Source organism: Euleptes europaea, chromosome 9 (genome assembly GCF_029931775.1).
Source record: "Euleptes europaea isolate rEulEur1 chromosome 9, rEulEur1.hap1, whole genome shotgun sequence".
NCBI classification, from domain to species: domain Eukaryota; kingdom Metazoa; phylum Chordata; class Lepidosauria; order Squamata; family Sphaerodactylidae; genus Euleptes; species Euleptes europaea.
The window spans coordinates 48,408,938-48,553,116 of record NC_079320.1 but is presented as its reverse complement, the minus strand read 5'-3'; positions in this window follow the sequence as shown (position 1 = coordinate 48,553,116).

Genomic DNA, 144,179 nt, shown 5'->3' with positions numbered 1-144,179 from the left:
TGGGCCTTTTACCACTCAAACTCCCAGTTTGAGTGGTAAATGGCCCCTTGCAATGCGGCACTTCCGGGTGTAAACCAGAAGTGACATGGCACCTCGGGCAGAGGCGCATGCACGCGTTGCCTGCGAACCCTCAGTTGGTCAGCAGGCAGCCAGGTGGATTGGCAGGGGTTTGCCCGCCGCCACCTGGCACTTGGCAATCCTAGTTCCAGGCTCTAGGAATCCTGGGACATATAGTTTCCAGCTGACCTGAGAAAGCCACTGAGGACTCAGCTGCTCTAGAAACTACAAATTTCTGGTACCAGGGAGGAACTGAGATCTTACAGAGAGACCTCTTGGTCACTGCTGCTTCCCCCACAGCCATTTAATTTAAATGTAGCAAATAATGATGTGAGCTAGAAGATATTGTGTATGTGGGGGGGGGGTGACTTGTGGCAATCACAAAGCAATTGAGGGCATTCATGAGGTGGTGGGGAAAGGTGTTTGGTTCCTATCATATTCCTGATGTTGTCAGCGGGGAAATGCTTTTGGGAGGGGGGATTCTGAATCATGCTGGAGGGCGTTGGTAAAAAATATTTGTCACAGATGTTGGATGTGACTTTACCTTTTATTTTGATTTTATTTTTGCTGCAGAAAAGTTGATCCACAGAATCAGGTTGCTTAAGATGCAATCATAAGGCGGATAAGATGCAATTTACAAACTATATAACTATGTTAAAGTTGTGATATAATGCCACTGTGTTTGAGCAGCTGAAGGCAGATCATTACTAATAACATGTCTGAGCTTTCTTTTGAAATGATTACATTGTGACAGCCAGGCAGAACCTCTAACCTCGTTCTGCACCTTTCTAACAGAATTTTGAGGCAGATTGACTACAGTAATTTATAGTACATACAATTGCAACCTTCATCTGTAGGGGAAAGTACTTGCAGTTTGACATAAAGTTTTTTAAAAAAAAGACAAGAAGGAAAGGCAATTTTATTTTCATTCTAAATGGTAAAATAGTTTGGGGATAAACTGATTACGCATAGAGGCCCTTTTCATTATTTGTTAAAGCATTACACCCACATGAAAGAGAGCTAAACTGGCAGCGCGAATACTCTTTTCTTTTAAGCCATGTTGGTTATGTAAAACAGGGCTGCACAATTGCAGGCCACCCTAGCTGAGCACGATCAATGACTCTCAGGGCAAGCCTCCAGTGGCCCTATAGATCTTGCCTGTCTGAGGCCACAAAATGGGGGGGGGGACTCTCAGGGCTGGTAAGCTACATTCAGCTTGGGGGTGGTTACAAGTATTTCTTTCTCTCAGCCTTAAACAAATGTTCAAGTTTCTTTGTGGCTGAATATTATACCGTCAGAAAAGAACACACGCCAAGAGTTCACCATGCTGAACTCTGCTAATTACACACTAAACACACCACTGTGGTAATGTAAAACCATCATTTGATTATATTTATTTAGAATATTGCTAAAATATGTTATAATAAGTCTTCATTTAAAAGCCACAGTCAGTCCCCCATGCTGTATTAATTAGCATTTTGGTGCCTGGAGGACAAAGTACATTATTAGGCCAGTTTTCTGAATCCCACACAACATACTGTGCAATTTTTTTTTCAAAATGGTGTCCACACTCGACTGCACAGCTTTCCTATATCTTCCCCTTCATCTTTCCTCAGATTTTTTTTTCTTGAACCCAGTTTAGAATGAGAAGTGGTCGACATTGTGTAAACTATAAAAAAACAAGTACCCAAATAATAAAAAAATATATAGTTGCAAAACCTTTTTTCATGACATAGTTTACCATAGTATACAGCATAAAGAAAAAAATATCTTACGGAAGGTGTGAATGTAACTAAATGCTTCTAGAATATAAAGGAGCTAGTTCATTCTGCAGTCCAGACAAATGCTTACAAGCCTGATCTGCGATTAGGGTGCTGGATAGACTCTATTCCACTTTTGACAGGAGCTTACTGGAACCAGTCCAATAGGCCAGTCTACTACTCTGAGGGAGACAGGGCTGGACTTACAGAACACCCAGTGGCTGGGCTAACAACACTCTGGTTGGGCCTGAAGATCTCCCAGAACTACAACCAATCTCCAGATTTTGGCTATCAGTTCCTCTGCAGAAAATGGAAACCATAGTAGTAATATTTATTAGTACAGTCAATCAGACCAGTAAAAGCTATACAACAATAAATCTCGCATGAACAATATAAAAAAACGTAAAAAAAATGAGACATATTTAGTGTTTCCGACGAGATTGATAGAGAGTCCGCGTCGCTTCCGAGTAGACCTGGAAGTGTTGTAGGCATGTTGTGCAGGTCGCACGAGGTAGTCACGTGCTGCTGAAGAGCTCCTGCTGGTAGAGCAAAAGGACCTGGTAAGCCTACCATCAACCTTCCCCCATCTCTTTTTCTTCCCTCCCTACTTTGACCTACTCTTGGGCCGCTGGGGCTGCCCTACTTGTGGCTGCCCTTGCTCTGAGATCTGCAGCAGCAGGACCAGTTAATTGTGAGATAAGTAACCATTCTCAGTTAATTGTGAGATAAGTAACCATTAATTGATTGTGTTTACTCAAATTCTGATTTTCAGCAACAGTGGGATGCATGTGAGCTAATATTATGCTCTTTGCATAATATTTGACCATATGTATACAGCAGAGAGATGGCAGGATAAAAAATGTGTCTGTTTAATTAATAGTTTATGTCTCCATTTCCCTAAAGGACTGTAAGGGGGGGAGTAAAGCATAAGGATGATCTAAATAAGAGAAAATGTTTGGCAGTAAATACATTTCAACTGGGATTATGCAAGAGATAGCAGACTTTGCTGAATATTAAGCTATAAGTGGTATGTTAGCTGTTGACTGTCCTTTACCACATGACAGAACCTAGTCTGCCTGTTGCAGTCAAAACATTTCTTCAAGAAGGGGTAAGCCAATCATCTTGTATGGGGTATCTCACCATATGATAGGGCATTCTATGCCAATCAAAGAAAGTTTGCGCTGGCAAGCAAAAAACCAACCTAATCTACTTGGTATGTTGGATCTTTTTTCTATATGATAAACAGCTATTGTGTAATCATTTGATGGTGCTTCCATGTGGTATTTGTGATGCAGACTGGCCTTGAATTCCCAGTAGTGTAGGGTATTTCTTAATACCCTACTTAAAACCGCTGTTATGATGTATCACTTGCAATACTATTTGGGAGTTTCAGTCCAATCTTTGTGGTTATGGTGTTTCAACTCTGACTTCCAGCACCAGCATTAATGTTTGAAAGAATAAACGTATGATCTCTCTCAGCAATACATTCTAACTTAGGATTTAATGCTTACCGTATACTGTTTCACTTCCAGAAGTTCTCGTAGTCTCTCACAGAGAAGGCAATTATTTAATGTTTTTGTTAGGATAGCTCTGAGTCACTGTCTTGAATTCTTTATCTGTCTTTAATGGCTGTTTTATAGGCATTTGTCCTATAAATTATCTTGTTCTATTTGGCCCCCTATTCTTTGTTAAGAATTGTTATTGAGGAGGTTGCTTTTAAATTTTATTACTTATCTCCACTCTCCCTACAGCCTTTTAAGATTCATTGGCATCTATACTGTTAAGAAGGAGTGCATTGCCATTTTTCTCTGCAAATTGATACATCATCCACCAGGGAAGCAAAATATTAAAATAACTTTTAATGAGCAGGTAGAGTCAAAATACACTTTACTTTCCCAAACTTGAAAAGAAAATTTGCTGTTATGTGGTGTGGCATCAGAGGTAAGAGGTGTTGTAACTGGGCATGAGATTCAAAGCATGCACTCAGCCCTGACTAGCTGTTGGGGTACTTACTCGTCAGTTAACAGCCAATGAGAATGCAGGGAGATCGAATGAGACCAGAGGCCTTGTAAGCTTCAACCTATGTTCCTTTATTATTGTTGTTGTTGTTATTGTTGTTATTGTTGTTAACATTTCTATGCTACCTTTCCACCCAAATAAGGTCCCTAAGTCAGTAAACATCCAAACATTTCAATATTATAACATTTAAAACAAAGTATATATAAAATATTTCAATAGAGATAGCTAATGATGATTTCTTCCTCCCTTACATGTGGCTTAGTGAGTGTTTTACCATAGTCAATTTATTAAATGTGGGAAATATTTTTCCTGAACATTATTAGAATGAATTTTTTGCTATTAATAAAGATCCAGAATCTTTAGAACATTTAGGATTACCAGTCATGGACTGGCAATCGGCAAGAGACAGGGGAGTGGGGGCATGAGGTGTACCTTTGACAATGGTATGACATCAGTTCTGAGAAAAATCCAGAAGTGACAACATGTATCTCTAGGAATCACTGGAAACTTTATGGTAAAATGATGGAGTTTCTAGAGATTCCTAGAAAGGACTGTCATTTCTGCTTTTTTCTCAGAAGTGACATCACACCATCAGCCAACAGCTATTTCTAAGCTTAATTTCCCACAGCAGTAGTGGGAAATGGGAGTTGGGGGCAGGGGATCCCCCACTTCCAGAAGGAGCATGGAAATGCTGAAGTCACTATAGTTGATGGCTTCCTAAGGCATTCTGGCCTACTATAGTTCTGAGGAATTACACCCTCTTTGGATGATGGGCTCACTAAGGAGAGAGATTCCAGAAAGACTGTGAATAGTGGAGGGCATGGAAGCATTTGGAATGGGACAGTTCTTTCTGAGATTTCACAAAACTTGAAAAAAGTCAGAAGATTTCAGAAAATTCTTTTTAAAATGTTTGAAAGAACAAGGCCATTCCAAACTGAGATGCTGGGGCAGGTGGATGAAATTATCTACAGTTCTGACTACAGCTTTTCCTGCTGTTAGAGGGCATTCTTGAAAGCTTCATGAATTTGGGTAATAGTATCAGCATTGTTGCTTCTATTCAAAGATTGCTTTAATTTATACCATTCCACTTTATAATTTTGACAGTATTTTATATGCTGTGACGGATGTTGATAAATCCATTTTCTGGCCTATTTCAAGAAATAGCAGCTGACAATAAGGAAGATTTGTGATGCTGCTTATGGTTCTAAATTTCTGGTATATTTACTGCTATCCTGTTTAATACAATGAAGTAGTAATGCATTTAATCATTAAATCTGGACAAGCTTGTTTATTAATTTACCGTGTAGAAAAAAATGCAGTCAAGCAAATTTTTAAGAGAAGGAAGTAAATAAAGAACATAATGATGTCACGTTTTTAAACTGCATAAGGTTCTTTAAAAAGGAAACTATTTATTTGGGGGGGGGGAATAAACTTTGATCAACCCAACACTGAAGCTTCTTCAATTGCCAGTTTTGCTGGAAAGGATGTGTTTAATATTTCCACTGTTTTTGCTAAGGAAGAAAATGGCTTTGGATTCCAGGTCTTTTCAGATCAAAGAAAAAGGAATATTGTGTTCTTCTTTAGTAATCTCAATCTACAGTTCTTCTCAATTTGCTCAAAGCCTATCTTTAGAAAGTCTGTAGTTTAGGCTGGCGCTAGAGCCAATACAAAAAAAAAAAAAGGCCTCATAGTGCTGCAAGCCTGCCTTCACAACTGATTTGTCAGATAAAAATACCAACAAATCAAAATCTGGTTCAAACACTCACCAGGATTGCTCCCACCTGCTCATTCACTTTCTTCCAGATAGGAAAAATTACCAAACCAACATCCTCCTACTCAGGCATCCAATTGCAAGGTATTTGTTACATTATCTCAGAGGACAGTGGAAATAGTAGCAGGTGAGTAAGGCATCCAGGAGAGAAGGGCAAGAATTGTGGGCTCAGACCAGCATTCTGTTCATTGGTATGTTCATCATGTGACAATGGACTTGCACAAGGCTGAACAACACACTGTGATCTAGGGTTGTCAACTTCCAGGTACTAGCTGGAGACCTCCTGCTATTACAACTGATCTCCAGCCAATAGAGATCAGATCCTCTGGAGAAAAGGGCTACTTTGGCCATTGGACTCTATGGCATTGAAGTCCCTCCCCAAACCCCACCCTCCTCAGGCTCCTCCCCAAAAGTCTCTCACCGGTGGCAAAGAGGGACCTGGCAACCCTACTGTGATCCCTTTTGAATATTACATTTATATTTTAATTAGAATTAGGGTGGCTCCAGATAATCTACAAATACTCTGTTTGGATTATGTTTGCATTGTAATTATGGAGCAACCAAGGGCTGACATGTTGATACAGGTCAGTGATGTTATTGATCCTCTTTGAAGTGAAAGCAAAAACTCAGGGAAGAGCACAACCAATGCGGTTGTGACTTGGCATTCCTATGCCAAGTCACAATTCTGCTGTGACTTGGACTCTTGTCCAGCAGGCAAGGCTAGTCATTGTGTGCCAGTATAGATTGATGGTATTTCCAAAGACCAATAATGTCCCAGTAGGTTTACTTCAAATCCATAGGAGCTGACTTCAGAATCCACTTTTGGGGATTAATTATTCCATACTTTGGTGGCATCCCTAAGAATATAAGAAAATCCTTGCTAGGCTGGGCAGCAGAGGTTGCTAGTGGGTGTTCCCCACACCAGAAAAAAATCAGCAAGATCTGGTCTAAGGTTTCTCACAGTGTGGTGGAGTCTTACATCCCCTACTGAAGGGGAAAAGAAGGCAAGAAGTCCCATTTTTTGCCTGGCAACTTTTGTTGGTCACATCTTTTTCAGCGTTCTTTATAAGATCATGTGACGGCCTGCAGTAGTTTCTTTGCTGCAAAGGTTACTGCTGGAAGTTTCCTGTTCCTGAAACAAGCCAGCAAGATTGGCTGTAATATGTTTTTTTGCAGTGGATTGGGGCTTTGCATTCCTTGCTGAAGGGGAAAGGAAGAAGGCAAGAAGTCCCAGTTTCCACCCAGAAGGTTTTATTGGTCTCACCATTCTCAGTATTCTCTACAGGAACTTGCATCTGTGGCACAGCAATACCAGAAGAGGGCATCAGTCCTCTGGAGTGGCCAACATCTGAAGATGTCATCTTTGAGGATGTATATTGTAGGGTAAATTTGTCTTGGAAAAAAAGGATGAACGATGATGGCTATATGATTATTAACTTTGGTTGAGCCAAAGGTGAATGAAACTGATGTTTTAGTCCTAAATGAATTTGAAAAGACTAATGATACAGAGTATCATAATTATAACATGACGTTGTAACTGAAATAATACGCTGAAATCAACTCAGTTTATATACATTGTATGCTTAATATATAACTACTCATTCTGCTTTCTTCATTATTGTTAGTCATATTTGATTCAGTTGTGATTGGATTTTTTTTACCTCAGTTGTGAAATTCAAAGGTGACTCTGTGGCTAAGATGATATAATTGAGTTAGTATTAGTAATTATAGGTGGAGAATAAATGTTAACCATTTAATTGGTCATAGGGTAAGCTTAGTTATCTGAACCATTCAGATAATACATTTGTTGTAAATAGTCAGAGTTTTGTGTTAATAGTCTTACAATCTAAGCATTGTTAAATAAAGAAATTAGAGAAAGAGATGCAAAAGGGAGGGGGGAAGCCTCATTCCCCAACACAAGAGTTAATGGATCCCACCCTGAATTTGGATGTGTAGTTTAATATTTTCTCAAGAGCTAGGCTCTTTTGATGATAGCATTCTTTAAAAGTTGAAGAGAAAAAGTAGAAAGAGAAAAATAGATGCATCAGATAGTAGATTACAGGCAACAGAAAAAAACACTGAAAGTGTTATACAAATATTAGAAGAATTTAAAACAATTAGAAAGTTCTTATAATACCTTAGGAAGAAAAGTAGAAAATACACACCTTAAAGGTAAAGAAAATGCAGTTAATATATGGCACAATGAAGATCAAATTCATTATTTTGATGAGTTATAAAATAAAGGTTGGGTATAGCTATACATTTAAAAAAGGGAAAGAGCAAAAATAAGGTCTGCTTGCCTGGAAAAAAAATCAAGACCTTAGAACAGAGGCATAAAGTTTCTAACTCAGAAACCACTCTAACTGACCTTAAAAATGAACAGAGAAAATTAGGTTTAGTACAAATCCAAAGGAATACAAAATAAAAACATAAAGGCAGACCAAGAAAATTACTTGCTCCTGGGGTTAACAAGAAAAAGGGGAAACAAGGAATAACCTCCATTAAGAAAAAAGATGATGGTTCAACAATGAAAAATTATCTCAAGATTATAACAAATAGTTTAGAGGATCTAATTACTGTTCAAGTTCAAAGCATCAAGCATTTTAAAAAGAACAAATCTCCAGGATTGGATGGCCTGATCCTGGAATACTATCATAATCTGTCTGATATGATTAGTGTCCCACTAAATTCATTGATGAGAAAAATTCCCTCAGTCATGGCTTGAAGGACCCATCTCTTCCCACTTCATGTAAATCAATTAGCTTGCTTAATTTGGGACTATTAGATTTCAGCATCATCCTAATTTCTAGATTGAATATGGATGCAGCAAACTATATACCATCTGATCAAATAGGCTTAATTTCTGCGCATCACTTAGTTTCAAACATTATGAAAGTATTCAACTTAATAAAATATGTAAAATCTGAAACAATTCCTTCCATGCATATATTCCTTGATACTGAAAAGTCTTTCAAGCAGGTACAGCATGTGTACTTGTTAGAATGCTTGAAACATTTTGAATTTGGCAAATGTTTTGTACAGTGGACAGAACTGATTAATGCAGGGTCGAGGATCAGAATTAATGGCATGTTGTCAAATTTGACAGAAATTATGTGAGATGCAAGATCAGGTTGTCTCACCAGCTCTGCTATTTGCTTTCTCTATTGAACCACTAGAACTGCTGAAAAGGCAGACAGAACAAATTGTAAGTATTGAGTTAGAAAAACAACATTATAGATTGAATTTATATGCAAATGATACAGTAATTTTTCTATTGAATCCAGACTGTATTGCTGCAAATAGTAAGTGAATATAGAATGATTGCCGGATATAAGCTAAAAATTGACAAATCAGAAGATTTGCTTTTTAATTTGACAATATTAGACATAAAAGCTGGTTCTTTCTGTAACCAAATTCACTGTGTTCTGGGTGACTGGTCAGGCCCGAGTCAGATACAGGCATGCACCTAAGAAGCCCTGAGCATCTAGTTAACTTTCCTATATCATTTAATTCCTGGCTAGAGCTACACCTCAACAATTGTTTTGTTATGGGTATTACAGAGTCTTTGTTTCTATTTTATCCTTTTAATTCAACATAATTATTTGCATCTTTAACACTATCTAATTAAAAAGAAAACCATGTCATCCTTTACTGCTACAGAGATAGTTAAAGGAGAGCAATTACATGAGTCCATACCTTTCCTTTCCCTCTATTTCCTCAGAAGCTCATTGATTTACAAATCTTGGGCAGCAGAAAAAAAATTGTGTTCTTCATTTTTTAGATGCAAGGGATAAAAGGGCCGAGACAAATTTTGCTATGCTAAAGTAATCTTAGGATCATTATCTCTAAGCAAATAAAACAGAGATTCCAAAGCATAGGGAGGTGCTTGATCCATAATAAGTGGCTTAATATAATAATCCCTAACATTCTATTCTGCACCCTGTGGTGCAGGCAGAGTGGTAAACTGCAGTACTGCAATCAAAAGCTTTGCTCACAACCTGAGTTCAATCCTGACGGAAGTTGATTTCAGGTATCCGGCTCAGCCTTCCATTCTTCCAAGGTCGGTAAAATGAGTACCCAGCTTGCTGGGGGTAAAGTGTAGACAACTGGGGAAGGCAATGGCAAACCACCCCATAAACATAGTCTGCCTAGTAAACACCAGGATGTGATGTCACTCCATGGGTTAGTAATGACCCGGTGCTTGCACAAGGGGCTACCTGTACCTTTAAAAAAAATTTTTAAACAGCATTCAAACAGAACATGAAACAATGTGTCAATCTTATTAAGGCCAAAAGGGCAAATCCTATCACAATAAGGGCTATTCAAAAATCTTCCTTGTAAGACCATAGAGGTTAAAAGATTTAATCTTGCAAATAGAAAAGCTCTACAGTAGAATAGAGTGGTTAAATAATACATATAGGAGTGTAAAGATCTCATGAGATAAATACTGAAGGACAAGGGTAAACAAACTTGACAGGCTCTGAATAGCAAACCTCCATAATCAATTCTTAAAACTTGCCATTTAAACAGTGAAAAGGCTTTTATTTTACCCATGTCAGTAACAAGAGAAGTTGTGATACCAACTAGTGGCAGTTTCTCATTGATAGCTTTCATCCAACCTGATCTGAAAGTGTCCCATTTCAAGACAGCGAATAAGCCCTCCTCAGCAAAAAAAACAACAACAAACAGCTTCATAAGCCCATTCAAATATATTACCCAAAGATAAGCAGGTCACAGGGAAGGAGCCTTTCTTAAGAAAATCCTTATCAATTCAAACATACATATTTATAGGTTTTTAAAATCATCTTGCAAAAATAGCAAACTGTTCCACTTGTTAAGAGTGCATATTCTTGGCTAACTAATTATCTTATAACGTCAAACAACAAAGTTATCTACACTTGAATATCTTCTTAAAATATATAAAAACTATTTTGTTCTTGCTACTTTTTATTATGACAGTCTACTAAAAATTGTGATTTCACTTTTCTCATACATATGAATATATATTGGCCCTCAACCAATACACTCCATCTTTGAACTACAGCTTGACTTCAGTGATGTTGAACATTCTTGGTATGCTCAGGCACTTCTTATTCCTGGGCCCCAACACAAATGTATCCCTTAATATGGTTCAGACTGTTTCTAATCTACAAAAGGCTATTACTGTCAGCCCATTCCTGAGGGAGAGGGCTGAGCCAGTGGCTGGAGGAAGTGCCACCGCGCCGCCTCCAAAGGAGGATTTCCTGGCACTTTGCCCTTACCTGCAAGCCTAAAAAGGTGACATAACTCCAGGTAAGGGCAAAGGGGGCATTTCCAGCCTGAAGAGGGGTTAGGAAGCCACCTAAAGGCAGCTCAACCCCTGGAATGCCCTGGGAATGGCCCCTAGGACAACAGCGGGAGGCCAAGCTGGCGTCCCAGGGTCACACTGCTGCGGCGTCACAGGGAGGCCAGCACGAGCAGCCCAACACCAGCACCCGTGCCAGTCTTGCTGCCACAAGTGGCACGGGCTCCGGCGCGGCCACCTGCGTGCCTCCTAACAACGTTCAGCCCTGAAGCTCAGGAATGGGCGGTGGTTATTCCTTTGTTTCTTACCCCTCTCCAAGGCTATTCTATTCTGGGTCTCTAGACTTCCTATTTGTAATGTTTACATGACCAACTAGGCCAGCTCTGTTTCTGGCCTTCAGAAACACCCTCCGTGATCTTTTTGGATAAGGCCAGCAATGTTCCCCTGAATTCCTGGACATATCCATGATAAATGATAAGAGAAAGTTAAATACCTAGGTATTTATATGATCAAAAACAGTAAGGAGCTATGTAAAGCAAACTTTGGACCTTAATGTTGGAGTTATAAGTGAAGTTATAATCACTGCAAAAATGTATTCTTTTTAGATAGGATCTATTTAATAAATATATATATATATTACCAAAATTTCATTTCTTTTTAAAAAAATGTTTCAATAATAATAGAAAGAAAAAGGCTAAGAGAATTGCGGTATATAATAAAAAAATCTATATAGGAAAATAAGAAATTAAGGATAGCATTTAAAACCATGCAAGATAATTGCTGTGACGGAAGTCTGAGCTTTCTGGATTTGCAAATCTATTATCATGCTGCCCAAGTAACATGGTTATATAAGTGGCTAAAAGCAGATGATCATGTCTCCTTGATGTTAATTGAGCAAACTTTCATGACAATACCTTTGGATGTTTGGACATGGGTGGTGAAAGAATTTTTTAAAAAATAAAGATGATTACATTATTAATGCTTTGGTAAATATTAGGTCAGAGTGTATATTTAAATTAACACCAGGAATTTCTCCCCTTTCTTTAGTTATTAGAACAAAAGCTTTCAGACAAGACAGTGACAATTTTCAAAAATGTTACAAAGAAGAAGATGGACGACTCTGTACTCTTGCTAACTGTACCATATTAAATAATAATTATGTCAACTGGAACAGATACACATTGCCCCAGCCATCATTCCACCCTGGGGGCTGTCATTCTAGACCCAGAGATGCTTATCTGGGCCCAGGAACTATTGTTCCAGTCTGGAGGCTGTCATTCAAGGCCCAGGGCTAGTTTCTCTAAATCTTTTCCATGTTTTCATTGCAACCTTTGTGTGCTGTAATGTACTCCAATGTAGCCCATGCAAGTCAATTGGCATTCACGGCTCCCATTATATCCAATAGGCCTTTAGTCAGCAGGCCTCTCCCATTGTTCCCAATAGGCATTCTTTTCATAATGTGACATAATATGCTATGGAACATTCAAAAGGGGACAGCAGGTTTTCATCAGCCAGTAATCTATATGTGATTAACTTGTAACCTGCTAATGATGGACAATGTTTTCTGTCTGAGGCTTGATTTACACATGGAGGAGAATGAGGTGGGACTAAGGTAGATGAATGATGAAGTGGTAGAAAAGACTGCATCCACTTCATACTGTAGGAGCAGAACCATGAGGTTCATGCTTTGTTAATGTTAAAAGCGCACCAAAAGTGGAAAAACAGCACAGCTAGCAAGGACACTTTCCCCCTGCATTGCAAGGTTTCTATTTGCACTGAATTTTGTATGTGAAGAAACGTTCAAAGCCATCACCTGAAATCTAAAATAGTACACCCCATTTTACCCCCTCAGTATTCTACCATGTCATTCTTTGACATGTATAAAATCGGGCTTGAGTAGGATTGCCAACCTCCAGGTGGTGACTGGATATCTCCTGGATTACAACTGATCTCCAGGCAACAAATGGCCGCTTTGGAAGGTGGACTCCATGGTATTACACCCCACTGAAATCCCTCTCCTCCTCAAACCCCCTTCCCCAGGCTCCACCCCCAAAATCTTCCAGTATTTCCCAACCTGGAGCTGACAACCCTAGGCTTGAGCCTGAGATAACAGGATGAAAGAGGGGAGAGGTAAGAAGTCTGCTAAATAACCACAGAGATCCACTATCTTTTAAAAAATTGGGAAAGGTCTGCTTTTCTGAGGGGGCAACCTGCTCATCCTTCCTGAAAATGTTCATCTGTGGACAAGAAAGCTGAGGAGAATACTAGCCTGGCCAGGTAAGAAGGAACTTGCTATGAGGCATAGATTGAACGCTCTGACAATGATTGAACACCTCCAGGAGATGGAGTTATTAGGGGATATTGTTGTAGAAGTTTTGTTGCATTTACTGTCTTCCCTTTATCATTTTCTCCCATTGCTTATTGGCCATTGGCTTGTGACCCTTTCTGTTTCCCTGACTGATGTTATGTAGTCTTGTACATGAATATTCATGTGCATGTAATGCATCCTCAGTACATGCATCCCACTAAGTGGTATCCAGTCCACAGAGGTTTATGCTGGACTAAAAGCTTGTAACTCTATAAGGTTCCACAAGACTCTGGAAATTTAAATAGTCATTAACTATTCTCCATGTATTAGTTACAGTATTCTGATTCCTGTGCTTTGGAACCTCAGGAACATCTCCCTCTACAAATATTAACATTAGCTTACTGTGTATGATTTCATAAAACATTGAAGGAGAAAGTCAACAAAACAATATCTTTAAATTATGCCAACATGTACCCTCTTGCAATGGTATAAGTTAGTCCAAGTACCAATTTTGGCTCTCTACAGCTTCACTATTGTTTTATAAATGTTAGCAAAACTTTGCTTCAAGGTAATGCTATTATTCAGCTGTACCACTTGAGGGAAACCTACATAAAAAAATTCTTCCAAATATTCTTAGAACTACAAGTCACTATAGCTGTACAGTGATTACAGAAGAGAACTAAGGCTCTGAATGTTAATCCTTGCTGAGTCACTCATTCATTCTATTACCTTGAGCTTTACTGGAAGGGGAAAACATATTGCATTTGAGTGGAATTTCATTAGATAAATAAATTGCAAAGTAGTAACCAAACAAGTAGCATTGGATTGGTGCTCAACTAACCTGAATCCTGCATCTAAATTACCTTTGGGTAATCAGGAAACTGACTTCATTTACTTCCCTGAAAAACACACAGTGGCAGTTTTAGTGCCTAGAGATATAACCTCAAAATGACTAGTTTGGGGATTTTGTTGTTGCTTGTGAAAATTGTTTGTTTTTAACTACCGTATATACTCGGGTATAAGCCGACCCGAGTATAAGCCGACCCCCCAAATTAGAGGCCAGAAAAGGGAATTTCTTATTGACCCGCGTATAAGCCGAGGGGCAATAAGAAATTTCCTTTACCCGCAATGCTGCGCTCTAAAATGGCGGCCGCCATTTTAGAGCGCAGGGCCCCTGCCCCAGGTCGCCCTCCCGCCGCCTCCCAGGCCCTCCCGACCCACCCCGACCCCAGTCCCATCCAAGGGGGGAGGGGGAAAAGACCCTGAACCCACTCCTTACCTGGAGAGGCGGCGAAGCGGCGGCGGCGCATCCTTCCTGGGCTGGCAGGAGGCCCCTCCAGGCCGCTGCCGGCCGGAGGAAGGCGCCCAGGCGCGTGGGCGGTAGCGGCGCGACGGGCAGGGGCCTCCCATGGCCCCTCCCGGCGGGGAAAATGCGGCGGGGGCCGGGAGGGCTGGGGAAGCCTCTCTGCGACTGCAGAGAGGCTGCCCAGGGCCCCTCCCGGCGGGAGAAAATTGCGGCGGGGGCCGGGGGGGCAGGGCAGCTTCCCTGCGGCTGCAGAGAGGCTGCCCAGGGCCCCTCCCGGCCGGGGAAAATGGCGGCGGGGGCCGGGGGGGCCAGGGCAGTCTCTGCGGCTGCAGAGAGGCTGCCCAGGGCCCCTCCCGGCCGGGGAAAATGGCGGCGGGGGCCGGGGGGGCCAGGGCAGTCTCTGCGGCTGCAGAGAGGCTGCCCAGGGCCCCTCCCGGCGGGAGAAAATGGCGGTGGCTCGGCAGCAGAGGTAAGTTCCCCCCTCCCTCCTCCCTCCTCCCTCCTTCCCCCTTCTACCGTATTGACCCGTGTATAAGCCGAGGCCGGCTTTTTCAGCCCTTTTTTTGGGGCTGAAAAACTCGGTTTATACACAAGTATATACGGTAGCATAAAATGTGTAGAAGCAGGGGGAAGGAAAACATTTAGAAAATGAAATTTGGAAAGGAAAGCAACATCGCCATTTGTCAAACTGACTAAAGACATGAAGGCTTTGTGCAGTTGTCAGATGGGTACTCCACCCTACTGTACTCACATTTTCACTCTTCTCTCCAACACCTATTAATGTAATTTTATTTTGAAAATTGATATGGCTGTCTTTCTCCCCAACAATGGGCTGAAGGCAGGTAGTGAAAGACTGAAAACTTTCAAAGAATAAATAACAATAAAAATAAAGCAACACAATTAGCCCAGCAAAAATTACAATTTACAATGTCAATTAAACCACTGCCCAAGAAATCCAAACAGCACAAATATATTTTAACTGTGCCCATATGTTATGATAATTTGACATCTATGTGTATTTTATTTTGCCCCTTTCTTAGTTTTTTTTTCTATATTCCTCCCCCATATGCATATGGGTGGGGGGGGGGGGAAATCACATAGATATCTTCAAAATGTCTTCAATGTCAATAGATTCCAAAGGCCTCCCTAAAAAGTTCAGTTTGCACCACTTCCAAAACTTCATCATAGTCTAAGTTTTCCTAAATTCATCCAGAAGACCATTTGAAAGAGTCAGGCCACAAAAATACCCTGAAAACAAGTAGCAGTAGTAGACACCATCATGGGTAGGGGATACAATCAACAAATATTGCTGTGCCAAATGAACTTGCCACATGGGCTCATATCTAGTGAGGCTAAGGTTGCCAGCTGTGGGTTGGGAAATACCTGGAGATTTTGGGGATGGAATCTGAAGAAGGGGTTTGAAGAGGGGAGGGACTTCAATGCCATAGAGTCCAATTGCCAAAGTGCCATTTTCTCCAGGGGAACTGATTTCTATTGCCTGGAGATCAGTTGTAATACCAGCTACCACCTGGAAGTTTAAGAAGGGAAAGAACCTATGCTGAAATAGTGGCAACTATATAGAGAAACAGCATGTGGCTCAATGTATTCACAATTGAAGTAAGAGCATGTTACATCAAACACAAGAATATTTCAAAATCAATATGTTGCAGGATGCATATTAAAATGTGAATTTTTGCATTCATGACCACCTTGCTCCATGAATTAATTGGTAAGCTCTACAACATACAAGCTTGGGCTTTTTTTGGCCATTTTTTGATACCATATAATAAGGAATTTCATGCATGTCTATTTCAATGGTCCCTTTAAATTCCTCAGGCTCGGCAAGTTGAAGAAGACTTCGAAATGCGTCCTTGTGACGGACCTGATGTTTGGATAATATATTGTTGTTATTCTTGCTACTCCTTGCTACTCTTCGTGATTGAAATTTATAGCCTTTTGGCTCTTTGCATTTATGCTCAGTTACAGCCTGAAAGGCTTTATATTTTGTTAAGCTGACTGGCTGCATTGAACTTGCCCTTATTGGCGTTGCCTTAAGCCCTGTGAGGCTATATTTCAGTTTGGTGGTTTTTCTTGTGTGTGATGTAACATGTTTTATTTCAGTTTTGAATTTTGTTGTGAATATATTGATTTTGAAATATTGTTGTGTGTGATGTAACATGCTCTTACTTCAATTGTGAATACATTGAGCCACGTGCTGTTTCTCTATATAGTTACCACCTGGAAGTTGGCAACCTTCTCTGCTTTTCTAGGTTGATACCTGCACACATAGTATATGAGAGACATATACTAACCAGTATTACAACTAGAACCTATCTGACCAGATGTTTGAGTAATTGGGAATAGATTTTACAACCTATGCACATGCCTGGTTGGGTTTGAACTGTTTGTATATGCATATGTATTTATTAATTGCCCTGACCTGGATGGCCCAGGCAAGCCTGATCTCGTCAGATCTCAGAAGCTAAGCAGGGTCAGCCCTAGTTAATATTTGGATGGGAGACCACCAAGGAATACCAGGGTTGCTGTGCAGAGGAATGCACTGGCAAACCACCTCTGTTAGCCATGAAAACCCCAAAAGGGGTCGCCATAAGTCGGCTGCGACTTGAAGGCACTTTACACACACATTTATTAATTTATTTCTGTAAATGTGTGCAGTCTTAACAAGGGTTTTAATTAACCACTAATGAAGGCCATATAGGCCGAAACGCGTTTGGTATGTGGTTACAGTTATCAATCTCAGGAAATGCCATTGTGCTATTTTAATGCTTTTAAATAATTTTAACCTTTAGCGCTTCTAATAAATTATATTTTCAGTATTTATACACATATATATATATATTTTCTTTCCACTCTTCTTTCTTCCACTACGGTCTTTAAAGGTAAACACCAGAATTTTGAACTGGACTCAGAAACAAACTGATAACCAGGTGAAATATTTTAAAATGGGAGTAGTATGCCTCCTCTGATTAACCCCTAATAATAAATTGACATCTGCATTCTGTGACAGTTGTAGTTTCTGAGTTATTTTCAAGGGTAACCCCATGAAAAGCATGTTACAATAGTCATATTTCAAGATTACTGTAGCATGGATTTTCAGGGGACAGCTTTGTGTCAAATGTTCCTGGAAAATACATTCTTAGCCAGCATGGCCATCTGCTTCTCAAGAAAGAGGATGGGGTCTAGCAGGACTACCAAACTGTCCATCAAACAGAACTGACCCTGATCCAGAATAGGAAGTGCAATTCCCTCAAGAATAGATGCCTTATTCAGTTTCAGATTATTTGCTCTCAGACACTTGACCCACAGCAGCCAAGTACTAGCCCAATTAAAGGTGGCAGCTTTTGGAAGTTTATGTAATAGGCTGCATAGCTGGGTATCATCTACTTATTGGTGAAAATCAACTCCAAAGCTTCAGGTGATATGATTAGTAAGTCTTACAAACAGGAATCTGCAAGAACTTGAAGGATGCATCTCATTCTCCCCCACACTATTTCCTCTTTCCTTTTCTGTGGATGGAAGTAGGGTTGTGCATATCGTTATACCCAAACTGAAAATAAACCCAAAATTAGCCATACCAAAACCTGGGAATCTGCACGAAGCTGAATAGGCAATTCCCAAAAAAGCAGAATACATATTTGGCTTTTTCGGGTTTCGGCTATTTGCCTTTGCTCAGAGGCACAGCTCTGTGATTTCTCCCATTTTTTTATCTTTGACTGGTTTTGTTAGGGCCCCATAGTTGGGGCCCTTTTGAGGTAGGGGTTGTGTAATCGGAGCCAACTTGGTCTGACAAAATTATCTATCACCAATCAGTGGAGTGATCTGGATCAAGATAATCTGAAGGCAGAAGGGTCATTTAAAAGTTGGGGATCACCCAGTCCTGTCCAGAGGGATATACCCTCCACCTTCAACAGCTGCTGAACAGGCTTCGTTCACCCGTGCAGATGAGCAATCTCCTTCACAAGAGCTGCCTTGGTCATGACTTCAGCTGGCTCCAATCTCACCCCCCCCAAAAAAAAACCTGCTCTCAAACTGAAGGTCACCGCAAGTAGAGGCTTCATTTCCCTGCACCGTGACCATCTCTTGAAATCAGATGTTTGATTACTATAATAAAGACTGCTTCTATGCCTTATTTATTGCATTTAAGCCATTTTCCTCAGTTTGGAAACTAATTTGCATGGAAATCATGCTATGTGCCCCAGATACAAAGGGTGCCCCAGACTCCGCAAAATGCTGCTTCTAAGGGAGACTTGAGAATCGCTTAGGAGTTCTGCTTTGAGAGGGGAGAATTAGCAAAAATTCCCTCCCCCTGCATGAAATGTTTAGGTGAGAATGAACCCATTGTCTAGAAATTACTCTCCAAAGGGAAGCAGTTCTAGTACTACTAAGCCCAGGTATATTAAGGAGAAAGCATTCTCATTATGATAGTGTCAATATATTTATTTATTTTCTCTCATTGTTTTTTTTCTCTCTATTATTATAAATGTTCCTATACACTTAAATTGAAAAATAAATAAAAATGCAAAAAAAAAAAAAAAACCCAGATGGTGAACTAAAATGATGGTGTACATCAAACAATCAGCTCTGGAGTGACTGTGTTGGCCTGATATTTTGAGGTAGGAAACTGCATGGCTGTTTGACCCCTCACTTGTTCTGCTAGTGCAGCATGGCCATTTCATTAGGCTGTGGTACCATCTTGACATATTTACACTGACCTGTTGCAGGTGTGCTAATAATAAAACTATTTTTATGTTCCCTGGAATAGGGTATGCCTTCTGCTTGTCAATGACAAAAGCCTGGGAAAGAAAATCTTGTCAAGTACACTACTGAAAAATAAGAGGCTGAAGAAAATATATTCAAAACTGTGTCTTCTCTTGAAAGTGAGAAAAATGATTTTCTTCTCCAAACTGAATGTCTTTCCTGCAGAAGTGATGCTCTCGTGACAGTAGATAACCCTAAGTAGGGAATTAAGTTTTTTAAAGCATTCATCCTCTGACAGTGTTCTCTGTAGAATCAAAGCCATTAAAGCCCTATCATTCTGGGGCTGTGCATTAATTTCAGAGAACACACATATACTTTTAATGTGTTCATGCAGCATTGTCATGCAATCTTGATACTTTTCCTCCTTGCCTGGGGAAAGTTGCTGAGAAATACTTTGTATTACAGTGAGCTGTATCCTTCCTTACCTCCATGAATATAATGAGACTTTTCTGTCCCCCACTTCTCATTTCAACTCTCAATATCCCTTGAGGGTCAGAAGATCCTTCAGAACCTCATGGAATGTAGTACTAGGTATTGCAGTCCTTTTCCACTCCTTCCCTGCATACAAAGTCAGGATATAATAAATCTACAAAGTCAAACTTCTGTATTGCCAAATGCCAATGCCCCTTCTCACCACCCAAGGGCTAGCCCCCATTTCTGCTTAACTTCATGGAGCACAGTAAAAACTTTCCATTTGTGGTAGAAATGTACCAGGGCTATGAAATAATGGAAGATGGTTTCTATTATGCTTTCAAAAGGAATTGGTTGTAATATAGTTGGTACACCTGAACTTTTTGTTGTTGTTGTTGAATTACATTATCTCTATTCCAAGCAAATGTTGAGTTTTTGTATTATATGCCATTACAGCTGTCAGGTTAATACTCACTAAACTATGGAAACAAAGAAAAATTCCGACTAGAAAGTGTTTTAATTATGTTTTACTTTGTAAGCAACCTCAGGCAGGTTCCCTGATGTGGCATAAATATTTTCAAAATAAATAAATAAAAGAATGCCAGCTGTCAAATGTTCAATGCTGCTGCACCCTAGCTGTCAATTATTGTCAGCAACTAACAGCTACATCTCAGATAGAGGCCATTTTGACTGCTAATGCATTTCAGTTGTCAGATAATGCCAAATGTTTTTTGATACTGATGTTAAATGATAGGGAAAGGTCCTATAAATGCCAATTATTTGAAGATTGTGACAGAATATTCACTTTTAAAATTCACAGAGGATAATTTTAGAGGAGGGAATATTTGGAGGGAAAGTTCACAATGGCCTTAAAATAATCCTTCACTGCCTATTTACTTTAGATGAAAAATTGTATTAAGGAGAGTCATGTTGGATTAAAATGTGTTTTCAAATATACTTCAAATGCTCCAAGTATTTTTTTAATCTTCTAAAGCAAAAGTCAGCAGCATCCACATGGAAGCAAAACAAATATAGAAAGGACACTACAATCAATGAAATAAATTACTTTATGTGAACTATTTGGTGAAGAAATCAATAAGTCTGTTGGTTTTAATGACATTGTTTTAATTATAAATCAAGTCAGAGCCGAACAGCAGAATAGAAAGTGACATCTGAATGAGGAACAATGTCAGAGCTGACATTATCAGCAAGCTGGAAAGACAGACCAGAATGTGATGCACCCGGATAACAAAGATAATACATTATAGTTTATTAACAGCACTAATGAGTCATGCAGTGTCCTACCATCAGTCAGGCAATGACCTGGCAGGGATTAATAAAAATTTACTTGACATCTGGCTATTTATGTGTTCATCTCTTTTGTACAGCTTGGAGCTGCAAGGCATCCAATCCACTGTACTGGGGTTACTTGCACGTAAGTAATTATAGCATAGAAGTTTGAGGAAAGAAATCCATGTTCAACTTGCTGCATTGCTATCTATGTATTAGAAGGAGCAAACTAAAGAATATTGCCATTCTTTCCCTCTGGAAAAAAATCATTGGAGCACTGTGGTGCATGTAATCAGAAGGTTCTTTGCATGGTGAGATTATTTCTACCCATTTTTAATGTCAGCAAAAATTGAAGGAAAGCCATTGAGAAGAAGAAACTGAAACAGAGCAGGATCTCACAGAACTGTTTACAAGTGATAGAAACCTCCAACTGTACCCTAAATTTGGTGTTAAAGATTAAAGCTTATACATTTACTATAACAGACTATTCAGGAGAAACAGGTTTACGTTAGAATATATTGTTTTAGAGCAGGGGTCTCAAAACTGCGGCTCCAGAGTCGCATGCGGCTCTTTGGCCCATTGAGTGCGGCTCTCCGAACTAGGTTTGGAGCCCCTGCTCTTGCTCCCGTTCGCGCCGGCAGCCGGGCTGCGGAGCCGGCGCGCCTGAGAGAGAGCGGGCGAGCGGGCGTGCTGTCTCTCCCCCCCCCCGCCGTGGAGAATGGCTGGGTCCCCCTTTCCCTTGCCCTCAATGGTTGGGAGGCTAAAGCCTCCCCTCCCCTCTAGCCAAATGATTGCTGGGTGGGCAGCTCAGCGGTTCCTGCCCCCCCCGCCTATCAGCTGTTGGGTGGGGCGGGCTTCCTTTGGTAGACCTGGCTTCCGGCTGAGTCCCATTGGGAGGCCATGTCTACGCACTGGCTTTCTTGGCAGTAGACCTGGACTCCGAGGAGGGGGAAAAGTCCCCCTTCAGAGGCCTGGACTCCAAGGAGGGGGAAAAGTCCCCCTTCAGAGGCCTGGACTCCGAGGAGGGGGAAAAGTCCCCCTTCAGAGGCCAGGTCTACCAATTGGCTTCTAAGAGCCTCCGGAGGCCAGGTCTACTGCCAAGAAAGCCAATGGGTAGACCTGACCTCCCAATGGGACTCAGCCGGAGGCCAGGTCTACCAATAGGCTTTTATGGAGGTAGACCAGGCCTCCAGACGAGGACTCCGGACGGGGAGGGGGAAATGGCAGGGACTTACAATTTAATTTTTATCAATAAATAAGATCACTATTAAGTATGATATCAAGTTTTATTCAGTGTACCTTTAGTTTAATTAAGACTTAAAACTTTAATTAAAGTTTATTAAGTTAATAAACAGTGTACCTACCTATATAGTTTAAGTTTAAGAAATTTGGCTCTCAAAAGAAATCTCAATCGTTGTACTGTTGATATTTGGCTCTTTTGACTAATGAGTTTGCCAACCACTGTTTTAGAGAGACATGTCCAGAATCTGACTACTGTGTAAGATGCAGAGTTAAGTTTTCCTGAGGTTTCTCAAATCTTAGCTTTTACTAAAACTGATAACACACAAAAACCTCAGCTCCTTAGCTTCCCACTGTCTAGGGAGACTAAATCCTACAGCTTAACAATCAGTGTGCACCTTTTCTGGAAATACACTAATTCAGTCTACTCCTGCCTGAAGCCAGACTATGAGCAAGAGCTTTTTCTAACCTACCTGTAAGGCTTCTGAATCCTGTCTGAAGAAGTATCAGCTAAACTACGCCTTTTTACTCCTCCAGCTCATGAAGCTACCCTTATACTGAAAAAGATCATTGATTCATCATGGTCATTATTATCTACTCAGAGTGGTAGCAGCTGTCCACTATCTGAGGTAGAGGTATTTCACATCATCTACTACATGATCCTTTCAACTGGAGTTGTTGGGGATTGAACCTTGGACCTTCGGCATGCAAAGCAGATGCTCTATCACTGAGCTATGCCTCCTCTCCAAGAATGAAGGAGGCAGTGGCACATCAACACATAAAACTGCCTTATATGGAATCTGACCTTTGGTCCATCATGGTCAGCATTGTCTACTCAGATTGACAGCGGCTCTCCAGGGTCTCAGGCAGAGAACTTTCACATCACCGACTACTGAGCCTTTTAACTGTAAATTCCAAAGATTGAACCAAAGATTTTTTCACACAACGCATAGTTAAATTGTGGAACTCCCTGCCCCAGGATGTGGTGATGGCTGCCAGCTTGGAGGGCTTTAAGAGGGGAGTAGACATATGCATGGAGGAGAGGGGTATTCATGGCTATTAGTTAGAATGGATACTAGTCATGCTGCATACCTATTCTCTCTAGTAACAGAGGAGCATGCCTATTATTTTGGGCGTGGTGGAGCACAGGCAGGATGGTGCTGCTGCAGTCGTCTTGATTGTGGCTTCCTGGAGGCACCTGGTTGGCCACTGTGTGAACGTACTGCTGGACTTGATGGGCCTTGGTCTGATCCAGCAGGGCCTTTCTTATGTTCTTATGAACCTGGGACCTTCTGCATGAAATGCATAGGCTCAACCACTGAGCCACAGGCCTGCCCATCTCCCTGCATGGGTTCTGAGGGCCCTCATTGGCTGCTTCTGGCTTCTCCAATATACCAATAGGATTTAAAGGGCATCACTAGATTTATAAGAAAAAGAGACAGACTTAGCCCTGCTTATCACTTATTTCTTAACTCATAATCATCCAAAGAGTCACATCAGAAAGATACTAAAAAAGACATATTTTGCAGTCTACAACCATAGATAATTTACAAAGCAACCCTGTGTGTGTGTTAAGTGCCGTCAAATCACTTCCGACTCATGGCGACCCTAAGCAGAGTTATATCTTTCAAACCCACTGATTTCAATACTTAGAAAGGCATAACACTTTTTAAGATTGTGCTGTTAGTTAACAACAATTGAGGTCTTCTTGCAATGTTGCAATTTTATTCATGAAGGTATTCACATATATTTTTCCACATCAGAATTGCCATACAAATATCTTTTTCACTCTAAAAGCCAAATCCTGGCTCTATTTCCAAAGTGTATATCATGTCAAAAGAGGTGGTGACCATTCCTAAGCTGTAAAGTGTACACACGTCAGGCATGCGGTGTGGTGTAGTGGTTAAGAGCTGTGGACTCTAAACTGGAGAACCAGGTTTGATTCCCCACTCCTCCACATGAGTGGTGGACTCTAATCTGGAGAACCAGGTTGGTTTCTCCACTCCTCCACATGGAGCCTTGGGCTAGTCACACTCTCTCAGCCCCACCTACCTCAAAGGTGTTTGTTGTAAAGAGGGGAAGGGAAGGTGATTGTAAGCTGCTTTGAGACTCCTTAAAGGTAGAGAAAAGTGGGGTATAAAAACCAACTCCTCCTCTTCCTCCTTCTTCTAAAACGATCCCCAATTAGATGTTTTGTTCATGACGGATTCTGAGGAGGAAAAATGGAAGGCAAGGCATTCTTTTGGGTGGCAGCAGTTTCAGCTACCTTTCCATTTTACTTGTTTACTATTGGCTGATTACCCACTCAAATGTATGTTAAAGAATTAAAACTCTCAAGCCAAGTGATATGTTTTTTTTTCATTTACATTTTTCCTTTGTAATTTGTTAATGTTATCCTTGAATATGCAAGGAGATAAAATATGAATCAATAAAGGCTGCAACAAACAAGCTATAAAAATGTGATCTGTACTGTTTATTGGCCAAGTGTATGAGCTGAATGTTAAAAACATTAATTTGTTTGGAATTGGACAAACTGAATGACTTCCAATCTCACTTGCCAAAATTTGAAAACTCACAATCGTACACATCTCTAAGCTAAAGTCTGGCTTTTCATTTCACTCGAAGGGATTGTTTTTAGGGCGGAGAATGTGTATTCAAGGCATTCATACTATAAGAAGCAGAGCACCACTTAGATTTAGGCAAAAAGCAATATGAAATTAAAATACATCTTTGCTTGCAGATGCCAACCTTACTCTGAGCCCTGAGCTATCACATGGGTATGGTTCATACACCTCCTTGTGAAATGTTGTTTACTGCTTGAGTAGGGATGTCAGCCTCCAGGTGGGACCTGGGAATCTCCAGAATTATAGCTCATCTCCAGACTACAGAGATCAGTTCCACTGGAGAAAATGAATGCTTTGGAGGATGGACTCTATGGCATTGTACCCCACTGAGGTACTTGTCCTCCCCAGGCTCCACCCCCATATCTCCAGGAGTTTCCCAACCTGGATCTGGCAACCCTACCCCCCCCCCACCCTCTGTCAGTTGCCAGGGGGGACCTTGCAACTTTATATTTGAGGGAGGCATGCCACATCCTGTCCTCTAGCCATTAGGTCTATGGATCAAAGATAATGGCATCCCTCAAAGGGTTCCTGTCCCAGATCCTGGAAACCGAGGCCACAGGATTCTGGTCTGAGGATTCATCCGCCATCCTCCAAAGTGATGCCTCAGGGTGATGCCTCACCTAAGCCCTACTGTGTACCTTCCAAGCAACATTTTACAGCACAGCAGCCCTTCTTCACTTACTGGGACAAAAGAGGGTGGGCAAAACAGCAGCTGGCCCCTATATGGTCTTCTTCTGTGCCACCCCTGATGTTGTGCATAAGGCATGCAGCATCAGTTCAGCTGACTTTCCTTTCCAGCCAGTTGCTGCCACCCCATTTCATCCGAAGGGCATTGTTGGAATGGCCTTCTCTAGCTAAGTAGCTTGATCTTAAGACAAAGTGTGGTTGAGTTGATTGGTTACATTATCAGATCAAAAATCTATGGTACTAGATCTGGAATGGCAGCACTATCACAATCCTCCATGGAGTCTGTTATGTATACAGCTGAAAGCAAGGCTCATGTTGAGCTTGAAGTCTACTCCAGGCTCCTTTGCCTGTGTGTTCCTATTGGACAGTGGTCTAAAGCCACCCAATCACGACTTGGTTTGCTTCTGAGTTCCTATTGGACAATTGCAGTCTTGGGGGGGGGGGGGCGAGGCTCCAGGTGGTTGGGTTGAGCATATAAACCAGGTTGTTGTGCTCTTACAGTTCAGTTTGGGTTAGTTCCATACAATTGCAGTTCAGAGCCTTCTAGTGTGTTAATAAACGGTTGTGTTGGAACTCCATCTCCGGTCTCCTGCATCACCCATGCATATATAACAGTCCATGAATCTTCAGTGCACAAGCACGGAAGAAAGTAGATAGTCCACAGAGACTAGGGCTTGGATCCTGCCTAAAATTTCCATGGATGCAAGGATGAGGTGATTTTTGCTGATTGCTCCTTCCCACAGAAGACTTCTGATTCCTCCTCTAAGCTATCCCTGGGGATCAGGTCTCCCCTCCCCCAGCAGCAGCATTTGGGGGAGATTTTTAGTGCTGTGGGAGGAGGGAATTAGCAAAACCATCACCTCCTTGTACCCATAGAAATTTTAGGTGAGATCCAAGCCGATGTGTCCTCATCAAAGGGATGTCTCATCTAAGTTACAGGTATCCTAAGGAAAGGAGAAAGCTTTGGACCTTTGTTCTTGAGACCAGGCCCAGGATGCCACCATAGTGACTGTTGTGGCAGAGGACCAATGACTGTTAAGAATGAGAATGAAGATGTAACAGGATCCGAGTTTTCTATACAGCAACATCATTCCTTTCCTTCTACAATTCTCTAGTCTTCCCACTCAACAATAAGGCTGCATTCACACATCAGTTAGATAATATATTATCATGTTATTTACACCCTGACCTGGATAGTCCACGCTAGCCTGATCTTGTCAGATCTCAGAATGGGAGACCTCTAAGGAATACCAGGGTCGTTACGTGGAGGCAGGCAATGCCAAACCACCTCTGAACATCTCTTGAAAAATCCATCTGAGGTCACTGTAAGTCAGATGTGACTTGATGCCAAAAAAGTGATATTTACAATTTGATGTTGTTATTACTACTGGACAGTCCAGTTGCGAATGGTTGCTATAGCATAATGATAGTACAATACTAATGATGAATACATGTGGCCTAAATCCTAGAGTAGATTAATTTGTTGCTATCCTTGAACATTCAGAAATATTGGCCTGGATCAATGAATAGATTTGTCACAACACCATAGTGACAAGCAGAATTGTCAACCAATTGTGATTCCTTAAATACTAGGAATCACATACCTGTGATCCAGGAGACGTTGATCTGAATCAGAAATATGAATAGGAAAACAAGATATTATTAACTTCTCAATGGGAAATGTCTTCTCAGTCAGCAGTACAATGGCTTTGTACTTGAGGATACTTAGATGTGAAAAGAAATGATTTGTTGTTCTCAGGAAAGAACACAGGCAGTTCAGCTAGAAAAAGAAATCTGAAACCTGCAATTCCACAGCTTCTACAACATTGTTTTTAGGAAGGTTGGTGAAGAGAACAACAGAAGGGATAATTTTTGAATCCAGCCAAGACGGTTTTCTGTGTCTAAACAAAACATATTATTAATAACATAAACAGAAGCACTTATCCATCATGTTGACATGCCACCAAAGAATCTCATTAGGACACATTCCTGGAAATCTTTCTTAAGCAATGGCATTTAAATTGCCTCTGATGCATATGAAGGTAGGAGTGGGTAAAGGTATGGATAGCAAAAAGTCTCTGCTTTGGTATGCAACAGTAATCAAGAATTTGCTCTTTCTATCAAACATGTCAGAATAATGGATAGCATTCTAAGAAATAAAATTAATTTAAACAACTCTGGTTGAAAAATACATTATTTGGGCTGGGGAAAGACGCAAAAGAACCCCATGGTTTATTGATTGCCGGCATGGATGAATGCATTAAGTAGCAGGGCATCCTACTGTGGTTTCCTCTATATGCACCCCTCTGAAATTGCCTTCATCTACATTATGTCTGAACTCTTTGTGGCAACTTAATGTGCTTAATGGGCACAACTATTATTCCTATACACTTGTGTTGATTTCATGGCCAAAGTTTATGGGAAGTTGGAGGGTCCGTGATTGGCTCCCCTGATATGTAATTTTACTGCAGACAGAAACAACAGTGGCCCAGTATGAATCAGGATATCATTTTCCCTTCTCCCAGAGGTTTTTTGCCCCAGAAAAAATGTTCATTTTCACATGCTAAAACATGGACCCATATTTGGTCCTCCACATATTTTTTCCATCTTTAATATACAGGGGCCATGGCTCAGCAGTACAGTTTTTGCTTGGCATACAAAAGGCCCCAGGTTCAATCCCCAGCATCTCCAGTTAAAAGGATGAGGTAGTAGATGATGTGAAAGACCTCTGCCTGAGACCCTGGAGAGCCATTGTGAGTCTGTGTAGACAATACGGACTTTGATGGTCTGATTATGAGGCAGCTTCATGTGTTCATGTACAGCTAGCTTCTATTTATTTGTTTGTTTATTAAAACATTTTAATAAATACAATTTATTTGTTTTAAAATAAAATGATGCTTCTGTCTTCCTTACATGCCTATAGATTTCCCACTGGGCACAGTCATCCTAATTTTGTTGAAGCATGCTTCTTCTCATATCCTAATGGTAATTTTTTCTGTGTTATATCGCTGTGGTACTCTAAGAGGGTATATATTACTTAGGAGAAATGACTTGAGATAGCTGTGTTTTCCTAGCCATTCTTTGCCTACTATATGTTTCTCAGAAAGCAAAACACTGTGCATATCTCTCAAATGTTTGAACAGTGCACTCATATTAAGAGCTAGGCTGAGAGTGGACATGTGCACATCTGTCAGCGCTTAGGTAACTGACAATGACACTTCTCTAGAGACACATGCATTTGATGCTACAACTACATGAAACGTGCCTCTAGCACCCCTAAGTGATCTGACTGTTATCATGCACTTTACCGTATTGTGACACTGTCATGCTGCAGCAAGTACTGAATGATGACACACAATTCAGTGTTATTTAACACAGCTGAATTGGAATTGTCCCTAGTGCACGCTAATGTGACAAGCCTTAATCTTTTTGAAGTTTTGAAATACACACGTCTCCTGAAATTTCTTAAAAAGAGAAGCATAATAAACAAGCATCCTTTGACTTCTCAGAGGATTATTCTGACTCAACAGAATAGGGGGGAAAAACATGTTACCTGCTTCATATGTTTGGATTCTTGATATGAAGAAGTTGTGGGACAAACATAAATTCCCAGGCAAGAAACCAAGAAGGGACACAGTCCCGTGCAGAGCAAAGAAGCAAGGTTGACAACTTGGTTTCAGTCTGAGGAATATATAAACTGCTTAGATCCTGTTCACATGGTTACCTAGATTAAGAAAGCAAGTCCTGAAGTCATTTCAGCCTTGTGTCTAGCTCTGTTCAGATGTTCAATATGTTTAAGAAGCAACAGCCCCTGGCAAAAGCAAATTACTCAGACTTTTGCTTAGAAGGCGTCCTACAGGCTCTAGCTTTAGATGGGCACCAAGCAGTGATTTTAAGGTGAAAGGCATCCTGGCCTATGCATTAAAGCTTAATCATCATTACAGCCTTCAGATGTATATATTCTGGAGAGTGAAAAACAGTGAAGAAAAATGCTTTCATCTCTCTAGCAAGGAAGACGAGATGCATAGTTTAACAATGGGCCATTGGGTCCTTTAAACCCTAACAATTCCATATGTAAATTGTAGACCTTTGTTGACAGTTCAAAACAAGTAAAAACATTTGTGTAGGAGAAAGGTTATGAATAGGGTTGCCAGTTCCGGGTTGAGAAATACTGGGAGAATTTGGAGGGGCAGCCTGAAGAGGGCAGTGTTTGGGAAGGGAGGAACTTCAGTGGGGTAGAATGCCATGGAATCCAACTGCCAAAGTGGCCATTCCTGTTCTCTGTCTCCTGGAGATCAGTTGTAATAGTGAGAGATCTCCAGCTACAACCTGGAGGTTGGCAACCCTAGTTATGAGTGTCTTGTCCCATCTGTTTATGCAAGCACCTTTAATGATTGAGAAGTGGACCATTTAGGAAAGGGAGTTTAAAGATAAAAATACCATTTCTATGGCACCCAGCCCCAGTTTTATAACATCATTGCAGTTTTCTAGCAATTCCCAGCTTCCCAAGCATCCAGTTTCCTAGCAGTTCTCCACTTTCCCTTTACATGTAGGATAAGATTTAAATCCCCCCCCCCCAAGAGAATGAATGATCAACTCTAGAGAAAAATTCTACAGGCAAAGGAAGGATTGTCAGGATGAGGAGAATAAGCATTTAGCAGAAGGCAAGCACAGTGCTTGAATCCATTCATCTAGGCAGCATTTCGTGCGGTATGGTGGCATGCATTATTTATTTTCCAAGCTGCCTCAATATAACGTTTTTATGGCATGTTATAGTTCAAAACCCGTATGCTGCTCTTTCCATTGCAAAAAAAATAATTGCAACTTGAGATGTTATTTCTTCCAACACCTCAAAAACACAGCCACATTGCCCTCCATGGGACCTAATACATGTCACCATTTTACTGTCCTTCCTTCCTTGTTTCTTGAAATTTATCAGGGAAATATTCCTGTGGATGCTGAAAAAGGGTAATCCATGACTCACCACAAATCTAATCCCATTCTTGGGCATTAGAGAAAGGTTTCTGCAAGGCAAGCAACCACAAAAAAGTTAGAACTCCCCCCACCCCATAAGATCTACTGTGAAACATGAAAAAGAACATAGTACGTTTCCATAACTGACTGATCAATCGGAGTTATTTCCAATAATTTTGCAGAGAGCTGCCTCTGTATGTCTATTCTTTGAAAGAGGTAGAAGGGCAAATTGGTTTGTTTTTCACTTTAGCCCTTGGTGGGGATGGCAAGTTAAATATTCCAGCTCGGGCTGTGGATTTGGACCATTAAAAGGAAGCAAATCAGATTCACATCCAAAGAGCCTTTGGCATCTCAGCAACTACTACAAACACTTGCTGAAGGAGATTCCTAGGCAAGTGGAAAGGGCCTCACTAGCTGGTTTGAGAACTTCCCATATATCTGCAATGTCAGGAGGATCTAAAAGAACACTATCACCAAAGGGGACAGTATGCTTGAACTTTGCTGTCTGAACTGTTAACATAAAACTGTTAACAGTTAACATACAAAAAAATATACTGACAAAAAAAGACAAAAGAGACCCCCTCACCTCTGCAGGAGTATATCGTATACCTTGCAGTTGTGGACAAGTTTACATCGGGACCACACAACGCAGCATACAAACAAGGATAAAAGAACATGAAAGATACTGCAGACTTGGCCAACCTGAGAAATCAGCAGTGCTGAACATGGACTGACCCAAACAGAACACAGGGTCTTATTCCAAGACACTGAAATACTGGACAATTCTACCAACTATTTTGTCAGATTGCCCAGAGAAGCCATTGAAATTCGTAAACATCAGCACAACTTTAACAGAAAAGAAGAGAGTTTAAGAATGAATAAGGCTTGGCTTCCTGTCCTGAAAACTTCCAGGCTAACAAAGACTACAGTCCACAATAGCCATGCGGATTAGCTTTGGATTCCACATGTTAACAGATCACTTCAGGATACAATGGTTCCACATTAACATACCACACCCTCATTAGCACATTATCTTGATACTTACAGGACAATGATTCGCACATTACCTTTGATACTTTGCAGGACAATGACTCAGCTCAAACCCAACCCCCTTCTGACTATATATTACTCTTCCTTCACACTTGACAATGAGAGACACTGTCCTTCAGTGTTACTCCTCTGAAGATGCCTGCCACAGCTGCTGGCGAAACAACAGGAAAGAAAATACCAAGACCACAGTCACACAGCCCAGATAACCTACAAGAACTGATGAACTCTGACTGTGAAAACCTTTGAGAGTTATAGAAAATATTCCTTATTGTACCTATTTGATACAGTACTTTATTCTGTAAGAAAATAATACTTCGACCCTTCTGAACTTTACCTGAAGAATTAACTACCTGATGTCTCTAGTGAACAAGATTTCAATTTATAGAGAAATTTCAAACAGTTATGGAAAATATTTCGTATACCTTATTTTTTTTGTACTTTATTCTGTAAGAAAATAATACTTCGATCCTTCTGAACGTTACCTGAAAACTACCTGATAATATTTCAACTTGTAGAGAAATCTCAAACATTTAAAGAAAACATTTCTTGTCAAACTTATGTAACTAACAAAAAAGTTGTATAATTGACTTTAAAGAAATACTATGTATATACATTTACAAACTGTGTTGGACATTGGAAATTGTTAAACGGTGACAATCAATAGTATTTTTGAAGCCAATTTTTTGTACAATGTATACTAGTAAAATTTGGATTTATATTAGAAACCTATAGGCTGTATGAATCTGTATGAATCTACTGCTATTTATGATTTTATACACATTCATTATAGGTACCACTATTCTATGTTTATACTTCTAAGACCACTTTAGGCTGACCGAGGCATACATGAGACTTCTGAGTAGACATGCAAAAGATTTTCCTGTTGTACTTTTTGTTCTCCTGTGGCTAATATCTTTCCTGACTACAGAAACATATTACACTTGAAATTCATTGACCATGGTGACTTTGGGATTCCAAAAAACATACTGCATTTGTTCCTCATGAAGAGCAAATTTCCCAACCTGCAGCCTTCATGTCATTACTACATGCCTAATATGACATATGGCATGGGATTTGATTTTATGGCTCACTTTCCTCTTGACTGGCCACCTCCTGCTTTTCCCTTTCAACTTTAGCCATTTGATCATCCACTACCCTATGTGAATGGATCCAAGCATATGCCCATAATGAACAATTAATTAAAACCTGTATTTCCTAGTTTACATTAGTAGTTAAACTTTGCTGCAAACTTTGGGACAAAAGACACACCTCTGAATAAGACTCATATAAAAATCTTATTGTTACTTATTAATAGTTTGAAATTTAATTCAACCGGTGAGTGCCAAATTCTCAGAAACAAGGCTGAAAGTAAACATAGATCTATGAACTGAAATATAGGCACCACCTCAATTTTTTTTCAGGGAAAAAACCCTTAAAAGCCATATATTTATCTAAACAGCAAACACTTCACACCTTTTCCTTTGTAATGAGATGTGAAACAATAACACTGAACTTAGAACATATCTTTGTAGCGGAACTAATGGTTTTGATCTATATATGTCACTCATACAGGAAAAAAATGTTTGGCAACTTACCCAAACATCTATGAACAAAGCTCTAGATTTAGCAGTTGTCTGGTCTTATAGCTCATTACACTGTCCTGTAGACACAAATGTGTACTTCGTAAAGTTACATGGTCACATGATCACATGAAGTTGCCTTATACCGAATCAGACCCCTGGTCCTTCAAAGTCAGTATTGTCTGCTCAGGCCGGCAGCAGCTCTCCAGGGTCTGATTTTTCTGAGGTTTTCATATCACCTACTTGCCTAGTCCCTTTAACTGGAGATGCCAGGGATTGAACCTGGGACCTTCTGCATGCCAAGCAGATGCTCTACCACTGAGCCATGGCCCCTCCCCTAAGTTTATAAATTAATTCTTTGACCATTGCTGTTATCCTTCCCGAACATGTACAAGTCTCTCCTATTCGTTTGCATTAGCTGGACTGATCTACTCAGTTAATCACTATTTAAACTATGTAAGTCAGGTGAAGCTGAATCTATTGCACATGTCTTTTTCAGGTGCTCTTTCTACAAGGAAGTCCAATGCAAGCTAATTTCCCCTCTCCTTGATCTAATAAAGGATGGCTCCCAGGAAGGGAGGCTGAGGAGTCTCCTATGGGATGAGTCAAACCAGAGGGTGAAGCAAGTACCGAAATTCTGTGCCGCAATATATAAGATCTGCTAGACAAAGCTGGGGCTTGGTAATTTAACTTAAAATGAAGAATGTTTTATTAATTCGAGGTTTGTTTAGATTATATAAACTGTCTATGAATTGTATATCCTACAGTTTTAGTTACTGTATATTATCCCATTTTAATTCTGTAACTGTTACGAATTTTAATGGCATTTGCCGTATTAATAATTGAATCTGAATCTATTTAAACCTATTGAATTCCCATTAATTCCAACAGGAAAGTCTTGAACAATTAAAATTTCTCCATCAAAATTAATCAGACTTAAATGAAGAAATTAGTTTGCATTATGCCCAATCAGATCATTGGTACATTTCAGAGTAGTAGTAGTAGTTCATTTCAGAGCTGTTCTCCAGGGGCCCAGGCAGAAAAGGTATTTCCCAACAATGGGTACCTAAAATGCCATGTATCTGAAAGCTTCTGAATATAAAGCATGTACACTACCACTGACACAGAGAAGAGGAAAGGGGACAGACGTCTGGGAGCCCTGGTCACTCTGAAGAACTGGGCAATGGAACTGGCAATTCAGATTATTTTGTATGATTTTTGGGTTGAGTCTGAGAGAACCCCAGAGGCAACCTTCACCTGAGGGTTCTATGTTACTGTCAGTAGCCCCCACAGCCATTCCTCTATCCTTAGCCACAACTTTCTCCGATGACTTTAATCAAGGAGGACCAGTGCATCCCAATAAAATTACTGTTACCTATTAAAAAAAAGTGAGCTCCAGCAACCTCATTCTTGAATGTGTAGCTCACCGTCTGCTCTGAAACAAATCAAAAATTAGTAACAACTAGGGCCTGGTCATCTGCCATAAATTTTTGGCTACGGATCCATTATCATGTGGGGGAATCAACCCTATTAAAATACCTACTAGAAGACCCCTACTGGACTGAACGCTCTGAATGGACAATCAAGATAAAAAAGAAAATTGCCCAGATAGGCATCGACCTGGACTCCATGCTTCTGTCCAGCGAGAGTTATATCCTAAGTCTAATAAAACAAAGACTAGTCGATCACGAGTTCCAGCTCAAATTTCCTTCAACGCCGCCAATTTGCTCACCTCAATACTTTGGACTTCCACCTAATTTCCATTTAAACTACCTGTACCATCTTAACAGTCCTAAGCTCAGGAAAGTCTTTATGCAGGCTAGGACTAATTCATTGCCTTCAGCGATCCTTCGTGGCAGATTCCTGAAAACGCCTTATGCTGAAAGGGTAACATAGCATAATTTGTCACATAGCATAATTTGATTTGGTTCGGTAGCTCCATAATGTCCCCATGTTCTCTATGTGATCCCTAATTGAGTAGGATCACTGGGGGAAAACTGTGACAATGATAAAATAAATGGGAGAGAGGTTAGGAGAGTTTCAAGCCCCACAAAACCCCTATTTTGTTCTGACATTTCTAAGACTTACAGTATGGCATACTTCAAAACAAATGTGGTGCCTTATTCCCAAGAACCAACCCAGTAACCATTTTGCAGTTGTATTGCACTATAGATGTTCTGTCATCTTCTTACTTTTTGTAACTGTAATTGGTATATTTTCTTCAGTTTATATTTTTCGAGAAATGATTGGAAACGTTGGACTTCAGTAGAAAAACTACTTTTTGCTCTTGACACGTGCTCAACAATAGTTCCTCCCTAACAGTGATGAGACTACAGCAAGCCTTTTAAAAACCAGCTTTGAGTTTAACTTTCCCATCAATACCATGACAGTGCACAACTTTCACTATGTTTTAAAGGCATCATTATATGTACATGTTTGCCAGAACCAACAGAAAGAAAACAGCCTTTGGATGCATATGAAATTACTATTTTGAGTGATACACTGAAAACCAACTTCATTAAATGCTGGCTGCTGCTGTGACTACTGGGGAGTGCGACTTGAACGGATTAATAATAAAAGCAATTTTATGTGGATGTGGAGAAAACTGGGAATTATTAAGTGAACAGTAATGAACACCTTGCCATAGGAAGATGGATGATAAGAAACTGTAGTCAATACCCCATTAGCAAGTCCATTATAACCTTGGAATAGAAACATACTTTATTGTAGAAGGCTAACACAATTGTAAGTGAACTTTAACAGCTGAATAAATGTGTGCAGTAATGTATGGTTACAGGAGTTAAATAAATGCGTCTCACCATTATTCCTCCTACAAACAAAAAAAATAGTTAAGTCATTATCAGCTGCATTATCAAACCCTTCATTACCTCTTCCTTCCACAGTTGTAGCTAATGTTGTGTCAGCATTTCTATTAAAAATTCCACTTTATAAGTAATTTGGTAGGAATTCTGCATTGCCTCTGCAGAGCATGTATCTAATTATGATTCCAGCAATTAATAGGTTTTGTGTAAATATCATACTAATCAGTAGATAATTTTTTCTGGGTCATTGTTCTACTGGAAATTCGGGCAGTTAGGTTTTAATATAGCTCAAAAAGACCATGCCTATGCTAGGTCAGCATTCTGTTTCTATCAAACAGTAGACATCCAGATGGTCTTAAGAAGCTAAAAAACAAATCAAGATGGGAAAATCTTCCCCTTAAAATTGGTAATCGGGGTCTATGAATATGGAAACAGTTTCAGAGGTAGCCATGAGGGTCTGCAGTAGAAAACCTAGTTTTGAATCCAGTAGTACCTTGAGGTCCAACAAGTTTTTTGGAGCATGGACTCTCGAGAGTCAAAGCTCCCTTTTTCAGAGGGAGGGAGCTTTGATTCTTGAAAGCTCATTCCCCCAAAATGTTGTTGGTCTCTAAGGTACTACTGGATTTGAATATGGAAGCTGCCTTGAATGGTTATAGATGATAGCTATGGGGGGGGTCAAGGGAGGGCACCCCCCACCCAAATCCAAATTTTGGTATGTCTTTCATTTACATTTAAACACACATTCCAACTACACAGAAAGAAGCACTGATAGAGTAATCCCTGAGACCACTCCTCCTGACAGAATAGTAGGCTCCAGCTTTGAGACTCTTTGTACTTTTCTTGAGTGTTGACAGGACCAGCAGGCAACTTAGTCCTGAGGGAATGTTGCTGCTGTGTCTGCACATTTCTCAAGATATAGAAACCCTATACATGCAATTACAATATAAACTGGGTGGGATATATATATATATTGCATAAACATAACCTACTAGATATTGTCAAAGGCTTTCACAGTCAGAGTTCATCGGTTCTTGTAGGTTATCCGGGCTGTTTGACTGTGGTCTTGGTATTTTCTTTCCTGTTGTTTCACCAGCAGCTGTGGCAGGCATCTTCAGAGGAGTAACACTGAAGGACAGTCTCTCTCACTGTCAAGTGTGTTGGAAGAGTAATATATATAGTCAAAAGGGGGTTGGGTTTGAGCTGAGTCATTGTCCTGCAAAAGTATCAAAGATAATGTGCTACAGGACAATGATTAGCACATTACCTTTGATACTTTTGCAGGACAATGACTCAGCTCAAACACAGCTCAAACACAATCCCCTATATTACTCTTCCAACACACTTGACACTGAGAGATACTGTCCTTCAGTGTTACTTCTCTGAAGATGTCTGCCACAGCTGCTGGCGAAACGTCAGGAAAGAAAATACCAAGACCACGGTCACACAGCCTGGATAACCTACAAGAACCGATAACCTACTAGTTTCAGTATCTCTTGCTTACAAAAGCCCTCCAGGACCTGAGTAAATTGTTCCTCGTGGTTTGGACCCTGCAAAGGCCCTCTTCTTCAAGCAGAGATCTCCAAAAAGGCTCTGGCCCTAGCCGGGAATATATGCACACATGAGGAATTAAGGAATTTATTTTGATCTCAGACCAAATTGTAGACATACCCAACACAATCCTATCAGCTTGTGCAGATTTTGGACAAGATCTCAGTAAGTTAGTTGGACAAGAATACAATGGTTGTTCAACTATGGCAGGAAAAGATGGTGGGGTTCTATCCTCAGGCAACCTTTGTACTTTGCTCATCCCATAGACTTAATATCACTGTACAGGATGTGAACAATGTAAATTATGTAAGTAATACAGTGGGTACAATTAAAGCTAGAATATATATTTTTTATGTGAGAGTTCTCAAAGATGGCATCGAATACCCAACATACCAATGCTATGTGAAATGCAGTGGATGCAAAAATTTAAGAGTATCCGGGTGTTTGCAGAAAATTATTGAGTATTGTCTGACAACTCAAGCAATTAGCAGAAGCAAGCAGCACCAAGATAAGACAACATTCATACCAGCTGTTATGTGCATCACAGACATCATCTTTTATTGTTTGTCTTGTGATCATAAGCAAAGATTCTTAAATGCTAGAGCCAGTTACCCAAGCTCTACAATCTGAAAATACATCTACTGTATATACTCGCGTATAAGCCGAGTTTTTCAGCCCAAAAAAAGGGCTGAAAAAGCCGGCCTCGGCTTATACGTGGGTCAATACGGTAGAGGGGGGAGGGAGGAGGGAGGAGGGAGGAGGGAGGAGGGAGGGGCCTCCAGAGCCCCCCTGCGGCCGCGGGGGGGGCGCTCCACCACCCCCGCCGCTTTCTCCCGGCCGGGAGAGGCCTTCAGAGCCCCCCTGCGGCCGCGAGGAGGGCGCTCCGCCGCCCCCGCCGCCTTCTCCCGGCCAGGAGAGGCCTTCAGAGCCCCCCTGCGGCCGCGGGGAGGGCGCTCAGCCGCCCCGCCGCCTTCTCCCGGCTGGGAGAGGCCTTAAGAGCCCCCCTGCAGCCACGGGGAGGGCGCTCCGCCGCCCCCGCCGCCTTCTCCCGGCCGGGAGAGGCTTCCAGAGCCCCCCTGCGGCCACGGGGAGGGTGCTCAGCCGCCCCCGCCACCTTTTCTCGGCCGGGAGCGGCCTCCAGAGGCCCCCTGCGGCTGCGGGGAGGCTGCTCCGCGGCCCCCCCTCCGGGCCGCACCACTTCCTGCCGCCAGGAGCGGCCTGGGGGGGGGCTTGCAGGAAGGCCACCCCCACCAGATCCGCTGCTTTCCGCCACCAGGAGCCCAGAAGGTAAGTCTACGGGGGGGAGGGGTTATAAGCCGACCCTCGGCTTATACGCGGGTGCCTAATTTTTCCCCATTTTGGGGGAGAAATTAGGCACCTCGGCTTATACGCGGGTCGGCTTATACACGGGTATATACGATAATGGAAATGAAAACACATATACCAGAATTGTTGGGTGTAATGGAACAACACAGGGAAACTAGCAAGGAGTTCTTCAGCACAGTAATAGAGGAATGCAAGAAACTGGAAAATGAAGTGGTTGTAGAACTTACAGCACCAAGACACCCCAAATGACAAACATACCATGCCAATCCTCTCAACCAATCCACAGACGAGTTTTACCAGCTAGCCATATACATCCCCTACCTGGGTCCCCTTATTATCTCACTGAAGACTTTTTGTAGTAATGAAAACCAACCTGCATACAGTTTTCTGAAAGCACATCCATCTCAGATATACACTGAAGAAGAAAAAACTTCCAAGCCCATATCAATTCCATCCAGGAATTTTACAAATCTGAAAACTTTGTGAATAAATCTGTCACTTGGTATGACTTGTGGTCAAGAAGACATACAAAGGAAATACACCATTTTGTGACAGATGCAATATGAGCCTCATTGAGCTATTGGACCACACCAAATTGATTGCTGCTATTAGAATGACCATTCTTACTTCACTTTCTCTCCCTGATACAACATGCTCAATTGAATGATCCTTTAGCAGTCTGTGCAAAGTGAAGACATGGTTGCGCTCAACAATGAATGAAAATCGATTGTCTGCATTGTGTCTGCTGAGGGTCCATAGGGAAAAGTTAAAGACCAAAGAGAAATTTATATGAGAAGTTGTTAATTGTTTTGGCCAAGATCTTCGAAGATTCCAGTTTTTGTTCAAAGAATAATCTATTGTTTATTATGTTTTCTTTTATATTACAGTACAACTTTAAGAATTCAGATTATCTTCAGACATGCCTTGCTCCCAACAGCAAAGGCAGATTCTTTGTAAAAACTATGAAATGCAACATTAGGAGATTGGTTTTAACTTGGTTTAGAGTCCTACAATTTTGTCATTCATCAGACAAATGAAAGCTGTATGTCTTCCAAGTGCTTTGCCCTGTTTAGGGCTGTCGATTTGGTTCAGCCCGAACCGAAAAACAGCCGAATTTCCCCCGATTTGGCGGTTTTTCGGTTTGGATTGAACCGAACTCAAAAAAGGGGGGAAACAGGGAGCCAAATTCGGCGAGTTTGGGGTGTTCCCGAATAAATTCAATGAATTTGGGCCCTTTACACAGATCTGCGCCTTCCAGCTGGAAGGCGCAGATCTGTCCCCCCCCCCCGCATGCCTTCAGGGAGCTTCCCTGAAGGCGCGCAGGGGGGGGGGCTTTAAATAGATCTGTGCCTCCCGGCACAGATATATTACTCTCGGCCGGGAGGCGCAGATCTGTTTAAAGACCCCCGCTAATCATTGTCCTGTAGCACATTATCTTTGATACTTTTGCAGGACAATGACTCAGCTCAAACCCAACCCCCTTTTGACTATGAGAAAATGAGAAAAAAAACCTCTTCTCCAGTTCCATGGCCCTGATCCACACGTAGCTGGTTTTAAGCCTAAAAAATCCTGAGAGATATCTAATATGGCCCTAAAGGTACCACAAAGCTGACTATAGTATTATGAGAGTATTATGTCTCTATTTTGAGTAATTTCAGTAATTACTTGTCTCCTATCTGGGGTCACAGTTTATTCCACAAGTATTCCACAGCTGTGAAACATCCTTTCACCTAAAATTGTAGACATTTGTGCCCCAGAGTCATCTGGAAATGCTGTAAGACTTTCATGTTTGATTTGCTTTTATTCATCATGATTGAGCAGACAATGAAAAATTTTAATTCAACATTAAGACCTTTTAAATTTGTTAAGGGGCAATTTACTTGATTTGTTGGTGTTAGCGTGATGACAGGTTTACTGTTAACCTGCTGCACCTGTGTCTTAGAGGTGCTGCAGATGAAGAATGCCAATAATTAATGCAATATATTCCAAACATGCAATAATGTGAATAGAACTTTTAAGAAATTTGGTTTTGGACGCAACACAGAATGGATAGGTGAGCATCTCATTGTTACTATGCTTGTGGATGTCATCCAAACCCTGTAGAGGTTTATACCTCAAACTGATCCAAATTGGGAAGAGGTGCCTTTCCTTCCCATTTTTGAGGACCCCCATAAGGGGTCTTGGGATGGAGTACATCATCGTTGCCCAGCTCAGGGGCGGGTTTTGGGTACTCCACTCCCAGGTGGCGTTGGCTTCATCCAGAGATTTATGTCCTGGAGGGGTCATCTAAGCGCTACTCCGGTTGCTGTCCCAACATGTGGTTTGGGACCATTTATCGATGCTTTCGATACCTTGGATAACAGGGTGGTTATCCGATCCCTGGATCCGTCCCTATGCTCCGCCAATGCTCCATCTGTTGTAATCAATAAAAGCTGTGGCCATTTGTTTTCCCAAAGAAATAAGTGTCTCTGTGTTTATTGGTTTACCTTTCCCGGGGGGGGGGGGCGTTTGCCCATGGGATCGCAATGGATAGGTGAGCATCTAACTGTTACAATGCTTGTGAATGTCATCCAAACCCTATAGAGGTTTATACCTCTCCTAGACAGGGAGGCTTGAATTCTGTTCAGGATTTGAATATAGCAGGCAAACATGCAACTTTCCAGGGATTTAACTTTGAACTTCAGACAGGGTGCAGAAGCATGGTGAGATTCAGACTGAATTGCTTCCAAAATCACTCCCTGATTTAAATTAAAATAAAGTTGTTGTTTTTAAAATGTACTATCTATAATTTGTAGGCTGGTATTTAAGCATTCCTCAAGTTTGCAAGGGCTTTTGTGATAAATCAGAAATTTTCCATAAACATAGGAATAATTAAAGACTCATAGGCTCTGAAAACACATCTAAATGAATTAAACGTTTGCAAACCTATGAAGCTATTTTTGGAATTTGGCACTTTTTTCACATACCTTCTTAGAATCATTACTGAATAGGGGCTAAAGGGAAGATACAAGTAACTGAAATTCTTCAGCTGCATTCAGACATCCCACTTAACCATGGTCCCAGTTAGCAGGTAAAAAACTATCTATGGTTAACCTGTACAGCATTTGTGCATCATAGGTCACCCAGATACTTTTGGGATTAGAACAGGCAACATGATGTACTGAGTCAAGTGGTAACTTTGACCCAAATGACCTGGACTAAAAAATCTCTCAGCTATAAACCTCACTAGATGATCTATTCTACAGTCAGTCACTACCTGACAGTGTAAACCATCTCATGATGCTGTTATGAAATAAAATCAGGAAACCCCATAGAGGGGAAACCCTCTGATAAGCTCAGTTTATCAGAGAAATTCCCAGATTTAATCCCTGGCATGTTCAATTAGTAGTTGGTGATGTGAAAGATCTCTGCCTGAGACCTTGGAGAGTTGCTACTGGTCAGATCAGACAACACTGAGCTTGATAGACAGTTGGACTCAGTACAAGGCAGCTTCATGTGTGCATGTGGAAAAGGGTGATGTAAATAGGCAAAAAACTTAGACCATATTCTGTTTTGACACAAACATAATTCATAATGCAAATAGAAGACTGCAATTATATCACTCAGGGCATGGATAAGAAGCTAGTTGTTGAGTCTTTTGAAAATTTAAGGATGGAAGGCGGTGAGATTATTTAATTATAATCCTTATTTTAAGAAATCCAAATTGATTTTTCCTCTTTTTAATCTAAATCAGTTCTATATTTAAAAAGGCACACCATTTCTACTACACAAGTTTCATTTCTTCAGGTCATTAAAAAAATTAAATTCCTATGCAATTAAGCTCATATGTTATATTTTGGTAACATTTCTTGTGATTTTATTTAAATTGATATTTTATCTGTTTTGTTTGACATGACATAAAAATACCCTGAACGCTCAAGAAGGCAGAATGCTAAAAATTTAATGAAACAAAGAGAAAGAAAAGGAAGGAAGGAAGGAAGGAAGGAAGGAAGGAAGGAAGGAAGGAAGGAAGGAAGGAAGGAAGGAAGGAAGGAAGGAAGGAAGGAAGGAAGGAAGGAAGGAAGGAAGGAAGGAAGACCCTAGAGGAGTATATTGATGATCAGATTTGTATATTGCATACAATAAAATTGTGAGGAACCTTTATTAAATATTTGTAGATGATTACCCTCAACAACTGGGAAAGAGATAATGCAAAAAAATTATTTTGTTTTGTTTCCTTATCAAATGTATGGAAAATGAGCCAAGGGTTTAATGTAAGTTTATGAGTTTTGTCATTATCAGTTTCTAAATAGCTGTTTTCCTGATTACAGAGTTTATATTATATGTAATCATGATGACTGTTCAGATGTTAATTGCTTTATTCTTTTTACCGGGATGGGAGATTATATGTAACGGATTAAAGATAAGATAAGAAAACAAAGCAAATGAATAGCATGAGAAAAATAATTACTTTCCCTAGAACTAATATTAGCTTTTGTTCCACAATGAATGAAATGCTTATTTAATGTAGTTTTAACACAGCATTAAGGACATGTCATAAAAACAAGTAAATAAACATATTCTCAGATCATTTCTTTGAATAAAGGCAAATACTTGATCAATCTTTCATTTGACTCACCAGAGATAGCCGTAAAATTACAACATATGCCGTATGCACCACTGCACATATTTAATTGCAATATTGACAACCTTGAGACAGATATGCACCCCTACAGAAATTTAATCTGGCCCATGGTGGCCCTATTCCATTTTAACTGATGAGTGATAAACATTTGCCTCAAGTTCTAAGACTGAAATATACATCTTACTTTTAATGTTGCATTTTGCATGTGATGTCCTATCTGAGCATGAGCACATGCTGTAACTGTAACTGTGAAGTCTTTGCTTCTAGATTGTGCCAACTTTATTATAGGTCTTGACTTCCCACAACAGTGGGGACAGTTTGATGGGCAAAGCATTATTTTGGTTTGCAGACCACTGTTTGGAGAATAATCTAGTAATATTGCTCCTGGTCTAGGATAAGAGTGTAATAACCCAATGTTTTCCCCTGCTTCAGTTGCAGTAGCACATGTAGATCTGTGTTCTGCTGTGGGTGTAGATGCATTCTACAAAAGACAAGAAGAACACATTCTGCCCCAGTTGCCTTTAATAGTCCCCTTTTAACTGCTCTTGCTAAAGTTTTTTGCTTGAGCTAAAAATTTCATAAGTGGAAAAGTTGCCAACTCTACAGTGAGGGGAAAAGTATTTGATCCTCTGCTAAATTTGCCTGTTTGCCCTCTGACGAAGAAATGACCAGTCCATAATTTTAATGGTAGGTTTATTGTAGTTGTGAGAGACAGAATAACAACAGGAAAAACCCCAGAAACCCAGAAGACAAAAGTCAGAGATTGATGTGCATTATAATGAGTGAAATAAGTATTTGATCCCCTATCAACCAGCCAGATTAGGGTTAGGGTTAGGGTTCTGCTGTCGACAGAAGCAATCAATCCATCAGATTCCAAACTAGCCACCATGACCAAGACCAAAGAGCTGTCCAAGGATTTCAGGGACAAGATTGTAGACCTGCACAAGGCTGGACTGGGCTACAAGACTATTGCCAAGCAGCTTGGTGAGAAGGTGACAACCCTAACCCTAACTGTCAACCTCCCTCGATCTGGGGCTCCATGCAAGATCTCATCTCGTGGTGTTGCAATGATCATGAGAATGGTGATGAAGCAGCCCAGAACTACGCGGGGGGAACTTGTCAATGATCTCAGGGCAGCTGGGACCATAGTCACCATGAAAACAGTTGGTAACACACTACGCCGTGAAGGACTGAGATCTTGTAGAGCCCGCATGATCCCCTTGCTCAAGACAACAGAAGTACAGGCCCGTCTGCAGTTTGCCAATGCACATCTGAATGACCCAAAGGAGAACTGGGTGAAAGTGTTGTGGTCAGATGAGACCAAAATCGAGCTCTTTGGCATCAACTCAACTCGCTGTGTTTGGAGGAGGAGGAATGCTGCCTACGACCCCAAGAACACCACCCCCACCGTCAAACATGGAGGGGGACATGTTATGCTTTGGGGGTGTTTCTCTGCTAAGGGGACAGGACACCTTCACCGCATCAAAGGGACGATGGACGGGACCATGTATCGTCAAATCTTGGGTGAGCACCTCCTTCTCTCAGCCAGGGCATTGAAAATGGGTCGAGGATGGGTATTACAGCATGACAATGACCCAAAACATACGGCCAAGGCAACAAAGGAGTGGCTCAAGAAGAAGCACATTAAGGTCCTGGAGTGGCCTAGCCAGTCTCCAGACCTTAATCCCATTGAAAATCTGTGGAGGGAGCTGAAGATTTGAGTAGCTACACATCAGCCTCGAAATCCTACTGACTTGGAGAGGATCTGCAAAGAGGACAAAATACCTCCTGAGATGGTGGCCACCTACAAGAAATGTCTGACCTCTGTAATTGCCAACAAGGGTTTTGCCACCAAGTACTAAGTCATCTTTTGCAAAGGGATCAAATACTTATTTCACTCATTATAATGCACATCAATCTCTGACTTTTGTCTTCTGGGTTTCTGGGAGTTTTACTGTTGTTATTCTGTCTCTCACAGCACAATAAACCTACCATTAAAATTATGGACTGGTCATTTCCTCGTCAGAGGGCAAATGGGCAAATTCAGCAGGGGATCAAATACTTTTCCCCCTCACTGTACATTCCGATCTAACCTGTTTTCAATTTACAAATAACTAGGAGTAGCACAGTTGTGTCACAGAGGGACTCCCCTAGAATGCTGCTCATCTGCTCTAACATTCAACATATATTTAAATAAAAGCTTTAATTCCTTGGGTTGAACCATCTGTGACAACTTTATTAATCTTCAGTGTCCTTAGGCAATAATACCCAGAAGATTTTTCATGGCATTTTTGGATGCTATGTTACACTAATATAAGTAAATATCATATACATCATGGGGGAAAATGCACAAAGGGTATGGAGGCAATTCAGCAAATTGTCGTTGGCTTGTTGATAAAAGTCAAATTAATAGAAAGTATATACCTGATTTCTGTATTTATTTGCCCACCCACTTTAGATAGATGAGAAATTAGAAGAATTTGGATTTCTACATAGACATGTCAGTGATAATAAATAATTTAACAGAAGAAAGTATCTTTACTTGCACTGACTCAGGTGTCTGTAGCTGCAAGGCATTTGGTCTGAAAAGACATGATACCGCAACAACACAGAGGTTAAACACATCTCTATCTGGTCAGTGCTTAGATGGATGATCCCCTGGATACATTTAAATTACTTTGAATTTCCTCATGACAAAAATACTCCCAAAGAGAAGCTAGTGTGGCTTCAAATTCCCATTCTATCAAGGAACTTACTGGGTCCCCTAGGCCTCTCTTTCTCTCAATCTAACATTCTTCCACAGAGTTGCTGAGAAGGTAAAAGTGAAGCATTGGCTTCCACATCCAAGTTTCCCAGAAGGTCGGGATAAAATGTGATAGATTTCTCATATTCAGGCAACTAGAATTTATAATGAAATATTTCTGAACAGCTTTACTTTTAACTCCCAAATACTCATAATATACTAGCAGAAATCTCACAAACCTACCCCACCCCCATTCAGATTTCCATCTTACAAAGGAGGATCAGAGCACTGAATAGACCACTGATCCAAACAGTTCTGCAGAAGCAGCTATATGCAATGATTCCAACAATCTTCCCACTTTTTACAAAGAACAGTAAACGCAGCATTTGAGGTTTGTCTCGGAAGCCTGATTTAGCATTTCACTTGTGTGCGTATTATTTTGCTGCCGAGCAGCACAGATCCCTCCACAGCAGCACCCCCACACTCTTCATTACTCAGTTTTCTCATCCCCTTTGTATTACCTGCAGACTTTGTCAGTGAGGGTATCCTCATCATGCTCTTCATCAGAAAAGAAGCTTAACAAAGTAGGATCACAGGAAAACTCCCACAAGGCAACCATTTACATCCTTACACAGCTCATGGATGTTTCTGTATTGACAGCTAGCAACTTCAGACTTGCGAAATCATTTCAATATACCTGATCTTCAGTAGTAGAAATCATAGAATTACAGAAATTCACAACTACCTCCCCCCGACACCCCCAGTGACCCATACTCCCATCCCTGTCCCTGATCTATAATGCCTGCCTTTAAAAAAAACCAATAAAGTAAAAAATTGAGGAGTTTAAATCCTGCTGAGAGGTTCCCTCATTTCTTCATCCAATGTCCCTGAAAGGAATAAAACCAGTTTACAAAACAGATGTGGAAAGCTGCATGGTTTGTCTTTCAAGCATTCCAGCCTTGCATGTTTGCCTTCCTGCTTGACTCTCAAAGCCAAGTGTGTTCATTTGTATTAATTAGATTTACACATTCTCATACTGTGGCTTGGAGACTGTAGTATGATCCTGTTATTTCTGTGAATGCACCAATGTGATAAATACTGATGCCTGATGAATACTACTAACTGCACAGGCACAAAAGCATACACTGGAATATGGATGATTTTCAGTGGTACATGACCAGACTATGATTACCCTAGTGCACATGTAATGCAGGCAAGCCAGTAATTGTGACTGAACATACAAAGCATCTACCTGGACATTCAGCATGTCCTTTTGCACAGAAAAGAGTAGTATTGGTAAGAGAAATTCTCTTAATTCCTCTTTACCCAGTTTCTCCCTGAACACCAACTATATGTTTCTTTTCCTCTTTGGGGGAATTTGGAGTCTGATCAAAATGGAATTTGTTAGAAACAAACAGAAATTCGAAGACAGGAGGCATACAAAGGGACGTTCTGCAAAATTTCAGAATTCCACTCTGTAGATGCCCAGAAGCAGGCAATGTCTTCCCAAATCTTCCTATCCTCCTGCTAGATTACCCTCCCCTGTAGTGTATAACATTGAACAACTGCAAGGGCTAAAGTTACAAAAGGGTGCATTGATTTCTCTAAAAAAAAAAGAGAGAAATTCCTCTTTGAAAACAGAAAAAAGGTAATAAGAGGAATCTATGGCTATATCTTAAAAATGCTAGCAGTAGCTCTGCTTGAAATGCTGTTGCAAGCAAATCATAGAAGCAATCAAATAAGGTATTTATCTAGATGTGGAATGGGCATTGCAAACAGGGTATAGTCAAATATTGGTCACATTTGTTTTTTACAAAACTCAAAGAATCCAATAGTATGTCAAACAGGTTCCTTTACAGTACAGTAATTTTGAAATCATTTTTGCTTTAGTAGATTACCATAAAGAGAGCCAGCATTGTATACTGGTTAAAGTGTAGGACTAGGATCTGAGAAACCCAGGTTTAAATCCCCACTCTTCTATGGAAACTTGCTGGGTGACCTTGGGCCAGTCACTCAGTCTCAGCCTCGATCCTGGCAAGTATTTGGATGGGAGACCTCCAAAGAATACCAGGGTCATGACATGGAGGCAGGCAATGGCAAACCATCTCTGAACATCTCCTGCCTTGAAAACCCTATTCGGTCACCATAAGTCAGCTGTGACTTGATGGCAAAAAAAAAAAAAAAGATTGCCATTATAGTAAATATTTCATATTCCTGAATTAGATACTCTAGCCATTTGTTTGAATCCAAAGATGCCCGCCTGTTCATGAAAGAATCCCACTAATGGAAGAGAGCCAGCATGGTGTAGTGATTAAGAGCGGTGGTTTGGAGCATTGGACTCTAGTCTGGAGAATCGGGTTTCATTCCCCATTCCTACACATGAAGCCAGCTGGTGACCTTGGGCTAATCACAGCTCTCTTAGAGCTCTCTCAACCCCATCTACCTCACAGGGTGTCTGTTGTGGGGAGGGAAAGGGAAGGTGATTGTAAGCTGAGAAAGTCATTACATAAAAACCAACTCTTCTTCTTCTACTTCTTCCATTCATGATAATCCTTCCATGAATAGAAATCTTTGTCTGTGAAGAGGACACCTTCATGACCAGAAGAGTGCTTTTTGATCCAAACCAATGACTGGTACACCTTATTCATTAAATCATTAGCTACTTCCCATTGAAAATAAACTGCAACCTTACTTTAGGATATTCAGAGAGCAACATTAATGAAGCTTCTGCTACATTTGATATGTAAAAAAATAAACCAATTAATAAGCTATTTAAAAAGTTCAGTTGGCAGACCTAAATTTAAAGTTCTAACTGAATGAATATAGCCAGGGGAACTACAGCCAGGGGAACAGGCCTGTCTGAGTGGCTGTCAATCACCTCCTAATTTGTGCCCCTACTGAGCCACCAGATTTGTTAAAAATATGCACGAAAATAGAAAGCAGAAATTTAAAAAAATATTCCTGCCCTGGTACATATCTGGTATTTTCCAGCATTGGCATATCATGTAACATGTCATGAAACGTGTGAGGTTGTAAACTGACTACCGTTGGTCTCTCAGGAAAGCTGCTGGCACATTGTTTGATCTCTACAACAGCATCTAGAACTAAGGTCTGTGCAAAATAAGGTTAGCTGCTGAAAAAGCATAAAAGTTGGATGGGAATTGAAAATAGGCTGTGAGCAGGAGCCGCTGACCACCTGTAACAAAAATCAGGGCAAAAAGATCACTGACCCAACGGAATAGCAGCTTGTCAAACTCGATGTTACAGGAGCTTAACACAGCCCTGGGAGGTGACATGATCATTAATAGATGTAGCCTTGCCTGCTTATGGAACGATGCCTGTTCTTTTGTTTAAGTTACTACAGATTATAGTTAGGCTGCCCAAGAACTAATGATAGCCTTATGTATTGGGATTTTTAAGGATAAATATCCCTATGATACTTCACCTGAAACAAGCAGTATGGAATGAAAGGGGACTTGTTTGGGAAGCCAATGTATGCCAATGTATCATAATGCCAAAGAAATATACCTTAGCATTATGTGCCACATTATTTATTTTAATTTAGCTTTGGAAAATACCCAGCTCAATTCAGCCTGCCTAGAATAGCCCAATCTCATCAGATCTCAGAAGTATGCAGGGTTGCCAATGGTGAACAGAGAACTTAATGAGTTGGGCAGAGTTTCCAGCTCCAATATTCGACCCACCACATCACACTGACCATTGTACTACATCACTTACTATGGACTTTCTTGATTGTAGAACAAGCTGTATAATGAGTGACACAGCAGGTAAAGATTCTTAATCTTTGCACAGTAAGCATTGTCACTTGCCAAAGACTTTCTGTGAGGCATCTGTGCTGCTGCTATCCAAATGGCCCACAGACACTATTTGGACTCAGTTGAATTTGATGTCAAGATTGTTTGTAATCACAGGACCAATGTCCAGCGGGGAATGAAAAAGATGTAAAAAAAAAAAAAAAAGCCAAGGAAAGGAATCCGCTTCCTTGATTCCAGCCTACGTTTCAAGACAAAGTATGTGCAGTATCAACATGTATGTATGTCTGCATACTGATTTTTCTGTTAGTACATCTAACAGAGCATTCCTGACCTTTAAGGGCGAAAGCCCTTAGGAGGCCAGGAAGGCACTGCGGTGGTGTTGGGGCCCTCCATGCCATCAGGGCTACTTACGCCGGCGTTAGTGGCCCCAGCGCTGGCGTGGAGGCCTGGATGCCGGCCTCCAGACGCTGCCTCAGCAGCGCCATCCCAGGACGCCGACTGGGCCTTCCACCAGTGTCCCACCCTCGTAAAGTCCCACACCAGTGATCCGGGAGGCATTCCGGCATCCCCAGGGGTGTTCTGGGGGGCAGGGCTGCCAGTAGGCAGCCTCCTGTCCCCTTTTGCCCTGTTACGCCAGCGGCGAGAATGGCGGCGCTGCACCTGCTTTTTAGCAGGCACAGCCTCACTGTTCTCTATGGAGCGAAAAGCCCCATTTAAAATTTTAAAAGCCTTTTAAAGGCTTTTTTTGAGTTTTTGACGCCAGGGCAATGGGTTAGGAGGCGCCGCAGTGGCGCCTTCTCCCCGCCATCCCCGCTCGCTGAAAATTCAGGAATGTGCTGTAATAAAGCCAGTGGAAACTGACATCACAATACATACGTTAGTTTTTAAGATGCTACAATATTCTTTTTTGGTTTGGTGCAACACCTTGCCCCTGGAAGCCCCTGGAAAAGACTTCTATGTTAAGACACTCGGTAGGTAGGCAATGTCATTTTAATTAGTCTCGTGGCCTCTTCATGCTGGCTGTTAATGCTAGGTCCTCCCCTCCTACCATTATACCTATTTTGGACTTACTGTCTGTGTCAAATTAAAATATGTCCCAAGATCACCAAGAAGCTCACCAGCAGCTTTAGCCGATTTCCACTATAAAGGGCAGTCTAATGCATATTTGTTTTCAAGTTGATCTACAAGACCAATGGGTAAACAACCTGGTGGACTCTATTTGAAGACATTTCTTTACAGCTATGCCGATAATTATCTCTCTCGGTTCCTGCACTGTTTTCATATATTAAAACCCCTATGGCTTAGGATATGACATACTATTTATTTATTTTATTTACATCCTTTAGAATCCACCTTTCTCACTTGGACTCAATGTGGATTACACAGAGTAAGTCAATACAATCGACAGGATTGTATGGTCAATAACAGTGAATAGGATTAGGGCTGTACAACCAACCAGAAATTTAACAACAGATCTCCCTTGCTGTTAAATTAAATTGAAGTCATCATATAAAAGTCAGCTGTACCATCAAATAGCGATTCAGACAGCACACAACTGTTTGAGAGCCACCACAGTGGATAAGGAGGGATCAACACATCAGTGGATGCTGAACTATTTTAATCCTTCATCTCCTGGATTTTTCCTGTCTGGACAGGAAAACTCCAGTGGTGAATGATTACTATAGTGCAATACCCAAAGTTGCATGGATGTGGTACAAAAGACTGAGTTACAAAGCAAAATTCCCTAGTTTAAATCTCGCAGTTAAAATGAACTCAGTTGTTGCTTACAAATGTATAGCTGGAACTTTGCTAATCAAAGTCCAACCTAAACCACCTCCATCCATAAATGTAATAAATGCCTGCGGTCAGAGAATTTCCAGTGTGACTATTCACATCATTTTTTTGAAAACAGTCAGAATGTGTGTTGGTAACAGGAGCTATCTTTTCTCCTCACAATTTACTCCTCACTAGGCTTCAATACCAAAACAAGTTAACCAGACTGAGAGGAAAACAATTTTTAATGGAGTGCTGCCAGGTAAAGGTAAAGGTCCCCTGTGCAAGCACCGGGCCATTCCTGACCCATGGGGTGATGTCACATCCCGACATTTCCTAGGCAGACTGTTTATGGGGTGGTTTGCCAGGGCCTTCCCCAGTCATCTTCCCTTTACCCCCAGCAAGCTGGGTACTCATTTTACCGACCTCGGAAGGATGGAAGGCTGAGTCAACCTTGAGCCGGCTACCCGAAACCGACTTCCATAGGGATCGAACTCAGGTAGTGAGCAGAGCTTTGGACTGCAGTACTGCAGCTTACCCCTCTGTGCCACGGGGCTCTTTAACCAGTTAACCAGACTGAGAGGGGGGGGAAATTTTTTAATGGAGTGCTGCTAGGTAAGGGGCAGGATTTAGCTGCCCTCGCCTGTGCCACCTGTTTGTTTGTTAAAAGAAAGAAAATCTACCCACATGGTCTGTTTGAGAATCTTTGGAAAGGAGGGAAACAGTTACATTCCAAATGACGCCTCCCTCTGCCTGCTCTGCAAGTGGAACTTTTAAATGTCTACAGAGAAAGCACAGTTTTTTCTGTATGTTTGAAATTTGCAAGAGAGGATGCATTGGGTGAGGGGTACAATCTCTGAGAAATACATCCAAATGTGTTTCCCAGTTTTTCTAATTATGATATTCAAGTATCTGACAGAGATTTTTAAAAAAGGCCTAAGAATCTTTCATCTAATAGCCAAGTGTGGCCCAACCAGCAAATACTTAAATCTGCAGATCAGGGCCATGTTGAGACAAGGAAGATTTTTCTCCAAACCCAGGTTTGCAGAAACATCTGAAAACTTGAAAAAGGAAGAGGAGTTGTTAAGTCCCCCCAAAACAGAGTAGCATTGTTTGCTTATGTGCAGACAACACAGATCTCTTGAGCTGGGTGGGTGGGCAAGTAGCTAAACTGTGTGAGAGGGGAGCCAACTCTTGAGTCAGGAGGGTGGGTGTGGAAGCTGCAGTGGGAAAAAGGCAGGCAGAGACAATTCAGTGTGATGATATTCCACCTCACTGAGTTTTGCCTTTCTCCTGGGTGAGAGGGCTGGGGTGGCAGCAGTCCTCCTAGAAGGTGGGAAAAGAGGAGTAGGGCTTGAGAGGAGGAATGGAAAATGCTGCAGGCAGACGTGGGAGAACTGGAGCTACCACTGCCACTGCACCCCAAGCCACAGAGATGGCAACAATGCAGGCAGGTGAGCAGGGGGAAAGTAGAAACCAGCAAGAAAGTGATCTAGTAAACAATGGGGGAAGAGGATGGCTTTCTTGCTCCCCACGAGTCTTGCAGGTCTCCACTTGTCTAATCTGAGTACAACATTGTTTTGCACTCTCTCAGACTCAGTTCCATCAAAATGGTGGTGGAAAGTGCCATTGGGTCACAGCCAACTTATGGTGACCCATAGAGTTTTCAAGGTAAGCGACAGAGGTGGTTTTTCCTTTGCCTGCCTCTGCATAGCAACTCTGGCTTCCTTGTTGCTCTCCCATTCAAATAGTAACCAGGGGTGATCCTGCTTTGCTTCTGAGATCTGACAAGATGGGGGTAGCCTGGGCCATCTGGATCAAGACCATTAAAATACAGGGAAATAATAATAGTCTACCTTATGACAAGGCAGGTAGCAGGATTATGAATGTGAAGCATTCTTAATTGTTCTAAAAGCACGATATAAATGATATATATTATTGTTATTACTGTCATTATTTATCCATCTCTTCAAGCAGCAGTTCCTTTCTTGATTATTCTGGCTCAAACAAGCTTTGGGTTTCAAATTAAATAAAAGAAAGCTCAGTGTTAGTACCCCCTCAGATCAAGAAAAGGTAGAAGGAAACCAAGTTGTTAAACAAAACAATATCCATTAGTATCACAATAGCCAGCCAAGCTATCTGCTAGCTGTTGTTTGGGAATTAAACAAAGCCTGCTGAGTTCACCAGTTACAGAAGTACTTCGCTGTCACATTAACTTCCCTAGCTCTACAAAACTCACCATAAAAGGGAAAACAAAGAATGGTTTAATGAATTAATGGGTCACAGAGACAACCATGTTCTCATATCCTATATCTCTAGTGCAAGAAAGTCTGATGGAAATGCAATAGAATCTCAACATCACTGGAAAAAAAGGAACTTGCACTTACCTGAGCCAACATCCTTTCTATGAATAGATCTGTACATCAAAGATCTATCTATAAGAAGTAGAAGAAGAAGAGTTGGGTTTTATGCCCTGCTTTTCTCTACTGTAAGGAGTCTCAAAGTGGCTTACAACTGCCTCCCCACCCCCCACAACAAGCACCTTGTGAGGTAGGTGGAACTGAGAGAATTCTGAAAGAACTGTGACTAATCCAAGGTCACCCAGCAGGCTTCATGTGTAGGAGCAGGAAATCAAACCTGGTTCTCTAGATTAAAGTCTGCTGCTCTTAACTATACCATGCTGACTCTGATGGGCTACATTATATTTTGCTAAATAACATTTGCCCACATCTTCATCCTGAAGCCATCCATTGGTTTTTCCATCTCTCTTTTCATCAACATATTTAGCATCAAATATAACACATCAGTTTCTGGTAGGTCCTGTATCACATACAACAGTTCCTGTATCACATACAAAATCCAGCTTCATATACATTGACAAAAAACACTGGAAGAAACACTCATAAAGGAGTTGTAAGTACTAAATACTTTCCAGTACCGTAAGATACCTGACATGGATTCAAATGTTCACTTGCAGGCCATTCCTGGGGTGTGCCAGGGGGTGGAGCTGCCTGTAGGCAGCTTCCTGTTCCTGTTCGGTCCGGAATGCCAGCATCAAGAATGGTGTTGTGCATCGTTGTTCTCTATGGGTCGAAAAGCCCCCTTTAAAAAAAAGGCCTTTAAAAGGCTTTTTCAAACCTTTTGATAGCTGTGTAACTGCTTTGGAGGCGCTGCAGCAGTGCCGTGGCCACACCATCCCTGGCCACTGAAAGCTCGGGAATGGGCTGTGAGTCACCTAACGAAGGTAAATTAAGTATTGGCAGACAATGTAATGTTCAGATTGAGCAAAGGAATATCACTGGAATATACAGGGTTCACTGTGCTGCAACTGTAAGGTAAGACCTTCTTTGGTGCTCCTCGTGGGATTTTTTTAAAAAAATTCTTCAAACAGCAGACCCCCCCAAATTGTTATGAACCCTCTCCCTTCTCAGTTTCAAAGACCATTGCCGTACAGCTTGAGGGTTGTGGTTGAAGGTACAGAAGCCCCTAATCCCTTGACAATTACACAGTTCTTTGGATCTCAATCTTAATGTTTGAGAATTTTCCAAATTTCATGGCTCTGGGTATGAGCTGGTGCAAGTGGCTTCTAGATACAAACGAAACAAGGAGGTGGGGCCATGTCTCAGTGGTTGCACATCTGCTTTGGATGTTGAAGGTCTGAGGTTCAATCCCTGACACCTTCAGTTAAATGCTCATGAAGTACATAGTGTGAAACACTGATAAACTGGAGAACTTCTGCTAATCTGGAAAGATGAAAGGTCCCCAATCTTTTGAGCATGTGGGAACTTTTGGAATTTTGATACACTGGCAGATGTGATAAAATGTCCTCATGTTGTTCCCCAACAAACATGAGGACTTTGTAATGTATAGATGGAGCCTAAACCATGGACCGAAGTGTAATGGTTTCATGTTTACAACTGTGTGTTGCAGATTGAAAGGTAAGTGGTGTACTATCTGAAGGTTAGTGGTGTACTAGTTCCAGGAAACGTTAATCTGAATTTCAAGGTAAACCAATCCTTATAAATGTCATAAAATTAGATGAAGTTACATAGTTCCATCTAGTGGTCAATACAATGTCCTAAAGCAATACGGCCATTGTAATCACAAAAGAGCTACAAATCGGCATTGTTTAAAACTTAGAATACATATAATTAAGGCCTAATTACATTCCAGGAGAAAAGAAACCTGAACTCTACATGGCAAGGAGATAGGCACAGTCTTTCCATTTGACAGAAACGAAGACACTATTTCTCAACACTTATCTTAAAAAGCTATTATTGATTTTATATTGCAGCCAGTTCAGTTTCATGGGAGTTTTCATTTGTACTGGGCATCACTGTGTAACACTATTTCATGAACTGCACTCCCTAAACAGCACTACTAAGATATTGTACCCATTGATAAAATCATAAAACTCAACACAAAAATTCTGTTACCATAATGCAATACCTGTCATTTATTCTAGTACCTTACATTCAAAGAAAATCTTGTCATAGCCACTAGGAAAAGTACATTTTCTATTGCCTATCCATGAGAGAGATGGAATTATTTTAATATTCATTTATTTGAAGATCTATATCCTACTTCCTATTTAAAAAATAAATAAGATAGCTTACAATAAAACCAATACTCAGCCGTTTTTAAAAAAGATGATAGAAGCCACTCAAATATATACACACTGTGTAGACAAACTTTAACTTTAAAATGCCTTCTGGAAGTTTAAAAGTTTTCAGTTGAAACCAGGCAGCCTGTAAAAAAAGAGGGATCTCACTATTCATCTCCGCACCAAGGAACATACTAATGAATATTGCTATAAATAATCTCATCTGGAAAAGACTTGAAAGTTTTGCAATTTTTATGAACCATTATTTAATTACATTGTTTCAACAAAAACAGAAGTTCAAAACTTTTTTTTAAAAAAAATTGCTCTTAAATACCTACCTGAGCAACAATTGTTTTCTGCTTAAACATTCTGCTCAACTACCAAAAAAAGATATGGGGTGAGGGAAAGGAGACAATTCTAATGCCAGTTTTTGACAAGGTGGCTTTATCACATCAGTTTTGCTGTACATGATGAATATGTTGTTTTAACATGGTGAGTGCTGTGTTTATTGCACATGGGTAAACTCTTGCTCTCCAGTAGTTCTTGAGGAGTTCAAAGCCAGCTTTCTCAGATGAATTAGCACCCAAAGTACATATTAACTATACAAAATTGAGATGGAAAACAAAGGGGATTAACTCATGGGCAGAATGTTCCTGGTTCGCTCCTCTCTCATCTCACAATATTTTAATCCGAGACTGGATAATCAAACGCATGACGCTAGTCCATCCCACTATAAGTCTGAAACAAGTAGCTGCTGGAGGCTCCCCGTGCGTTTGAGCCACTCATATAATGTGGGATAGTCCACAATGTGGGATAGCAGGGGAGTGACATCGCCCAAGGATTGGCTGAGGGGTTATCCAATCAAAGGGTGATTCTCCCCCTTTTTTTTCTTGGAACACCAGCGTTCCGGTATACCATTGTCTCAAAAAATAGTCAAATAAATCCCCACAAATAAAGCCCTCACATGACCAATACAGTGCCGGAATGAGGAATGATGGAAAATGGCGGGAAAAGCGGCAATTGCTCGCGCAGGAAAGTGGGCGGGACGGGAGACTGGAAGCGGCTATTGCTCGCGCAATGAAAGTGGGGGGGACGGGAAGCGGCAATTGCTCGCGCAGGAAAGGGGGCAGGATGGGGAAGACCAGTAAGGGGCATTAGTAGCGAGCTAGTCGAGTCCTTACACGCACGCCGGCGTTCCGGTAATGTGGCGAACTAAAAAAAAGTAGCGGTTTAGCACCAAAAAGATCGCTAGAAAACAGGGATTGCTTAACTCGGGTTTTTTTCCCCTTAATTCGTGCCTAAGGTGGGTCTGATGCGCAGCCCTTGGACGGTCGTGCGTGTGGACCACGGGGATTCGCTACTTTTAAGGCACAAAGGCGAGACAAATTGACCATGCGTTAAACCCCAAAATTACCTTATGATGACTTCACCAAGTCAATGAGTAGCATGAGGATAGCCTGGCCCCCAAACTAGGCCCCTTTTCAATTCATAACATGACAAAATAACTGACTGCACCATAATTTGGGAGTTTCAGAGGTAGCAGTGTTGGTCTGCAGTACAGAGACAGTGTGGTGTAGTGGTTAAGAGTGGTGGCTTGGAGTGGTGGAGTCTGATCTGGATTAACGGGTTTGATTTTCCACTTCTCCACATGAGTGGCGGAGGCTAATCTGGTGAACTGGATTTGTTTCCCCACTCCTACACATGAAGCCAGCTGGGTGACCTTGGGCTAGTCACACTCTCAGCCCCACCTACCTCACAGGTCTGTTGAGGGGAGGGGAAGGGAAGGTGATTGTAAGCCAGTTTGAGTCTCCCTTAAGTGGTAGAGAAAGTCAGCATATAAAAAACCAACTCTTCTTTTTCAACAGCTAGATTTGAGTTCAAGAGCACCTTACAGACCAACAAAAAATCCTTGTCTCTAAGGTGCTACTAGACTCGAATCTAGCTATGATTTGGGAGGGAATTCACACCTCACTCAAAAATAGCTCTAATGATGCCTCTTGTTCAGACTCATTCAAAACCTGAAGTTAACTGAAAGATTAAAGAAGTCGAAGATATGAATAAATGCTGCAGAAACACCATTAAGCTTTAATACATTCTGGGTTCATCAAAGACATATAGCTGACATGCATAATTGAAATTACACTTAGGTCAGGGATATTACATTATTATTATGCTGCATCACTGGAGTTTATAGGCAGACTGGCCTCTTATGAATTACTGGGAGGACAAATTTATTATTGTCTTCAAAGCAAACTTAATGGAAATGTTATATATGGCTTTATACAAAGATCAGATATAATCTTGAAAAGTAAAGATCTAGGAAAAATGGGATGGGGGGAATTAGAACAAGCAGATGAGCAACAGGACAGAGTTTAGCAAGTACAATTAAACATCAAGAACAGTTGAGTCCTCTTTATAATAAAATAACCCAACCGCTCTTCTATTGGCTGCACAATGGGATCAGAATTTTGAAACATGAGATTCACATTTCACTCTGAAGCTTGTATTGTTTCACTCCCTTTTCATGTGCTCCATTTTGGCTCAAAGGAAATCAGAGCACCCTGATCAAAGAATCTTAGCTATTGTTCTTTGACTTATGAGTTATTTTTGTAGAATTTTACTCAGTGGATACTAGTGGGCTTCCACGATGTGGGAATATATTAAAATATATGGCACGTTCCTTTGTGCTATGAGTACTACGTAGCCTGTCACAAACTTAGGTTGTCAACTTTTTTGTACAGTAATTGCTTTCCTCAAGATACTTACATCTTGTCAACTTTATCTTATAGTAAATCAGCACTTAGACATGACGTGTTGGTGCTTTAAACATCATCTCCCTGCCCCCTTGCATAGGTTACTGTCAGCTAGGCTCTCTGTCGACCCCGGGTAAAAACAAGATGGTTCCCCGCACAAACAAAATGGAGTTTTTTGTGCACTCCGTCCCTCCCCGTTTGCACCCGGTCCCCTGCCCGGCATCTGCACCTCAATGGGGACCCGCTCGAGTAATTGCTGATCTGATACCGGGTCCCGCGGAACAATGCCGGGAGCCCGGGAAGATCAACCAGTTATTGCACTCGTTAAATTCCTGTATGCATTGTCTTAAGTCGTTACCGGCAGTAAGTTTCTGTATTGCTTCATTGCATCTAAAACCTAATCAATCCCATTGTATTTACCCTATATATGTACTGAGTTTTCCCCATGCCTGTATTCTAGCCTTAAGTTTCTATGACCTGCTGAACTCGCTGACTTTCTGAATAAAATACCAAGACCACGGTTACACAGCCCGGATAACCTACAAGAACCAATGAACTCTGACCGTGAAAGCCTTCGACAAAATTCTGAATAAAACTTCTAACTCGCTGCAACGTCTGGAGTGAAGTCCCTTTACAAGAAACGCAACATGTTGCTGAGGCCCGACAGTTACCAATGTAAGGGCTCAGTCAACACTCAATATGGGAGTGGTTTTTGTATAGCAAACCTAGGCAAATTGTGTTGTCTTCAGTTAATGATGTTGAGTGGTCACTTTGCTTGCACACATTTGAGGTCTCCATATCACAGACAGTGTCAATTACATATTTTGGCCTTAGAAATATGGTTTTTTTAATTCCCTCTCAAATGACATTTCAATTGCTGACTCTGGCCAGCTTTAGAAAGCTAGCATCTCTCAGCTCCACATCTAGAATAACATCTACCTTACAAGACTCTTGTCAAGATAACAAGAAGTACAAGACTCTAAAGCACTGAGAGCAGATGACAGATCACAAAAGGCCAAGCTTAGAAAGAGTGTCATTGTAGTCCTCTACAACTCGCACTGTTAATTGCCTGCACTGCAAGTAAAACAGAAGGTTGCGGTGCAACAGATAAAGCAATCATTAGGAACAGTTTAAATGTAGCTTCTGTTTTATAGCTGATCATTTTCCTTTCCACAGAATAGATTGAGTCCTTTGGCTCAATTTATGAAGACTCAAATATAGACAGTTTGAAAGCTGAAAGGCTAGGTATGTGTGCATGCAACAGACCAAGTTATTTCATATGAAAGGGAAATAAAGTAAAATCCCATAATCATATTGAATACTCATTGACCATAAAATAAATTTTACCAAAGGCAAACCATATAAAAGTATTTTTAAAAACCAGACTGCCACTGATTCTAGCAATTTACATTCCAGATTTTTCATTAAATGGAATCTATAGTTGGCTAGTAGTAGAAACTGTGCCATTCTTTGAATATGTTGATTGTCTATTTCCGGTGTTGATTTACTTATATGTTCATTTATGCAGATTTAATTGAGTAAAAGTTATATGATTAATCAACATTTATTTCATCAAATGAGGGTAGGGGACAGTGGCCAAGGCTAACATTCCAGCTTGGATTTGTCCTCCTCCCTGTTACCAACTGCCATAACTGAGGCCAGATGGAGATAAGGCAGTCCTCCATCATGCCTGGATCCAGTTGCAGCTGACAGTTTCCTCCTCCTTCCAGTTACTGCCTCTCATTAGCATAGATCCAGATTTCCCCCAAAGAATCTTCCTCCAGCCTAAGCAGCTCTTCCATTGGAGGAAGAACACTTAAGATGGAGGAAGCCTTCTAGGGTGGAAGAAGGCCTCAAATTTTGTTTAGTGCCCAAGGCTAGCCTGATCTCATCAGATCTCAGAAGCTAAGCAGGGTCAGCCCTGGCTAGTATTTGGATGGGAGACTTCCAAGGAAGACCAAGGGCATGATGCAGAGGTAGGCAATGGCAAACCACCTCAGAACATCTCATACCTTGAAACCCCACCAGGGATCACCATAAGTCAGCTGTGATTTGGCAAAAAAAAAAGTGGTAGGTAGGGGTGTGCATTCAGTAAAGCTGAGCAGGCATTTTTCAGCATTTTCATAGCTGACTTAAGGCAACCCCGTAGGGCTTTCAAGGCAAGACACTCTAGCATTGTTTGAAATGTCTATGATAAAACCAATGTGAGGGTCTCTGTCTTTGTGTCTCTGCTTTCCATCACCTGCGGTGTTATCAGTGAACTCGTAAAAGCAGTTCACACCTTCTGGTCTCAGGCGCCAGGCCTGATGGCCCATGTATCTTCCCCCCCGCTGTTCTTCCTGCCAGTACTCCCTCTGGCCGGTGCGGCCTTGGAAGTGTGATAGCCGCACCAGACTTCCTGGGATCCGTCTGATGTTTTGTATTATGCCAAGCTTGTAACTTCCCATAACAATAAGTGTGAACCCCAGTGCCCCAGTGCCCTGGAGTCAATATATTCTGTAAACCCGCATAGCCCCTCACTTGCAACTTTCTACCTGTGCCTGTCTCATCTCCTGAAGGCTTCAATAAATCTATTGTTTCTGTATCAACGTCTGAGCAACTGATTTGGAGAAGCAAACTCAGAGAGGGGAATCTCTCACATTAAGTTGCAAGTCCTTGCCTCCCGGACTGCAGCTGTACCGCTTTGGACAGAATGTCAGCCGACGAGGACACCACCCCTAACCCCGATGCCCCCAAGGAACCGGACGAGCCGGAGAAGCCGGACCCGAAGGAGGAGGGAGCCAAGCCAAAGAAACCGAAGGGTCGCGCCCCCGACCAAGATCGGGACGAACGTCCCCGGGGGCTTACTTATTGGCTGGACTCCCCCAAGGGCTGGTCGCTCTCGCGGACTGCGGCGAAGGATCGCCGGTTGGCCTTCCCCAGCACGGGACTCGAAGGGGACCCGGCCCGCAAAGAGGCCCTCATGGAGGAAGAACGAAAGCAGTGGCAGGAAGACCGCCGGGCTATGCAGGAGCAGATGGAGACCATGCAACGCGTAATGGGTGAGATGGCCACGGCCCTAGATGCGCTGAAGTTGCAACCTCCAGCCGGTGCTCCCCCAGACGGGGCGCCGGTAGTTCCGCCCGCAACCCCTGCCCCCCCGGCCCGTCGGGACCTGAAAGTCACGTATGACGGGTCGGGAGACCAGTTGACCTTTTTTATGGTCCAAGTAGACATTTTTATGCGGGAACAAGGCCGAACCTTCGTTTCTGAGGAGTCCCGGGTGCAGTACGTGGCTTCCTTACTGCAAGGGGAGGCGGCTGCCTGGATGGTGTTGCAGTATGAACTCCGCTCGCCGGTGCTGCGAACCCTGGACGAGTTCATGGTAGCGCTCCGAAACCGTTTTGAGGACCCGACTCTGGGTGAGCGGGCTAAAGCCTCCCTGATGCAACTGCGCCAAGGGACTAAGTCGGTGGCGCAGTATGCAAGTGAGTTCCAGTCACTGGCCAGCCGAATTCTGGACTGGAGTGAAGCTACCTTGGTACAATGTTTCAGGGAGGGTCTCAACCCAGACCTCCAACATTGGGCTTTCATGCAAGGGAACCCCCCGGATGTGGAAGGTTGGGTTCGCCATGCTGCTGACATCGAGAATCGCAAACAACTCCTGAACTTGTCCAAGCAACGGCTTGGGCGAGACCCCAGGCCCCGAGGTGACCGTGGCCGGGAACTCCGGCAAGGGGGTGGCGGGGGTCTCTCGGCCGCGGAACGCCGCAAGCGGTTCGAGGCCGGCGTCTGCCTGATCTGCGGGGGAAAGGGTCACTTTGCATCGCAATGCCCCTCTCGCTCCGGCCGTCCGACCCCCCCCCGCCAAACCCAGGCCGAGCCGACGAAACCGGCCGCCGACAGCCAGCCTCGCCGCAGAAGTGGACCACTGAGCCGGCGCTCCGGCGCACCCTCCGCTCTCCACGCGCGCCCCCAGGATGGGGCATCCGACTCTACGGTCCCATCGGGGTCCCGGATTACAAATACCGTCTTTGATTCGGACGGCTCCCCGGAAGCCACCACCCCGTCCCCCTCTTCCAGCGAGGAGGAAGAGTGGGAACAGCCGGCAAAAAACGCCGTCGGTCTGCTGTAGAGGGGGCTCCGCAGCAGACCGTCCCTATCGTTGTGCAAGGAGCTCCACCGATGGTAAGCGCCCAAGAGGACAATGTATTTGTGCGTGTTCATCTGTCCCTACCCAAAGGGGGTCCCCCGTTAGAGGTCCCCGCGTTGGTCGACTCGGGGTGTGCCCGCACCATGATAAATGAGGAAACTGCCAAGAAGTTGGGTGTCCGGCGCAAACGGCTTCCGGGGCCCCTCCGTTTTTCCCAAATGGACGGGAGTGACTTTAAACGGGGCCCTGTGACCCACAGAACTGCAGCCGTGATTATGTCCGTGGGGGAACATTGGGAACGGTTGTATTTCACCATCGCCCCTATTGTAACCCCTGTGGTGTTGGGGATGAACTGGTTAAGGGGACACAATCCCTCCATTGATTGGGTTAAACGGGTGCTTTCCTTCCCCGAAAACCCCTGTGGGTTGCATGACAAGGAACGGGTACTCAGAACTCCAGCCGCCGCACTGGTAGGGTCCCCCGCCCCAGTCTCTCCTCAATTACCCTCTGAGTACTCGCAGTTTACTGATGTTTTCGATGTTAGAGAGTGCGACGAACTGCCTCCCCACAGAGAAACGGACTGTGCCATCGAGATTGTAGGGGAAGGCAAACTGTCCAAGGGAAAGGTTTACCCCATGAGCCCTAGTGAAAAGACTGTGTTGCGAGACTATCTGGATGTCAATCTGGCGAGGGGTTTCATACGCCCCTCCAAGGCTCCTTATTCAGCCCCAGCTTTCTTTGTAAAGAAAAAGACGGGAGATTTAAGACTGTGTATTGACTTTCGCAGACTGAACGCAGTCACCCAGTCTAATGCTTACCCCCTCCCTCTTATTCCTGACCTTCTAGCACAATTAAAGGAGGGCCGAATCTTCACCAAACTGGACTTGGTAGAAGCCTACCACCGCATTCGCATCAAAGAAGGAGACGAACCCAAAACGGCCTTTTCCAGTTGTTTTGGGATGTTTGAGTACCTGGTCATGCCGTTCGGACTTTCGGGGGCTCCGAGTGTCTTTATGCAATTAATTAATGAAGTTTTGCATGATTTACTGTTTCGGGGGGTGGTGGTATTTCTCGATGACATTCTTATTTACTCTGAGACCATGGAAGAACATGTGCGCCTAGTGCGAGAAGTGCTCCAGCGGCTGCGGGAGCACAAACTGTATGCTAAGGTGTCCAAGTGTGAATTCCACCAACCTTCTATTACATTTCTGGGGTATGTGATTTCCCACCAAGGGTTGGAAATGGACCCCACCAAGGTCCAGGCGGTGCGGGACTGGGAAACCCCCACTACCCGCCGCCAACTTCAACAGTTTTTGGGGTTTGCCAACTTTTACCGGAATTTCATTCCCAACTTTGCCCAAGTTGCGCTTCCCCTCACTGCCCTGTTGCGTACCAAGGACAGGGGGGCTAGCGCCGCACTCCCCTCAGCCCGTCTGCAATGGTCTCCCCAATGCCAGCAAGCTTTTGAACGTTTAAAGCTACTTTTTTCATCCGAACCCGTTTTAGCTCACCCGGATTGCACCAAGCCCTTCGTGGTGCAGGTGGATGCCTCGGATGTAGCCATGGGCGGGGCCCTATTGCAGAGGGATGAGGGGGGACGGTTGAGGCCATGCGCCTACTTCTCCAAGAAGTTTTCCCAGTCCGAAATCAACTGGGCCATTTGGGAGAAGGAGGCAGCAGCGGTCAAACATGCCCTTACCATATGGAGACACTTCTTGGAGGGGGCCGAGCTGCCGTTCGAAGTGTGCACAGATCACAAGAATCTTGAGGCTCTCAAGGGAGCTAGAAAACTCAATGCCAAACAGATTCGGTGGGCCCAATTTTTTGCAAAATTCCGGTTCACCCTCAAACATGTCCCTGGCAAAGAAAATGCCCTAGCTGATGCTTTGTCACGACTTCCCCAGTATCGCAACGATTTCGATCGCCCCGTCGACTCCCTGTTCACTCCCGAACAGCGAGGGGAAGTCCCTGGCTTGGCCGTCACCACCCGATCTCAAGCCCGCCAACCGGAGACCCCCCCTACACTCAAAGGTATCCCGGAAGCATTCCAACAGCGACTCCGGGACGCCTCCTTACAGGAGGAGGAGCACCATCTTCTCCCCACTGGCTTGGAACGAACCAACACTTGGTGGGTGCAGGGGGGGAAACTATATGTCCCATCTTCCCTTCGCAAAGAAGTATTGGGACTTGTACATGGGGCCAGGCTAGCGGGTCATTTTGGTTTCATAAAAACGCTTCACCTGGTTCGAAGGCAATTCTGGTGGCCCGGTATGAGATCTGATGTAGAGTTGTATGTGCGCAGCTGCCCCACCTGCGCCACAGCCAAGAAACGGATGGGAAAACCCCCGGGGCTTCTCAAACCGCTTGAGAACCCCTCCCGTCCCTGGGAAGTCATCGCCATGGATTTTATCACCGACCTACCTCCAAGTCGGGGGAAAACGGTTCTCTGGGTTATCACAGACCTCTTTTCCAAACAGGTTCATTTCGTTCCATGTGCAGGTCTTCCTTCAGCCCAGGGCTTAGCTAAACTGTTCATCACGCACGTCCTCAGGCTACACTCGATCCCGAGGAAGGTCCTCTCCGACCGGGGGGTCCAGTTTGTTGCCAAATTCTGGCGGGCTTTCCTAAAGTTAATGGGAGTGGAGGAACAGGGCCTTTCGTCCGCCTATCACCCCCAAACGGATGGTCAAACGGAACGAGTAAATGCGGTAGTAGAATGTTATTTGCGTTGCTATGTAAATTTCCACCAGGACGACTGGGTCGACCTGCTGCCATTTGCCGAATATGCGTACAACAATGCGCCTCATTCCTCTACCGGCTTTAGTCCCTTCCAAGTTATATACGGGACGGATTTTGGCCCTTTCGGTTCTGCCCCCGTCTCGCCAGAGCTCCAGTCTACCCCTGATCTTCAGGAGTGGATTCAGGTGGTTAAATCCACCTGGCCATGGTTGCTCAAAAATCTGGAAAGGGCAAAAAGCAAGTACAAGGAACAAGCAGACAAACACCGGTCTCCGGGATGGGAACTCAAGGTGGGGGAGCAAGTCTATCTGTCCACCAAAAACCTTCGCTCTCTTCGCCCCTGCAAAAAACTGAGCGACCGTTATGTAGGACCTTTCCCCATTACCAGAGTAATCAACGAGGTTACCGTGGAACTGAGTCTCCCTAAGACTCTCAAGGGAGTTCATCCAGTCTTCCATATAAGCCTCCTCAAACCTTATGTAGCAGCTCCCCAATTCCACCCCCCTCCCGCTCATGAGATTCCTACCGTAGTAGGAGGGGATACCCATTTGGAAATATCCAAGGTTTTAGATTCCAAATGGAAGAAAGGGAAACTGTTTTACTTTGTTCGCTGGAAAAACCTTGGCTCCGCTCATGACGAATGGGTGGCCGCACCCCACATGGCAGCTCCTCGCTTGGTCCGAGAATTCCACCTCGCTTATCCCGATAAGCCTCGTCCTCCCGGAGGGGGGCCTTAAGGGGGGCAGAATGTGAGGGTCTCTGTCTTTGTGTCTCTGCTTTCCATCACCTGCGGTGTTATCAGTGAACTCGTAAAAGCAGTTCACACCTTCTGGTCTCAGGCGCCAGGCCTGATGGCCCATGTATCTTCCCCCCCGCTGTTCTTCCTGCCAGTACTCCCTCTGGCCGGTGCGGCCTTGGAAGTGTGATAGCCGCACCAGACTTCCTGGGATCCGTCTGATGTTTTGTATTATGCCAAGCTTGTAACTTCCCATAACAATAAGTGTGAACCCCAGTGCCCCAGTGCCCTGGAGTCAATATATTCTGTAAACCCGCATAGCCCCTCACTTGCAACTTTCTACCTGTGCCTGTCTCATCTCCTGAAGGCTTCAATAAATCTATTGTTTCTGTATCAACGTCTGAGCAACTGATTTGGAGAAGCAAACTCAGAGAGGGGAATCTCTCACAACCATAGAGCTTCTGTAAGTTCTAGAGTGTATAAAGATATCACTTCTGGTTTTTACCAGAGACAATATGGGAGACTGGTGGACAAGTACACCAGGCCCTGCCCCCAATTCCTCCCAGGGGATTCTAGCTACAGCCTGGCAACCCTATCTATCCTATTATGTTTGGACCTAGACTTCATTAAATTTTATTTTATTATTATCCTGTCTTTAATTCCAATGGGGACCCAAAGCGGATTACATCATTCTCCTCTCCTCAGTTTTATGCATATCTGTATTTTATATTGCTGTAAGCAAAGCTACTACGAGAGAGTTTTTGACTGAAAAGCAGAGTAAAAGACAATAAATAAATGGATAAATAAAAAAATAAGCAAATAAAGTCTCAGACCTAGAATATGTGCAGTAATAAGAAAGAGAGACTGAAGAACATATGCATAGTACATTTCCTTCCCAAGCAACCATAAATATTCTTAGATCCAGAGAAATGGCTTAAAGGTCTCTGGTTGAAAAATGAGGATTTAAAGCAGACCTTATTTATGATGCAGAACTGTTAGAGGACAAGGAGAAAGTTATGCTATTCCCAGCAGGGTGTCCTCTGTTCCTATTTCTATTTGCAAAGGCAAGCATGGGCCACAGCACAACACATTTTACAAATCAAGCTATTTGGAAAGGACAGTAAAAAAAAATCATTCCATAAATATCTCCTGTGCCCTGACTTATTACCAGCATTCAGCCTGGCAGAACCTGTTGTCCCTGATAGCATCACTCAGTTCTTTGTCACTGGTCATCAAGACGGAAATAAATCTTTCCAAGCTTGATAGTTCTGTTACATGTGGAGGCTTCACCTGCTTGCATCATGGGTATTTGTGTCCGCTTTATCTACAAACAATGCCCCAACATGGCAGAACAAGTACAGTATTTATCACGGAAGCATTCCCAGAGCTACCCAAACAAGAAAACATGATGCAAAAAAATTGCTGTGTGTCGATTTAGTTTTAAAGCCATGCTACTTGCTAAAGTTGACCTTTAGTAGGACTGTACAGAAAAGTCAAGAAAGCAGCAGTTTGTGCTACATCAGATTGAAAGAGGGGAGCAGCATGGAATGGTGTGCGCTTGAGAATGTGGAGATTTTCTTCTTCTTTTTTACATTTCATCTCTGTAATTGTTGAAATTTTTTACATTTCATCTCCGTCATGAATATTACCATTTATTTTAGCCTGGTTAATATGAGAAAGCAGGTGAATATTAAAGGATTGAGAGCCAAGGCTCAGGAAAGATAAGCCCACCAAATTCAAAGGATTATGGAGGAACTGAAAGAGCTTATGCAAATGCTATTGCTCTAGAAAGACAAGCTGACAATCTTACAAGACTGTGTTCCCTTGGAAGAGCTGGCAATATGAAAACATACACGTTCATTTAAAAAAAGTACTAGTGGTATGTAAGGTGGCTGACTTTTTTTCCTAAACAAAATGGCGGATACGTCCCATTCCCATTCTTTGACCTTCCAAATATGTTTTCTGTGCAGGACACATAAAAGGATCTTAGACATGTCTTTTAAGATTTCAATAATTATGTCCCAAAGCATTTCCTAGAAGTTCTATTATTCATTTTCAGAAATCTGAGGACAAATTATGTTAACTGAAATGGTAACATCAAGAGATGTACTGCTAATGATATGTGTACTTGTGAATTATATATAATTGGTTTAATTGTTCTGTTATTGAATGTACAAACACCTCTAATGCAACTCTACCTTCAGAGCCAATAGTCTGAATAGTTAAGCAATTTAAGACATGTTGTCCTTCTACAGTTCAATCTTGGCGAAATTAATTTAATTTTGTGCAGTCCTCAAGCAAGTATTGGACTAAATACAATTAGTTTACTGAGACATGAACAAACCAAGGACATGATTTAATTACATTTGTAGAAACATAATCTAATGCATTAAGCTGTGTTTCTCTTACCATCTAATGGTCCTTGCTAGAATCTTTACAGGTAAATAACCCACATTATTTGCACATTTTTAATCAAAGCAGTAGACAGACATTACAGGCAGTCCTCATACCACAGGTGGTGTAGGCAGATATGCATAGACTGCCTTCTACATTGATTCAGGAAGAAACAGAATCTGAAGGAGTACAATTTCTTCTACCATCTGAGACTAAAGATCGGGAATGCAAGTTTTAAACTACATTTAAACTTTCCTGTAAGTAGTGAATCAGCACAGCAGGGAACTGTCTGCAGATACAAAGAGGTTTTTTTTTTTTAAAGACACTACAGGGGCATCCTTCCAAAGCAGAAGTCTCACCTATAATCTGAAACGTATCAGTCTTTTGAATGATCTCAAATTCTGCCACATCATTTCCACCTCAATCTGTTGCAGCCAGCCATGAATGTTAGTGTGGTCCTGACGGTTGTCATGGGGCTGGGCCGGGGTGCCTACAGTAATGGGGCTCTGGCGAGGCTAGAAGGCAGCCACACTTCCATGCGGTCTCAAGGAGAGGCCAGATTTTTAGACACTGACAAAAAATGCTTCTTGGTTGCCAGAAGCATATCCAAAGAGTCTCAGCATATCTCCCAGGGCATTTCCCTAATTCATTGTCACTTCTGTTGCCATGCTCTCTCTTGTGCTCTGTGAGTCATGCTTCTCTCTCCACCTTCCACCAGTGCCTGTGCATGACTGCCTTTAAGTCCTGCACAAACAGCTGACCTCACCTGGGGAAATTAGTGTGTAATTAGCCCTCACGATCAGGCTATTACCACAGGCCCATGGGCACTCCTTCTCCTTTCACAGCCTCTGAGACCAACAACAAGCTGCATCCTACATTTTACATATCTGGCCATACTTGGCCAATGGACCTAGCGGTCCCTCCTGAGCTAGTCCCATGTCCTCGTCCTACCAGCAAGGTGGTTGTTAGGTGCCCCCCCACAGTTAGTGCTTCATATCCAGTGAAACAAGAGAGCAGAAAAGGGGAGCAGCAGGAAGTGTTACAGCACATTCCTGACTTCTGAGGATGAAAGTCCTCAGGAGGCCAGGAAGGGGCTACGCCAGGGTTGTGGCCCCCCACACCGGTGTCTGATCTACTTATGCCACTGTAAGTGGCCCCTACATTGGTGGGGAGGCCCAGATGCCGGGCTATTGGCGCTGCCGCGGGACACCGGCTTGGCCTTCTGCCGGAGTCCCACTGGCATAAAGGCCTGCACTGGCGTTCCAGGGGGCGTTCCGGCATCCCGGGAGCATTCCCGGGGCATGCTGGGGGCAGAGCTGCCAGGAGGCAGCTCCCTGTCCCCTTTTGGCCCTGGACACCAGCACCGAGAATGGGGGTGCTGCACCTATTTTGCAGGCTCAGCCTTGCTGTTCTCTATGGAGCAAAAGACTCATTTTTACACACAAAAAAGCCGGCAAAAGGCTTTTTCCAATCTTTCGGCAGCCGTGGAATGGCTTTGGAGGCGCCACGGCAGCGCCTCAGCCACACCATCCCCGGCCGCAGAAAGGTGAGGAATGCACTGTTAGTATTCCATATCCAGTGAAATAGGAGAGCAGAAAGGGGGAGCAGCAGGAACAAGATGTATATGGCTCTACATTTCAACAGGATTCTTGGTCTGGAAAATAGACCAAGCATATAAACTGGCATGATGTTCCTAATGCTTTATACTCCCCACTGCAAATCATAATAATTCTATGCTAGTTTTTAGCCCCAGGATAACATGCAATTTGTTCTCCTATATTGTGAGCTGATACTGTGAGCCCCCTTTCTGTTCTCTAATTTCTTTAATGCTACCTGTTAGCTAACAATGGGAACTCATGTATGCCAGTGCTTCTCAATTTTTTTTTGAAGTGAGAAGAAGAAGAGTTGGTTTTTATATGCCGACTTTCTCTACCACTTAAGGAGGAATCAAACCGGCTTACAATCACCTTCCCTTCCCCTCCCCACAAGAGACACCCTGTGAGGTAGGCAGGGCTAAGAGAGTGTGACTAGCCCAAGGTCACCCAGGTGGCTTCATGTGGAGGAGTGGGGGAACAAATCCAGTTCACCAGATCACAGTCCGGCGCTCCAAACCACCACTCTTAACCACAGCACCACGCTGGCTCTATTCAAGACCCAGTTTCAAAGTAATTCTATACTCCTTTTGTAGTGGCAATATGCGGAAGAATATTGTACGAGGAGTTTTCACCTTTCCTCCTTCCTATTATAAAATATAAGAATCTCACATCAGTTGACCCATAGCAAATGTATAATTTTCCATTTTTAATAGTTATAAATATATTGCATTATTGAACAACAGGCTCCATTTCATGGTCATTTTACACATTATGTAGAAGGAAACCCAATGCCTTCAGTCTTCCCAGAGTCTCCTCTCTCGTTTCACTCTGTTCCTCCTCTTCCCTCCTGTCCTTGCAAGCAACCCTTCCGCCCACAAGTGACTTACTTTGGGTTCAACCCACAGATAGAGAACCACTGGTGTAAACCATTTGTGGAAGATACAGATCCTGAACATATATACCTGAACTTGGCATCACTGGTTAAATTTGATATAGATTTTATTAACTCTATAGAATCTATCAGTAGAAAGAGGAAATATAGTAAGACAAAGATAGAAGCTCAGTATCTGAAAACATTAAAAGCACGATTTTTTGCTTTCATTTAAGATCAGTTAATAAGATACCAATTACACGTCTACCAACTTCCACAGTCCTTTTGTTCCACTGAACATGCAGGCTCATATTTTGAACTCCATTGAAATAAACCTGGAATAATGCCCTTCAAGGCAAGTTAGTGTAAATGCAGTCTGAACCAGTCATATATTCTCCTTTTCCCACAGAGAAATAAAACTCTTAAATTAACTTGATATTGAAGTTCAAGTTAATTGGTATTTGGAAAAGGTTATACCCCCAAGGAATTGACTTCATATTTTATTCCAACAGCCAGCTCTTCCTGCTTCAACCGCTACTTTTCTTCAAAGTGCTACTTCCCAGAAAGGAAAGAAAGTAAAACTGAGAACTCTTGCACAGACTAAACAAAATTATGATCTCGCTGTCAGAATGGCCATATAGTATATAAAGCTAGATTTCGTGATCGATTAGGATGCCTATGTCTTTCCACTTGCATATAATTTTCCAGCACACACATGGCATGGTCATAGTAGTTGAGGCAAAGATTACAGCTCTCCCAGCATCTTGAAAAGCCCAATTTGAGGCTTGTGAAGACCCATTTTAGATCAGGTTCATGCATGGAGAGTAGAGGTGTTTTAATCCTTTCACACCTAAAGAAAATTTTCCTGCTGAAACACCCATGCTCCTATTAGTTATGAAGGAAAACTGAGTCAAAATGAGTTACTGGAACCAAGATGGTGGAATGGAGTAACTGGGCTGGATCCATTGACTCCCTAATGATAAGTGAGGAACCTTCCTCCAGAGGAGGAAACCTTCCTTTGATGGATCTAGGCTCTTTCCACTGAAGTAAGGCTCTTCATTGGATCCAGTGTACTGAGTCCAGTTTGTTGTAGCCAATGGTTACCTTTCATTCATTGTAACAATTAGTTTCTGTCTTGTAAATTTCTTTCACGTTAATTTTTTAAGAAATTTGGCTTTTTTGAGGACACCACATTTGTACTGTCTCCCCTTTCTGATAAGAATGTGAGTAGAGGCTCAGGCCCCACATTGTAAAGGACTGGACACTACCAATTTTTTTCCAGAAAAAAGGGAGGTTTGCTTCCTTAATTAAATGGGGGAGGAACCCCTGAGACTTTGTACTGTTACTAAACATTTCTGATGCTAAATTGAAATGTATTCTCCAACTGGACAATCAGTTTTGGGAAGAGGGCAGTGTAGATCTAGAAAATTAAGGTTAAGCGTCCCTTCCCAAAAAGTGTTTTCCCAGATCCTGTTTCTCGCTTCCCTCTATCTATATGAGTGTATTTTTAACTTTAAAAAAACTGGGAGATTCAGTTCACAGATCTCCTGCATTGCATATGGTTTGATCAAGCTAGAAAACAGAAAGTGACATGTATAGTTGCCCTACCAAGATCAGAAAAAGAACTGGGAATGTAGGTAGGTGAACAAGGTTATAAAGCACATGCTAATGTTTACATTTAAACTATACATTTTTGAATGATTTATTTGCTTTTAGCAATTCCAGATGCATTTTTCTCCCTCTTATTCTCTTTGCTTCTATCTCCCCTCCCCTCCATTTTTTCCCCTTTATTAATAGCTTTTCTTTAGCTGTATCTCTCACTCAAAATGTTCAAGAACATAACAGGTTGTTAGTCATCACTTGTAATTAGAAATAGCAACAGACGACAATACTCTGAATAAATAAGTTCCAAGTCAGGATAAGAGAGGCAACAGTGTATATCACTCTGTGCTTCATGGAAGAAGACTGGGATAAAAATCAAACTTAAAAAAACAATATTAAGCCTTAATTTTCAAATGGCCATACTAACTGGACAAGGACAGATTTATAAACTACTATTGCCATTTCATGAAGGCCCACAAGCATCTGGTAAATATAGGATGAGACAAGTGGTGTCTACTCTGGTGCTACTGGTGTAACTTATTCATTCTTAAATTAATCCACTCACATGAGGTTTACTAAGATTTCTCCCATACTTAAAAGATAGATGACGTTTCCTTGCCTCATTCATCATCATGAAACCTTGGCCAGAGAACTATATTAAGAATTATAGCTTTGGGGTGCCAGGCTATGATGTTCAGAGGTCCTTCTATTTAAATCATTGCATAACTCATCCAACCAGTAACAGTTACCAGCTGCTAAAAGAAATTTCTGGTGTGGACCATCTCTACATGGTGAGTTTCTTTACCACTTTCCTTGGTTGGGTGGACTAAGCTTGGCTGCCAGGTGACAATCACAATGGCTAAGCTGGATCTGAGCCCATAATTGAAGACAGGATTGATCTTGGTCCAACACTGTCCACAGAACCACTCAGCAGATCTCTCAAATAAAGAAAACAACATTGACATTCATACTAATTTTCTCAGCAATTTTCTTTTCTAATATGTGGACTTCTTTGAACGTGGACCATTACATACACAGTTCTATGATTCTATGATTCTTTTCATGAGTGCACTTTTTCCTTTGCATCTTGGGAATCAGGGCAGCCACATATATACTGGAGATACTGTTCATCAAAATAATGTTTTTTGTTAGTGGCAAACGCAGAAGCAGTCCTGCTTATGATTAAGCAGTCCCTGAAGGCGCGTGGTGGGGGGAGATGTGTGCCTCCCGGCTGGGAGGCACACATCTATTTAAAGGCCCCCCCGCGCGTCTCCAGGGAAGCTCCCTGAAGGCATGCGGGGGGGGGGAGAAACAGATCTGCGCCTTCCAGCTGGAAGGCGCAGATCTGTTTAAAGGGGCTGAATTCACCAAATTTATTCGGGAACACCCCAAACTCGGCGAATTCGGCTCCACGGTTTCCCCCCTTTTTTTAGTTCGGTTTGTCTGAACCGAAAAACCGCCGAATTGCGGGAAATTCGGCAGTTTTTTGGTTCAGACCGAACCGAATCAACAGCCCTACCGTGCACAACAAAACCTAACAAAACACATCTAAACATCCAATATGCAAATTTTACTTATACTATAAAGTCCTTATATGAGGCTCACTGCTATCTAGTAGCCAGTAGTAAAGTCACCACCAGTCAAAAGAACTTCATGGATGTATAAAGATGGTTTCCAAAAGCACTTAGCAGAGGTACAGGTACAGCCACTAGTCAAAAGAATTTCATGACTGCATGATGAAAATTTCCAGAAGCGCATAACAATGATACATTTTTGCATCAAGCTTCCAGAAGCGCTTAGCAGAGGTACACATTTTCACCAGACGGTCTTCTCAAGTAATATAACCGTTTCAAGAACATTTCTTCAGTGTAATTACCATCTGCTGCTCATACAATAAATTAGAATAAATATTACTATACAATTACATGCATCATAATATAGCATTCTAAAACTCATTATAGCGTACCTCCTCAAATAGCCATATAACATATTCAACCTGAAAGTATTTCTTCACACAACGCATAGTGAAAATGGGGAACTCCCTGCCCCAGGATGTGGTGATGGCTGCCAACTTGGAAGACCTTAAGAGGGGAGACAACAGGTTAATGGAGGATAGGGCTAACCATGGCTACTAGTAAAAATGAATACTAGTCATGATGCATACCTATTCTCTCCAGTATCAGAGGGCATGCCTGTTATATTAGGTGCTGCGGAGCACAGGCAGGGTGCTGCTGCAGTCGTCTTGTTTGTGGACTTCCTAGAGGCATTTGGTTGGCCACTGTGTGAACAAACTGCTGGACTTGATGGGCCTTGGTCTGATCCAGCATGACTTTTCTTATGTTCTTATGTTCACTGCCCACCCACATGGGGCTGCTACACAAACAAAACTGACACAATTGCACCAAAACTTTAACTGCTGGTATTTGTTTTCATTTGTCATGCGGCTGATTGCTAACACTTCCTGCATTTTGAATTATTTCCATCCTATGAGCTGATGCCAAAAAAGCAAGAGGCTATCAAAGGCCTCGATAATACCGACACAAGTAAAAGGCCTCTGAAACATTTCCCCCCCCCAAAAAAAAAAAAATCCCCAGTACTCTCAACCGTGGAAAGAAAACTACAGCTTGGGCTCTGCATCCTTCAGTCACACAGCAGTCTAATTTTTTTGAGATGCCATGAATTTCCATGGCATGCTGAACATTTACTTCACAAGCTGGTATAGATCTACTCAGGAAGGCAGGATGTGACCTGGATATTTTCAGACTGACCCTGAACTGATGAGGCCTGGAATGAAGGAGTGGATTTTTCATCCACTGAATGCAGAATGACTGATTGTGAGTGTGTGAAGTGTTTATGATTAATCCTATTAAGTGCAGAGCCGGTGACAGCATTAGATTGCAAACAACTCCATGCTACCAGGGACAAACATCAAGGCAGAATCATGGCAATGGGTTTTTGTTTTTTTGCTTTGCTTCACATACTGGTAGGTAGGGTTGCCAACCTCCAGGTAATGGAAAAATAAGATGAAAACAGCACTGATGACTAAATGGAAATGTGATCACATCAAAAAAGAACAAGGTGCCAAAAGGCAATAAACAAGGAATAAACAATAAGGCTAAAATATATACAAGGTATACAGTCACATACAAATAGTCCCGAAAGTGCATACAAAGTCCTGGGATCGTAACCCACAACGTGGTGTGGAAAACTCTGCTCAAGGCGCAATCTACCCGAGTCTTGGAAGAAAAATCAAAGATGAGAGTGTAGACGCCCAACACAGATGATGCAGCTAGACAGATCACGGAGCCCCATGATCAGAGTGGTAAATCCCCATGATCAGAGTGGTCCCTCCCCTCCCAAACCACCCCCTCCTCAGGCTCCACCCCAAAAACTTCCCACCAGTTGCAAAGAGGGACCTGGCAACCCTAATTACAACTGATCTCCAGCCAATAGAGATCAGTTAACCTGGAGAAAATTGCAGTTTTGGCAATTGGACTCTATGGCATTGAAGTCCCTCCCCTCCCCAAACCCTGCCCTCCTCAGGCTCTGCCCCCAAAATTTCCCACCGGTGGCAAAGAGGGACCTGGCAACCCTAACTTTCAATCCACTTTCAATGCCCTTTAGAAATTGTTTGCAATTGTTTGCAAGTGATTGTTCCATTTCACACAGTAAAATCCAGTTACAAAGTACATTGAAAGTGGATCGAAAGTGCATTGTTTAGTGTGTGTGAAATCACCCTGCATGTTGCCTATGTTTGCCCCAATGGGGCAAATAGCATCTTTATAGAACTACTTTAAACTGGGGAAATGGAATATGATAAACAATTGAGCAACCCAACTCTGCAACATGGTTCCAAATCAGATGGAAACCTGAGCAGCTGCCATTTAGAAAGAAACAGAAAGGCTTGGAAGCTTTGTTGAAAGAATTTCCATAAGTTGGCCTTGGAAGGCATTGGTTAATGGAGCTATACTGAGCAGCCAACATGATGGGCACAGGAGTTGGTGAAAAAACATTGAAATGTTACTAGTTTAGCTTCATCACATAATTCTATGGTTTATCTGCCCCTGCAATAATTTATCACTCAGAATGACTCAGGATAAAGCTAAGAGGAGAATTTAATTTCAAACACAGCCTAAGACTAAGGATCCTCCTAAAAATGGTACTTCGTTTAAAAAAAAATCTTTGTGGTACTTTCAGAATATCCCATCCCAAGAAACTGATTTTGATTTCTTATACTTCCAACTGCTAAGCAAATGGAAAGCTTAGCTGGGCAAAATGGGTCATAGATGCAACCCTACCACACAACAAGCCACAGGGAAAGGAGACACACTGAAAAATCGACCCATAGATCCCATTCTGAGGCTCCAAGTCTAGTGCCCCAATTATGGAGATGAATCAGTTTGTGACACTTCATTTTCCTCCCTACATTTGTTGCTATCAAAATGTAACCTTCTAGCCCCTTATTTGATATCTTGAGGCAGGAAAGGTAATTCTGTAAACATGAATTTTCATTATGTACTTCAGAGACTTTAAATTTTATCTCCAGTTTTAAAAGCAATTATTAAATAGAAACCTTTATGATTTCCTAAAATGTTACTTAGGGGTCATAAAGGTTCTTTGAGAGACTGATAATACTGAATGGTTTTAAAATAATATTATACAAGTAAGAGATCTGCAAAGATGCACAGGAGGCATCTCATTTTCCCCTGTATCCTCTCTCCTACTATTTTCTGTTTGCTTCCCTAAAAGGCCATAGCCTCTCCCCTTTTCCTGCTTCCTTCTCTTCTTCCCACCCACCAGCCAATCTAGAAGATGAAGAAGAAGAGTTGGCTTTTTTATGCCAACTTTCTCTACCACTTAAGGCAGAATCAAACTGGCTTACAGTCACCTTCCCTTCCCCTCCCACAACAGACACCCTGTGAGATAGGTGGGGCTGAGAGAGCTCTTAAGAGAACTGTGACTAGCCCAAAGTCATCCACATGGCTTCATGTGGAGGAGTGGGGAAACAAATCTGGTTCACCAGATTAGCTTCCACCGCTCATGTGGAGGAGTGGGGACTCAAACCTGGTTCTCCAGATCAGAGTCCACCACTTCAAACCACCACTCTTAACCACTACACCATGCTGGCTTTCCTTAATCTGCCCCCTTCCCTGTCTTCAGCTTTCCCTCCTTCCCTCCCTCTGGCAGCCTCTACCTGGAAAAATAGTGGTCACTGTGGAGGGCATGTATTTCTTAAAGGTATAGATGCTGCTTGTATTATTTAGGATTTTTAAAATTAAGATCACAGGGAGAGGCTCTCCTCTCTCTCCCATCAATTTGTTTGGTAGGTACATGAGAGAGGGCCTTTTCAGTGGCAGCCCCACAATTATGGAACAACCTCCCCAGGAAACTGTGCCTGGCCCTCTCATTTTGATCTTTAGTTGGCAGTTGAATATAGTTTTTTGTAGGTCTGCATTTGGTTAAGTTTACTAGCAGTCCTGAGTTGTGATTTTAAATTTTGGCTTTTATGTTTTGAATGTATTTTATTTTATATGTTTTATTAATGTTATAAGCCACCTTGAGCTCCGCAAGGAAGAATGGTGGCTAATAAATGTTTTATATAAATGAATGAATGAATAAATAAATAAAGCCCCCCCCCCCCTGTTTTTCAGATTTTTCTAAAAGTCTGGGCTGTTCTTAGGTTTGCAGAAAGATCTGGTCATGGCTCTAATTTCTGAATTACGTAAAGTATCCACAGATATGGCCACTTAAACAACTATGCATATTGATGATGTTGATATATATCCCTCTTAAAAGATTTATTGTGCACTATATTCAGCAAAACATTTGAGAATGTGATGTGAAAGTTGTGGGGGGGGAATAAATTAATTTCCCTAGAATATTTTGAAGGATCATAATCTATAGCACTTTCAGAACGAATTACAATGTCCCTTTTATATACTTAGATGTCTATACACAGCTCTTCTCTTCCTCCTCCATTTTATCCCCACAACCCCCATCTTGCAAGGTAGGTTAGCTGAGAGTGACTTGCTCAAGGTCACCCAACAAGCTTCCCTGGTAGAGTGAGAATTTGAACCTGCATCTCCCAGATTCTAGTCTGACACTCTTGTAATATAGGGATAATGAGCATTTACTGCAATAGATGAGATAAATATGGGATCATATTCATGGCATTTGAAATATGTGAAACTTATAAGAACAGATGGTGAGAAAATATCCCTGTGGTACATATTTACAAACAATGCTGAGAATACAAATAATAAGGGTACATGGGCACGAGGGGAGTAGAATTTTGTGGAGTGTGTGGGTGAGAAAGAATACACTTTGCTTTAAGAGTTTTAAAGAAATTAACATGTGAGTACATGGGTCTACCATCCATACCAGGCTATTGTCTATTTAATTAATACTGAACTGTTCTCAACATTTCGTCCCTTCTGGAGCATATGTCATTTTCGCTAGGTTGTTTTTAGAGGGGTTTTTCTTTTTGGATAAAAAAGAAATTTTCTCTATAATTCTTACAAACATTCCAGGGACGGTAGATCTTATCTTCAATTTTGCATCCTTTATTTAAGTCACCGTGGCACTCAATAAAACACCACCACCTTGATCTTGTTGTTCCTTACCAAGAAGAGATGCAATAACGACTAAACAGGAATGGAGAGATTGTATCAGCTTTTTAATCATCTGTTTTAAAAGGCATCAGCATGTTTAAGTGCTGATAGTATCCACTGAAATCTATATGATAATCATATGGGCAATTTGCTCTGTTTTCCACATGTACTGAAAGTACATTGAAGTGCTTAATCATCAGGCTACACATTTTAAGTTGGTGTGGTGCTGTTCGTTTATTAAAATACTTATGTTCCACCATTCTCCATGGCTCCAAGAGACTTGCAAACTCGGAGGAGGAGGAGGAGGAGGAAGAGAAGGAGGAAGAGGAAGAAGAGGAAGAAGAAGAGTTGGCTTTTATATGCCAGCTTTCTCTACCACTTAAGGGAGACTCTAACTGGCTTACAATCACCTTCCCTTCCCCTCCCCACAACAGACACCCTGTGAGGTAGGTGAGGCTGAGAGAGCTCTAACAGAGTTGTGACTTGCCCAAGGTAACCCAGCTGCCTTCGTATGCAGAAGTGGGGAAATAAACCAGTTTACCAAATTAGCTTCCGCCAGTCATGTGGAGGTTCCATCCAAACTGAAAATCCCCAAATTGTGGAAAATTCTGCTGTTTTTTCGGTTCGGACGAACCGAATCGACAGCCCTAGTTGTCCTCAAGGACCATCCAGTGTAGAGTGCATTACAATTAGGGTTGCCAGGTCCCTCGTAGCCACCAGTAGGAGGTTTTTGGGGCAGACCCTGAGAAGGGCAGGGTTTGGGGAGGGGAGGGATGGAACCGAACTGAAAAAAGGCAGGAAAACGACGCCCCGAATTCAGCAAATTCGGGGCGATCGCCGAATAATTTCAGCAGGTTCAGCGTTCCCGAACCTGCCTTTTCCTGCCTTTAAAGACCCACCGCCCACTTCCCCGGGACTCCCGGGAAACCCAGCCAGCATCATGCCAGCATTAAGCCAGCTCTGCCTTAACCACTTGACCATGGCCTCAATTTGTATATCCATGTTTCTGTCTGTCAAATGCTGACAGGTATGGAATAGGCTCAGAGGACCAATGATCAGCACAGCAGATGTGGGGCTTGTGTGTAACTAGTACACTGTGTCAGTGCTTTATGTGTAGGGTTGCCAGGTCGGGAGATTTTTGGGGCGGAGCCTGAGGAGGGCGGGGTTTGGGGAGGGGAGGGGCTTCAACGCCATAGAGTTCAATTGCCAAAGAGGCCATTTTTGTCCAGGTGATCTGATCTCTATCGGCTGGAGATCAATTGAGATCTCCAGCCGATAGAGATCTCCTGCTACTACCTGGCAGTTGGCAACCCTACACATAGGGCTTCACTTATTTTTAAAATGAACACAAGGGGGAAGAAAACTGGACTTAGATGTTATAGAGAAGGCTATTAATGTTGATGTAGCCCAGTCTGTACAGAGAGTACTAACTACCCATTTGCACATATTGCCAAGCAGTAAGTCAACATCTGCCTTTTACAGCATGATGGTAACACTTGAAATCACCCCTAGAGTCACTCCGACAAGGTTTGAAAGGGCAAGCCATTTATAAAACTCAACTCTCTCACCTTCTCATGACCTCTTAAAATCTCAGCTAGAGATTAATTAACAGTCAACAAAAATAGCTTTTAAAGTGTGGTTTTCTAATTATGCATCTCCAAGTATGATGCATCTGTTCCAGTGAAACAAACCGATCAATGCTCCCTTTAAAAAAAAAAAAAAAACTTCAGATCTATTTACCTACATTTGTTTTGTCTCTACGAAGGTCAGTGAAATAACAGAAGTCTAACCAAATGCTAGAAATTTGTTATTTAAAATTCAGTAGTTCTCCCATGTCTGTTGGTACACATTACATCTAACTGATGTACTTTGCAACCATCACAGGAGGAGAATTCATAAAACATTTACTCATCAGCCATGTATAAGTTATAACTGAGGTTTTTTTTTGTTAAATGGAAATTGCATGAATTGGGGCTAGGTTCCTTTTCTTTTAATATTTTTTCGTATGAATACATAAAGCTTCAACAGATAGTATACCTGTTACCCCTCCCCCCGAATAGACCTTGAAGCCTGACAGAACATTACCATATGAATGAATCACCAAAAGTGTGTATATAAATTTTTTTCTTTTGTACTGCTTTCTGGTAATATCTGGAGTTTAACATGAGTTTTGGATAATACATGAAGACTTTCAAAACTGGCTTCAGAAGAATCAAACTGAACATTTCAAAAGCTCCTGATCAGCGGTGTCCACTCTCTTTACAACCCACCAAAGACTGATTGCTGCATGAAAGCCAACGTTTAAAGTTGTTTAATGACCTAGGCCGCAGCCCCATCAGCTATTACTGAAAATCTGGCTTGTAAATAAATTAGTCAGGAGTCAAAACAGCATTTTTCAGCCACATCACACTCTGGCAATTAAAAATGCCCAAGAAACCCAGTTGTATAATGATGGACTTGAGCATTTAATACAATAGGCCCTACAGCAAAGTTTTGAGACTGTGAATAACCAGGTGTTACTTGACCTTTTCCCAGAAATGTTAAGAAGTACAGAGCTCTTACACTTGTAAATATTGTTCTGCGGTGTGATACGTTTTAAGGATTGTTGCAGATTCCCAATTAAATGAATTGTTTTCATTCTGGGCAAACTGTCTTTATTACACACCTGAAGTGGATAAATTAAGAAATATGATATTGATTGTTTCCACTTAAGTACATTATTCTGATCAAGTTTACACATACCTTCAGCATTGTGATAGACACTGAAAACCTCTTCAGCATGGATCCCACTTCATGCCACAACTAGGAATATGAGAAACAGTAACAACAGAGTGGAGTTACACCATCCTGGAGCTATTCGGGGAAGCAACTACATCACTGCAGTAATTTGTGAATCAGTGTTTGCAGTTGTTAAAGAGTAATTAGGCTTTGTGAGGAAGCCGAGGCTAAGATCACCTAGTGAATTCTGTATTTGAGTGGGGGTTTGAACACAAGTCCTGTCAAGTCCAGCACTCTGTCCATTACTCCGGATTTTTTCAGACTGGGATCTAGGGCTCAGAATGGGGGCAAGGATTCGTCCCACAGCAGAATACTGACCTTGACCTATGCTTTCAGTCAGTATTAGGCAGATTTATGTGTACCCTCTGAGATCTGGTCATTTACAGACAATAAAACATTGTTTTTAATTTGCTTTGTAGTGATGTGGTTCTCACTCCACCTTCCCCAGGCACCACTCCAATTCTCCAGTTTCCCAAGCTGGCATTGGCAACCACAGGGGAGACAGATCTACTATGGATCTTACCATGGTCAATAATGCAAAGGGGGGGCAGTTTCCACTGGGGAAATTGTAGGAAGGATTAAGCCTCCTCATCTAGCACTATGGTTCCTGTTCAAACAGCTCCTGCCCTCAGAGGCTGATTATTATTAAAGACAGTGCTGGAGATCTGATCAAGGATCTCCATGTAATTTCTAGTTTGATCGTCCGATGTAACCAGAAAGGCTGTGTCATTCTTTTCTCTCTGTTGGATGTCTGCATCCTTCATGTCTGTATCCTTGGGTTTCTCCCTCTCAACCCATTAACTCTATTTCCTATTATACTTTGTTTATTTTCCAGGACTATCACTATGAAACCTATACAATAACAATGAAGAACAGATTTTTGAAACCTTCGCAACCATGTGCAGTGGACACAATCGTTTTGCCATTATCCCTTTTTATTGAGTTACTACTTCCTTCCATTTCAAATCCCCCCCTCTTTTAAATAAATAAATAAATAAAACAATCAGCACATCTTTTAAGGTCCCTGGCAAAGACACCATAGTCTAAGAACAGCAGTAGGGGCACTGTGCCCCCTCCCCCAGTCAAGTACACCTTGAACCATGTTTGCTTATCCCAATGTACCATGTCCTCTAAATGAAGTTGATGCTACAGACTCTGGGGCCCACTAATGAGTCTCCTTGTGCAAGAACAATTTACTGGTAACCTGTTAAGATGGCTGACTGCTTTGCATGAGTGGAAGAATGCAAAGCAGCCAAAGCTGGAAGAAAAACAAATGGGCCCTGAATGGTGGTTTTATTCATGCATGCTTTGCTGCATTGTAATAAATCGTTTTGCATTATGTGCTTATGAGCAGAATCTCATACACTTCTAAATGTTGCCGTCCAATCATGACTGTATTCAATGAACTGAATTTTATTGTAAATTCTCATGCTGATTAGACCCAAACGTTTTGATGACATTCGTAAAATCAAGTACTTTCAGCATGAGATTTTTTTTGTTTTGCCAACACTTGCATTTTAAGAAACTTTTACAAACAATAAAGCCCTCTTTTTTAGTTTGCATATGGTAGCTTTGCCAATGGAATTTTTAAAGATTTACTAAGGCCTTTTATGTTTCCCCGCAGTCACCCCTGCTGACTGCTCTGGGGCTTCCTTTTGATTATGCATGCCTTATCCGCCTGTCAGAGGTCACCTTGCTCTCCCTGTGCGTTTTTCCCGCATTTTCCAGATTCTGGCTAAAATAGCATCTGGAAAACATAAGCAAAACACGCAGGGAGAGTGAGTCAATTTCTGACGTGTGGAAAAGACATGCATAATCAAAAGGAAATCCCAAAGCAGTCAGTGGGGGTGACCGCAGGGAAATGTCCCTGCATAAAAGGCCTAACAGATTTCAATGGAAAATGAATAGACAATCACCTCATCCAGGATGGCAAAGAGCCTGGCTCATTTCAAATAGCAGAAAATGAATGTTGGATTTCATTTAATTTAAAACAAGGTAGATAATCTCGTTAAACTTCTTTGTAGTGGGTTTTGAGCAACGACCTTCATGTTCAATAAACATACTGGGCACAAGCAGGCAAAAATTAACTGAAATTAAATTTCATAGAAACCCATGAATTTGACGAGTTTGTGATTAGCATCTCCTACTGATTTCATAGTTACATTTTTGCTGGATTGTGCATATTACCTGTAGTTCAGGGAAATTGCCCATTGTATTCAATGTGTCTTTGCAAAGGTGAAATTGCAAACAGCTTTAAGTTCTAGGACTTAACAAGTGTGAATGCTCTGAGACAATGAGGTGGGGCTGTTATTGGTAAATAGGAAGAAAAGCATCAGATAGGGATGCAGCTCTGCCATAAACAAGGGCTCTGTAACACAGCAATGACAACAGATGAACTGAGATTTTGCACTGCAAAACAAATCAACATTTATAAAAACTTCTGCAAGGACTAAAAAATGGTTTGTAGCAGTATTCTGGATCAGCATTGTGCCTAGTTATGTCAGTTCCCTTCTTCCCATGAAATTAAATTCAAAATTCTGGTAGTTAAATCTAAAACTATTGTCAGGAGGAAAAGAGGGATTAGGGGAAAACATCTTTGCCATCTTTTGTTAGGTATTTGCTTTCCCCTTCCTGTTGCAGGTATAAAGTTGGAGATGGCCAGTGGCTCTTTGGAAGGGAGGAAAAGTTTGGGGTGACATCTTTGCCAGCTGTAACATCTATGCTGAGCATTTGCTTCCCCTTCCTGGTACAGATGTAGTCTGGATGTGGCCCATGATTTATAGTGTTTGCCATTGAATGAGCCAGCCCAACATGAGCGAGCTTAAAATGTAGATTGGTTTTTGTATGTTTGGTTTTTAATTGCTGTAAGCTGCTTTGGGTCCCTTCAGGGAGAAAAGCAGGATATTATATCAATTAATTAATCAGAAATTTAACAATTTTCCTCATTATTTTGGTTGCCTTCAAGTGAACTATTATTTGTAGCTGCTTATTTACCATAGACACTGTTTCCAGAAAAACATAGAGTGGCAAGTACAATTGAGGGGCATCTCATTGGAGGGTTATCAATTCCGAGTTGGGAAATTCCTGGAGATTTGGGGGCAGAGCCTAGGGTAGGAGAAGCATGGGGGGGAAGGGCCTCAGTGGGATATAATGCAATAGAGCCCAACCTCCAAAGCATTTTCTCCACGGGATCTAATCTCTGTAGTCTAGAGATCCATTGTAATTCTGGGAGATCTCCAGGCCCCACATGGCTGCTGCTAACCCAAGCTCATAAATTGCAGGCGTGGTTTCACTGTGATAACTTCCTATGCTACTGAGGAATGGTCCAGGGCCAGTTCAGAGTTTTGGGGGCCCTGGGCAAGATGCTCTTCATCCTAAGGTTGCCAGCCTCCAGGTAGTGGCTGGAGATCTCCTGCTAGTACAACTGATCTCCAGGCGATAGAAATCAGTTCACTGGGAGAAAATGGCTACTTTGGAAGGTGGACTCTATGGCATTATACCCCATTGAAGTCCCTTCCCCTCCCCAAGCCCCACTCTCCTCAGGCTCCACCTCCAAAATCTCAAAGTATTTCCCAACCTGGAGCTGGCAACCATATCCCACCCCCACCTTTCTTTGTGCATGTAGGCAAGTCTACACACACTTTCCTGGAGCAGAGAGAGAAACACAACTCCTTTATATACTTGTAATGGTACCATTAAGGTGCAAAAGGTATACATGGGGCTTACTGGAGCATGAGCAAATTATGCTCCTACCCTCTCCTCCGAGTACTACTCAGAAATTAATGCGACATTCACCCCAGAGGCTCCAACAATATCATAGGGGTGGTTGCCCATTCCTGGTAAGAGCAGATCCTGGTGTGAATTTGGAATCCAGTAGAAAATTAACACATACATATGTCTGTGTTAATTTTCTAGTGGATTCCAAATTCACACCAGGATAGCTTGAGGGTAAGGATGAAAACCCTCATTCTGCTGCCTCTCAGTCCTGTTCTAAAGAAACAGAGCAACTCCCTGATCATACAAGGAAACTGTATTCATCCAAAAAGCAGTACCTCAAAAGCATCTTGGTTTATTGCTAGTTTCCAATGGCATGATTCAAATTTCAATAGTAAGCATTTAGATTAATATTCATAATGTAGTCAAAATCTGTCATAATTGACAGCATATGGTTAACTGTCCCTTTTATATCTTTGAATTCCCTTTTGCTGTGTTGCACCCCTTAAATGTATCCTCTTTTGTCATCTGTTAGCCATTAGCCAATGCAGGGTGGAGCTCAGTAGCAGAAAACGAGCATTTGCAAATAAAAGGTTCAGTCCCTGGCATCTACAGCTAAAAGGATCTTAAGCAGCAGGTGCTAGGAAGGACCTTTCTCTACCTGAGATGCTGGGGAGTTGCCACCAGACCGAGCTAGATGGACCAATAGTTTGAATATAAAGCACTTTAATATATTCACATATTCAGATCAAGTATTATCTTGAATGGAAGTTTTAAACTATTGAACCTGTGGGATATGTTGACTTTGCCAAGGACCTGAATCTGAATACTTTTAAGGTAAGTCAAAGGGAATCAAGATCAATGAGCTGTGTTAAAGGACAAATATTTTATTAAAGTAAAGGGCAAATTTAATTGACTTGAACATGTTAGGTTGGTGTTGGCAGATGCAAACTGTATACACAGCAGAATCAAGGAGCTTAAATACATGGATGAATAAATAATTGGCAGAGTCAAACATAACCGGATACACCAACACTCCATCCCTAATTAATAAATGCAAATAAAACCTCAAGAAAGGACTTCAAAGAAAAGCAAAAATAATACCTTCATCCCCTTGCCACTTTTAGCTGGACAGGTTGCCTGACTCCAAGCCATGTACAATGTACAAGAATGCAAATAAATGTATAAATATAGACAGGTATGGTTGCATGGTCTACTCGTATAGATGGCCTTTGTCTATCTATGATTTCTAGAAAGTGTGTAATCTCTCACAACACTTTTAGCAATGCCTGTTAGCCTTTTATGTAAGATGTAATTTCTAAATTCATCCTGAACTTTTTTTGCAGCAAATATATTTTGTTCAAAGTTATTTCATTTACAGTTCCGGTCTCCTACTGGCATATTTACCGTGCAGTCCTAAACAGCCTTACACCCTTTTAAGTCTGTTGCAGTTGACGGGCAGGTTGCGCATTTCTGAAACAGGGGCCAAAGCTCCTTTGAAGCCAGTATGACCCTTCACTGATGTAGTTGCCACCTTATCATGGAATAAGGTGGCACCTACACCAGCACGGGGGGCGAACACGCTGGCATCCAGGCACCACTCACCCCCGCTTCCAGTGGGGTGGGGGACAGCTTCCACAGCCCTTTCGCCCCAGGAATGCCTCCTTGAGCAGTGGCAGGGCTGCACCACCTTTTTTGGTTGCACAGCCTTGCAGTTTTCAATGGGGCATTTCCCTCTTTTTTGTTATTTTGTTAATGTTTTTAAGGCTCCGTGGCAACTGGGAAGCCTCTGAGGCGTGGCTCCGCCACTCCCGGCCAACGTGGATTTATCCCCCCACTTCAGGATTGCACTTTTAGAAGGAACAGATCTTCCCAGGATTGCACAGTTGGTCTAGTAAGATGACAGGACTAGGCTTTGCAGGAGGTGCAGGAGGGTAGAGTTAAAACGCTAATTCAGCTATGTGTCACTGAATGGTCATGAACAAATCAGTAGCTTCAGCCTCCCATTCTGTAAAATGAATTTGAGATATATGAATGAAATAAACACCATAATGGTTCTTCATATTTTTTGCGAACCAATAATAACAGTCTCAAAGATTTCATGATACTATTCCAATAATAACATCTAGATTATATGATTGGATTAACTTGAAGGGCTAGTTGAACCAAATGTGATAACTTGTTTGTGTGGAGCAGCTCTCACAGAAATTATTAAATCAATATATATAAAGGGAGACGTGATTTTCAAGTGTGCCTGATAATTACCATTTCAATTGCTTATTCATGTTGATCTTCATTTTCATAAAAAGAAGGTGACATGAAGGAAATAGGACATCATTTTAAATTTTTAAAAGAACTGGAGGTCTTAGAAAATATAAGGGATGCTCTCATATACCTAATCCATTTTCATTCAGAAAAATCAGCATATGAATAATTTTGACATGAACTATACTATCCCTGTTATTTTAGTAGTTGCACAGAATTGTCTGCCTGATCATTTAAGGCCCACAGTTCACATGAAATACATGGAATCATAACTGTTTGGAGATTCTTGTCCATGACAAGTGGCTCCTTACATTGTAATGAAGGTATTCATCATGCCATTGCCCACTCCCAAGACAGTATAATTAAAATTACCACAGCTATTCTGAAGTCATGCTACAGAACCATTAGGGAATTCAAGGATTTCACCTGGTACAGTGGGGTACTAGTAAATTTTGAAGTGCAGGAGCTTTTCATGACATTCCATAGCAGTGTCCCTGTAAGACTATGAAACAACAAATGAACATTAGCTGTATTATCTTATACAGAGTTCTTTGGACTGAGTGTGAACCCACAATTAGGACATGGTCCAGAAGGAGCACCAGCCAGATGCCTTTGGGAAGCTGATCACATCTCAGTTCAGAAATCAAGCACTTATGTGTAACCCAAATATCATTCAAATTTTTCAGCTTCAGGAAGCTAAGGCAGACTACACACTGCTTCACCATCATGACTAATTGACTGCTTGGAAAGTCATCCATTTGAATTAGTCATAAACTTTCTAAATAGCCTTGGGCAAGCCACTCTTGTAATATAGGGATAATGATTTTGACCTACCTTTCAAGGTTGTTTTAAAGATTGCAGCAAGAAAATATACAACAGCTCTAATGGATTAGTTTAAAGGTTTGTATAATCTAGTAACTTGTTCCATACAGTTGTCAACTGGAAGCCTCCAATAAAGAATAAAGACAATTGCCCTGGCATCCAGACAATTGTCCTCCTCTGTTGTTCCTAGGGGTGGGTATTCTGAAATCCCTGAGCTGAAAATGTACATGAAAACCACTGTTTTGGCTTGCTTGCGTGATTGTACAGAGTGGTTACAAAATCCAGAATTCTTAGGCATTACAATCTCCCCCCCACAAAAAAAAACTTTGTAGTTTTTCATGTTAGAGTGCTTACCATCATCATCAGCAAACATCTTGTTTTTCTTTGATTCTCTGAATTTCCCATACAGTGGCCTGGGGATGGTGGGTCCTGCTCAGCGCAAGCCAGCAGAGCTGCCATTCTAGGTCCTTCCTTCTTCCCTCTGTTCTTTGTGGGGTGGAGCCCTTTTTTCCTCCACAGGTAGAATGCCAAGGGGCACTTTGTTCAGTGGCCTGTAGGTTGGGAGGGGGAAGAATTAAGTACCTAGAAGGTCAAGCAAAAAACAGCTAACAAGGCCGACAATGTAATTAAAAGCTAAACCATTAAACAATTGTCTAAGTACATATAAATTTAATACAAGCTGTTTTTTGGCTTAACCTTCTAGGTACTTAATTCTGTTTATAGGGTTAAGTTTTGTCCCCCACCCCTTGTTTTTTGGACCTGAAAAAATATTCTGTGCATTCCCAGTCCTCTACACCCCTATTGGTAGCAAGAAACAGCTACATCACCCATTTTGCCTGTCTAAAGTTAGCCTACCAAACACAAACAGAATTATTTGTAGGTGGCTCCTGAAGAATATTCATGTTGTGGTCAGTGTTAAAAAGGTGTTGGAAGTAATTCCCACCCCCAAATTGAGTTCCTGGGGAAAGTATAACCTAACTATTGGAAATTATTTCATATTATAAGTCTATGAGGACTCAGCAGGGTTTGCTAAATTGAAAACTCAAGTCATGATGGGTCTCAGTGAAACTCTATCTTACCACTACAATGTGAATGAAAGAAAGAAAATACCATCATGCTGCTGTAGCCAGAATTCAGAAAAAGTTCATATATTCTTTCAGAAAGTGGCCATAGCTTATGGCAGTTTTCTTTTTCTTTTTTTCAAACCTTGTGTGTTCAGAGACCATTGATAATCTTGCTGTTAGCATGAATGACAGTGTGACTCATGGAAAATATGGCAGAAGGAAACGGTGGAAAACGGAGAGGTACGTGTCACTCAACCACTATCCAACAGGGAGCTCAACTACTGCTCAAGCGGTTCAGCATATTGAAACCAACCTGTAACTGATCTAGATGCTGAATAATGGATGAGTTAAGTTCTAAGAAGTCACAAGCAAGACATGGACAGGAATAAGTCTATTGAAAGAGATCAAGCTAAAAAAAATTCTATCCACAAGCTTTAAACAGCTGCGAAGTACTTAAATTGAAAATATTTTGAAATTGCTCCCAGTGTAATGTTTTGATACAGAACATTCCTTCGCATTGCTTCAATACCTTGTGGCAGCCAGACAACTGTGGAGAACACTAACATTAGTTGTGTTTGTGCAGCTTCTGTGTGGCTCATTCTTTTAAATTTACCATCCTGCATTCTAATGGCTGGTCAGTGAGTGAAGGAAGGGGAAAGTCTCCCTACTGTATTGATTAAGGCCTTTCAGTTAAGAGGAGGGGTGTGTTTATGCCCTGGTAAATGTGCTTTCTAAAGATAAAGCTCTGTCCAGAGGACTCCAAGAATCATATGGTTTGGTGGTAACTATGGAAACACCTTTTAAAATAACAAAAGGGTATTTAAAAGGCCCGAAATTTGTTGGCACATAAATTAAAGCTGCATCAAAAAGTTCATGTGCCAGATTTAAGAGTTTTTCCGCTTAGTCATGAACTGGCATGTTGAGCTTCAATGAAGAAAATTGCCCATCTCTGCTCACATAAGTGAAGATTTGTCTTGACTGGAAAGGAAGGTCATGATCACAAATGTGAATTAAGGTTTGTTTGTGTGTTTTAAGTTTTAAATGACAGTGTTATCAGCAGCCAACTGAAAATAAAACATTCAGAGCTGGATCTAAGGTTCGCTTAGTGCAACACAACAGCTACTATAAGAACTGCTATTGAAAGAAATGCAGCATTTGTTCACGGGGACCTTTAGCTTTCATGCAGAAAACATGTTTTTAGTTCAGCATGTGATAGATTCTTTGCTGAGAGACATAGAACAGGTTAAAAAGGGCTATTTGCATCCTAAGAATGTTAGCTAGTTAAAATTGTAAACATTCAGGTGTTTATGCAGGAGCATTACATCATGTAAAAATGGTCAGAAAAATAAAGTGCAAAGAATTGTGCATTGTTAGAAAAGCAGGTTTGCTGTTGAAACTTTTAACAAAGTAATATTAATTGAAGAACAAATCAGTCAGGCTGGCTCAAAGAAAAAATACCTAAGGGGCTGCTTTGTTTAGATATTTATACCTGCCTTTTCTCAATGGGGGCCCACAGAGGCTCACAACATAATTCTTCCTTCCTGCAGCTTATCCTCCCAAAAACCACCCTGTCAGGTAAACTAGGCTGAGCCAAAGACCATCCAGCAAGCTTCCATGGCAGAGTGGGAATCTGAACCAGGGTTTCCCATGTTACCCAAACTGCTCTCAACTTGGGGAATTATAGCAGCAGTTGAAAATCACAGAGTATTTATTTATATAGCGGAATCACACCCAATGTATACCAGAGTGGTTTTCAGTAACCCCTGAATAAAGACAGAGGCAAATGGCTTCTGGATTAAGAGAGTTTATATAAGCAAACGTTCAATGATGCATACACACATACAGAAATTCCTAAGAAAGAAAAAGGTGGTATATACAGAGACGGTTCTAAGGTCGTTGGTGGGGTAATACATTACCAAATCCAGAAGATGTCCGAGTTCCATGGCAGAGAGGAATAAACAGGGGGCAGGGGGAGTCCCCTATATGTTCCAGCATGGCTGCTCACTCTGGCCGAGTGACAGTCAGTATCAGAGAGAGAGGAAGAGAGAGAGCTAAGGACTTTGGGGGGATTCAATTATACCTTACTCTGGGGGTGGGGTGGTGAGGGGCTTCCCGGGGGGGTAGGGGAAGAGATTACCCCAGATGGCTCCTTCTCAAAACAATGGGGATCAAAGACTTCTTGTGATGTGGCAATATTATATGCTATCCTGACACCAGTGATTTGTACATCCGCAGGACTGGCTGGAATCTGATTCTTATCTCTTGGAGATTTATGGCGATGTCTCATGAAGGTGCGAATCTCGGCTTTCCAGGATGTGGCAGCTGTGGGAATCATCTCCAGCTGCTAATGTAGATTGCAACGGATGTTTGCTGATTGAACTTTGGGAGGGGGGAAATGCAGGAGAAGGCTACGTGGTGCTCTCGCCTCGGCTCCATGGCTTCTCTTTGGATCAGGAGACAATCAGGATCATGGCTTCCCTCTGGCTTGTTTAGAGATGACCCGGTCTCTTGTCCTGGACAGTCTGGCTTGCACGAAGCAAAGGAATGCTTGCCAAAGCGACGGGCATTGCCGCTTAGGCAGTATAGTGAGTCTCTGGTGTGGTTGCCATGACCAGGGCGGGAGGTCAGGCTGCCCACCTAGTAACACCCAGATCCTAGCTTGACACTCTAGTTACTAATCCATTGCCAACTATGTGAGAAGCTTTTCTTACATAGAAATTGGCTTCCTAGTCTGTGTATCAATAGCAAAATAAACTCTCTCACTGGCTACAGAGCTGTGTATATATTTTACCTGCATGAAGAAAAAATATCTGTATCATATTTGTCTTCTCCCATTCCTCCAAGGAACTCAGGGAGGGTACATGGTTTGGGTCTCCGAACAACCCTGCAAAATAATTGTGGGTGAGAGATGGGGAGCTGGCCCACGTACATCCAGTAAGTTTCCCGTCTAATGGAGAGCTTGAACTCCCTGGTCCAATTTCTAAACTACATCATATGCCACAAGGTTTTAAAATGAGAAATCTTTCAGCATAAGCATGGATGCTTATCAGTACAATTTGAATAATACTTTCCTGGAAGAAAGCCCCATAGAATAGATCTGAGTAGGATTCTGAGAAGACCTGTTTAGGATGGCACTGTATTATATCTCAACAAAAACAGACACAGTACTGTAAAGGTAGAGAGCACCCATCTCTCGTCTCCGGTCTTGTCTGACTAGAACAGGCTATGCAAGGCAGAAGCGAAGTGAAGCAAAACAAAAATAGTCATTATAGTCACTAAAGTTCTGGCTGTTTTGTAAAGTGCTAGGTAGTCCATTCAGATTCAGTGTAATCATGTCACCTAGTGGTGTGAAAATTATACTGCTAAATCATCTGCAAACAGTGTGTGTATTTTGCACTTAGCCATGAGGTAGGAGGCATTACTGCATCTGATTGTCTTTCTCCTTGTCTTTTATGGACAAAATTCAGGAGTCTCTATTAAATCAACACCTGCATAGTACCTAATGCCTTTAAAGTTCTGTAGATACAACACACTAACCCGGGTATACATGCAATAGCTGTTTCCCAGGGCTCACTTATATTCATCCTTCCTCCCTCTTTTAACTGTTGTTTTTATTTTTCACACTTATTTGAAGATCTGGTTTTAACTTGTTCTAATGGTGCATTTGTGTGTTGGTTTTAATGACTTTTAAGACGAGGTATTATTTTTGAAGTTTTAATTTTTTTAGCTACCTTGGTGGCCCTATGGGGGCAGAAAGGCAGCAGAAAATCTTGTTAATAATACTCACAGGTATGATCATATGCAGATCCAGGCCCCACCAGAACACTATGCCATGATTAATTGTGTGGAGTAGGGGGAGAAGAAGGAGAAAGAGAAGAAGAAGAGATGGTTTTTATATGCTGACTTTCTCTACCACTTAAGGAAGAATCAAACTGGCTTACAATCACCTTCCCCCCCCCACAGACACCCTGTGAGGTAGGTGGGGAAGAGAGAGTGTGACTAGCCCAAGGTCACCCAGCTGGCTTCATGTGGAGGAGTGGGGAAACAAACCAAGTTCTCCAGATCAAAGTCCACAGCTCCAAACCACCGCTCTTAACCACTACATCATGCTGGCAGGCGAAGTAAGGGAAGGAACAGCAGACAATTGTGTGCTGTTGCCCCTTCTGGCTCTTCTTCCAGCCAAAGTGATGTTGGTAACAATATCAATGACACGCCAGACTAGAAGATGCCAGATCAGTCACAGGAAAAACAGCAGCCATCCAGGATTTAATCCTGGATGAGAGGGCTGACCTGGCATGTGCCACTGAGACTTGGTTGGGGAGGAGGGAGGGGTAGCCCCTCTCAGTTGTGCCCTGCAGTCTACTTGGTGATACCCCATCCAGGATTATACCAGTTTTGAGACTGTCCTGCGACCCCCGGGACCCCGGGCGTCGCCGGACTCGGCTGGGCTCCCCCACCCTCCCCGCCGGGGGAGGAACCACGGGAGGGGGTGCCCGAGAAACCGCTGCAAGCAGCGGCAGGGGTTGGGTTGGCGGCAGAGCGGGCGAGCGGCACGGAGGGAGGAGAGGCCCCGGGGGAACGGCCCAGCCCCGGCAGAGACTCACCGGGCTCCCCGCTCTCCTCTGCAGGCAGCCACGAGCCACACCAGGGGCCGGACGGTCCAGGAAGCGGCAGCGGCGGTGGAGGCAGAGAGGGGCGGAGGCGAAGAGGCGGCCCCAAGGCGGAACAGAGCGGGCGGAAGCCCGCGAGCCAGCTGATGAGTGGCCGCGCCCGCCAGGGAAAGGGGCGGGGATGCACAGCCCAGGCATGGGCGGGGCCAGGCCAGAGGGGGAAGGCCCTGAGGGGCGGCAGCTGGGAAGGGCGGGGGGGAAAGAGACTGGGAAGGGTGGAGGGCGGCACCGGGGAGAGGAGGATATAAGGGGGGAGGAAGTGGAGGCCGAGGAGGAACACAGGAAGCCCAGGGGAATGACTGAGCAGGCGGCACAGTGATCCTGGCTTCTTCTGAGGGGAGCACAGTGCAGACTCGCCCTCAGAATGGTCTGAGGCCGAGGAAACTCCTCCAACCCGAACTCCTCCTCTACCAGCGGGCGGCGCCACCAATCCAGGGGGGCCCGAGCGCCCCACAGAGACCATGTGCCTAATGCTGAGATTGAGAAACAGGATTGGGATTCTGTTAGTGTACCGCCCACCCCACCACCTAGCAGTCTCCCTCCCTGAGCTGACAGAGCTGGTCTCACAGATGGTGTTGAGGACCCCTAGGCTGGTTGACCTGGGAACTTCAACATCCATGCCAAGGCTGCCTTGTCAGGAGCGGCTCGGGATTCGATGGCCTCCATGACAATCATGGGCCTGCCTCAGGTAGGGTTGCCAACCTCCAGGTGGTGTCTGGAGATCTCCCACTATTACAACTGATCTCCAGACAATAGAGATGTGTTCCCCTGGAGAAAATGGCTGCTTTGGCAATTGGGCTATATGGCATTGAAGTCCCTCCCCTCTCCAAACCCCACCCTCCTCAGGCTCCACCCACAAAATCTCCAAGTATTTCCCAACTCAGAGCTGACAATCCTAGTCTCAGGTAATAACTGGTCCTACACATTGTACAGGTCACATTTTTGATCTGGTTTTTTGTTCTGGGCAGGTGGAATATGATCTGAGTGTGGAAGAATTGACATTTCCTTTTTCATGGACAGATCATTACCTGCTTGGGTATAGACCTACAGGGATAACAAGATTCTGCAGGGGTGGGGGATCTATTCAGATACTCTGCTCCCGGAGCCAGATTGATCTGAATGACTTTCTGACTGCTCTAGGGGATTTTCCTGTTGATACGTTGGTGCACCTGTCAGTGCCCTGGGTTTACTGAGAGGCTGGGGGCAATGAAAAGATAAGGAAGATGGCTAGACCAACAGTGGAAAAATACTTGGGCCTAATCCAATAGGACATGGGCAAAAGCTCATTTTAAAGTTTACTCCATGGCAGTGATGGTGGAAAGAAACAACACTTTTCTGCCACCATTGTGTCTGCACAGTGTAGGCCAGTGGAGCTGTTCTGGTAAACCAGGGGCCTGTTGGAATCTGGCCTGCAGGTGTAGGTGGACTGCTTGGTGGCCATTTTGTGAACATTTTGCTCAGCACTTTGCAGATAAAATATCTTGCATCCATTCTGACATGGACTGTACATTAGTAGTGACGGGTGGATGGTGCCAGAGTGCGGACTTGTCCGATTGTTTGGGATACTTTTCAGTTTATTCAGCCTAAGGATGTGGACAGGGTTCTTGGAAGTTTGAGGTCTACCACTTGTTTGTATGAACCTTACCCTTTCTGGTTACTTACATTTTCTGGAGCTGGCTGGCTGGAATCAAGAAGTACTTAATACTTCTTTAAGGGGGGGGAGTGGTCACCCAACCTTGTAACAGGTTGTGGAGCTTCTACTTCTGAAGAACCTACTCTTGGCCCAGGAAACCTCAATTATTATCAACCTTTCTCAAATGATCCATTCTTGAGCAAAGTGATTGAATGGATGATGGCTGGATAACTCTAAGCCTTCCTGGATGAGGCAGATTGTTTAGATCTGGTTTCAGGCCTGGTTATGGGACTGAAACAGTCTTGGTCACCCTGGTGTATGACTTGCGCTGGGAGACAGACAGAGAGAGTATGGTTGTTGATTCTCCTGGACCTCTCAGTGTCTTCTGATACCACTGAACATTGTATCCTTCTGGACTGCCTATCTGGACTGGGATTGGGAAACACCCTTTTGTGGCAGTTCTGGTCCTACCCAGAGCATAGGTTTCAGAAGGAGGTGCAGGGGGACTGCTACTAGGTCCCATCACCCACTAGGTCCCATGACCTCTATGCTCTTTAATATCTACATGAAACCTCTGGGTGAGGTTATCCAGGGATTTGGCCGGGGCAGTCACCAATTTGTGGATGATACTCAGCTCTATCTCATACTTCTAGCTGATCCCAGGGAGGCTGTAGAAACCCTAAACCAGTGCCTGGAGGCAGTTTTGGAGTAGATGCAGGCTAATAAACTGAAGCTTAATTGCAACAAGATGGGAATGCTACTGATGGATGGAAGGTCTGACCCAGGATTTAGGGTGTCACCCATTCTGGATGGAGTTGCACTCTCCTTGAAGGGAAAGGTCTTTAGTTTGGGGTACTCTTAGACTCAGGCCTACTGCTGGACAAGCAGGTGGCAGCAGTGGTCAAGAGTATGTTTAACAGGTTAACCAGCGGCATCCTTTCCTGGTCAGAAAGGATCTGTCTACTGTGGAACATGCCCTGATTACATCCAGATCAGATTACTGCAATGTGTTCTATATGGGGCTGTCCTTGAAAAGGGTTCAGAAACTTCAACTGGTACAGACAAGTTGATGATAGGAGTGGTCATAGGGACCATATCACTCAAGTCTTGGGCCACTGGCGTCCACTTTGTTTCCAGGAATAATTCAAGGTGCTTGGTATTGACCTTCAAATCCCTACATGGTTTGGGACTAACATACCTGAAGGACCATCTAATCTCTTATGAACCCACTCAAGCATTATAGTCATCTTTGGAGGCCCTACTTCAAGAGCCTCTATCTTCTGAGATTAGGCATGCGGCAACCCGGGAGAGGGCCTTCTCGGCCATGTTCTGGAACTCTCCTGCCAGGGAGATTAGTCTGCCCCTTTCTGTTGCTGTGTTCCACCAGCAGGTGAAGAATTTTTTGTTTCATTTGGCATTCCCTCAATGATCTCTCCTTCCTAACCAATGATTTTGTGTTGTGTATGTATTTTAACTCTGTTTTAACTCTTTTTAAAGTTGTTTTAATGGTGTATGTTTTATATGTTTTTTATTATAATGGTTTTATAATTTATGGTTTTATTATAATGGTTTTATAATATAATTGTTTCATGTATCTTTTAAATTGTTAGCCACCTTGCTGGCCCTGGCTCCTGACTTCCACCAGTTCTTCATTTGCTCAGGCTGAAGTATTGGAAAGCACTACAGCAGCCATTCCTGAAGAGGGCCAAGGGCAGCCTTCAGTATTTCTTATTGAAAGGAATTCTTCCTCTAACAGAAGAATTCTTCAAGGATAGAAGGGCTTCTTCTGCAGTGAGAAAGTTCCTCCATCAATGGAAGGGCACCTTTGTACCGGACCCATTTTCAATAAATGACAAAACTTAGTTTTAGACCAAGAATTTGCAGCCTCTTAAATACAGAGTAGATAGTTGCAAAAAGAATACTAGCAAACTATAAACTCACAAATATGTAATTACTAGGCCATCACAATGACAACTGCTTAAGAGGCTGCCAAAAAAAAAAAGCAACACCCCAGGACATTTTTTCCTATAGCAACTTTGTTCAAGAGCCCTAATTTTAAGGTACTCCTCCAAAACTGACATTTCTTATGAGATTCTCCCTTGTACCAGGATTGCCCTAATCTTCTTCATACAAATTTAAACTCTTCGGTTGTGGGTTTTTTGCTGTCCAGTGTTATTTTTTGTTGTGTGATGATGCTCTGGAGTGGAATACCGCAGCCATTCTGGCCCGTTGAACAAATCCTTTCATTATTAGTATTCGAAGAACAGCTCAGCACAATCGCTCTGACAGCAGTAGAAGCAGCATTACTCACCCTTATTAGAGATGGCACTAGCCCCTGGGTGATAGGGACCATACATCACCAAGAAAGCCACCGCAGACTAAATTAGTCTGTTTTCATTTTCTCTTTGTTTTAGCATGTCATAACAGGTCAGTGTTTCAGCGTTAGGAAAAGGTCAGGTAAAGGTGAGCAACCCACAAGAGAGGGGGCCTCTCATAAGCAGGCCCAGGACAAATTAAAGGAATGTTTGACAGATCTGCCATTCTAAGCACAAAGCCACTCCAAGACTTCCAGTGCCAAGTGCCATCTGCTGGTGCGAGGAAGCTTGCTTCAGATCCCTGCTGCGCTAGCTCAGCCAGAAATCACAGGGTAGTAGTAAAGAATGTATAAGCACAAAGCAACTGCCTTGGTTCACTTGAACTGCAATGCAAGCACCTTGTCAAAACATTTCTCCTCTTCAGAGGTATAGGCATCATGGGGTAGATTATGGTTTCCTTGAGAGAAAGGAAACCATAATCTCAGTTTGTGTGAGAACATGCATATGTGAATAGCTGAGAGGTGCTGCTGGGAAGGAAACCAGCATGATGTAGTGGTTAGAATGTTGGACTGGGATCTGGAAGGCTCAGGTTTGAATCCCCACTTTGCCATTGAAGTTTGACAGGTGACCTCGGGCCAGTCACATGCTCTTAAGGTAAAGGTCCCCAAGTACAGGGTCATTCCTGACCCATGGAGTGACGTCACATCCTGACGTTTACTAGGCAGACTTTGTTTACGGGGTGGTTTGCCAGTGCTTTCCCCAGTCATCTTCCCTTTACCCCCAGCATGCTGGGTACTCATTTGTCTGACCTCGGAAGGATGGAAGGCTGAGTCAACCTGAGCTGGCTACCTGAAACCAACTTCCGTCAGGATCGAACTCCGATTGTGACTTGGACTGCAGTACTGCAGCTTACCACTCTGTGCCATGGGGCTCCAGCTAACGATAAAATGAAGGAGGGGAGAACAATATTGTAAACCTCTTCGGATCTTTACTGGGGAGAAAAGCAGGGTAGAAATGAAGTAATAAAGAAATATGGTAAAGCCACAAAAAGTCAATGAACAGCAAACTGCCCAAAACTAACCTTGGAAAAAATGACTCCCGGCTTGCAATTGGTGAACAGGACATGAGCCAAGCCAGCAGATGTTCAAGCATCCCTAGTGGTAAAACAAAGGGAACGGCATTCTTTTGCAATGAAATATGTACACACCATGCTTTTTCAAAATGGTAAACAGAATTTTTCAAAAGCCCCCAAAAAAGTGTTTATCAAAACAAATGAGAGGCTCTGCAACAGATTCCACTGCATACACAAACTTTTAGAACTCTGTCCTCAATATATGATTCAACAAATCATTTTATTATGCTGAACACGCCAATGAGATATATAGATCAGGAATAGGCATGTTTGCTTTATATTTTCTTGAGAGGTGAAACTTCTTAACAGAATCTTACACTTAATCATTCCCAAATCCCAGGCTATAGCTGCTGATCCCTATTTCAATTTAAGATAAAATTCATTTTCTAGTTTGCTGTATGACTTTTATTTCAGACTTGACTTAGAGATTTATAACAGGGATATAGCTTTTTCTCACCAGCCACTTCAGCAGCTTCGGTCCCTGTGGCAATTTCCACATTGCTGAATGTGAAAAGAAATACTCGCAGCTGTAAAATGATATGGACATTCCGAGTTTTGGGTATGTAATAAATGTCCTATTGCTGGAGAAACCAAGTCTTGGAACAGACCGCATAGACTCATTTAGGACAATCTGTACTTTCATTGTCTACACCCAAAGAAGCCAGACTCAACACTACATATATAACCACTGTTTTAATGAAATGAAATGAAACAAGTGGGAATCTGCAAGGTTTTGTGGGAGGAATCTCATTTCCCTCTCCTCCACTATTTGCTCTTTCCTGAAAGCCTACATAGCCTATCGTCTTTTCCTGCTTCTTTTTCTCCTTCCAGGGTTACCAAGCTCCAGGTGGGGCCTGGAGAACTCCTGGAATCATAACGAATCTCCCAGCTACAGATATCAATTCCCCCTTACAGTTGCCAGCTCCAGGTTGGGAAATTCCTGAAGATTTTAGGGTGAAGCTTTGGGCGGGGGAGATTTGGGGAAGGAAGCAACCTCAGAAGAGTATGTCATAGATTCAACCCTCCAAAACAAACATTTTCTCCAGGGAGTCTATGGCACTGCACCCTTCTGTGGTCCCTCCCTTTCTCAAACTCCACCCTCCCAGGTTCCACTACCCAAATCTCTCGGAATTTCCTAACCTTGAGTTGAAACCCTATCTCCTTTCTACCCAACAGAAAACCTACCTTTATCTGCTCCCCTGTCTTAAACTTTCCCTCCCACACCCCCACACCCCCAGCAGCCTCTACCTAGGAAAATTATGAGATGGCCACTGGGCCAGGTCTACTTGCATGATAAGGAACCCTCAAATACCTGCAGATGGGGCACCTCACTTTCTCCTGTATTCCTCTCCCCACTTTCTTTCCTCTTTCCCTCCTCTTGGCAACCCGCATATCCTCTCCCCTTTCCCTGCCTCATTCTCTCCTTCTCAGCCATTCACTAACCTACCTTTTTATCTGCCTCCCATCTTCAACTATATTTATGATTTATTTACTTCATTTTTACCTCACCTTTCTCCACAGTGGGGAGCAAAGCAGCTTACATTATTCTCCTCTTTTCCAGTTGTAGTTTCTGAGCAGTCTACAAGGGCAGCCCCACATAGAGTGCATTGCAGTAATCTAATCTGGGTGTTACCAGAGCATGTGGCAAGGTATTTTCTGCCCAGAAGGGCTGCAGCTGGCTCACCAGCCAAAGCTGCTGAAAGGCACCCCTGGCCACAGCTGCCACATGTTTATCCAACAGAAAGCTTGGGTCCAGGAGCTTTCTAATGCCAATTTGGATATAATGATGGTTTTGTGGCTCTTTAAATGTTCATTACTTGTGCTGTGAAATGCACTGAAAGCAATATAGAAATCTTTGTAAAATGACAGCATTGCTACGTGAATGCAATGAATTCTTGGTTCATCTTGGAGCAAAAAAAGGGGGGGCTTTAGAACGACGACTTCTGAATTTAACATTTTATTATTGCCACAGGTGATCATAAATTTGCATTCTAAAGCTGTGCTTTCTAATGGGAAATGCACTGCAGTTCAGTCAGGACACTCAAATCATCAACAATTCAGTTAAACAGGAGTGCTTCATCAACAGGATTACATCCACACAAGGGCAGCTATACAGTATAAGCAAGGAATCAGGATGAGCAGGGATCTGTATATCCACATGAAGTTGAGGGCGATGTGAAGTATCTGTTGCCAATACTAATTAAAACACACAGAAATGCAGATAATTAGCCCTATGCTGTCAAGAAAACAGCAAAGTCGAATCTGATTGTCATGCTTTAGCATTGTAACAAAGAACCCCACAAACATTGCACTGCAACATGTACAAACCGAGCAATCACCTTGTGTCTATACTTTTGAAGCAGCTGCATCAGGAAGGAGACACTTTATTTTGTACTATCCTGAGCTGAACCTTATATGAAAGTGAAATGGGGCATTAATCACCGATTCACTGATGAATAAAGAGCTCCTACATTTTAATGGGCCAGGGGAAGATTTAATCTTCTTGAGCAGTTTTGCTTTGGAAAGCACTTCCCAAATAATTAATTTCAGGCAACTTATTTTATTCAAGGAGTGACTTCTTGACTATCTATTGCAGCAATCCACACTCTTATTTCCAGAGCATTTCACACTGAAATGAGCTTAGCAGAGGTGTAAGTCATATATTCACCTAGGATTGCCGAACTATTTGGTGTATCTTTATCTCAAGTACAATCATTGTGTCAAAGAACTTTCCTTTTATTTATTTTTCACATTATAAAGGGAAGAAACCCTACTGTCCCATTCTCACACACAAACATATGTACACACAGAGGGAATAAACCAAAACGGAGGGGGGCAGAGAGATGGAGGGCAGTGTGCTAGAGTTTTAAATAAGTCTTCACCTGCCCACACCTGCATGTATTGGCACTCAACTCCCCAACCCCCATCTGCAAGCCACCAGCAAACACCACCCCTCCCTTCCGACCCCACTGGGGGCGTGGTCCAAGCAACATTGTCGTCAGAGAATCTGTTACAGAATGGAGGAGATGCATTTAACTCAATGCTTGACTAGAAAGGTAATGTTAACACCTTCAGAGGTCTGGAAAGTGATGTTTCTACAGCTCAGTCTCCAGGAGTGTATGGGTAACATTCATTCAAAATCTCAACCCTAAAAGCTGATTTCACTACCATTAGCTCTAGGGTTAATTTGAATTAACTAGTGGTGCAAAATCCATTGTGAAGTTGCACCATTAGGGATGCCAGCTTCCAGGTGGGACCTGGGGATCTCCCAGAATTACAGATCATCACCCGACTACAGAGATCAGTTTCCCTGGAGAAAAGGGATGCTTTGGAGGGTGGACTCTATGGCATAGTACCTTCCTAAGGTCCCTGTCCTCCCCAGGCTCCATCCCTAAATCTCCAGGAGTTTCCCAACCTGGATCTGGCAACCCTACCCCCCACCACACCCCACCTGTGGCTTGGGGGGACCTGGCAACCCTATACCCTTTGCATAATGAACAGGTGCTGCTCAAGAGCATCTGTGTACCACCCATATATTTTAGTGAGGTTTGTGCAGGAAAACTGTCTGGTCAGTTGTGGCCTTGATTTACTAAGAGGTGAGGGATAATCAACATTCTTCAAAGGGGAATGCAAACAACAGGAGGGCCTCTGTCACCATCATGACAAAGTCATATTTCACACTAAGAGTGTTTTAACTGGATAACAGCTATTGTTCTGGCAGGGTCTGATAGGGCAAGCTTCATTGGGGGTGGGCTAGTTCTGAGCTAAGAACAAATTTAAGAAACATCCTTACTAACAATGCAAAGCAACATAAGTCTTAGGGGGAAAGATTGTACATACATTGCAGTTCTACCGCTAATGCCTTCGCTCAGGAAGCAATCTGGCTATTTCTGTCTCAGCCAGCACAATCCATTAAGCATCCATTAGGCATCAGCATGAAAAGGCACTTTCTTTTTATTTTAAATAAAAGAAGCCATTCATATAAAGACATTGCCCAAGGACAAGTATGAACCATATTGACCTGATTCTAGCTTTTACTTTGACTAATGAATCTAATGTTGCATTCTAGAAAGAGTAAATACTGCGTACATTATATCTTTGACCTTGTGAGCACTCAGTTTAAGCACATGCAGTCTCATCTGTATTCAATTCTCAGCCTGAGACCCTGGAGAGCCGCTGCTGGTCTGAGTAGACAATACTGACTTTGATAGGTCTGATTCAAGGGTCTGATTCAGTATAAGGCAGCTTCATGTGTTCAAGTGAGTGAAGAAGTCGTGAACATTTTTCTATCCAATGATGCAATCACTACAGCAAAATGATAGTTGAAAAATGTTATTGGCTATTAACCTCTTCTTTTCTCTGGCATCATCACAGCCTTCTCACTTCTATCTAGATCTTCTCTGCCAAAACAATTCCGCTCCTTTTAGACTTGGATCACCTGATGCCTCTCCTCAAATCTATGAGGCCATGGAGTAGTGAGGAGAGGCAGGCCATTGTGAGACCTGTGGATCAGGAAGGAAGGAAGGAAGGAAGGAAGGAAGGTCCTCCTGCCCCTGCCCAGGAATGCTATAAACAACTGTGCTGCAAAGTGGACAGCCGTCATCCACCCATGAGACGTTGAGAGTTTCTTAAAGAACTGAGGAGGACATTGTTTTTGCATATTTATGAACAAAATGTCCACCCTCTGTCTGTTTAGGAAACCCTTCAAGATGTTTGCAGTGGTTGTAACCCATAATAAAAAGTTGATAAGGATAAGATGACTTTCATCGGGAATCCTGCTTGCCTGTAATATTAGAATGTGTGTACGATGCAAAAATGCTTGCGTGTTGCTTGTCCTGCTGACTGATCCATAAAGTTTGCATGAGCCAACAGTTTCTCCTGCTGTATTATTACCCCCAGCTAGTACTGATGGACGTTTGGGAGCATTTCTAGAAGGCAGGAAAGCGCTAACAGCTGCGGGATCCCACCTGGGATTCAAGCAGAAGGGCTGCATGCATGCCGCAACTTTCAAAAGCGCCTTCTTGACTTTCCAGTTAATATATGCACCACTAATGAAGCAGGGATTCTGTTCAAAGGCAAGCAGAAAGAGGGTGAAATTGCTTTGTTTTAAAATGTTTCAATTTCCTGATATTTAATTTCTCTCAGTATTCACTTGCAGGAGGAACTTCGAACAAGAGATCACGCCCCCCTCGCCCAAATCAATAATGGAGAAATGCTGAATGCCTCTTGAATAATGATTTTTTTCCTTACCTCATTTATGCTGTAAACATCTGGTGAGCTTATTGAGACTAAATGAGAGATCCCTGTAACACCCTTGTCATGTTAAATTATTTTACATTCAAGGAGTATGTGTGGGATGACAACGGAAGCCATTGAAAGCAAGAGCAGGGACCATGTTAAAAACTAACCTAATTAAGCAAACACTGGAAAATGTGGAGAATCTGTGACAATACTGCCTTGCCTGCTTTTGGGTAAGCATGATGCCAACAATAGTCAGAAGGACAGTATTTGAAGATTGTAAAAGGAGCACTAGTGGTTAGAGTGTCCTACTGGGACTGAGGAAACCTGGACTCAAGTTCTCACTCTCCTGTGAAAGTTATTGGGTGAGCTGAAGTCCTTTGTTTTTCACCCTAACCAAACCCACAGAATTGTTGGAGAGAGATCTACGCATGATATCCTGAACTTTGTTGGATGAAGGGTGGGATTAAAATGTCATAGAAAACAGATTACAAAAGGGAATCAACACTTACAAACACAAAAAGTAAACTGAAACCAAAGTGGAATACATTAAACACTCTGTGAGACCGCCTCTCCTGTAACTAGGGTTGCCAAATCCAGGTGATAGCTGGAGATCTCCTGCTTTTACAACTGATCTCTAGGCGACAGAGATCAGTTCCCCTGGAGAAAATGGCTGCTTTGGCTATTGGACTCTATGGCATTGAAGTCCCTCCCCTCTCCAAACCCCGCCCTCCTCAGGCTCCACCCCCAAAATCTCCAGGTATTTCCCAACCTGGAGCTGGTAACCCTACCCAGTACACACCCCAAAGAGCAGTATCCTCAGCAAATAACCATCTGCTGATAGTCCTTGGCCCAAGAAGTGCAGGTCTGTCCTCAACCTTGTGGAACTCTCTGTCAAGTGATACTGGGCCCTGCGGGACCTAGCTCAGTTCTGCAGGGCCTGTAAGACTGAGATGTTCCCCCAAGACTATAGTTGAGGCAGCAACGGTTTCCATCATATCTGGCCTCCCTCCCCCTTCCCCTGTTATTGGGTTAATTGATTTGGGGTGGCTGCTAGAGCTGTCAAAAAAAAAATTCGGTACAGTTCGGATTCGGCCGAATTTGGCCCTTGTGGGTTTGGTACGTGCCGAAGTCCGAACTCCCCCACTTCGGATCCGTTCAATTCGGCGGGAATTCAAAGTTCGGGGAAAAATTCGGCCGAATAAAGCCATTAAAAACACAATTGCGCCTTTCCGCGGCTCTGGGGGGGCATTTTTGGGGTTAGAGGTCCCAAACTTTTGGCAGAGCTTCAAAAGACGTTTATTGAAAGACTCCCCAAGTTTTGTAAAGATTGGGTCAGGGGGGGCTGAGATATGGGCCCTGAAAGGGGTCCCCCCCACCCTTAATGTGCATCTCTCAGCAGAGCTTGCCGCCCACGCACAAAGCTCCCAGCCCCGACAACAGCTGAGAAATTAGCAAAACAACTGCAAACACAACCTTGTTAAACAACACCTTTGCAACACACAACTGAAACCTCCCCCCTCAAACCAGGGAGCGAGAGACTCGAGGGGGAACACACACCCCAGGCAGAACCGACGAAAGCCCCCTTTGGCTTCCCCCCCACCCACAGAAACTGCTCCCTCCCCACACACACACAGACTCTGCTTTCCCACACACACACACACATACACAGGAGAAAAATTATAGATTAAAGCCCCCAAAGGGGTCTTACTGTGGCTGTCTTCTGATCCATCAAGAGGGGCTGAAGAGAGGACTTGTAAATAATCCAAGATGATTCCAATTAGGCACGGAACGTTTTGCTCTGGAGAAGATGCACAGGATCGGATCCATTCATCCCAATAGGGGAAAGGGGAAAGGGGAAAGCCCATATCTCGGGACCCCCTGACCCAATGTTCACAAAACTTGGGGGGTATCTTAAGAACACTGGTCTGAAACTCCGCTCAAAGTTTGGGATCTGCACCCCCAAAAATGCGCCCCCTGCAGCCATGGAAAGAGAAAAGGGGGGAGGCGATATTTCTGCCCCCACTGAACCCATCTTTACAAAACTTGGTTAGCATCTTAAGAATAATTCACTGAAGCTATGCTAAAATTTTGGGGGCTATATCCCCAAAAAAGCGCCCCCTGCAGCCACATAAATGGAAAAAGGGGGGAGGGAAAAGGGGGAGAGCCCATATCTCGAGACCCCCTGACCCAATGTTTACAAAACTTGGGGGGTATCTTAAGAACACTGGTCTGAAACTCCGCTCAAAGTTTGGGATCTGTACCCCCAAAAATGCGCCCCCTGCAGCCATGGAAAGAAAAAGGGGGGAGCCCATATCTCGGGACCCCCTGACCCAACGTTTACAAAACTTGGGGGGTATCTTAAGAACACTGGTCTGAAACTCCAGTGAAAGTTTTGTGTCTGCACCCCAAAAAATACGCCCCCTGCAGCCACAGAAAGGAGTGAATGTGCACAAGCACCCCCCACACACACACACGAGGATTTCGCTCTCTCTCTCTTTCTCCCTGGCCGGGCCGCACATCAGCTGATTCCTCCAGTACTCAATCCTGACTGATTGGCCAGAAGAAGACCCAGCTTGCCCACCGATTGGCAGGGGAAGGAGAATGCTTCTTACTGACGGTTATGCTGCTTACTGACGGCCGAATTTGCCGAATTTATTCGCGAACTCCCGAACTCGCTTAATTCGCCCCCCCCCCGGTTGCCCGTCAGTTTTGAGTTCGGTTCCTCCCGAACTAAAAACCACCGAATCAGGGGAAATTCGGCTGATTTTCAGTTCGGGCCGAACCGAATTGACAGCCCTAGTGGCTGCTGACCAGTGTGGCAAGAAACAGAGTGCTCGTTAGATGTTAGATTCTATGGATTATGGTTTTAATTGTAGAGTTACATTTTTGTATTTTAATGTAAAATGGATTATATGTAATTGCTAATTGATGTGAGCTGCTCTGAGCCTGGCCTTAGCTGGAATAGAGTGGGGAATCAATCAACCAATCAATCAATAAACATTTGGCTATGTTTGTCTGCTTCTATTTCACAACTGAGCCAAGTAAGGCAGTGAATATCCTGAACTAGTGTTTGGGGGTGGGATGGGGCTGAATGAGGGCTGATACATTGAAGCTCAATCTGGAAAAAAAACTGAGGTGCTGTCGAGTAATAACCAAGACTAAGCAAAGGTTACTGCACCATATCTGGATGGGGCTACACTCCAGGTGCGTAGCTTGGGGGTGCTTTTCAATCCAGAATTTCAGGCTAAGATGCAGGACTCCTCAATGTCATGCAACCAGCTTTGACTGGTCACTAACTACAGATTTACCTTGAGAGGCAGAATTTGTCTATGGTGAGCCATATTTTGATTATATCCAGGCTGAACTACAGCAATGCACTACACGAGGCCACCTATCAAGAAAATTTAGATGCTTCAATATGTACCAGTTAGGCTGCTAGCGGGTGTTTTTTATACAGCTCACCAATTCTGAAAATGTTACATTGGCTACTGATTGGCTTCTGAGCTCAATTCAATGTGCTGATGTTGACCTATAAACCCCTGGGATAAGGGTACCTGAAGGATGGCTTCTCCTATATGCATGCCTAATCTGTATTTCTTTCACTACCAGGCAAATAATGTCTTATTTTCATAAACCCTTTAAATCTCCAGAATGGCTTTGAATTATCTCATCCTTTCTGTTCATTAATTTAGAGTATATTTTGAGCCTCCTATAATGCACTTTTAGAACATTAATGATTTATTCAACTCTTCTTGTGTTTTTATTGGTCCTGAATTAATTGTTGGTTTTATTTTGATTTTGTGATTCAGTTCAGTGTTTCTCAAACTGGGGACTGGTTTGACTTCCCCCTACTTCCAAGGGTGAGAACTCACAGAGCTGCTACTGCCCACTATCACCTAGCTTCCAACGTCAAATCAGAGCACTAGCTAGAAAATGTGCTGCTTGGTCACTGGGAAACTAAAAGCGTAACCCTAGGAACTCTCATTGATTGATGGGCACAAAGGAATTACAATCCTAATCATAGTTACTTCCGGTACAAAACTGGACTGGTTGTTATTATTATTCTGTTTTACAATACAAAGGATTTCAACGTAGAGAGCTGTCACTTTGCGTCCATAGGCATCCATAACCAAAGGCAGTTTTCAACCAAATACTGGAAGTTCAGATTGTATGTGTGATGCTGATCTTTTTCTGTTTCTATCAAAAGCACTAAAAGTTTTGTTCCCACCCTGTCCAGCTGGCCTGTAGCTAGAAGTTCTTAATCAATAAGGACGTTTCTTTCTATGCCTGGCACAAAGCCCCTTGCCAGTCAAGAGATGCAATTGAAAAGGGCTTGGGGTCAAGGCCTTTTAGGTTGGGGCTTTATAGAATCAGCTGCACTCTGAAATCTTTGTAGGCCATGGCAATAAAATTATTTTTCTTAAACTTGCTTTTAAAAAAAGTGTAGCCGATATGATTCTCTCTGTATTGTTTGAGGACAGAAGTGGATGGAAGCGTCTATTGGGTATGTGTGATTTGCCAGCCACCCTGTTAAATGCATTCCTATGGGAGTATGGGGGTGACCCTCTCCAGACCCCATAACTCCAGACCCCCTGACCCAATCTTCACCAAACTTGGAGGTTCTTTCAAGGAGAGACCCTTCAAGCTATCCTGAAAATCTGGGACCTCTACCTGCAAAAATGCCCCCCCCCCCCGAGCTGCAGAAAGCCGTGAATGGGTTTAAATGGCCGAATTATTCAGGAATCCCGAATTTAAAGCCGAATTCCCAGCTATTCCCATTATAGGGGAATTCGGCATTCCAGTTTTCCCAAATAAAAAAGGCTATTTAAACTCAAAGCCAAATTTTAGTGAATTTCTTTTTCAACAGCCCTAGTTTGAGGACGAATCTGGATGGAAGTATCTATTGGGTATGTGTGGTTTGACAACCACACTGTTAAAAGGGCTGTTTGGCACATAGCAGGCTCTGCAAGAGAGAAATAGTTGGATTTAGGAGTCCATGACAAATTTGAAATCAGAGTGGGGATTCTTTGGTAGTTATGTGCTGGTTCAGTTGTTGTAATGGATGTTAGTATATTGAAGGACACCCTGAAAAGTATGATATAGAGAGGCAGGGCAGCAATATTTTAAGAATATAAATAAAATACAATAGTGAGATCAAGCCGCTTTATAAATGCATTTCACTTATAAGATTTCATTTGATCCCTATTCTTTTATGAAAGTGTATTCCTCTGAATGCTCTGACCTGGATGGCCCAGGCTAGCCTGATCTCGTCAGATCTCAGAAGCTAAGCAGGGTCAGCCCTGGTTAGTATTTGGATGGGAGACCACCAAGGAACACCAGGGTTGCTATGCAGAGGAAGGCACTGGCAAACCACCTCTGTTAGTCTCTTGCCATGAAAACCCCAAAAGGGGTCACCATAAGTCGGCTGTGACTTGATGGCACTTTACACACACGCACACATTCCTCTGAATGGCAGGAAAACTCTCAGAATCAAGCTGCTCAAGGGGTTAATTTTTTCTTTACTATTGTGAGCAGTGTTAGTGAAATCATCTCATTTCCCATGTTGAATGCTTGCAATGAGAACCATAAAAACTGTTACATGTCACCTTAAGCTAGCCTGAGTCACTGTAAGACATTAACAAAAACCATAAAATGTAATATGAAGCCACGGTATCCAGCGATCAAACTTAAAAAAAAATTAATTTTAAGAGGTCTAGTGGGGAAGGCAATGGCAAACGATCCCATAAACATAGTCTGTCTAGTAAATGTCGGGATGTGACATTACCCCATGGGTCAATAATGACCTGGGGCTTGCACAGGGGACTAGCTTTACCTAGTGAGAAATGGGTTCAGAAAACCTGTACTGATCGTACCTTTCAAATCCATAAGAGCAGTAAATTAAAAGATGATCTGAGTGGAAATATAGTCAAGTACACAAAAATGTATTGGAGGATTTGAGTGGAAATTATACAAGTAGGTGACCTGCAATGATTTGCAGGACGCATCTCACTTTCCCGTTGCCCCCTCTTCACACTCTTTCCTCTTTCTTGGCAGCCCAACTTTCCCTGATTCCTTCTCTCTTTCCCACCTTCCGCCAACCTTTTATCTTCCCCATCTTCAGCTATATTGATTGTTTACTTCATTTATACCCTGCCTTTGTTCACAATGGGAGCCAAAATCTACTTACATCATTCTCCTCTCTTCCATTTTATCTTCTTAACAGCCCTGTGTAACCCCTGTGAAGGAGGTTAGGCTGAGAATTGTAACTGGCCCAAGGTCACTCAGTGAGCTTCCATGAGAGAATGGTGATTCAAACCTAAGTCTCACAGATCCTAATCTGATATGCTAAGCACTATACCACACAGTTTCTTTGGGGGCAGGATGCCATTGAACAGTAGCAAATACTCCTGGGAGAGTCATGATAGCAACTTGCCCAGTGGATGCTGTGACACCTGGCTCCTTGAGTCCTCTCTCAAAGACCAAAGCAGCCCTGGAAAGGGTTCTGCCCCTCCCCTTTCTTTTATTGACTGAAACCAAGGCTTGAAGGCTGGCAATACTATTGTGACTGCCTAGCAATGGCCACTTAGGGCATTTATTTTTTAAAAAAAATATTTCAGACCCAGGGTGTTTTCAGGTTTGTAGAAATATCTGTCTTGTCTATTCATGGCCCCATTCACTGGATTCAAGTATCCACTGATTTAACCATGTTGAGAATTATATATATTGATGATATCTCAGTAGTGGAAAGGAAACATACAATTCCGTTCCTTGGAACTTGTTTGGCACTTGTAATGCCTACAATGGAAGGTTTTTCTCACACCTGCTTGAAAAGAATAAATTGAAATCCTAGCCAAGCAACCCTTTTGCAGATTTGTAATATTAGATGTATCAAAAATGAGAACAAATATGACACAGCTATAAGCAAAGACAGGAAACACTTGCATTTATCTGAATTGTGATGCAAGCTGTTCATTTTCAGCATTATTTGTAAGAAGCTATTCCAAAGCAGGAGAGCATATTTTTACATGTTTGCCCTCTAAATAATCCTAACTTGTAAAGTTTTTCAATCGACAACAACAAAAAGTATTAGACAGTACTAATCATCATAACTGAGAAATGATGACATTAATCCTTTGAAAGAAGGGTAGTGAATTATTGCTGGTGTAATAATTAATATGTATGCCTGTGGAAGTCAGTAAATTTTGTATTAAAAGATCTCAAATTATTAAACTGATTAAAAAATGAAAACTCTGTCACTAGTTTTGATGGCAGAAGTGTACATCTATGAAAAGAGTCATTGTTTGTATTAATTAAATTGGATGCTTGCTCACCCAAATGTGTGCATGCTACAGGCACAGCTCTGCTTTTAGTGCAATGCATCCAGGTACACATTTCACTGAAAGCAATGCAGTGTGAACAGGGCTGCTGGGAGAGAGGGAACTAGGGCATCAGGCAACAGGACTCACTCGCCATGGACTTGCAGGGCTAACTCACCTTGGTTGAGACAAGCCATACACAACTGGTAGCTGTAGCAGCTATAGAGAAGGTTACAGCAGAGCAAGAACAAAGTGGCCTTAGTCAGGGGAAGCATCACATAAGGGTACAGAAATTCCCTGGGTCCAGGTTTCTCTAGAGGTCCAGGGAGAAAAGTAACCTGCTTGCTTCATTTTACTTTCCTGAGAGAGCGAAGAAGCAGCCAACAGGTTACCTATTCTCTCCATCAATCTCAGGGCTTCAGCAAACACAAATTCATCATCATTCATTTTAATCCTTTGCTTGACTTTAAATGATAGCAAATTAGATCTCCCTACTCCAGGTCGGGAAATTCCTGGGGATTTGGAGGTGGAGCCTGGGGAGGGTGGACTTGGGAGAGGGAAAGGAGCTCAGCATTGATGCGATGCCATACAGGCTCTGACTGAATCCTCTAGACATTAAGCATAGGCTTATCATTTGCCTGGTTCTGACGGGCAATTGCCTGCCAGATCTGGACTGCATGCGAAAGTAGGCCAGCTTCATGTCAGCAGCAATAACATCACTTTTGGGTTTACCCAGGAAGCACCAGCATCGTGATGGGTATGCTTTAGCACTCTCCCCCAAAACTCTATCGTTTCATAGAGTTTTTGGAGGACAGTGCTAGAGCATCCTGCACAATGCCGGTGCTTCCAGGGTAAACCCGGAAGTAATGATCATGCCACACACGCATGATCACTGCCCCCCAGCCCTGCCCCAGAAAGCTCCCGCCGGCGGCAACAGGAGACCTGGCAACCTTAATCAAGCAGGTATTTTGTCAGCTGGAGTTCATGCCTTCTCAGGAGTATCACTAGTCCTTTGGAACAGACAGTAGGCCAAACTTTAGAAGGCAACATCCTTAGCAGGTTTCCATAAGGCCTGTAGAAGGGAATGTTTTTTTTTTCACAGTGCCTAGATTTGTTGTTATTGACAGAATTTATTCTGGGAAGATAAACTTTTAGACAGTTGTTATCATGCATTGATTTTTGATGGATAATCTTTGTGACCTTTTTTAATCTTTCTGCAATTATCGAGGTAATTTTTTTGTAATCTGCGTTCAGCAAAGAAATAACTCTGTAAAAACCATGCACTGATTTTTATAAAGCATTTCTAACATTTTCTGTGTTCATTGTTGGTTGCAGTAAGCTCCTTTAAGCACAGGATAAGGTAGGTTATGCATTTTTAAAATAAAATAAATAATCAAAACAAAGGAAGATATCTAATAAACCAAAAGCTTCTGTAGACAAGGCATAATTCAGCTGGCAACTAAAAGGGGGGAAATTTTCTGTATATTCACACTCAACAACACAACTTTCCACCACAAAGCAATATGGGATGAAATACAGTGATGGGCCATTTGCCTTTTCTTTTTCACCCTTGTTCAAGGCTGCCTGATGATATTTTAGGATAGTGGGAACATCACAGATTATGGTTTAATGAAATGTGAGCAAGTGTTTCCCCATTGTCTGCTATGAAATGGCTTTGGCAAATGGGTTTTTGCATTACTTAGCCACCAGTGTGACCCAAGACATGTGCTCAGTTCTTTGGATCACAATCTGATTTTAATAAGAGAATTTCAGGTAATTGGTTTATGGGATTTTGGTCCCACGCGGCAAATGGTAATTACTCTTCTACCAACTCCAAAGCAGATTTCCACTTACTTACTGACTTGTCAGTCCTTCCTTCCTTCCTTCCTTCCTTCCTTCCTTCCTTCCTTCCTTCCTTCCTTCCTTCCTTTCTTTCTTTCTTTCTTTCTTTCTTTCTTTCTTTCTTTCTTTCTTTCTTTCTTTCTTTCTTTCTTTCTTTCTTTCTTTCTTGAATTTATAGCCCTGGCTAGAGCGGGTTACAACATTAAAATAAAAAAAAAACATCAATTAAAACATACTCTAAAACATACTTTAAAATTATAAATTCCAGACAGATACAGTACAATATAAATACAATGAAGCAAGATGGCCCAAATACAAAGTACAATCACAAATACTGAAGAACCTGGCTGGGCACTGGACCCTCTGAATCAAGCTGGGGGAGGATGGGGAGGCCAGCAATGGTATTAATGGAGAAAAACTTGTGGCTGCCCTCATTTGTAGAATAACTTTAGAAATGTTATTTATTTATTAGTTTATTAAATTCACACTTATAGCCCACCTTCATTCCCAGCAAGCCGAGCTAAGAGCGGGTTACAATATTCAAAACCATAAAACAAAAATTAAAACATAAATTAAAACTACTTAAGTTAAAACGAATGCCTCTATATAACAATGATCAGAACACGATGGCAATCATTAAAAGAGGATAACAGCTACCAGGGATCTGACCAGGCAGTATAACCCCCCCTCCATAAAGAGAAATGTGGGGGGGTGATCCTTTCACATGCTGATATGCCATCACATCCACCTGGCACTGTTGTAGCATCCAGATTCTGTTCATTTTTAAACAACGCCAACCCATAAAGAGCAGAAGATGTGCAACTCTGAATATCACAGGCAACTTCGGAAATGAAATTATTGATTAAGCAACATCTATCTTCAAGCTCATCTCTCTTGTCTGTCAGGATGCTATTCTTGAAAACATAAGTTATTGTTTCCTTAATATGATTTTGAGGGGGGGGGGGGTATTATCACATTCACTTTCTCAAAACAATTCAATTTGGTACTTTATACAGCATAGCAAACTAATACCTGGAGTTCTTGAAATAATGAATCACAATCTAATGCATGTCTGTTTCTGAGGATGTTGTCAGTCCTGCCTCTTTAATGTTCCTGAGCATCATTCAACTGAAAAATCCCAGCATGCCAATTCCTTAGCTTTGGATAGCTAAATAGATTGCATTCTGTTCTGCACTGTGTAATCATTTCAGAAATGTCACCACCCTGAAATTTCTGAGGTGAAAAAAGAGGAGAAAGATACATGTGGTTGAATTGTTTTATAGGTTGCATCATCTCCATAACATTTAACTTCTTGTGAGCCGTACTTGTCATAATGACTAAAGTCTTTGTTTCAATGGAAATCTATTCAATTTCTGGTTATTGTAGTCCATTTCAGCTACATTTATATAAACAATGGCAAACAGCATTGGATGTTACTGTAGGAGATGCTGAAGGGAATGGATCCTATTTTATGTCAGTTTTTATCTATAAGATACACTCCTTTTTTAACACATAAGCAAGAATATAGTTGGCAATGTTCTGATCTTCTCCACCTTCCAGGGACCTCTGTCACAGACACAGAATAATTATTATTCCTCTTTGGCGAGGAGTATGTGCTTCTGTCCCCTTTTAAATGTAATTTCATTTGAATAGCCATTTCAAACTACATTATCAGCTTGAGGCACTCACATGAAACTACCATATACTGGGTCATACAACTGGCCTATAAAGGTCAGTTTTGTTTACTGATTGGCTTATTCTCTCTAGTGTGTCAGATAGAGGTCTTTCAAATCACCTACTACCTGATCCTTTCAACCAGAGATGCAAGATATTAAACCTGGGACCTTCTGCTGAGTGACACCCTCACAGCTTTTGATCAGTTTCCATTGAATCTAGATGCACTGCCATGGACTACCCCAGTTGTGCCATGCACTGAAGACTACGTTTTTGATCGCAAATTGCAACTGCTCTGTAGGTACAGGTTGAAAGGATACATTTGATAATACCTACTAGGGTAGATATTAGAGTCCACCGCTCTTAACTTCTACACCACGCTTTCTCTTGGGTGTGCAAAAATGTTTATCGTGAATCTTATCTTTTTTGTAAAAAAAAAAATGACTCAAACTTGATGTTAGGAATTATTAGAAAGGGGATTGAAGAAAAGCCATCAAATGTCATAATGCCATTGTAAAAACCTTTGGTGCTGCCATTTGCTACCCTACCATAAGAAAGAATTCATAACAACAGGGAAGGTGCAAAAAAGGGAAGCCAAGATGAGCAAGAGGCTGGAGCATCTTTTCCACAAGGACATACTCAAGTGTTTTGGACTTTTTAGCTGAGAAGAAAACCAGGGGTATCATAGAAGGTTGTACAATTATGCCCAGACTCATGTCCTGCAGAGTGGGAATTTTTTCCCTACTCATAATCCTGGAGCTGTGGCTCTCCCAACAAGACTGACCAGAAGTAGGTTCAGAACTAATCAATGGAAGTCTCTCTTCACATCAGGTAAAATTAGTTGTTGGAACTGGCTGCCACAAGACAAGATGAAGGGCACTAACTTGAATACTTTAAACAGGGCTTGAATAATGGACGGAAGACAAGACTACTGATTAGTGTTAATCATGACATCAAACCAAATGTGTCCCTAGGTATGAACACTGTGTAGCATTTTGCACTATTTTAACATGTTCTCTGTTAGCTACTTTGAACCTTTTTAAGGAAAAAGGCCATTTTTAAAATAAATTAATAAAAAAATATGTGAATTCCAGATGCTAGGAACAAACAAAAAGGGAGCTCGGTAGTGAATGCTCCTCAGAAGCACCTTAACTGACTGCTGCTGGAAACAGATTACTGGTTTAGATGGGTCTTGGGATGATCTAACCACTCATTTCTAATGTTCTGAGGAGTCTCGGGTGGTTTGGCTTTCATTGGATCACAGAAGCCTTCACCATTTATCCTCTGGACTTTTAGCACCCAAATGAGTTTAACAATTACACGCAGGACACAAGCTAGACCTCTCATTAAAAACACATGCATCACCTCTTGTACTATGGAAGTCTCCTAGGGCTACAATTTTCTTCAGGAGCTGTAATTTCTTTTTATGTTGGGATGACTGGGGCTGGCTATATTTGCATTTGATGGATATGCACATTAGTTTTCCTTTAGGCTTTTTTTTCCTTTGCAGTTGCTGTAAATAACTCTGTGCAAGGGCTCAGATGAGGCTTACAGCCAGCATTATTAGCTGAGGGCATTATACCTATGATTGAAAAGACAATTGAAATGTGTGTGGTTGGGTTATATTACAGAAATATATTTGTGAGGAGATTTTGGTATATAGGTAGTTCTGTGTGAAATGTAGTAAGCAGTGATGGAGTGTGTTTAGTTATTTACAATAGCTTTTCCTCCAGTATGTGATTGACAACTGTAAAACACATCTGTTTAATGCTTATTTTGTTTTTCAGTGTTCTGGTAAATTGACCTTTCTTATTTTCTATTGTATTCCCAGAAGACATTTCATAGTGAAATACAAGTGCCACTGAATATAAAATAGTTTGATCATTGTATGATGTGTGTTCCATACATCATTATTTTTTAGAAACAGAAGGTGTCATATCAACAGCCCATTCATGAGCCTTTGGCAGTTGTGGACAGCGTGGCCAAGGCGCCACGGCGGTGTCTCCAAAGCCATCCCCTGGTCACCAAAAGTCTTTAAAAAGCCTATAGAAGGCTTTTAAAAAAACAAAATGGGGCATTTTGACCCATTCAGAACAGCAAGGCTGTGCCAGCAAAAAGCTGGTGCAACAACGCTGTTCTCCCCGTCAGCGTACCCAGGGTGAAAGGGGACAGAAAGCTGCCTACTGGAAGCTCTGCTCCCCTGGCATGCCCTGGGAATGCCCCCTGGGATGCTGGCATGGGGCTTTGTGCCAGTGGGATGCCAGCGGAAGGCCCAGCTGGAGTTCCTGGGTGGTGCTGCCAGGAGACTGGCGTCCGGGTCCCCCTGCCAATATCTGTGCCAACTTGGATGGTGTAAGTGGCACACGCATTGGCGGCTGAGCCACTTACGCCAGCAAAGCTTTTTCCTGGCCTCCAAAGGACTTTCGTCCTTTCAGGTCAGGAATGGGCTGCAAATGTGTGAGCTCACAACTGGCAAACCTTTAAGCTAAAGCATAACATATACCATGATTTCATAAATGCAAGTACTATCCTAGAAGATGGATGGCACTGGCTTTGTTAAAGTAATAACATCACAAATTCAGGGGGAGAAATTGTACATTTGTTCCTACAAGATCTATAGCTCACATTGTGCTACTATAGGAAAGCAAAAGGATTCTCTTTGCAAGCCTCCTTTTTCTACTGTACCACAGTTTTGGTAATGTCAGCCAGCACCAAGAGGATTTTTGCCATTGCATGATCATTGTAGCAAAACCAGAGGGACTGACATTCCAAGATGCTGAAATCCTCCAAAGAGGAGCAATCAGTCATTAAACATGAAGTTACAGTTTCTTTTCTGGCATGCCTGGTTACTTTATCAGCACTTGCTGAATTGTGGGGAAGAAGAAAGGAAGGTGTGATTTTCAACAAAGCTTGATACTTTTTAAAGGAAAGAGATACTGTGTTTTCTCAAAGGTTCTCCCCGTTCCCACAAAATTCTATGATTTGGAATTTTTATGCAGTATTATTATATTTTATTCCACTTTTCAGTCAAAGTGGCTCTTGGAAATAACACCGAAATTCAATACATATGTTCTCTGTAGAGGGGTTCTCTGCTGGACTGGATTCCAGCATATCAGAAAGAGATATGGAGAAAGAGATGACTGGCTGATTCCTATGTACACTGTCTCTCTAATGGTCCCTTCTATGTCAGTTGGAAGCAAGATTGGGCACTCTCAACTAGAGATTAGGTTAGAACAAGTGGGGGATATCAAGAAACTTGTGAGGAGGGTGTATCTCTCCGCCTTTGCTTCCTTTCCTCTCTCTATTCTCTAGCAATCTTCCCCCAGCTCATTCCCCCCTTGCCTGTCAAACTCCCCCACCCATTCTCCAACAACCTTCCCATCCCCTTCCCTGTCAATCTTCCCCCTTCTATTTCTCCTCTCCCCTTCCCTGACAATATTCCCCATTTCTTTTTCTCCTCCCGTTTCCTTACCTCGACCAGCCTCTGGGGCTGCCATTGCTCAGAGAGCTGGCACATTGGTGGCATGGCCCCAAGGAGCTACTGCATTAGTGGCAGGGCCCTTGGAGGATGCAACGTTAGTGGCAGTGCCCCATCAGTTGCCATGGCATCTGGGAGCCACCACGGTAGTTGCTCAGGTAAGTAATCTGTGCAAGTGCAGACAACATTATTGTTTGGGGGATTTAAATAACTCCAATACAATTTTTGTATGCTTCAAGATTTTTTTCTGAAAACCTGTGAGGTCCCCCAAGTTTGGAGAAAAATCTCACTTCTCTCAGTGCGGGCCCAATCCACGGATTTAGATATCCACAGATTGCCCTACACTTGGCTATTAGATATATATAGATTAATATATTAGCAGCCAATGATGCTCAGTGTTACAAAGAGTAGTGTCAATATCTGTGTGATAATTCTGCAAAGGTATTCAGGTACTTAGAACACTTATAAGCAGCCTCTCCAGAGGCTCACTCAAGGTTGTTTACAAGGATAAAAATACAATAAAGTAGTAACAACAACAGACATAAAAAATGATCAATATTAAAATAAGCCATAAAATGACAAACCATAAAACAGGCCTTTGGGAAAGAAGCAGACCTTTCAGTTAAAAGCCTGGAAATGTCTTTGCTTGACACCTAAAAGACAGTAAAGCAGGTGTCAGGAAAGTCCCAAGGTGGAGGACATTCCAAAGGGAAGAGTATTGCTACTGGGGGGGGAAAGCCCTCTCTGTAGTTGCTACCTGTCTAACATTTAAACAGGGGAACAGAGGCCAGAGCTTTACAAGTGGGGTTTAACTGGTAGGCTAGTCAGTACAGAAGGTGACAGTGCTTTGGTTACCCCATCCCCAAGCTGTTTGGGTCCTTAAAGATAAGACTCAGTACTCTGAATTGTGCCAGGGTGCCCAGAAACTGATGGACAGCCAGCACAGATTTTTCAGCACAGGGCTGATATAATCCCTGTATCCAGCCCCAACAATAGCCTGGCTACTGCATTTAGGGACAACTAAAGTTTCCCACAGAAGTTGGTTTCAGGTAGCTGGCTCAAGGTTGACTCAGCCTTCCATCCTTCCGATGTCAGTAAAATGAGGACCCAGCTTGCTGGGGGTAAAGGAAAGATGACTGGGGAAGGCACTGGCAAACCACCCCATAAACAAAGTTTGCCTAGTAAACGTCGGGATGTGATGTCATTCCATGGGTCAGGAATGACCTGGTGCTTTCACAGGGGGGACCTTTACCTTTACCTTTTTAAAGTTTCCAAAGAGTTTTCAAAGGCAGCCTTCCTGGGTTCCTCCTCAGCCCACAATTGTTCTTATGACTTTTTTTTTAATCAGAGTACAGCAAGTGATTCCCCCCCCCCGTTCCCCTTTTGTCTCCTTATGCCAAAGTCTCTGGGTTATAGAGAACTTTTGTGTGTTCGCCAGGCCCTTCCCTTCAGCCTGCCCCTTGCTTGACTTCAGCAGGCCAGCTGCATTCAAAGTCAAAGTCAAAAACCTTTAATGGCATAAAAAGAGCATAGAAAGAGCATGTTAAAATAGTACAATACTTCTCAAGTTCAATATAATACAATAGTAGAGTTCCACTATAGGCACCAAAGAACATAAGCAATTGGCACAGCTATTACTTGATCTGCATTCCAGGCTATCAGCCTCCCCTGCAGCCTTGCTAATGAGTGATCTCCTGATGTCATGCAAGCTGCGAGAGCTTGGCCTCCTCCATGGCCAGTCTTCCCAGCTGCCTGCTGCTTTTCTGGCTCCAACTCTTTCTGGGAGTCTCTGGATGCTTCCTCCTCAAGCTCAGACAACTTTCCTTGGCGTCTGTCTCCTTCCTTTCACCTCCCCCCACCCTTTTCAGCTTCAACCTTAAATTACCCAGCCGGCTGCCCTGACCCCACCCACTAGGGTTGCCAGCCTCCATGTGGTGGCTGGAGATCTCCTGGAGAAAATGGCCACTTGGGCAGTTGGACTCTATGACATTAAAATCTCTCCCCTCTCCAAACCCCCAAATCTCCAGGTATTTCCCAACCTGGAGCTGGGAACCCTGCTGCCCATACATCGGGTTCACAGAGCTGGACTGCTGGCCACAGATGAGAAGGGAGAGTGTCAGAAAGCGATCCATGTAAAATTAAGATGACAATAACAATTTCTAGAGTATATCCACTCCAAAATCAGAAAAGGCAGGAATTTATCATTGATCCGTGTTTTTCTGGTTTCAACATAGCATGTGCATTCATTCTAGTTTCAACATGGCATGTGCATTCATCAGCAACCTGATTTCCAAGTTATTTATTTGAAACATTATCTGCCCTACAATCCAAATTCTTGAGGTAGCTCACAAAATAAATAAATAAATAAACTACAGTGCTAAAATATTAGCAACATTAAAATATCAAGAACAACCACCATCACCAGAAGCCATGCAGAAAATAATAGGCCACAATAAGAAATGAGAGCATCAGAACAAAATAACACTCATTGTTACCAAAGTCCTGCAAAAAGAAAAATTATCTACACCTGATGCCTTAAATTCAAAAGCACAGGCACCAGGTAAGTAGATGCAGGAAAAGAGTTCTACAAATGAGGTCCCACCACAGAAAAAGCCCTGCCTCGTGAGGTGACCTCATCTCTGAGAGTGGGAGCACAAGGAGTAGAACCCGTGGCAAGCATCTTAACAATGTGATAGGTGTCGTATGGGAGCAGGAGGTCCTTAAAGGTACCCCAGTCTGTTTGGGGTGTTAAAATTAAGAACTTGCAATTTATGTTAAGTGTGCTCAATAAATGGAAGGAATAAAACTCTCAATGCATCCACAAAAGGTAGGTGATAGCTATACATTCTTGACACATAGAGAAGGGATGGGGAAATTAGTATTCACTGTATTCCTGAATACCAGAACTCTAGAATTGTCAATTTAATCCAGTATAAGATAAGAAATACATCTGATCAGCATTTGCCAGCTGTTGTTCATGTCTCAGCTGACACATACAGAGAAAAAATAATGGTGCTCTTATTAATGCGGCATCATCCCTGTGCCTGTGGGAATATCAATATGCATGAAGTTTCAAGATGATATTTTAGCGGTTTGCCACTTACCTCCTGTGGTTGACATTAGTGTTACAAGAAAAGATCAGCACCAGAAAAGAGGCCAGTGATCTGAAGAAACTAACTGAGCACCCAGCGGGCCCACTTGGAGGCTAGGCTGCCAATTCTGCCATAGATCTTCCTTCAGGAATATTCTTCCTTTGCTTTTGACATTGTCAAAATAATAAATGGCATGGAGGCCTGCTGGTTTAAAAACGTACACGAATCATTAAAATTAAAAGAGGCAGACTGTTTGTGGAGTCATTTGCCTATCTCTCAGCCTGTTTAGATTAAGATATTTAACACAGAAGTGCCTGTCAGAGATCCAGGTACTTCTGAAAACCCCTCTGGAGAGACAAAGGCCATCTAAAGCAGACTGCTCCTCTCCCAGGTATAACAATGGTGTGAAACCTACTCAGCTCAATGGCCAGAGTCCAGATGAAAGTCTTTCAGCTGCAACATGATGCAGTTAACACCAAGGATTTATGAAGGGACCTTAAACCTAAGTACATTTTTGAATGTAAATTGAGAGATATAATTTTTCCCCACTTTTCCATGCCCTAATAACACCCAGATTAGATTATGACACAAAGTACATATGGGGTTGTCTCTCAATACTTCTCAGAAGCTACAGGTAACCCAGAATATGGTTGTCAGGTTACTGACAAGAAGTTGCCAAATTGATTATATTTTGCAGTATTTTTTTTTTATTATTATTATTTGCCTTCCCACATTCAGGCACAATTCAAAGTAGCAGTTTTGGCCTTTAAAGACATAAACGGCTTAGTAACAGGATACCTGAAGGACCACCTGTTCCCACATGACTAGGGTTACCAGGTCCCTCTTCGCCACCGGTGGGAGATTTTTGGGGTGGAGCCTGAGGAGGGTGGGGTTTGGGGAGGGATTTTTTTTTTTATATATAAATTTTATTGGGTTTTATGATAGAAATTTTCCATTGCATTAAACAACATCTATAACAATATCGAATTTCAATTCTAACCTAAAGTTGTTATAATTCCATATCATATAATAAAAAAGAGAAAAGAAAAAAGAAAAAAAAAGAAATGGAAAATTTTTGACTTCCCCATCACCTCTATCTGCCTCTTAATAAAAAGTTCATCCCGTCGTAGGTAATCTAATCTTGATAAAATATCAATACCATATATAAAAAACCATAATCTGTTAGTAAATATAGTTATGCTTATTCAATATAAAAAAAAATCAAAAATAATCCTCTGGATCAGATTAGAAAATATTCTTCCATTCTTCCCAATTTTAACTCATATTCACAATAATGCATCCACGCCCCCCATTCCCCCAAAAACCGAACGTCATTTTCTTCATTTAGAATAGCTGTGAGTTTTGCCATTTCTGCCACTTCAAACATTTTAACAATCCAGTCTTTTTTCTCTGGAGTTTCTAGCCCTTTCCATTTCGCTGCATAAGGCAGTCTCGCAGCTGTTGTGGCATAAATCAAAAAGGTTCTTTGTGTTGCTAAGTCGTCTGGAATCATACTCAATAACATCATTTCTGGTGTTTTGGATATATTCTTTTGTAGTATTAATCTCAGTTCGTTATAAATCATGTCCCAGAAGTCTTTGGCTTTGTCACAGGTCCACCACATGTGATAAAAGGAACCAATTTCTTTGTTACATTTCCAACAAGTAGGGGACATCGTTTTATAAATCTTTGCAATTTTCTTGGGTGTTAGATACCATCTATACATCATTTTATAGATGTTTTCTCGCACTGACTGTGCTTTTATTCCTTTTAAATCTTTAAACCATAATCTTTCCCATTTGTTTAAAACAATATCATGTCCCACATTTTGAGCCCAATCGATCATAGTTGGTTTAATCGTGTCCTGCTCACAGTATATTGTTAAAAGGAGATTATACATTTTAGAAATCAGCTTTGTATTATTGTCTAGTAGAATCCTTTGAAAAGGAGATTTTTCTTTAGAGAAACCTTTTTTTACATCTTGTACAAAAACTGATTTGATTTGGTAATATTGAAGCCATTGTAAATCATCCTTAAGAAGTTGAAAGTCTTTTAGTGAGCATTTCTTTCCTTCCCAATTAATTAGATCTTGATAAGTAATAAATTTGTCTGGTCTAAGTGGGCGCAAAGTTAGCATTTCTTGGGGCGATATCCACATCGGTGTTTCTGGTTCCAAAATGTGTTTATATCTCATCCAAATACGAAGTAGAGAGGACCTGATTATATGATTACGGAATGTTGCTTGTAATTTAATTTTATCATACCACAAATAGCCATGCCATCCACTTAAGTTATTATAACCTTCCAAGTCTAGCAAACGTACATTTGACAAATTCATCCAGTCTTTTAGCCATACTAAAGCTACCGCTTCAGCATAGAGTTGAAAATTAGGCAGTGCTAAACCTCCTCTAGTTTTTAGATCCACCAAGTATTTATAAGCAGTCCTTGGTTTTTTTCCTTGCCAGATGAAGTTTGAAATGTCTTTCCTCCAAGTTTCAAAATATTTTGTTTGTGATATTATTGGTAAATTTTGGAATAAGAAGAGCATCCTCGGTGAGACATTCATTTGGATCGTTGAGATACGTCCCATTAATGACAATTTTTTGTTTGACCATATAATCATATCAGTTTTAATCTTACCCCATAACTTGAGGTAATTGTTGGTTAACAGATCTTTATTCTTTGCAGTGATCCAAATTCCCAGGTATTTAACTCTGTTAGCTTTCTCCCAGCCAGTATATGATATAAATTCCTGTTGTTGTATTTCCGATAAATTTTTAAATATTATCTTTGTTTTTTCTTGATTCACTTTAAAGCCTGATACTTTTCCAAAATCATCCAAAGTCTCCTGAAGTATATTCATTGACTGTGTTGGGTTTTCCAAAATTAGCAGTAGGTCATCCGCGAATGCTCTCAACTTAAATTCATGTTTTTTAATTCTTAGCCCGCGGATGTCCTCCATACTTCTTAGTTTCACACATAGCGGTTCCAACACCAACAAAAATAAAAGTGGAGACAAGGGACATCCCTGTCTAGTCCCTTTCGTGATTTGGCAATTGTCTGACATTGATTCATTAACCAAAATTTTAGCTTGTTGGGAGGTATAAATAGCCGATATACCTTTCTGAAAACGATCTCCAAAATTCAATTTATCCAAAATCCGTTTCAAAAAGTTCCAAGAGACCATATCAAAGGCTTTTTCTGCATCCAAAAATACAAAAGCCGCAGTTTGTTGAATATTATGGTCATAATATTCCAGTGAATCTAGTAAAATTCTTACATTGTCTTTTATATGCCTTCCTGGTATAAAACCTGCTTGGTCCTCATGTATAAGATCCTTAATAAATTGCTTTATCCTACATGCCAAAACCGAAGCAAAAATTTTGTAATCCACATTTAAGAGCGATATAGGTCTGTAATTAGATGTTTTTTCTGGATCTCTTCCTTCTTTGGGTATCAGTGATATAAATGCGTGTGACCAAGTCTCCGGGGATGTTCCCTCGTCCAAAATTGCATTGTAAAGTGAACCAAAAAATCCAACTAAATTGTCACTAAATGTTCTATAAAATAATGCAGTAATTCCATCTGGTCCAGGTGTTTTATCCGTTTTTTGTCTCAGTATTGCTTCTTGTATTTCTTCCCTTGTTGCTGGAGCTTCAATACATTCTCTCTGGGTCATTGACAAAGCTTTCATCTGTATTGAGTTTAGAAATTTATCTATTTTCTGTTTTGGAGTATTTTCTTTCTGATATAACTTAGAGTAAAATGAAACAAATTCTTTCTGAATTTCTGAAGTTGAATAAACTGGTCCTTTAGCAGTTTGGATTTTTGTTATAATCTTCTTTTGAAATGAGTCCTTCAGTTGTGTTGCTAAAAATTTTCCTGGTTTATTTGCATATTCAAAATACTTTTGTTTAGCAAGTTTCAGATTTTTATTCATTTCCTCCATTATTACCAAATTTAATTGGTGTTTAGATGCAGAAATCTGTATTTGAATTTCTCTTCTCTCCTCTTCCTGTGTTACCATTAGCAATTTCTGCTCCAAATTTTGTAAATTCCAAAGTATGTTGTTTGTAAATTGCAATTGAGTCTTCTTCCAGGCCGAGTGTTTCTGTATCATAAAACCTCTCAGAACAGCTTTGAATGCGTCCCAAACTGTATTTAAAGAAGTTTCCCCATTAAGATTAATTTCAAAAAAGTCTTTGATTAAAACCTGTAATTCCTTTTGTATCTTGTTGTCTTTTAAAAGTTTATTGTTCATTCGCCATCTAAATGCTTGTTTATTGTTCCAATCAAAGGTAACAGGATTGTGATCAGAAAAAGTTCTAGGTAAAATATGAATTTTACGTAGTTGCGTGAAAATTGATTTACTGGCCCATATCATATCGATTCTGGAGTGTGAATCATGTCTTGCTGAATAAAAGGTGTATTCTTTAGCTGTTGTATTCATTGTTCTCCAAATGTCTTGTAATTCTAATTCTGAAGCCATGGCAAAGAAAGTTTTAGGCAAGCATCCATCATTGATATCTTTTGCTTTTGATTTTTTGTCCAGAGATGGGAGAATAATTCCGTTGAAGTCGCCCATCAATAAAATTTGGTCTTGTGCGTACTGGGTTATCAGATCATGTAATTTTTCATAGAAGGATTTTTTCCCTTCATTGGGTGCATAGATTCCAACCACTATTGTCCTTTGTCCCAATATTTTAGTTCTGATAATTACAATTCTTCCTTCATTGTCTTTATATACTAGTTCTGGACAGAGACTGGGGTGGGCATAGATTACCACTCCCTTTGTTTTAGTTTTAGCAGAAGCAATAAATGCTTGTCCAAGCACCTGTTTCTCCAAGTATTTTTTATGCTTTGAAGCTATATGGGTTTCTTGTAGGCAAATTAGGGAGTATTTATATTTCTGTAGATATTTGAAGATTCTGGCCCTTTTAGTTTTCTCATTCAGTCCATTTACATTCCAAGAAATTGCTTTTGCCATAATGTAGTGTTTTTTAGCAAAATAAAAAGTCTATAGTTTGGTACCACCTTCTGCACCCTGTACCTCTTCTTCTTCCTCTTCTTCTTCCTCCTTCTCTCCAGGTAATTCTTTAAGGTCCATTTTATATTTTCTCAGAAATTTCCCCACATCTGCTTGGGATAGAATTGTCGTTTTCACTTCCTTATAGGTGAAAGCCAAACCTTGTGGCATAATCCAACGGTATTTGATACCATTAGCTTTCAGTATAGACACAAAGTCTTTGTAGTTATTCCTCTGTGAAAGTAGATGCCTTGGAATATCCTTCAGTAGTATAAGAGAGGAATCTCCTGCTGACACTGGATTTTCATAATGAATCTTCATAATCTTGTCTTTAACTCTGGTGTCATAGAACACTATCATCAAGTCTCTTGGCTTAGATCTTCTCATTCTAGCAGGTAGTGGTATCCTGTATATTCTATTAATGGCTTGTTTTAATTCTTGTTCATCTATCTGAAATAAGTAGGCCAAATTTGGTATTGCAGATTCTTTATTGTCTCCCATCATATCTGGAAAATTGCGTATACGAAGGTTGGTCTCTTTCACTCTCATCTCCATCATTGCCATTTGATTTTTTGCCGCCATCTGATCCGCTTGTATTGTTTCAATCTGTTTTTCTTGGCTTGTTAATTTTTTCTTTGTGTCCTTGTGCTCATCCATCACTTTCTTAATTGATACATCCATCGCTTGCATATCTGTCTTCATAACAATCATTTGAGTTTTTACTTCTTTCAAGTCTCCAGTGACCACATCCAACTTCTGATTAATAGCTTGGGATGCTTGACCAAGATTTGTCATCATAGAAGTCAACTGTGCCATCTGTGTAGACATCTGTTCAAACTGTTTATTTGTTGCCTCAGTTTGTTTAGTTAGCATATCCTGTAACTTTTTTTCCATGGTCGAGGTTTGTAAAGAGTCCCTTAGTTTAGTATAGGCAGGGCTGTGTAGTGAGCCAGAGCGGGGTCGAGACATTTACATTCAAAAAAAGCTGGTAAAATACATGTCCACCGACAGGGCCTTTAAGGTGCTGGTTAAAAGATGATAGTTCAAAGATCAGCCTAATAATTTTTTCGGGTTGAAAAGAGTCGAAATTGGCTTTAAAATTGCATTTTAAAGTTTTAAAATACCAGTGAGTTTTTTCGGTCGCTCTAGATCGGATTAATCAGGAAGTAAACAGGAAGTTACTAGTGCTGCAGACCTTCTATCGCCTCTTCTCGATGGTTATTCCTTCAGGAATGATTTGAAGGTAACTCGAGTGCGACGGATATTCAGTCCCGCGGCTACTTCCTGTTGTTTTAGTTCCAATGATAGAGAGGGTGTTATAGAGAGTCTTCCGTTCCAGGCACTCCCTTACTGCAAACGTGGCAGGAATTCGCCGGAAAATCAGGAAGAGAGATCACCCTCCCCTTCCTTCGGACCTTCTCATTGGTGATAGTTCTTGTCAGTCTAAAAGGTATCCTTCCGACTCTTTGTTATGGTTTAGGCTGATCGATCCGATAAGGCTCCTGTCGCTAATCCCGATGATTAACTCAGATCAAACTTTTTCAGTTCGGATTATGGAGGGGTGGGGGTCCCAGAAATATTCTTATCAGCCCCCCGTCTGTTCAAATTTCTAGTAAGTAGACGAAGAGTTCTTTTGTACTCACTTGGGTGTCAAGAGGTGAGGTTCTTTTCTTTATGTAGTCCTTATGTTGGTATTAAGGCGGTGGAGGGTAGAGCTTGCTGCCAAAGTTGCGTTTTGGCGATGTCCTTCCCTAGTGCCCTCGCAGGACCGGCGTCTAGGACTCCGAGGGGCTTAAAAAAGCCCCCTCAGAGTACCTAGGAGGTCAAACCGCGTTTGCGGGCTGCAGGGAGTTCCTGCTTTCCAACCCACTTGCAAGGGTCGGATTGGGGTATCTATGTACCCCAAAAATAACGCAAACTTGGATTTCTCCCAGGACAACCTGGGGAAATGGAGTGCTCTCTCCAACGGCACCACCGGAAGTCCCGGGTTTGGGGAGGGATTTTAATGCCATAGAGTTCAATTGCCAAAGCTGCCATTTTTCTCCAGGTGATCTGATCTCTATCGGCTGGAGATCAGTTGAATTAGCAGGAAATCTCCTGCTGCTACCTGGCAGTTGGCAACCCTACACATGACCTTCCAAAGCTTTGAGACCTTCCTTTCAGACCAGACTCTAGGGCAGGGGTGTCGAACTCAATTGTTATGAGGGCCGGATATGACATAAATGTCACTTGATTGGGCCGGGCCATGCCTCGCAAGCCCAGATTGAGCGTGGGGGGGGGCGTTGGTTTCCTTGGCTGGCTCGCGGGCTGGATAAGAGCTATCAAGGGGCCAAATTCGGCCCCCAGGCTTTATGTTTGACACCCCTGCTCTAGGGGTTCCTGCTGCCTGAGGCTAGGGAGCCAGTGGCTGGGGCCAGGTCACTGTTGGTTTTTTGTTTGTTTATTTTTTGTGGTAGTACCCCAAATCTTTGAAATTCCACCTGCTCTTGAGATAATTGAATCTCAAGAGCGTTGTTGTCTTTTAGGGAAAAAATTGACAGTTCTTTGTTATCTCAAGCATTTTGGCTGGTGGTTATTGATGCTGACTATTTTAGTTGTTTTTCACTGCTTTATTGTTCTCTCTGCTTTTTTATTATTAATAGTTGGTTTACTGGTCATTTTTGTAATTTATATTGTTGTGAGCTTCCCTGAAGGCTTTTATGTTGACATACGGCCTATGTGTTTTTTAAAAAATTAATTTATAAAATACAACTTTGAATATATTCAAAAGTAGGCATTTTAAGCCGTCTCATTAATCTTGCCTCTCCCTACTCATGTCTCTTCCCTCTTCCCTACTGAACCTGAAACAGAGTTGCCATGAGAGTCCTTTTAAGAATATTTTTTTTAATCTAAAACTGCAAAAATCTACAAACTCAAAATTGGTGTATTACGGTTATATGTTCTACTCAAAGGAAAATCATTGGGATAAGGTCCTTATAGCAATCCTACAACTGTATAAACTGTCTTCGCTGGAAATCATAAATTCATAGAACCCAAAAGATATCAGGAAATGGATTGCTGGTAGTGATATTGCCTAATACCAAAGTCCAAGTTCTTCCCATGGTATCCTTTATTCAAATTGAATAAGCTCTCTTCAGATTATTTCATGGAACTTTTGGACCCAAGGTGGAGAACATTTTATAATGGCAAGATTTCAAATGATAAAAAGGTAAAGGTCCCCTGTGCAAGCACCGGGTCATTCCTGACCCATGGGGAGACGTCACATCCCGACGTTTTCTAGGCAGACTTTGTTTACAGGGTGGTTTGCCAGTGCCTTCCCCAGTCATATTCCCTTTACCCCCTGAAAGCTGGGTACTCATTTGACCGACCTCGGAAGGATGGAAGGCTGAGTCAACCTTGAGCTGGCTACCTGAAACAGACTTCCGTCGGGATCGAACTCAGGTCGTGAGCAGAGCTTTTGACTGCAGTACTGCAGCTTAACACTCTGCGCCACGGGGATCTCTTCAGATTATTTAATGGAACTTTTGGACCCAAGGTGAAAGAGAGCATTTTATAATGGCAAGATTTCAAATGATACCTTCAGCTTATACCCATGGCAGATATTTTAAAAATTCCCCATAATCTAAGGCTATGTCCCTGTTCCACAGGTTCAATAGAGGACCTCCCACATATTTTGCTCAGTTGTCCACTTTATGACTCCATTCACTTTAAATTAGCCCAGCATATCCCAGATGTTTTAGATATAGTTGAGGGCTGAGTTAGATTTTTAATGGCAGATGTTAATTCTAAGATCACGCTTAGCATGGCTTTTTTTATCATGTTAACATCTAAGTTAAGGAAGAAATTTGTTAAAAATTAGGCTCCAAAGTTGCCATAGCAAGAATATTTTAGGGGAACTATAATGTTTAAATCAGCAATAATATGTATAAACGTGACTGTTTGTAACATTTTAAAACTTTTATTCATGTCATTCTGGGTGTTGTGGGTTATATATCTTGTATGGTTTTAATCCAAATGTTAAGGTCTGTGACTAAAACATTAATAAAATTGATTGATTTACTATTTATATTTTTCTTAAAAATGAAGAGCAGAGAATGAGGTTGTTGAAATTATAATCTATGAATTATTAATAATCCTCTTGATATATTGTATTGAAAAATTCATTACAATTAATCTTGTAACATTGTCTATTATTATTGTGTTTATCATGTATTGTATAGGGTATCTTATGATTATGCTAAGATTTATTATTATGATAATGATAATGCTCATTTATCACTACACTGCTAATTGTTGCTATCATCTTTTATTGTTTACTGTTTGCTATATCATTGTCTAATATTATATGTATTTTTCTTATTTTTCTTTTGATGCAATTGTATTTGCAGTTGGATATGGTTTCTATTCTTTCTTTTTTCTGTTCTGTTCATAATTATAAAAAATAAAATCTTTAAAAATTTAAATTTCATGTTGGGCCTTATAATTTTGGTCCTTATAATATATATATTCATTCTCACCACAGGTCCTGTTATGGAACATCAGTCACATCTGTAAACTCTCAATAGGTCTTTCATTGCAATCAAACAATGTTTGTGAAGGAAATGTACTTAGAACATTTTATTCTCCCACACAAGCACACTGCACAAGAGCCTTGCGCTCACAAAACTACTTCATTGCTTGTCAACAGACCTTTAATACCTTTTCCACACACAAATAGATTTTTATACAAATCATTTCTGTTGACATGCTATTAAGACCTCTTGAAAACCCAACACAAGCCTTTATTTGAGTGACTCATTACACATCTTATTGTGGATTTTGGTTCATCTACAAACCCCATTAAGAGTTAAGAGATGGAGAACTGAATAAAACATCATGGAGTGTATCTTGGATCACACCTGCTTTTTAAAGTGAAAATCCTTTGATTTGATTTCCTATGTCAGTTATTGTTGAAAAACCAAATTAGCTATAAGCCTCTTAGTCATTTGTGTAGGGGGGAAATCAGAAAATGTTAGCATAGCATAGCTCAGCCAAATACTTCTGCACATAGCAAGTGAAACTACACGCTTAACATCTATTTCAGTTCAAATAAATAGTAAAGCCTTCCAAGGGTGTATTGAATGCTTAGTGAAATAGGAAGCTTGGTGAACAGAGGATGAATACCTGATATTGGTGCAAGGAGTTAGAGCTCATGTTAGTTACTTAACAGACACAGCCTTCATGTTCATTCATTGTGTTTTGGTCTCCCTTTGCCACAGACAAAGCTCTGAAATGCAACTCTAACAGTGTATTCCTGAAAAAGGGGGTGAACTGCACCAGGCCAGAATGGCACAGCTGAGAAGCTGCCACAGAGGGGGGAAAGCATTTTTTCCAAAATAAAACCAGGAAAAAAGGCTTTTTCCCCACATAGCGGAAAGCGGGCTGTGCCATGTAAAAAGGTGGCACAGGACCACTGCCATCCCAGAAGGTGTTCATGAGCTGAAAGGCATTTTGAAGGTGCCTAATGGCATCTCTGCCCCCCCCCCCGAAATGCCTGGGGAACGCCTCTGAGCCCTGCTCTGCTACCACGGTCCAGGGGGCCCGGCGTAAGTTGCATTACGCTAGCGTCCATGCCAGTTTGCCTGGCACAAGTGGCATGGACGCCAGCATAGGGGTCACACTGGCTCCTAAAAGCATTCACCCCTCCCCCTTCAGGAATGCACTGTAAGTTTCATGAGCAGCAGCAGGAAGCCTTTGAGGACCACGGAAAGAGCAATATACATTCCCTCTGAATCTCTTTGGCCATTGCATATTGCATTGGCAGAGTGACAGCAGCACAGGGGAAGTAATCTCACCCTTGCTGAGACAAACAACATCTGACTCTGAGCTTAAGCTCATTTTCAAAGGAAGAACTTTTTCAAAATTCCATGGCTATCATGGCCCAAAGGAGAGACAAAGCGAGAGCAGCAGTGGAAGGATCACCTTGAAGACAGGTTAAAGGACACAGAAACAATATCATACTCATCTTCTTGTGCCTGTTGCTATTTCAGTGGGGGGTTTTTTATAGTAGAGAGGTGGGGTAAAACCTTTTAAACTAAGTAAACAGTAAATTTAAGTGTCTGGGGTGTCAATAACATTAACGCACACACTGAGCACACTTCAAAGAAGTGACGTGAGGGTGGTGGCCTTGGGTGGCAGATATGCAAGGGGGCAGCTTCTGCTGGTGTTCCCGCTTTGCTCTGTCACTGCCCCAGCGCTGAAGCACCAAGCTCCGCTGCCTTCCTCATCCTGCTACTATAGCCTTTTTTTCCCAATAAAGAGCCCAGCAACAAGGAAAGCATCCTAGAAACTATCTTTTCTTCAAAGAGACTCTGGCATTGCCTCACCCCAGGGACGTTTGACTCAAAGAGATGAAGGAAATGCAGGAAAGGCAAGATGCAGGCTACAATAAATTTTGGTCAGTTGATGCTAGAGGTGAAGCTATTCTTTTGTTTTGCATCTCAAGGATTATAAGTACCAAGTGATAGAGGATTCCTGGTGAGAAGGGGCATTTGACACCTTGAAGGCTGCAGGAAGACATCAACACAGGCTCCTCTACATGCCTCTGAGCTCCTCACACCTTTTGGCCCCTATACAATGACCTAGGTTAGTAAGCTAAAATAATCAAAGCCATTCATATCTCACTTGAAAATGTAATTTCAAGCAATGCAATTATCTTCCTGGAAGGGCCATTTGCTCATCTCCTGAGCACCATCCACCCATTAAGCCAAGATTTAACTCCTGGTCATCTCATAAATATTCAAGTACACCGTCCACCCTCACTGGTCAGCCCGGTCAGCCAACCACAGCATGGATACTGACCCATGTACCAACAGAGTCTCAGGACCAATTAGAGTACAGCTCTAAATCCATTACTGGGTGCCCTGATTTTGTTCCAATATAATTGCCAAATTTGACCACTGGTAGAACTTCACCTGTGAGGCCCAGGCAAATACAGGTCCATAAGGCTGGCATATCATGCCACTCAAGACTATAACACTGCAACCCTGGATCACTGCATCTTCAAGGCAGAGTATGGCTCATTTTCTCCCACTGTATTTCCCTTCCCATTTTTAACCTATCTTGTTTTTGTTTGTTTTTTCCCTTGGGCACCCCTTTCTTAGCTTCTTTTTATCCAGTTCAGAATTGGGCTCACTTACAGCCAGCTGGTCTCTCTCCATAGCAACCTGATTAGGAAATCCTTTCCTTCTTACCAGAGATCATCCCATTTTTCCCGTGGTACCTTTGGGCCCCGTCTTTCCTTTCTCTGCTCCAGACTAGCCAAATGGGAGGAACACAATTGGCTACAAAGTAATATTAACTGCACACTAGGATCATGAGGATTTTCTTGTTTTGTTGGTTTCAGGATGTTATTGCTCACTATCTTTATTTTTCTGCTGTTTTCTTAGTTTCCAGTCTGAGTGCTTTGTTTCTCTTCTATCTTTTCTGATCTAAAAGATTTATTGCACCCCAATGTTTTGTACTTTAACTGTACATGTGTAAGGGGACACTCTGATGGGAGCAGTTTAACTCAGGGATTGATTTGAGTAACTATCTCTCAGAAATCTTTATACACGGCATACATGTTCAAAAGAGTTTCCCAAACTCTCACAAGACACTGGAGTGAAGAAACTTACTAGATCGGATATTGGACTTGTGTTTCTGGCAAGTATTATTTTTTAAAGGAACATCAAACTCATGTTATAGGATGCAAAATCTAGAAAATGGTTAATCTGCCATCTTGTGGTTTTTTTTTGTATCAAGGTAAGCCATTTTCCTCAGTTTGCATTTACTATGCCATAGTACCTCATGCATAAAGTTATTAATGGCAGAAACAGATTTTACCTCATTCTTGTTAGGCATGTCACTGTACAAAAGAACCCTTCCTGGGTACCATCTGATTAAAATAAATGAAAGATAGCAATGCCATTTACCCCTTTGGAGAAAGTGGACAAAAATCAAGGTATTCATGGCTCATCTCAGAGGAGAATATTTCTCTGTTGTAGGAGAGAATGACATGTGAGTATGCAGTGAGTGACATGTGCTAACTTTTCACATGTGAATCATTTATATTAAGACTCCCATGGAGGAATCTTGTAAATGCAAGAAGTGACTTTAAACTTATCTCTGACAGTAACATATAGATGGCCAACTTGTGATATCTGTGCTACATATGGCATAGACAGCACAGATCTGTGGCACTCTTGGGAAGAAGGACCTATGGGCCCGGACACAGCAGCATCTGTCCTGCCTCATTGCTTACTGTTCCCATGCTGTACTCCTGTCTCATATCCCCTCCCAGCCTGTGGAAGATAGAAGCAAAATCATTCCAAGGCATGGATTACAGCTGCATGTATGTTGTTCACCTTTTTTGTGCTTGCTGTGGGATGCCCCCACTGCGCATATCGCAAACATGATGACTGCAGAGCTTTCCTCAGCCCATCCTTTTCAATGAACAGTTGCTCATTACTATTGCTGAATGAGAGGCCTTGGGAACACAAACTGAGCTGTTAACAAAAGTGAAGGCTAGCAAGAACAGCCCAAAAGGGTGATGTTATCTGAGAGGCATAGAGGCAAGATGGCATGAAGGGAAAATGCAGAGAGGGATCAATTAAAACTGAAGAAAGGGCAGAACAAGAAAGCTGTTGAGAAATGTTGCTTTTTGTTTGCACAAAAGGGTAAATGCCAATTAGCCAACATGACGCAGTGTTAAGAATGAATATAAGGGTCAGATTTTGTCTAAATCAGAAAATTAGATATTATTTCAGAGCTAGTTCACACATGGGGTTGGACCCAGTGCATAGGGTTGCCAGGTCCCTCTTCACCACTGGCGGGAGGTTTTTGGGCGGAGCCTGAGGAGGGCAGGGTTTGGCAAGGGGAGGGACTTCAATGCTATAGAGTCCAATTGCCAAAGCGGCCATTTTCTCCAGATGAACTGATCTCTATCAGCTGGAGATCAGTTGTAGGGCTGTCGATTCGGTTGGTTCCGAACTGAAAAACCACCGAATTTCCCCCGATTCGGCAGTTTCCAGTTCAGGAGGAACCGAATTCAAAAAAGGCAGGAAAGGGGGGAGCCGAATTCGCCGACTTTGGTGGTTCGGCAAATACATTCAGCAAATTTGGGGTTCAGCTCCCCCCCCGCGCGCCTTCACGGGGCTTCCCTGAAGGTGCGAGGGGGCCCTTTAAACAGATCTGCGCCTCCCAGCTGTTAGGCACAGATCTGTTTAAAGGGCCCCCCGCGCGCCTTCAGGGAAGCCCCCTGAAGGCGCACGGGGGGCTCTTTAAACAGATGTGTGCCTCCCGGCTGGGAGGCACAGATCTGTTCCATGCCCCCCACGCACCTTCAGGGGGCTCCACACCCCCTTTGCCTTCAGGGGGCTCCAGGCCCCCCCACTCGCCTTCAGGGGGCTTCCCTGATGGCATGCGGGGGGGTGAATTTTCCCCCGAACTCCGGATCTCGCCCGAATTTCAGGGATCCGAAGCAGGGGAGTTCAGACTTCGGCACAGCCCAAATCAAAATGGGCCAAATTTTGCCGAATCCGAATTTTACCGAATTTTTTTTTCAACAGCCCTAATCAGTTGTAATAGCAGGAGATCTCCTGCTACTACCTGGAGGTTGAGGAAATCAGTACAGGAGCGAAAATAAGTGAAAAACAGCAACTATATTAAAGCTTAAACACATTAATTTACAAAGATGGTCTCAAGGACCTCCAATATCCAAAGTGCAACAAGTGTTCGACGTACAGTCTTATATAAGGTAGGTATACTTCAATTATCACTCTTTCTTATATTACAAAAGCAGGTGTACATGGACGAGAGGATGTCAGCACATGAGAGTTCATCTGGAGGATACGATCATTTCGAAGTCAGCAAGTTCAAATCTTCATCAGTCCTTCATCTTAAAGTCTCATTAATTTATATGTCATCATCCATATCACAAAGTCCCCTCAGGGTAAATATTAAATTATTGCAATATTCAATTCATCCCGAACAGGGTAAAATCCAGAGTTCCTTCCACAAAAGGTAAGGTCTGATATGTCAGCACATATCAGACCTTACCTTTAGTGGAAGGAACTCTGGATTTTACCAAGTAATATTTACCCTGAGGGGACTTTGTGATATGGATGATGACATATAAATTAATGAGACTTTAAGATGAAGGACTGATGAAGATTTGAACTTGCTGACTTTGAAACGATCGTATCCTCCAGATGAACTCTCATGTGCTGACATCCTCTCGTCCATGTACACCTGCTTTTGTAATATAAGAAAGAGTGGTAATTGAAGTATACCTACCTTATATAAGACTGTACGTCGAACACTTGTTGCACTTTGGATATTGGAGGTCCTTGAGACCATCTTTGTAAATTAATGTGTTTAAGCTTTAATATATTTGCTGTTTGTTTGTTTTTTGCTCCTGTACTGATTTCCTCATCCTTCAGATAGTTGTACAGAGGTGTCGTATTTTCTTCTCCACTACCTGGAGGTTGGCAACCCTACCAGTGCAGCGTTTCAGCAGACACAAGTACTTCCTCCACACAGAGCATGACTTTCTCAGTTCATCCCTCCCACAGCAGTCTGAAATGCCCCCTGAAACACTTTTACAGGAGTGAGGGGTCCTCAAAAACAGGATTTTAGGGGGCATTTCAGGTTGCTGAAGGAGAGGGGGAGCTAAGGGTGTTATATGAGGAGAATCTACCAGAGGAAGGGCAGAGCAGAAGGAAATCGCCCCAGCACAAACCTTTGACCTGTGGGATGAGGTGTAGCACTGGGAGAGTTCCCTTGCTGCCCTTCTCATCATAGCTGACCACTGGCATGGGATTCTGGATGAGCCAAATTCCATGCCTACGAGAAGAATATGTGAATCAGCTCTGCCTGTAAAATGGGAATAATCACTTGTCAAATTTTGCTAGAGCTGACTGAGAAAAAGTTGTAAATTGCTCAGCACACAAAATACTACAGCATAAATCTTTCATCATCTTTCATCTTGGATCAGTTCCTTCTCTTTACCAGATGGCAATAAAGGCCTACAGATACTAGACTCAGAAATATTGCTTAAAAGCTATGAACATGTGAAATCGCAAAATCTGTTCCCTACAGAAGTTTGTTCTCCCAGCACCACCCTTCGTTTGCTTTTACTGGAAATGGATTGCTGAGGCAAACATTTAGCCAACTCCAAGAAGAATCCTCCATTTTCCACATTTATCATGGCTTTTGCTGTCTCCAGGAAAGCTTCAGAACAGCGGAACATGATTATTACATTTCTTTTCACATAGGCAACTTGACAATTATACAGTGATTTGACACCAAAGCTAAAGTATTATCTAATTAATCAGTGTTATGCTCTCATTTTAGCTCTAATTATCATCGGCAAATTTCCTTCTGAAATAACTGTCTCAAATCGTCTATTGCAGATTACTGATGGTGTACAGTAGTTCTGGACATTAAAATCTAGAAGTATAACCTCACATTTGCTTCTAATGCAAGAGCTGTCCAAAATGCAAGACAAAGAATCCCAACAGCTTGTGGCATCTTCACTGTTGTGACATAATGTTCTGAAATAAAGATTAAATAAGACTTGCTTCTCACTATAGACCCAGCTGTATCCTCCATCTCATGCCTTCTTCTGGTTATTCCTGACTACTAGGCTGATGGCTCCCTGGATTCATTCAGATCACTTTTCTGAAAATAAAGGGGGTGTTTTGCATATTTCATAACAGCAAACCCTGTTTTGTCACCAAGTTTATACCTGACAAGCAGCTCCAGCCAATCCCGACTCCTTGATAAGTATACATGTCTAACATATGAGCTTGCAAATCAAGCCGTTTACATTCACACGTGATGTTTATAATTTTAAAAGTATCTTTGTGATAGACCAGGCAAAAAGTAGTGTGAAGCAGCCCTCAGACCACTTGAATTGTTTAGAACTGACATAAGAATGAATCTTCCAAAGCTTAAAAAGTATACAGCAGCAACCTCTGAAAATTATATGAATGCCTTTCTGCATGTAAGCAGAATATTTTGGTGCATTCACTGTAGCATGACTGAGTACAGCCTCTGTGACCCTATCCACTTCATGGAAAACAAAAAGTCAATCAAATTCTATTTAGGTAATTTAAATGGATTGTATTTGATCAACATAATTACAAAACCAATTGAGACAGCAAATTAATCTTTTCCCAGATGCCATCAAGTTAAAGTGGCAAGTGGGGGGGGGGGGAATCATAACTGTCTCTTTATTCTTAGTCATGCCCAGATCTATCAGAAAAGAAGAGTTGGTTTTTATATGCCGACTTTCTCTGCCACTTAAGGGAGACTCAAACCAGCTCACAACCACCTTCCCTTCCCCTCCCCACAACAGGCACCCTGTGAGGTAGGTGGGGCTGAGAGAGCTCTAACAGAGCTGTAACTTGCCCAAGGTCACCCAGCTGGCTTTGTGTGTAGGAGTAGGGAAACAAATCCAGTTCACCAGATTAGGATCCGCCGCTCATGTGGAGGAGTGGGGAATCAAACCCGGTTCTCCAGATCAGAGTCCACCACTCCAAACCACTGATCTTAACCACTACACCATGCTGGCTCTAGTGCATTGGCAGGAGAAAGTGCACAGAGTGGACTATGTCTGGGGCAAGATTGTGTTTTGCCTTCACAAAGGGAGGTACCTCCTTTCAATAAGAAAAATACAGCACTATTTGTAACTATTCTTCTTGAAGATATTGGCATGTGGATTCAGCTTTTAACCATTCCGAAGAATCAAAGACTTAGAAATGTCATATGCTCACTCATCAGATTAAGACCACAGTGCTTTTCTGATGTTTGCCTACCTACTGTGTGCAATGGGAGTGCACACTACCTATGATCCTCCTAATAGGCACATCACCATGTTGCATGAACAGGGGTAACACATGTATTTACCACGTGCATACAGCATTGGTGCCCATGAACATGAGCCCTGAAATACTAAATAGTTTACACATACTGCAGCAGTATGTGCATGGAAAATATGCATGCTGTCCCTCTTCATACAACATGGCAACAATACCAATTGACAGAAAGGCAGGCAGCATGTACTTCCATTGTTCACGGTCGCTAGGATCCCAGTAAGCTTAGGGGAGAGGCTGTAAACCAATGGCATTTCCACTGCTTTGCATGTATGCAGTGCCAGGATAAAACTTCAGCATTTCCATTTCATACTGCTCAGGCAGTAGAAGCTCTGCATGAGACCATGGAGACCTGCTGCCTGAGGGTAGATAATGCTGTACTAGATGGACCAATGGTCTGACTCAATATAAGACATTATGGAGAGATTTACACCAGTAAATATATGCCTTTACAATATGCACAGAAGATTGTTCCACCATATAGCAAGGGTAACATAGATATGATTCTGAAAAATTAATCTGGCCAAAAAATGACACCCTTTGCTTTGTGGCCAGCTACAACATATGTTGAACACACCACATGAAGAATGAATCAACCCTTACTTCCAGCATATAGGCACAATACTACAACTGATTTCATGGGGCTTCACTGTGTCTAACCCAGCTAAGGACCATGATCCATATGTTTAAAATGAAGTGTAATGAACATCATGATTTAGCAGCACCCCATGGGTTAGTAATGACCTGGCGCTTGCACCTTTTCCTTTTAATGAACGTATTAGGGTCTGCCTAAAAAGGTTTCAAATAAATAAATAAATAAATACTTGGGGAAGAAATACTATCTTGCATGTGTTTCAATTTGCCACCGGCCTATTTCCTAGCAGTTATCAAAATATGGGATTATGTCTCTAGTTACCTTGCTCAGTTAATGTCCCTGTGAGGGAAACAGTAAGGCACATTAGCTGAGTGAGGTAACTGCAGGTAAACAGTCTATAATGCCTCTTTCCTACCAAAAGAAGGACAATGTAAATACCTTTTCTCAATGAATTTTCTCATGAATTTTGATCCTGCCTTTGTTCTAAAGAACATCATATATGGACCCTTTCCTTACATTTTATCCTTACAATAACTTTGTGAGGCAGGTTAGGTTCAGATTGTGTGACTGGCCTCACAATACCATTGAGCTTCATGGTCAAGAGGGATTTGAACCAGCCATAGTCCAGCTATTACAACACAGGCTTTCACATCAGGAGAGACTTTTCGAGGACTTCAGCTAGGGACACTGAGCTGAGCACCACGTCTCTTGGGGGCTCCCAAGGGAACCAAGATTCGTTCAAATCTGGGGTGTAATTCTGCACCCCTACCCAACCCTAAATAGTGGATTGGGAAACAGGATTTCCCCTGCTGCCCATGAAGTGCAGTCTGACCCCTAGTTTTGCTGAGAGAGCCATCGGACGACTCTCAGAATCCTGGATGAGGTCCCGCCTGGCCTGAGGGAAAACCATTGCCGCGAATGTCTCTCTGGAATTAGGCTCAGCTCTCCCCTACCTATTACCATCTAAGCAACGATACATAAGCAAGAATACCTACTCTTCTAAAATCTGAGTAAGTAACAAGAACTCTTTTGTTTTACCTGGAATTGGAAGTCCCGAAGGAGTGGAAAAAATATCTATAGAATCCATATCACCCCACCCGGGATTTTTCTTCTTGCCTTAGGGATGGAAGAAAACATGCTGCAGATTTACTATCCTCCATCAATTTTTACAGAGGGAACTGCACTAACAACTTCCATGGATGCCCTTTGATGTTTAAAGCTACTGGGATAAAGAGGAAGATGCTGGAAATTTAAGATAAAGAGACTGGGTCAAAGGGTTTAGTTTTTCTCAGGATTTAATTAAAAAGGACTGATTAAATGGCTTGGCTTTGACAAAAACAGAATAATTAATGGCATTAACATAACTGATACTTATTAGATATGTGGGAGAAATGGAGGAATCATAACGATATTCATTCTCAAAGGAAGTTAAAAATGGTACTTATTATCGAATCCATTTTTTATTATAAAAATAGTGCTTTTTATTTCTGTTGTTCTTTCTTTCTTTCTTTTATTTTCCTTTTCTTTATTTGAATATAGTTAAATGAAATAGCAAATACTTAGATTATGAGTAATGTTAAATTTAAAAAATATCTTATAAACAATTGTAACAATATTAGGATTAGAATCTTAAACAAAGGAGATTACAAATAAATGACAAGATTGAGGGAGGTGTAGGGGAAGTCTTTACATTTTATTTTTTATCTATATATGTATGTATTTTCAACAATTGTTTATTAGAATTTATTCTCTGATGTTTACCTATATTGATTGTTGAATACCTTGTCTAATTAGTATAGAAAAATAATAATAAAAATTTTTTAAAAAAGGAGAGACTTTTCGAAAAACAGAAGCCTGGTAGTTTATCACACGAGGGGAGTAGCAGGTTCTGAGAATTTTTAGTGGCTTGCTTACATCCGGTTATCTGTTGCATTTGTGTGTTCTAATAGGCCTCATTTTATACTCACAAGCCCAAAGTCCCCTCTACCCCAGTCATCCTTAACCAGTCAGTTGGCTGAAAAGGGAATGCAAAATTCAACCCTCATGAACTGGATTTTAAAAAATAAACCATTCTCACTCTCCTCGTGTGAAAAGTACAGAACAGGCCTCTGTCAGAAGAGCAGGAGGGAAATGCACAACTTGTTGAAAGAATTCAGCAAATAAAACTGGTCATTACACAATTCTGTGAAGATAAATGGCAATTTGTTTTGTTCTTAGGAGGATTGTCTCCGTGACATGGAGCAGCTGTCAAAGCTTCAATAGAACTTGACATTTTTTTTCGCTTCCTTCCAAAAAAAAAAAAAAACCCACACATCAAATGACAATCTGCAATGTGCAGCAGTTTACTGACTGCATTCCAACTGTGGTCGCAATTGCCATGGACATAGAAGACATACTGGAGAAGATCCAGCTGCTGAAGCCAAAAAAAAAAAAAGAGGAAAAAAATATATCAGCAACTTACTTATTTTGAGCCTGACAAGAGCTTCAGTTGGCTCCCACGGTGATTTAAAGGAATGCTGCTTCAGAGATTTCACAAATCCTTCCACAGAGCAACTCCAAAGCTCTGAAAGAACATGGGGGAAAACTTGAAAACAAGTGTGTGATAACAGTGAGACAGTATATACTGACAAATATACTGACATATGCACTGTTTGGAACAAAAAGTTCCAAAACCAAAACGCCTTTTGAGAAATCCAAACATAGAAAATCCTTTGGCACCATGGTGCATCTTCGTCAGAACTCACAAGAAAATTCTCCCCCACCCACACAAAAGCAATATGGTGTTGAGACAGCATTTGGTATGTACATCGATACATAATGGAGGTCTTCAGGTATTGAG